The sequence below is a fragment of the Triticum urartu genome, chromosome 5A (genome assembly GCF_056163025.1).
Source record: "Triticum urartu cultivar PI428250 chromosome 5A, HENAU_Tu73, whole genome shotgun sequence".
Lineage (NCBI taxonomy): Eukaryota > Viridiplantae > Streptophyta > Magnoliopsida > Poales > Poaceae > Triticum > Triticum urartu.
The window spans coordinates 357,873,135-358,017,313 of NC_141877.1; the positions used below are offsets into that span (position 1 = coordinate 357,873,135).

At 45.5% G+C, this 144,179-nt stretch overlaps 1 protein-coding gene and 2 pseudogenes across 1 annotated transcript; 1 reads left to right on the forward strand and 2 right to left on the reverse strand.

Annotated features, from left to right (window-relative positions):
- Positions 1-2,785: 2,785 nt before the first annotated feature.
- LOC147971384 (uncharacterized) lies at positions 2,786-3,957 on the reverse strand (annotated as a pseudogene).
- Positions 3,958-8,623: 4,666 nt separating this feature from the next.
- LOC147971385 (uncharacterized) lies at positions 8,624-116,813 on the reverse strand (annotated as a pseudogene).
- A 180-nt stretch (positions 116,814-116,993) lies between these two features.
- On the forward strand, positions 116,994-119,017 carry LOC125555977 (uncharacterized). Its single transcript, XM_048718780.2, has 5 exons — positions 116,994-117,279; positions 117,422-117,486; positions 117,679-117,767; positions 117,843-117,940; positions 118,633-119,017. Exons 2-5 carry the CDS (start codon positions 117,477-117,479, stop codon positions 118,754-118,756), a joined length of 321 nt encoding a protein of 106 aa, XP_048574737.1. The 5' UTR covers positions 116,994-117,279; positions 117,422-117,476; the 3' UTR covers positions 118,757-119,017.
- The last annotated feature ends 25,162 nt before the right edge of the window (positions 119,018-144,179 follow it).

Sequence of the window (144,179 nt, forward strand, 5' to 3'; positions counted from 1 at the left end):
GTTCCATGATCCCATATCATCACATAGCCTAAACCATGTCAATGCCTCTCCCTTCAAAGATAAAAGGAAGACCTTCTTCTTGATAATATCCTCGGGCATACCTGCAAGCTTAAATAATCCACAAACTTTATCCACATAGATTAGGTGCAAATCGGGATGTAATGTTCCATCATCTGTGAAAGGATTAGCTAGCAGTTTCTCTATCATACCCGAAGGGATTTCAAAGTAAACATTTTCAGTAGGTTCAGTAGGTTGAGGAGAAACTCTTTGCTCTACTGGTCGGGGTTAAGATACCCCCAACAAGCCCCTCAAAGGATTATGTTCCATAATAACAAGTGACAGTAAATTTCAGCACACTATATAAATTTTTCCTTATCAAATTCCACCTATCAAAGGGGCTTCACTCCCCGGTAATGGCGCCAGAAAAGAGTCTTGATGACCCACAAGTGTAGGTGATCTATCGTAGCCTATTCGATAAGTAAGAGTGTCGAACCCAACGAGGAGCAGAAGGAAATGATAATCGGTTTTCGGCAAGGTATTCTCCGCAAGCACTGAAATTATCGGTAACAGATAGTTTTGTGATAAGGTAATTTGTAATGGGTAACAAGTAATAAAAGTAAATAAGGTGCAGCAATATGGCCCAATCCTTTTTTAGCAAAGGACAATCCTGGACAAACTCTTATATAAAGGAAAGCGCTCCTGAGGACACATGGGAATTATCGTCAAGCTAGTTTTCATCACACTCATATGATTCGTGTTCGGTACTTTGATAATTTGATATGTGGGTGGACCGGTGCTTGGGTACTGCCCTTACTTGGACAAGCATCCCACTTATGATTAACCCCTATTGCAAGCATCCGTAACTACAATAGAAGTATTAAGGTAAACCTAACCATAGCATGAAACATATGAATCCAAATCAGCCCCTTACGAAGCAACTCACAAACTAGGGTTTAAACTTCTGTCACTCTAGCAACCCATCATCTACTTCTTACTTCCCAATGCCTCCCTCTAGGCCCAAACAATGGTGAAGTGTCATGTAGTCGACGTTCACATGACACCACTAGAGGGATGACAACATACATCTCATCAAAATATCGAACGAATGCCAAATTCACCTGACTACTTATAACAAGACTTCTCCCATGTCCTCAGGAACAAGCGTAACTACTCACAAAGCAAATTCATGTTCATAATCAGAGGGGTATTAATATGCATAATAGATCTGAACATATGATCTTTCACCAAGTAAACCAACTAGCATCAACTCCAAGGAGTAATCAACACTACTAGCAACCCACAGGTACCAATCTAAGGTTTTGATACAAAGATTGGATACAAGAGATGAACTAGGGTTTGAGATGAGATGGTGCTGGTGAAGATGTTGATGGATATTAACCCCCTCACTATGAGAGGATCGTTGGTGATGACGATGGTGATGATTTCCCCCTCCCGGAGGAAAGTTTCCCCGGCAGAACAGCTCCGCCGGAGCCCTAGATTAGTCCGCCTCGTGGCGGCGGAGTTTCGTCCCGTGAGCTTGCTTATGATTTTTTCCTCGACGAGAGACTCCATATAGCCAAAGATGGGCACCAGAGGGATACCAGGGGGCCCACGAGGCAGGGGGGCGCGCCCCCCACCCTCGTGGACGGTGGGTGGCCCCCTCTGGTACTTGTTTCGCCCAATATTTTTCATATATTCTGAAATGTGCTCCCGTGAAGTTTCAGGACTTTTAGAGATGTGCAGAATAGGTCTCTAATATTTTCTCATTTTACAGCCCAAAATTCCAGCTGCCGGCATTCCCCCTCTTCCTGTAAACCTTGTAAAATAAGAGAGAATAGGTATAAGTATTGTGACATAATGTGTAATAACAACCCATAATGCAATAAATATCGATATAAAAGCATGATGCAAATTGGACGTATCACTCGCTGCTCGCCACGTCCGCCGCTCGCCGTGCCCGCTGCTGCTAGCCGGGTCCGCCACTCGTCGCGCCTGCGTCCACCGTGCACCGGCCTTGCTGCTCGCCGCGTGTGCTGCTGCTCACCTCACTGCGGCCGTCGCCTGCGGCGCTTGCTGCTGCGCCTCAAGCCGCCATGACCTTGTCCCGCCCCTGGCCGAGGCAGAGGCCGCCGCCGGCCCCGCCCCCGGCCGAGCGCGCTGCGCCCGCTGCATGCTACTCGCCAGCCCTACTGCTCACTACCGCTGCTCTCTGCGCGTGTTGTTCTTGGTGCTTGAGTCGCCATGGCCTCGTCCCGCCCCACCGTCGACGTGTGTGTTGCACGTCAGCTGCTTGATGAAATGTTTAAGAAAGGATTGATACACTGACAAATGGGGCCATGTAGAGCAAAACGATTCAATGTAACGAGGTGAAAATTTTGTGTCACGTCAGCCTGATTGGCGGGCCCCATCTGTCATAATCTCATTTAACACAGACTGATCTGCCGATCAGTGGTTTTTGCAAAAAGATTACACAAGACGTGGTGTTTTCTGCAAAAAAATGTAATAGTGTTTTCTGCAAACCTAACCTTGAAAGTGGTGGTTTCTTGCTATTTACTCGAATACACATGAATACCCGGTTGCAAATTAGTGGAGCCGCCAGTGAGGGAGGGGTGCTAATGTAGCTGTGCATCTTTGTCTCAATTACACTACTTCGTTCCTTGCCGATACTCTAAGGAAAGGTTGTAATCACAATCTTGATCAATAAAGCTCATTGATTCCCAAAAATTGATCAATAAAGCTCATTGATTCCCCCCAAAAAAAGGAACAAGAAGTACGAAGTTGGACGTTCAGCTGTAAACACGGTCTCAAAACCTCTACATACAGAATCAGTTTCTTCCAAACATGCATCATGATTCGAGTACAAATTGAAGTTCACCACAAACAAACTAATCAGCGACAGTCTGATAGATCCCACATAGTGAAACTTAGCGGGCAAAAAATCTAGGACCTCAATAAGTCCCGAACATTCGGAATTTAAGCATGCTAATCCGAATTCTTTTCATGGCAACTTTAGTCAAGGCGTTGTTGACAAAACATGGCAATTTTCTGACAAAAAATCAAACTAGAATGAAGTTGCCATGTGTTAACAACTAAAGTTGCCACCTCGCAGCAACTAAAGCTGCCATAAAAAAACATACGGGATGACACGCTTAAATTCCGAATGTTCGGGATTTATCTATTGCGAAAATCTAGGGCTGCGTGAATGAGCTAACAAACCTCAATCTTCATGCCCAACTCCGGCACAACCTGGTATATCAGCAGGCAGCCGAGTCCACAGCCTTGAGATGCAAAGCCCTCACGTTTGCCCACTTTTCTGGCACCTTATCCACATCAGCCTCCACTACCGCCATCACGTTCTCGACGATCTCCTCTTCCTCCATGTCCAACCTGCCCACCTTGATCCCGAGCAGGTCCCGGATCGCAGGTAGAGGCAAGTAGAGCTCAGGACCTTGCGGACCTGCTCTGGCCATCCAGCCCGGGTGAAGTCGACCGCGAGTGGGGCCTTTTTGGTGGAGTACAAGGACTTCCTGAGGAGGCAGGGCAACATCGGGAGCAGGGCGCAGTCAGCGAGGAAGAGGTCGTGGGAGGCGGCCAAGCGGCAGCGTGACTCGTAGGGGCCGTAGTCGGAGATGACGCAGACGGAGGAGGCCGAGTGGGCGACGATGGGGTGCGGGAGCGGGAGGAGGTGCGGCTTGGTGGTAGGCTTGGGCGGGATGCGGCTGAGCGAGAGCTGGAGCACCACGAGGTCGTCGCGCTCGTCCGCGAGCAGGTTCGGGGGTGCCTCCGCCGCGCGCTCGCGCATCCAGTTGGTCAGCGACACCATGGAGCTGGCCACCGTCGCGCGGGGCACCTCGTGCTCCACCTTGGTCTTTTTCTGCGGCGGCGGCATGGCTTCGGCGGCAGAGTTTAGTTTAGGGTTCACCGTGGCGGGGTAAAGAGCAGAGGAGGCGGGGAAGAGTCGGGGCACGGGACCTTATTATCTGGCTACGGGGAATGCCCTGGCCCAGGGCATAGTAGTTGGGCTCAAACCTGGCCAAATGGGCCGGACCGGCATGGCACGACCATGGTTATACAGGCCAGTTATGGCATGGCCCAGCCAAGTACATTGGTCGTGCCATGCCCACACGCGTGCTGCCCCTCCAGGCACGACCCTTATTGGTTGTTTTGGACCTACATTAAGTCTGCTGGAGTGTATACGTACGCGTAATCTCGGTCTGGCCCGCTTCATCCAACAATACCGCCAAATCAAGAATCAAGTAGTAATGGCAAGTAATATGTATATACTCACGCCCACAACTTTTTTGTGTTCTACTCGTGCATATAACATCTACGCATAAACCTGGCTCGGATGCCACTGTTGGGAAACGCAATAATTTCAAAAAAAAAATCCTACGCACACGCAAGATCATGGTGATGCATAGCAACGAGAGGGGAGAGTGTTGTCTACGTACCCTCATATATCTTAAGCGTAAGCGTTATGACAACGCGGTTGATGTAGTTGTATGTCTTCACGATCGACCGATCCTAGTACCGAAAGTACGGCACCTCCTTGGTCTGCACACGATCGGCTCGGTGGCATCCCACGAACTCTCGATCCAGCTGAGTGTCGAGGGAGAGCTTCGTCAGCACGACGGCGTGATGATGGTGATGATGATGCTACCGTCGCAGGGCTTCGCCTAAGCACTAGGATGATATGATCGAGGTGGATTATGGTGGAGGGCGCACCGCACACAGCTAAGGGATCAATGATCAACTTGTGTGTGTATGGGGTGCCCCCTGGCCTCGTATATAAAGGATGGAAGGGGTAGGAGACCGGCCCTCATAGGGCGCGCCCAAAGTGTGGAGTCCTACTAGGACTCCCTAGTCCTAGTAGGATTCCACCTCCCACATGGAATAGGAAAAAGGGAAGGGAGAAGGAGAAGGAAGGAAGGGGGCGCACCCTTTCCCTAGTCCAATTCGGACCAATCCATAAGGAAGGGATGCGGCCACCCTTGAGGCCTTTCTCTCCTTTCCCGTATGGCCCATTAAGGTCCAATACGAATTCTAGTAACTCTCCGGTACTCCGAAAAATACCCGAATCACTCGGAACCTTTCCGATGTCCGAATATAGCCTTCCAATATATCGATCTTTACGTCTCGACCATTTCAAGACTCCTCGTCATGTCCCCGATCTTATCCGGGACTCCGAACGAACTTCGATCATCAAATCACATAACTCATAATACAAATCGTCATAGAACGTTAAGCGTGCGGACCTTACGGGTTCGAGAACTATGTAGACATGACCGAGACTCATCTCCAGTCAATAACCAATAGCGGAACCTGGATGCTCATATTGGTTCCTACATATTCTACGAAGATCTTTATCGGTCAAACCGCATAACAACATATATTGTTCCCTTTGTCATGGGTATGTTACTTACCTGAGATTCGATCGTCGGTACCTAAATACCTAGTTCAATCTCGTTACCGGCAAGTCTCTTTACTCGTTCCGTAATGCATCATCCCGCAACTAACTCATTAGTCACAATACTTGCAAGGCTTATAGTGATGTGCATCACCGAGAGGGCCCATATATACCTTTCCGATACACGGAGTGACAAATCCTAATCTCGATCTATGCCAACTCAACAAACACCTATAGAGCATCTTTATAATCACCCAGTTACGTTATGACGTTTGATAGCATACAAAGTGTTCCTTCAGTATTCGGGAGTTGCATAATCTCGTAGTCCGAGGAACATGTATAAGTCATGAAGAAAGCAGTAGCAATGAAACTATAATGATCATAATGCTAAGCTAATGAATGGGTCTTGCCCATCACATCATTCTCCTAATGATGTGATCTCGTTCATCAAATGACAACACATGTCTATGGTTAGGAAACATAACCATCTTTGATAAACGAACTAGTTAAGTAGAGGCATACTAGGGACACTTTGTTTTGTCTATGTATTCACACATGTACTAAGTTTCTAGTTAATACAATTCTAGCATGAATAATAAAAATTTATCATGAAATAAGGAAATAAATAATAACTTTATTATTGCCTCTAGGGCATATTTCCTTCAGTCTCCCACTTGAACTAGAGTCAATATAGTTCACATCGCCATGTGATTTAACACCAATAGTTCACATCACCATGTGATTTACACCCATAGTTCACATCGCCATGTGACCAACACTCAAAGGGTTTACTAGAGTCAGTAATCTTAGTTCACATCACCATGTGATTAACACCCAAAGAGTGCTACGGTGTGATCATGTTTTGCTTGTGAGAGAAGTTTAGTCAACGGGTCTGCCAAATTCAGATCCGTATGTATTTTGCAAATTTCTATGTCTACAATGCTCTGCATGGACATACTTTAGCTAATTTCTCCCACTTTCAATATGTATCCGGATTGTGACTTAGAGTCATCCAGATCGGTGTCAAAGCTTGCATCGACATAACTCTTTACGACGAACTCTTTATCACCTCCATAACCGAGAAATATTTCCTTAGTCCTCTATGGATAATTTTGACCGTTGTCCAGTGATCCACCCCTAGATCAAAAATTATACTCCCTTGCCAAACTCAGGGCAGGGTATACAATAGGTCTAGTACACAGCATGGCATACTTTATAGAACCTATGGCTGAGGCATAGGGAATGACTTTCATTCTCTCTCTATCTTCTGTCGTGGTCGGGCTTTGAGTCTTACTCAACTTCACACCTTGCAACACAGACAAGAACTCTTTCTTTGACTGTTCCATTTTAAACTACTTCAAAAACTTGTCAAGGTATGTACTCATTGAAAAATATATCAGGCGTTTTGATCTATCTCTATAGATCTTGATGCTCAATATGTAAGTAGCTTCACCAAGGTCTTTATTTGAAAAACTCCTTTCAAACGCTCCTTTATGATTTCCAGAAAATTCTACATTATTTCCGATCAACAATATGTCATTTACATATATTTATCAGAAATGTTGTAGTGCTCCCACTCACTTTCTTGTAAATATAGACTTCACTGCAAGTCTGTATAAAACCATATGCTTTGATCACTTTATCAAAGCATATATTCCAACTCCAAGATGCTTGCACCAGTCCATAGATGGACCGCTGGAGCTTGCTTACCTTCTTAGCACCTTTAGGATTGACAAAACCTTTTGGTTGCATCATACACAGCTCTTCTTTAAGAAATTCATTAAGGAATGTCGTTTTGACATCCATTTGCCAGATTTCATAAAATGCGGCAACTGCTAACATGATTCGGACAGACTTTTAAGCATCGAGACGAGTGAAAAAAAATCTCATCGTAGTCAACACCTTGAACTTGTCGAAAACATTTTGCGACAATTCAAGCTTTGTAGATAGTAACACTACTATCAGCGTCCGTCTTCCTTTTGAAGATCCATTTATGCTCAATGACTCATCGATCATCGGGCAAGTCAATCAAAGTCCATACTTTGTTCTCATACATGGATCCCATCTCAGATTTCATGGCCTCAAGCCATTTTGCGGAATCTGGGCTCATCATCGCTTCCTCATAGTTCGTAGGTTCGTCATGGTCTAGTAACATGACTTCCAGAACAGGATTACCGTACCACTCTGGTGCGGACCGTACTTTGGTTGACCTACGAGGTTCGGTAGTAACTTGATCTGAAGTTTCATGATCATCACACTAGCTTCCTCACTAATTGGTGTAGGAATCAATGGAACTGATTTCTGTGATGAACTGCTTTCCAATTCGGGAGAACGTACAATTACCTCATCAAGTTCTACTTTCCTCCCACTCACTTCTTTCGAGAGAAACTCCTTCTCTAGAAAGGATCCATTCTAAGCAACAAAATATCTTGCCTTTGGATCTGTGATAGAAGGTGTACCCAACAGTTTCTTTTGGGTATCCTATGAAGACGCACTACTCCGATTTGGGTTCGAGCTTATTAGCTTGAAACTTTTTCACATAAGCATCGCAACCCCAAACTTTAAGAAACGACGGCTTTGGTTTCTTGCCAAACCATAGTTCAGACGGTGTCATCTCAATGGATTTAGATGGTGCCCTATTTAACTTGAATGCAGTTGTCTCTAATGCATAACCCCAAAACGATAGTGGTAAATCGGTAAGAGACATCATAGATTGCACTATATCCAATAAAGTACGATTATGACGTTCGGACACACCATTATGCTGTGGTGTTCCAGGTAGCATTAATTTGTGAAACTATTCCACATTGTTTTAGTTGAAGACCAAACTCGTAACTCAAATATTCGTCTCCGCGATCAGATCATAGAAACTTTATTTTCTTATTACGATGATTTTCCACTTCACTCTGAAATTCTTTGAACTTTTCAAATGTTTCAGACTTATGTTTCATCAAGTAGATATACCCATATCTGCTCAAATCATCTGTGAAGGTCAGAAAATAACGATACCCGCCGCGAGACACATGAATAATAAACATTTATCATGAAATAAGGAAATAAATAATAACTTTATTATTGCCTCTAGGGCATATTTCCTTCTGGTCGGCCGTCCACCGATCTTATTTATAGGGACTTATTTTATACAGGTGTAAATCGGCTAGAAAACGAGGTTCCAGGTGTGGCCTAAATTGGAAGCCCAATCCACCCTGTTATCCCTTACAGAAAAAAGCTTTCGTCCTTCTTTATATAAAAGAAAACCACCACACGAAAAACCACACACAAGCAACGAGTATCATAACCCGGTTGTCTCTGTCGATCGGTAGAGACCAGTTTGGCTGTGTGAGCTAACTCAAGAGTAAACCTATCATTGGCAGTTTGAGAAGTTTTGCACAAGGGTTCTTGATCAGTTCTGCTATGATAGTGCTGCCTGAGATGCTGCTCAACCAGTCCTCTAAACCCTTCCGGAGTACCATCTTTGTCACACAAAGGTGTGTACCTGTTTGGGCAAATATTGATCAGCATAAACACCTCGTGATTGATTGTTGTAGTCACCACCAGAAAAGGTTATGTGCTGCTGAAAGTGTGTTCTATGCATGTCCTCTCTAGGAAATACACAAATAGGTTTGTTTGCGCGACTAACATTTGGTCGCAAATCATGACCATTTGGTTCCCAATTATAAAAAATATTTATGTTTCGTGTACTGCCAGAAGCTAGAAGGTGACTCCTCCTTGTCGATGGGTTGTTGGCAGCTATGGTTAAATAACCCCTTGCCCTTAATGACTAAGAGGACTATTGAGTATTTTTGGAAGAACGGAGGTTTGAAAGCAAGTTTCTCAACCTCCTACATTTTCACTGGTCTAGAATATAAGAGACTAAAAAGGACAATTTTGTCAAATACCACAATGTGACTGAACAAATAAATTAGTTAGCACTTAGCACATCTGTCATAGTTAAATCTTTCATAAAATACTAAATTCCATTTCTTTTCATAATTTGGGTTAATTTAGGAAAATGGGTTCACCAGACACGTGGCAAAGCAGTGTTGTAACAATATTAGCACTTATCACATCCATCCTAGTTTTATCTTTCATACATACTAAATTCCATTTCATTTTCGTAATTTGGGTTAGTTAGGAAATAGGGTTCACCAAACACATGGCAGAGCAGTGTTGTGACACGATATCAGGTAAGCACTACTAGCGCTACTCTGTAGGGCCTAAATGGCTCCAATGCTCCCCCAAGAGCTTCAAGTCACTTACCCTCATTATGTATTTACATTGGCATAAGCATTACCCCTATTTGTATCCTCAAATGAGTAGACATAAGGAGTAATGGACACAAAATGCGACTTAAAGAATGTAGTAAGAAGTTGTTGTCGGCGCTGTACGGCCCGTCTTCATCAACAAGGTATTCAAGACCCTCGCGACGGGCCAAGCCTCGCAAGGCGGACGATGCAAGACCTCCTCAGGAGAGACCTCGCCAGGTAGGCTCGCGAGGGGCGGAGAGATCAAGGCAAGGCAAAGATCGCGAGGTCCTCATGACGTGAGCCATGATGATCAAGACCAGGCAGGCGCCAGGCGGGCGCCAGCGCGGGCAGTGTCCTTGTTTCCTCTTTGGTGCCAAGGGGGCAAGCGCACGCGTGGAGTACCGAGGCATCAAGGAAAGGTTTCCATATCGGTGCAACGAGACCAAGACCAGCAGGACGGCAAGATGGAGGTCACCATGGAGCCCAAGACGGTGTCACCACTGATAACCCACAAGTATAGGGGATCGCAACAGTTTTCGAGGGTAGAGTATTCAACCCAAATTTATTGATTCGACACAGGGGGAGCCAAAGAATATTCTCAAGTATTAGCAGCTGAGTTGTCAATTCAACCACACTTGGAAACTTAATATCTGCAGCAAAGTATTTAGTAGCAAAGTAATATGATAGTGGTGATAACGGTAGCAAAATGTAACAGTAGTAAAAGTAATGTTTTTGGTATTTTGTAGTGATGATAGCAATAGCAATGGAAAAGTAAATAAGCGAAGAACAATATATGGAAAGTTCATAGGCAATGGATCGGTGATGGAGAATTTTGCCGGATGCAGTTCATCATGTAACAGTCATAACCTAGGGTGACACAGAACTAGCTCCAGTTCATTGATATAATGTAGGCATGTATTCCGAACATAGTCATACGTGCTTATGGAAAAGAACTTGCATGACATCTTTTGTCCTACCCTCCCGTGGCAGCGGGGTCCTTACGGAAACTAAGGGATATTAAGGCCTCCTTTTAATAGAGAATCGGAACAAAGCATTAACACATAGTGAATACATGAACTCCTCAAACTACTGTCATCACCGGTAAGTATCCCGATTATTGTCACTTCGGGGTTAACGGATCATAACACATAATAGGTGACTATAGACTTGCAAGATAGGATCAAGAACACTCATATATTGATGAAAACATAATAGGTTCAGATCTGAAATCATGGCACTCGGGCCCTAGTGACAAGCATTGAGCATAGCAAAGTCATAGCAACATCAATCTCAGAACATAGTGGATACTAGGGATCAAACCCTAACAAAACTAACTCAATTACATGATAGATCCCATCCAACCCATCACCGTCCAGCAAGCCTACGATGGAATTACTCATGCACGGCGGTGAGCATCATGAAATTGGTGATGGAGGATGGTTGATGATGACGATGGCGACGGATTCCCCTCTCCGGAGCCCCGAACAGACTCCAGATCAGCCCTCCCAAGAGGTTTTAGGGCTTGGCGGCGGCTCCATATCGTAAAATGCGATGATTTCTTCTCCTTGATTTTTTTCTCATCAAAACTCAATATATGGAGGTGGAGTTGGAGTCGGGGAGGCAACATGGGGCCCACAAGGTAGGGGGCGCGCCCCCACCCTCGTGGCAAGGTGGTGGGCCCCCTGGCCTTCATCTATTGCAGGTATTTTTCTTATTTTCTGAAAAGTGTCTCCATGAAGTTTCAGGTCATTCCGAGAACGTTTGCTCCTGCACATAAATAACACCATGGTAATTCTGCTGAAAACAGCGTCAGTCCGGGTTAGTTCCATTCAAATCATGCAAGTTAGAGTCCAAAACAAGGGCAAAAGTGTTTGGAAAAGTAGATACGTTGGAGACGTATCAACTCCCCCAAGTTTAAACCTTTGCTTGTCCTCAAGCAATTCAGTTGATAAACTGAAAGTGATCAAGAAAAACTTTTACAAACTCTGTTTGCTCTTGTTGTTGTAAATATGTAAAGCCAGCATTCAAGTTTTCAGCAAAGATTATAACTAACCACATTCGCAATAACGCATAGGTCTCAAGTTTACTCATATCAATAGCATAATCAATTAGCGAGCCATAATAATAAAACTCGTATGACAACACTTTCTCAAAACAATCATAATATGATATAACAAGATGGTATCTCGCTAGCCCTTTCTAAGACCTCAAAACATAAATGCAGAGCACCTTTAAAGACCAAGGACTGACTAGACATTGTAATTCATGGTAAAAGAGATCCAGTCAAGTCATACTCAATGTAAACTAACAGTAATGAATGCAAATGACAGCGGTGCTCTCCAACTAGTGCTTTTTAATAAGAGGATGATGACTCAGCATATAGGTAAATAGATAGGCCCTTCGCAGAGGGAAGCAGGGATTTATAGAGGTGCCAGAGCTCGGTTTTGAAACAGAGGTGAATAAAAGTTTGAGCGGTATACTCTCATTGTCAACATAACAACCAAGAGATGGCGATATCTTCCATGCTACACACATTATAGGCGGTTCCCAAACAGAATGGTAAAGTTTATACTCCCCCTTCCACCGACAAGCATCAATCCATGGCTTGCTCGAAACAACGAGTGCCTCCAACTAACAAGAGTCCCGGGGGGTTTTGTTTGCAATTATTTTGATTTAGTTTGCATAAAGCATGGGACTGGGCATCCCGGTGACTAGCCATTTATCTCGTGAGTGAGGAGCGGAATCCACTCCTCTTGAGAATAACCCGCCTAACATGGAAGATACAGACAATCCTAGTCGATACATGAGCTATTCGAGCATACAAAACAGGATATTTATTTGAAGGTTTAGAGTTTGGCACATACAAATTTACTTGGAACGGCAGGTAGATACCGTATATAGGTAGGTGTAGTGGACTCATGTGGAATAACTTTGGGGATTAAGGATTTGGATGCACAAGCAGTATTCCCGCTTAGTACAGGTGAAGGCTAGCAAAAGACTAGGAAGCGACCAGCTAGAGAGCGACAACAGTCATGAACATGCATTAAAATTAATCAACACTGAATGCAAGCATGAGTAGGATATAATCCACCATGGACATAAATATCGTGAAGGCTATGTTGATTTTGTTTCAACTACATGCATGAACATGTGCCAAGTCAAGTCACTTAAATCATTCAGAGGAGGATACCACCCTATCATACCACATCATAACCATTTCAATAGCATGTTGGCACACAAGGTAAACCATTATAACTCATAGTTAATCAAGCATGGCACAAGAAACTATGATCTCTAGTTGTCATTGCAAACATGTTTATTCATAATAGGCTGAATCAAGAACGATGAACTAATCATATTTACAAAAACAAAAGAGGTCGAGTTCATACCAGATTTTCTCATCTCAACCAGTCCATCATATATCATCATAATTGCCCTTCACTTGCACGACCGAATGATGTGAATAATAATAATAGTGCACGTGCATTGGACTAAGCTGGAATCTGCAGGCATTCAATAAACAGGAGAAGACAGGGCAATATGGGCTCTTTTGTCAGATCAACAATAATGCATATAAGAGCCACTTCAACAATTTAATCATGGTCTTCTCTAACAACCCCCAAAGAAAAGAAAAGAAATAAAACTATTTACACGGGAAAGCTCCCAACAAGCAAAAGAAGAATAGGAAATATTTTTGGGTTTTATTTTTAATTACTACTACAAGCATGGAAAGTAAACTAATTAAAAGTTGCAACTATTTTTTTGGTTTTTCTTAAGGTTTATTAAACACACAAGAAGAAAGCATAAAAAGGAAATCAAACTAGCATGGATGATACAATGAAAAAGTATGAGCACCGACATCTAGCAATGAGTGTGTGAACATAAATGTAATGTCGGTGGGAAATACGTACTCCCCCAAGCTTAGGCTTTTGGCCTAAGTTGGTCTATGGCCACGGCTGGCCTGGCGGATATCCATAATAATAGCTGGGGTCGTACTGTGATGCAGCAGCTATCACCTGCTGAGCTGCAGCGTGGCAACGAGCGGCCTCCTCTCTCCTCTTGTACTCATCTGCCTCCTCTCTCACTACAAAAAAAGACTCATCCGTGACATTTTGGGCCGAATGAAATTTTTTTCTGTCATACATATGACACTTCTATGACGATAATTGTGACAAAACCCGGTATCATCATAGATGTGGTGGGCTCCTACTTATATGACAAAAAATCATGACAGAAAATGGGCTTTCGTCCTGGGCGGGCCGGAGACGCAGCTGCATGACATTCTTTGGGCCGTCCATGACAGAAAAAACCGTGGTAGAAGCGAGGGCGAGGAAAATTTCAGGGAGTTCCCGGTTACGGTGGAAGGTCGGGGCCGAGCGATGCGTGTTTCTCTCGTACACGTACGCGCGTGTGTGCGAGGCGTTGGCTCTAACTGAACTCGAGCGGGATGTTGGGCTCTAACTGAACCCGAGCGATTGCACTATAGCCTACTCGTTACTGAACCCGAGCGATTGATTGATGGATGTTAACTGAACCCGATCGAGCGATTCCTTCACTACTGCTGCTAACTGAAGCCGATCGATGCTGCCTCTGGGATGAACAGTGAGCGTTGTGGGGGGGTTTGGATGAACAGTGAGCGGTGGCGTTGCCTCTGGATGAACAGGATCCCATGGTGTGGTGGAGGGCTGGATGAACAGTAGACGGTGGAGGGGTGCCCGTGGAGGGGTGGTTGAACAGGACCCGGTGGTGTGGAGGGCTGGTTGAACAGTAGCCGGTCGAGTAGCGCGCGATGGAGGCTGGATGAACAGGAGCCCGTGGAGGCTGGAGGAGGTCGACGGTAGCCCGTGGAGGCTGGAGGAGGTCGACAGTGGAGATGAACAGTATCCCATGGAGTCCCGTCTTGCGGTATGCCACACCCCTCCCGATGAAAAGGACCCCTGTTTCGACCATAGAGCTCCAACACAAGTCAGTTTCGTCTGTTTTGCGGTACTCCACACCTCTCCCGATCAAAAGGACCCCTGTTTCGACCGTAGGAGGTCTGTTTCGTCCGTTTTGCGGTACGCCAGACCCCTCCCGATGAACAGGATCTCGTTTCGAACGTGGCCGGTCGAACACAAGGCCGTTTCCTCCGTTGTGCGGTACGCCAGGCCTCGCTTCCATCACCTGTTCCGTCCAGGCCCTCCCAATGAACACGACCACGCATTCCGTTCCGACCCAGCCGGTTGGCTCCCACGCATTCCGTTGCCTCCCGATGAACACGACGCATTTTGTTGCCTCCCCATGAACACGACGCATTCCGTTGCCTCCCCATGAACACGACGATGACGCTGTTTCTCCGTTCCGACCCAGCCATGTCAACGAGCCCTGGCCGTACGTATGCGCGAGTAGGCGTTCGAGACCCCGTCCGTATGTACACATACGTGGCCGTATTTTCTTTCTTGCACCCTGGCCGCTGTACGTACATGTACATGCTACGTGCGCACCTCTACTAGGACACGTGCGCGCCTCTACATCCACCAGTATATATGTACGTACACGTTCGCGACCAGAATGACAACGCTACGTACGCTTCGACCAGGTGGGTCCCGACTGTCAGGCACTTCCTTGCGTGCGAAGATGTAGCTGGTGGGTCCAGCAATCAGGGGGGGCGAATCGTTTTGTTTTTTTTGCCCGGACGCACTTCCTTACATGCGAAGGTGTAGCTGGTGGGTCCCAGCAGTCAGGGGGGAAAAGTTTTTTTCACGAAATACGGTGGCCCGTCCGGTGGGTCCCCGCTGTCAGGTGGAGGAATAATTATTTTGCGCGTAATAAGGAGGCACTTCCTTGCTGCGGCTGTGGACCCAGCTGTCAGCGTCTCCAAGCACAGTACTCTTCTGATGGAAGTCGGTCATTGACCACATTGACCACGCCGCGCCGAGAGCACCACGGCGGTGGACGACGGCGAGGCCTAGTAAGGGGACGATACAGAGGTAGGGAAGACTCAGCAGTTGTTTCCCACGCGGAGGGGAGTACGACTGTACGAGGGTTTACTGGTTCGTCTGCCGTCGCCGGAGAATAACAGCAGGTGTGGGTGAGTAGAGGGATGGCTAGGCCAGCGATGGGAGTACGGTGGGGCAGTGAGGCATGTGCGGCAACACAGCCGGCTGCGGGGAGGAGGGAGCAGGCAGTCCTGCCGGCACTTGTTTGAGCGGCTGGAGCAGGAAGAGCAGAGATTGAAGAAGCACGACGGCCGTTGGATGGACATCCAACAGTCAGTGCTTGTGCGTCAACCTTTTTTTTAGGAAAGCCTCAAATCTGTGGAAAACAGCATACAACCCATCTATCATTATTTCTAATAATTTACAGCCCATTCGCTAATTCTTAAGGTTTTTTTGGAGCCCATATTCTTTTTGTTAGCATTACAGCCCATATTGTGGCCACGGTTAAAAAATTATATGAAATTTTGCATATTTCGGTGCGGTCCGAACTGTTTTTAATCCCGAAATTTCGACTCACATTCAAACTGATTTTAAAAATAAATGTATATCAATATAAAATCCAACAAATTCTCCACGCATAAAAATTAATGTAATTTAAAATCTTGAAATGAAAAAAAAGATATTTGAAACTAATTGCCGGTTTGATGTGTTTTAGAAATGTACAACCCATTTCTCATTACTGATGGGCCATTTTCTCGGCCAGCCGAATGAAAGCTCTCCTCGTCTTGAAAGATTTGTAGCCCAACAGGCCTGACAAAGCGACTTACTTGGCAAATCACAAAAAAACTAGGCTGTGGCCGTGGACCTAGCAGTCAGCCTCTCCACGTACAGTACTCTTCCGATGGAAGTCATTCCTTGACCACGTTGACCACGCCGCGCGGAGAGCACCACGGCAGTGGACGACGGCGAGGCCTAGGAAGGGGACGACGCGGAGCCGGAGAAGATGCGGCAGTGGAAGCCCGCGCGGAGAGGAGTACGAGGGTTCACTGGTTCAGCTGCGGTGTGAGGCTGCCGTCGCCGCAGGACCTGGCCAACAGTAGGAATAGTAGGGGGCGGTGAGGCCTCTGCGGCAGCACAGCCGGCCACGGGAGGCAGGAGCATGCGGCACGACCGGCGCTGCTTTGGGCGGCTGGAGCAAGAAGACCAGAGGTTGAAGAAGCACTACGGCCGTTGGATGGACATCGTACGGTCACTGGAGCTAGAATCGTTCATATTGACTAAGTTGACAGAGCCCTTCGTCCCCGTCAACTTAGTAGGCCCACAGGTCAGCCTCCCACCAAGGTGGGTCCCAGCTAGCCGGGGAAGTATTCATTTTTTGTGCATAATAAGGAGGCACTTCCGGTGGGTCTGAGCTGACAGTGGGGGGAACATTGTTTTCGCGAAATACGGTGGCCCGTCCGGTGGGTCCTAGCAGTCAGGGGGGACAATTTTTTTCACAAAATACTGGTGGCCCGTCCGGTGGGTCCCCGCTGTCAGGTGGAGGAATAATTATTTTCCGCGTAATAAGGAGGCACTTCCTTGCGGCTGCCGTAGACCCAACTGTCAGCCTCTCCACGTACAGTACTCTTCCGATGGAAGTCGGTCGTGGACCACATTGACCACGCCGCGCCGAGAGCACCACGATGATGGACTACGGCAAGGCCTAGGAAGGGGACGACGCGGAGTCGGGCAAGACGCGGCAGTGGATGCCCATGCGGAGAGGAGTACGAGCATTCACTGGTTCGGCTGCGGTGTGAGGCTGCCGTCGCCGCAGAATAACAGGGGGTGTGGGTGAGTGGAGGGATGGCCTGGCCAGTGGTGGGAGTAGTATGGGGGCGGTGAGGCCTCTGTGGTAGCACAACCAGCCACGAGAGGCAGGAGCAGGCGGCACGACCGGCGCTGCTTTGGGCGGCTGGAGCAAGAAGACCAGAGGTTGAAGAAGCACTATGGTCGTTGGATGGACATCATACGGTCACTGGAGTATTGACTAAGTTGACAAAGCCCTCCATCCCCATCAACTTAGTAGGCCCACAAGTCAGCCCAACAATATGGTGGGTCCCAGCTAGCAGGGGATATTCATTTTTTTGGGCGTAATAAGGAGGCACTTCCTTGCGTGCGAAGATATAGCTGGTGGGTCCGACCTGTCAGCGGGGGGAATGTTTTTTTCATGAAATAGAGAGGCCCTTCCTGTGGGTCCTAGCTGTCAGGTGGAGGAATCATTATTTTGCGCATAATAAGGAGGCATTTCCTTGCATGCGGCCGTGGACCCAGCTGTCAGCCTCTCCACGTACAGTCCACTTCCGATAGATGTCGTTCATTGACCACGTTGACCAGGCCACGCCGAGAGCACCAGGCGGTGGACGACGGCGAGGCCTAGGAAGGGAACGACATGGAGCCAGGGAATACTCGGCAGTTGTTTCCCACGCGGAGGAGTACGAGGATTTACTGGTTCGTCTGCCGTCGTCGGAGAATAACAGCATGTGTGGGTGAGTAGAGGGATGGCTAGGCCAGCGATGGGAGTACGGTGGGGCCGTGAGGCCTGCGCGGCAGTATAGCCGGCCGCGGGAGGAGGGAGCAGGCAGTCCCGCCGACGCTTGGTTGAGCGGCTGGAGCATGAAGAGCAGAGATTGAAGAAGCACGACGGCCGTTGGATGGACATCCAACAGTCACTGCTCTCGTGTGTTGACTAAGTTGACAGGGCGTTGCGTGTGCGTCAACCTTTTTTTTATGAAAGCATACGCGTCAACCTGTAGTAGGCGCACAAGTCAGCCTCAAATATGTGGAAAACAGCATACAGCCCATCTGCCATTATTTCTAATAATGTACAACCCATTTGCTAATTCTTAAGAATTTTTTTGGAGCCCATCTTCTTTTTGTTAGCATTACACCCCATATTGTGGCCACGGTTAAAAAGTATACGAAATTTTGCATATTTCGGTGCGGTCAACTGTTTTTAATCCAGAAATATCGATTCAGATTCAAACTATTTTGAAAAATAATTTATATAAATATAAAATCCAAATAATTGTCCACGCATAAAAATCAATGGAATTTAAGATCTTGTAATGAAAAAAATTGAAACTAATTCCCAGTTTGATGTGTTTTAAAAATGTACAGCCCATTTCTAGGCAAACCGAATGAAACTCTCCTCGTCTTGAAAGATTTGCAGCCCAGCAGGGCCGATAAAGCAAGTAGGCCTTGTTTGGGTATTTCTTTAAAAAAATAGAACCGGGCTAGCCATTTTCAGCAAGAAAAAAACACAACTGGGCTCGTGATGTGGTAAACATAAATAAAACCCTGGCTAGACGGGCCACAGACCCCGCACAGCCCCGTTGTTACCCTGATCCGTCGCTAAAACTAGTATAAATAACAACTGCTTGTTCCTCAAAAAAATGCGCGACTTGCTGGGTCCCTGGTGTCAGCCGCTCGTAGTGTAATTCTCTCGTTTATTGACTACGTTGACAATGGCGTGAGCCCCAGATGTCCAACCATTAGGAGGAACCATATTTTTGGGCTTGTACTATAGAGGCACTTTCTTGCGTACTGCCATGACGCTGGTGGGTCCCTACTGTCATCCTCTCCACACACAGTCATCTCCTTGTTCCTCTCGGTTGTTGACGACGTTGACAACGCAAGAGGGCGGCGCACCACGCACGGCGAGCGAACCAAGGCTGCAATGCGGAGGACGACGGTGAGGCCTCGGACGGAACGAACAGGAGCCATTGAAGATGCGCCGGTCCAGTCGCAGGCGGAGGGGAGTACGAGGGTTGACTGGTTCGGGCGCGGGTGCGTGTTGGGGCTGACGTCACCGGAGAATAACAGGATGTGTGGGGGAATAGAGGGAGGGACTGGCCAACGTTGGAGGGTACTTACGGTAGGGCGGCGGAGGCGCAGCCAGCCATGGGAGGTGGGAGCAGGCAGAGCCGACGGGGTGGTTTGGTTTGGGCGGCTGGAGGAAGAAGAAGACAAGAGATAGAAGATACGTGACAGATGTTGGATGTCAATCCAATGGCTGGTAGGCAGAATTGTTTGTTGACTGGCTAGTAAGTTGACACCACCTTGGATAGGCTATTTTCACGCGGGTCCCAAATGTCAGAATCCAAATCTGTCACGGTCATGCAACCTTTCCAATGAAAATTTACAGCCCATTTGATGTGCTAGTTTGAAATAAGTTTGTGGGTGCTGGTGGGGGCTAATCACTTGGCTTCTGTAATGCACAGTGAGCTCAAGCAGCCGACGAGAGTGATGTTATTTCCCTTGGTTGGGATTTGTTACAATATTTCACTCTAAATTAAACGAATGGCAAGCCATTTGCCTTGTTTCAAAGAAAATATGATAGTCATAGCCGAGTTGAAAAGGGCAGGAACATCTAACTCCAGGTTACAAACTGTACAAAAGCACGAGGGTTAATTGTTCATCAGGTTTATAGAAAAAACCAGATTGAGAAGGGCAACAACATCTAACTCCAGCACTGTTTTCGGCAATCACAGTCAAATGGATCGGTCAGGTCCATAGAATGAACATCCTGGGTCGTAAAATTTACTGGATTATGACCACAATATGTTGTAAATAGAAGCCCGGCACATTCAGAAGCTCCTTTTCCCACCTGAAACTCCTTTTTTTGCTCTTCGACATACCCATCCGTCAATTCAGTAAATATATGGGCTTTTGAATTGATTTTACTATTTACTACTGTGGATGGGCTGTTTTGTCTTGGGCCGAGAGAAACAATTACTACTAGTACAGTGGAGACACTCTACAGCTACCCAGAAAAACAATTACTACTAGTACAGTGGAGACACTCTACCGCTTCTGGCTCCTCCTAGGTCATTGAAACGTATCCCTCTACTGAATGTCATTATACTTTTGTTCACAGACATGCGGGCCATGCAGTGCACGGGCCCAAATGCCATCCACCAAATTAGAAGGCAGTATGCAGGCGACGAGTCACCCCGGTCATAGCGCGGCAGTAACGAGCCGTCGTATCACAAAACCCCACCTCTCCGCAGTCTAAGTTTGACGGATGAAGCAACCATCATTTCACTCTTCGCTGAATCCCCTTCTCCCTCACCATCTTCAAGAAAGGCAACACTTGCATCTGCCACTGTTCTTCTCTCCGAACGAAGGGAAGGTAAGCGGATCTGTGATGTTGGTATATTTTCGTTCAGAGAAAAAAAGAACTTTTGCAAAGCAGTAACCGATCCTCACTCTTTTTTTGTTTCATTGTCATTGCGATTGTGTTTTCCTTTTAGTGGTCGCCTAGTATTCGTTAGTTTCATGATGGACCAAGGAGAACCAGGCAAAGATCTGCCGATATTGGAGCAGACGTGGGAGGCTGATCCCCACGAGACAGAGAGCTCCAAGAAGATGGAGGCAACCACCAAGCCGACCCCAGATACGCTCACGGCCACTACTGAGATGGTCAACGCCCCGTTTGAGGTTACAGCCCCCGTGACACTGTAGGAGCATTTTTTTCCCTTCGAGGATGTGTCCCCCCCCCGCTGAGCTGCCCTAGGTGATTTCCTTCTTTGCCAATCTCGATTGTGGTTTTTCATCTAAGTATGTGGTGATTTTTTCTAGAAAAGGAAGTATGTGGTGATTAATAATGCAAAATTTTATTAGCTTCGATGCCATGCTATACATAGTGGTTTAAATAACTTGTGTTTCTTATACTGAAAAGTAATTCAGAATTAGTTTCTGTTTCAAGTGGAGCCCTGATGCAGACAAGGATTGTGTGGTTGTACATGTCACTCGCTATGAGGCAGACGACCTGAATATACGCACTGGGAAAACAGAGTTCTTAGGTTGTTGGATCCTGGAAGCCATTTGCGGTTATACCAATGAAGAGTTGTATTCCAGCCTCACTGTTGCCAGGCGTGTTGTCCAGGGTGTATTGAAGCACAAGAAGTTCAAAGCTACTCCTTCGTTTGTGAGGCATACTATTCTTGTCAAGCTTACGCAGGAAGATGACGTGGCATGCCTCCACAAACAAGTTTATCAGTGGCAAGGCCACAAGGTTGTCTTCATGAAGTTTCACAGGATTGAGCTGCTGCGGGACGTCCTCGATGATGTTCATGGCAAGGTCCGTCTTGTGTCCAGCCCAAATTAGATCGAGGCATGAAATAGTTGCCCTAGCTAGTGTTTAATAGTAGTTTGGATTGTGTCTAATTATCCGAACCTTGCCTGTTATTGACCCCTCTGGGGCTAGTACTTTGTTTGAATCCGTCTATGGGAACTGCTGCTACTTTTGTGTGCCCGTGAATCATGTGAGAACAATCGTTATTGTTGCCGAAACAGATGCGTCCTCACTAGTTTTTTCATGAATATGGCATGGTAAGACATAAGTTGTCACGGTTTATCATACGAGCAGTGTGTGTTTTGATGAAATAGAGCACTCGTTCGAGAACCATGCGCCGACGTATACATAAGTACTTGTAAACACTGTTGGTGCTACCCCACTTGTAAGTAGTTGTGCAAAACACGGCACATTGGCTCAGCTCGCTTCAACACTAGGCTATCGACCAGCTAACAATCAACAATTTGATGTCTGACATATAAGCAACTATGTTTCTTGTTACAGTGGTTCATGAAGTTAATTGAGGCCACAATGTAATAAATTCCAAACGTTCACACGCTAGTCCAGCGCTCATGTGGAACACTCACATTAAACTCGTCTTCATAAAAAACTTGAAAAGCATAAGTTAAGCAATTTTAAACATCTCAATGATTCATAGAACATAACAAACATATACTAGTTCACAGCAAAAGACAAAGTTGTGAGAAGGTTTACAAATCAGGAAAAAACAAGCAAGGCTTCTCTAAGCAAAGGGCCTCCCAGCAGGCTTAAATTTCCTGGAGTTCACTCTGGTTTTTTCTTGTTGCCACCATTCAGGGTTAGGTTCTCTCATTCCAGAATAACCAATTATAATTGTGGTCTCAGCTGGAATGCTGAACTGAACCATGCAGTGTACTAACCAGCTGAAATGCTTGTGCATTCCACTAAATTTAAGCATCGCTATTTGCAGAAATAAGCATACCACAATGCCTCTTGTCCGCGCACCTTTCCAAAAAACCGCAGTGCAGCCGTGCTAGCTAGTCCTCGGTCCATGGATGAACTGGTAGAAAGTGCATTCCGGACTAGGAGGCAGTTGTTTTCGCTCGTCCCTGCACTGCAATCAGGAAGTAAAACGTATGAATCAGCTTCTTTTAGATTGCGTTGGTCATTCTACCTTAGTTACTACCAATGTAGGGATACCTTGAGGACTGGAGGTTAGACGACGGCAACGAGGGATAGCCATCTCATTTTGCGCAGTTGTACTAAAACTGAGATGTGTGCTTTTGATTGCGCAGATAGAAACGATACGGAGATAGACATCCTGAAACGATATGGAGACAGACATCCCTGTTTGCGCAAATACGAAATACGGTTATTTAAACAGTGACAGATATTACTACTTTCCCCTGTTTCCTCTTAGAACCAAGTCCTAGATTCATGCTATAGCTTTCCCACTTTCTTCCCTGTTTGAACCAACGCTTTGAGTCGACTATATGAACTAGCTTTACTTCTAATAATAGTAGAAGTCTAGGTGGCTTTGGAACAGCGGACGGAAGTAGAAAAGGATCCACACGAAGGGAGCTGGGGCAGTAGAGCAAGGCAGGTTTCGAAGGAATATATACCTGAGGGTCGTCGGCATGTGGAAAAGACGGTGTCGGGAGGCCGCATCTTGGCCACAATTGAAGGAAATATGCCCTAGAGGCAATAATAAAGTTATTATTTATTTCCTAATATCATGATAAATGTTTATTATTCATGCTAGAATTGTATTAACCGGAAACATAATACATGTGTGAATACATAGACAAACAGAGTGTCACTAGTATGCGTCTACTTGACTAGCTCATTGATCAAAGATGGTTATGTCTCCTAACCATAGACATGAGTTGTCATTTGATTAACAGGATCACATCATTAGGGGAATGATGTGATTGACTTGACCCATTCCGTTAGCTTAGCACTTGATCGTTTAGTTTGTTGCTATTGCTTTCTTCCTGACTTATACATGTTCCTATGACTATGAGATTATGCAACTCCCGTTTACCGGAGGAACACTTTGTGTGGTACCAAATGTCACAACGTAACTGGGTGATTATAAAGGTGCCCTACAGGTGTCTTTGAAGGTACTTGTTGGGTTGGCGTATTTCGAGATTAGGATTTGTCACTCCGATTGTCGGAGAGGTATCTCTGGGCCCTCTCGGTAATGCACATCACCTAAGCCTTGCAAGCATTGTGATACGTCCATTTTGCATCATGCTTTTATATCGATATTTATTGCATTATGGACTGTTATTTCACTTTATGTCACAATAGTTATGGCTATTCTCTCTTATTTTACAAGGTTTACATAAGGAGGGAGAATGCCGGCAGCTGGAATTCTGGGCTGGAAAAGGAGCAAATATTAGAGACCTATTCTGCACAACTCCAAAAGTCTTGAAACTCCACAGAACATCTTAAAATAAATAAAGAAAAATCCTAGCCAAAGATGAAGGCCAGGGGGCCCACACCCTACTCACGAGGGTGGGGGGCGCGCCCCCCCTCCTAGGGCACGCCCCCTACCTCATGGGCCCCCTGGTGGGTCTCCGACGTCCATCTTATGCTATATGAAGTCTTTCGATGAGAAAAAAACCGGAAGGAACTTTTCGGGACAAGACTCCGCCGCCACGAGGCGGAACCTTGGCGGAATCAATCTAGAGCTCCGGCAGAGCTGTTCTGCCGGGGATACTTCCCTCCGGGAGGGGGAAATCATCACCAACGCTCCTCTCATCGGGAGAGGGCAATCTCCATCAACATCTTCACCAGCACCATCTCATCTCCAAACCCTAGTTCATCTCTTGTATCCAATTCTTGTCTCAAAGTCCGGGATTGGTGCTAGTAGGTTGCTAGTAGTGTTGATTACTCCTTGTAGTTGATGCTTGTTGGTTTATTTGGTGGAAGATCATATGTTCAGATGCTATATGCATATTATTACCCCTCTGATTATGAACATGAATATGCTTTGTGAGTAATTATGTTTGTTCCTGAGGACAAGGGAGAAGTCTTGCTATTAGTAGTCATGTGAATTTGGTATTCGTTTGATATTTTGATAAGATGTATGTTGTCTAGCCTCTAGTGGTGTTATGTGAACGTCGACTAGAGGAAGGCATTCGGAAGTAATAAGTAGATTATGGGTTGCTAGAGTGACAGAAGCTTAAACCCTAGTTTATGCATTGCTTCGTAAGGGGCTGATTTGGATCCACATGTTTCATGCTATGGTTAGGTTTACCTTAATACTTTTGTTGTAGTTGCGGACGCTTGCAATAGAGGTTAATCATAAGTGGGATGCTTGTTCAAGTAAGAACATCACCCAAGCACCAGTCCACCCACATATCAAATTATCAAAGTATCGAACGCGAATCATATGAACGTGATGAAAACTAGCTTGACGATATTCCCATGTGTCCTCGGGAGCGCTTTTCCTTATATAAGAGTTTGTTCCGGCTTGTCCTTTGCTACAAAAAGGATTGGGCCACCTTGCTGCACTTTATTTACTTTTGTTACTTGTTGCTCGTTACAATTTACCTTATCACAAAACTATCTGTTACCACTTATTTCAGTACTTGCAGAGAATACCTTGCTGAAAACCGCTTATCATTTCCTTCTGCTCCTCGTTGGGTTCGACACTCTTACTTATCGAAAGGACTACGATAGATCCCCTATACTTGTGGGTCATCAAGACTCTTTTCTGGCGCCGTTGCCGGGGAGTGTAGCGCCTTTGGTAGGTGGAATTTGGTAAGGAAAAATTTATATAGTGTGCTGAAATTTACTGTCACTTGTTACTATGGAAAGTAATTCTCTGAGGGGCTTGTTTGGGCTATCTTCACCCCATCCAGTAGAGCAAAGAGTTGCTCCTCAACCTACTGAACCTATTGAAAATGAAACTCCTTTTGAATTTCCTTCTAGTATGATGGAAAAACTGCTAGCTAACCCTTTTGCAGGAGATGGAACAAAGCATCTTGATGAGCACTTAATATATGTGGATGAAGTTTGTGGATTATTTAAGCTTGCAGGTGTACCCAATGATGTTGCTAAGAAGAAGGTCTTCCCTTTATCTTTGAAGGGAGACGCATTGATATGGTATAGGCTATGTGATGATATGAGATCATGGAACTATAAAAGATTGAAATTGGAATTTCATCAAAAGTATTACCCTATGCATCTTGTTCATCGTGATCGCAATTATATATATAATTTCTGGCCTCGTGAAGGAGAAAGCATCGCTCAAGCTTGGGGATTCTTAAATCAATGTTATATTCATGCCCCAATCATGAGCTCTCGAGAGAAATAATTATGCAAAGTTTTTATGCTCGGCTTTCTCATAATAATCAAACCATGCTCGATACTTCTTGTGCTGGCTCTTTTATGATGAAGACTATTGAATTCAGATGGAATTTATTGGATAGAATTAAACGCAACTCTGAAGATTGGGACCTCGATGAAGGTAAGGAGTCAGGTATGACACCTAAGTTTGATTGTGTTAAATATTTTATGGATACCGATATTTTCCGTAAGTTTAGCACTAAATATGGACTTGACTCTGAGATAGTAGCTTCTTTCTGTGAATCTTTTGCTACTTATGTTGATCTCCCTAAGGAGAAGTGGTTTAAATATCATCCTCCCATAGAAGTAAAAGTAGCTGCACCTATTAAAGTTGAAGAAAAGACTGTCACTTATAATGATCCTATTGTTCCTACTTCTTATGTTGAGAAACCACCTTTCCCTGTTAGAGTAAAGGATCATGCTAAAGCTTCAACTGTTGTTCGTAAAAGCAATATTAGAACTTATACACCTCCTGAGCAAGTTAAAGTAGAACCTAATATTGCTATTGTTAAAGATCTCTTGTCTGATAATATTGATGGGCATGTTATTCAGTTCGATGGTGAAACTGCTAGAATTGCTAAACCATGTGCTAAAGATAAACATAGACCTATGGTAGGCATGCCTGTTATTTCTGTTAAAATAGGAGATCATTGTTATCACGGCTTATGTGATATGGGTGCTAGTGCTAGTGTTATACCTTATGACTTGTATAAAGAAATCAAGCATGAAATTGCACCTGCTGAATTAGAAGATATTGATGTCACAATTAAACTTGCCAATAGAGATACTATTTTAGCGATGGGAATTGTTAGAGATGTTGAAGTCTTGTGTAGGAAAACTAAATATCCTGCTGATTTTCTTGTTCTTACTTCTCTGCAAGATAGCTTTTGTCCCATTATATTTGGTAGACCCTTCTTGAACACAGTTAATGCTAGGATAGATTGCGAAAAGAATGTTGTTACTATTGGCTTGGATGATATGGTTCATGAGTTTAATTTCTCTAAATTTAGTAAACAACATCATGAGGAAGAATTACCTAGTAAGGATGAGATTATTGGTCTTGCTTCTATTGCCGTACCTCCTAGTGATCCTTTAGAACACTATTTTCTAGACCATGAAAATGATATGTTCATGAATGAAAGAAGGGAAATAGATGAAGTATTCTTTAAACAGGAACCTATTCTACAACACAATTTGCCTGTTGAAATTTTAGGGGACCCTCCTCCACCCAAGGGTGATCCCGTGTTTGAGCTTAAACCTTTGCCTGATAATCTTAAATATGCTTATCTTGATGAAAAGAAGATATATCCTGTTATTATTAGTGCTAACCTTTCAGAGCATGAAGAAGAAAGATTATTGAAAACTCTGAAGAAGCATCGTGCTGCTATTGGATATACTCTTGATGATCTTAAGGGCATTAGTCCCACTCTATGTCAACATAAAATAAATTTGGAAGCAGATGCCAAACCAGTTCGTGATCCTCAACGACGTCTGAATCCTAAAATGAAAGAAGTGGTAAGAAAAGAAATACTCAAGCTTCTGGAGGCAGGTATAATTTATCCCGTTGCTGATAGTCAGTGGGTAAGTCCTGTCCATTGTGTCCCTAAGAAGGGAGGTATTACTATTGTTCCTAATGATAAAGATGAATTGATTCCACAAAGAATTATCACAGGTTATAGGATGGTAATTGATTTCCGCAAATTAAATAAAGCTACTAAGAAAGATCATTACCCCTTACCTTTTATTGATCAAATGCTAGAAAGATTATGCAAACATACACACTATTGCTTTCTAGATGGTTATTCCGGTTTCTCTCAAATACCTGTGTCGGCTAGAGATCAATCAAAGACTACTTTTACATGCCCTTTTGGTACTTTTGCTTATAGACGTATGCCTTTTGGTTTATGTAATGCACCTGCTACCTTTCAAAGATGCATGATGGCTATATTCTCTGACTTTTGTGAAAAGATTTGTGAGGTTTTCATGGATGATTTTTCCGTCTATGGTTCCTCTTTTGATGATTGCTTGAGCAATCTTGATCAAGTTTTGCAGAGATGCGAAGAAACTAATATTGTCTTGAATTGGGAAAAGTGCCACTTTATGGTTAATGAAGGTATTGTCTTGGGGCATAAAGTTTCTGAAAGAGGTATTGAAGTTGATAAAGCCAAGGTCGATGCTATTGAAAAGATGCCATGTCCCAAGGACATCAAAGGTATAAGAAGTTTCCTTGGTCACGCCGGATTTTACAAGAGGTTCATTAAGGACTTCTCAAAAATTTCTCGGCCTCTGACTAATTTATTGCAAAAAGATATACCATTTGTCTTTGATGATGATTGTGTAGAAGCATTTGAAATACTTAAGAAAGCATTAGTCTCTGCACCTATTGTTCAGCCACCTGATTGGAATTTACCCTTTGAAATTATGTGTGATGCTAGTTATTATGCTGTAGGTGCTGTTCTAGGGCAAAGAGTTGATAAGAAATTAAATGTTATTCATTATGCTAGTAAGACTCTAGACAATGCTCAAAGAAATTATGCTACTACTGAAAAAGAGCTTTTAGCAGTTGTATTTGCTTGTGATAAGTTCAGACCTTATATTGTTGATTCTAAAGTAACTATTCACACTGATCATGCTACTATTAAATACCTTATGGAAAAGAAAGATGCTAAACCTAGACTTATTAGATGGGTTCTCTTGCTACAAGAATTTGATTTGCATATTGTTGATAGAAAGGGAGCTGAGAACCCCGTTGCAGACAACTTGTCTAGGTTAGAGAATGTTCTTGATGACCCACTACCTATTAATGATAGCTTTCCTGATGAACAATTAAATTTTATAAGTACTTCTCGTAGTACTCCATGGTATGCTGATTTTGGTAATTATATTGTTGCTAAGTTTATACCACCTAGCTTCACATACCAGCAAAAGAAAAAGTTTTTCTATGACTTGAGACATTACTTTTGGGATGACCCACATCTTTATAAAGAAGGAGTAGATGGTTTTATTAGACGTTGTGTACCTGAGCGTGAACATGAACAGATCCTACGCAAGTGTCATTTCGAGGCTTATGGAGGACACCACGCTGGAGATAGAACTGCACATAAGCTATTGCAATCTAGTTTTTATTGGCCTACTCTCTTCAAGGATGCCCGTAAGTTTGTCTTGTCTTGTGATGAATGTCAAAGAATTGGTAATATTAGTAGACGTCAAGAAATGCCTATGAATTATTCTCTTGTTATTGAACCGTTTGATGTTTGGGGCTTTGATTATATGGGACCTTTTCCTGCCTCTAATGGATACACACATATTTTAGTTGCTATTGATTACGTTACTAAGTGGGTAGAAGCTATTCCAACTAGTAGTGCTGATCATAACACTTCTACTAAAATGCTTAAGGAAGTTATTTTTCCGAGGTTTGGAGTCCCTAGATATTTAATGACTGATGGTGGTTCACACTTTATTCATGGTGCTTTCCGTAAAATGCTTGCTAAGTATGATGTTAATCATAGAATTGCATTTCCTTATCACCCAGAGTCTAGTGGTCAAGTAGAGTTGAGCAATAGAGAGCTCAAATTAATTTTGCAAAAGACTGTTAATAGGTCTAGAAAGAATTGGTTCAAGAAACTTGATGATGCATTATGGGCTTATAGAACTGCATACAAAAATCCTATGGGTATGTCTTCGTATAAAATGGTTTATGGAAAAGCATGTCACTTACCTCTCGAACTAGAACATAAGGCATATTGGGCTATTAAAGAGCTCAACTATGATTTTAAACTTGCCGGTGAGAAGAGGTTATAAGATATTAGCTCACTTGATGAATGGAGAACCCAAGCTTATGAAAATGCCAAGTTGTTTAAAGAAAAAGTTAAAAGATGGCATGACAAAAGGATACAAAAGTGTGAGTTTAATGTAGGTGATTATGTATTGCAATACAACTCTCGTTAAAGATTTTTTGCAGGAAAACTTCTCTCTAAATGGGAAGGCCCCTACGTTATCGAGGAGGTCTATCGTTCTGGTGCCATAAAAATCAACAACTTTGAAGGCACAAATCCGAAGGTGGTAAATGGTCAAAGAATCAAACATTATATCTCAGGTAATCCCATAAATGTTGAAACCAATATTATTGAAACCGTAACCCTGGAGGAATACATAAGGGACACCTTCCAGACTGTTTCAAACTTCGAAAAAGAATAGGTATGTGGTACGGTAAGTAAACCGATTCCAAAACAATTTTTAAGGCAATATCTCTCCGTTTTGGAATATTTAGAAAAATAGAAAAAATAAGTAGTAGTCCGGGAAGGACACGAGGGCCCCACGAGGGTGGTGGGCGCGCCCCCCTACCTCGTGAGCACCTCGTGTGCCTTCCGGACTCCGTTTTCTTGCACGATACGTATTTTGGTCGGTAAAAATTCATTATATAACCTCCCGAAGGTTTTGACTCCCGTATCACGCAAATATCCTCTGTTTTCGTTTCGAGCTGTCCCATTGCAGATTAAATCAACATGTCTTCCCAGGATTCAGAAGGAGAAACCTATGTGGATGATTACTTAGCAAATCCCAAGGTCTATGGAGATGTGGAACACGATGGATGGACCACGGAGGAAGAAGAGGACTATGAACCCAAGGGGAAGGAGGAGACGAGCTCAGATGAATATGAAGCACCATTACCTCAACCTGGGGACATGCACATGGAGTTCAAAAAGTCAAGTCTCCCTGATAGGGTAAAGAAACCCAAGTTCGAGTTTATCCCTTTTCATCTCTTGCAGGAAAATAAGCAGGACCTATGCAAAAAGATATTAACCCTGGAGTGGGAGATTGATGATATGAGGGATCAAAATGTCGTCCTCAAGCGCAAATTAAGGGAGAAGCCTAAGCCATCAACTAAGCCAACATCACCACCACCTTCTTCACCGACAAAGGAGACATAATCACATGGGTATGGGTACTCCCCTTGGCAACTGCCAAGCTTGGGGGAGGTTCCCCGGTATCGTATCACCATCACAACTCCTATCTTTATCGTTTTTCTTAGTTCGATCCTATTAGAAGTATCTTGATCTAGTAGAATAAAGTTTATGGCATGATCTAGTTTTGAGTTTGCTTTATGATCTCTCTTTGTAATCGAGTCCGTGAGCTATATATAATAAAGATTAGTGTTGAGTCAAGGGCTTGATTATTTTTCCATGATCTTGGGTGAATAAAAGAAAAGAGAAAAGGAATAAAAAGAAACAAAAATTTCATATTGATCTTATTGAGAGTAATGACTTCACATAGAAAGAGTATGATGATTAAAAGTTGTTGGGAGTTGGCAGACATAGCTTTGGTCATTGTTGCAATTAATACGAAGTAATAAGGAAAGAGATGTTTTCACATATAGATATATTATCATTGACATCTTTTATGATTGGGAGCACTCATTAAAATATGACATGCTAAAGAGTTGATGTTGGACAAGGAAGACAACGTAATGAGTTATGTCTTTCTTATATCTGAGATAAAGTATGTTGTCATGGATCCTCTAACTTGTTGAGCTTGCCTTTCCCCCTCATGCTAGCCAAATTCTCAGCACCAAGTAGAAATACTAGTTGTGCTTCCAAAATCCCTAAACCAGTTTTGCCATGAGAGTCCACCATATCTACCTATGGATTGAGTAAGATCCTTCAAGTAAGTTGTCATCGGCGCAAAGCAATAAAAATTGCTCTAAATATGTATGATTGATTGGTGTGGGAGAAATAAACTTTATACGATCTTGTGATGTGGAAGTAATAAAAGCGACGGACTGCATAATAAAGGTTCATATCACAAGGGGTAATATAAAGTGACGTTCTTTCGCATTGAGATTTTGTGCATCCAACCATAAAAGCGCATGGCAACCTCTGCTTCCCTCTGCGAAGGGCCTATCTTTTATTATTATCTTCTACCTTATGCAAGAGTCACGGTGATCTTCACCTTTCCTTTTTCATTTTATCCTTTGGCAAGCTCAGCATGTTGGAAAGAACATGATATATATATCTAATTGGATATAGGGGAGCATGAATTATTATTGTTGACATTACCCTTGAGGTAAAAGGTTGTGGGGCAAAACTATAAGCCCCTATCTTTCTATGTGTCCGATTAAAACTTCATAACCACAAGTATTGCGTGAGTGTTAGCAATTATGAAGGACTAAATGATAGTTGAGTATGTGGACTTTCTTTTTAGCTCTGACATAGACTCTTTCTGATGTTATGATAAATTGCAATTGCTTCAATGACTGAGATTATAGTTTGTCGGAGCCCAATAAGGTTTATGATTTATACTTTTGCATTGTGAATAGATCATCACTTGAACATAAGTAATCATATGACAAAATCTATATATGTTGCTGTTATGAGAATAATCATGATGCCTTCATGTCTGTATTTTATTTTTATTGACGCCTCCACCTCTAAACATGAGGACATATTTATTGTTATCGGCTTTTCGCTTGAGGACAAGCGAGGTCTAAGCTTGGGGGAGTTGATACGTCCATTTTGCATCATGCTTTTATATCAATATTTATTGCATTATGGACTATTATTTCACTTTATGTCACAATACTTATGGCTATTCTCTCTTATTTTACAAGGTTTACATAAGGAGGGAGAATGCCGGCAGCTAGAATTCTGGGCTGGAAAAGGAGCAAATATTAGAGACCTATTCTGCGCAACTCCAAAAGTCCTGAAACTCTTAAAATAAATAAAGAAAAATCCTCGCCAAAGATGAAGGCCAGGGGGCCCACACCCTGCTCACGAGGGTGGGGGGCGCGCCCCCCCTCCTAGGGCGCGCCCCCTACCTCGTGGGCCCCCCGGTGGGTCTCCGACGTCCATCTTCTGCTATATGAAGTCTTTCGATGAGAAAAAAATCGGAAGGAACTTTTCGGTACGAGACTCCGCCGCCACGAGGCGGAACCTTGGCGGAACCAATCTAGAGCTCCGGCAAAGCTGTTCTGCCGGGGATACTTCCCTCCGGGAGGGGGAAATCATCACCATCATCATCACCAACGCTCCTCTCATCGGGAGAGGGCAATCTCCATCAACATCTTCACCAGGACCATCTCCTCTCAAACCCTAGTTCATCTCTTGTATCCATTTCTTGTCTCTAAGTCCGGGATTGGTACCTGTGGGTTGCTAGTAGTGTTAATTACTCCTTGTAGTTGATGCTAGTTGGTTTATTTGGTGGAAGATCATATGTTCAGATCCTATATGCATATTAATACCCCTCTGATTATGAACATGAATATGCTTTGTGAGTAGTTAGGTTTGTTCCTGAGGACATGGGAGAAGTCTTGCTATTAGTAGTCATGTGAATTTGGTATTCGTTCGATATTTTGATGAGATGTATGTTGTCTCTCCTCTAGTGGTGTTATGTGATCGTCGACTACATGACACTACACCATTATTTGGGCCTAGAGGAAGGCATTGGGAAGTAATAAGTAGATGATGGGTTGCTAGAGTGACAGAAGCTTAAACCCTAGTTTATGCATTGCTTCGTAAGGGGCTGATTTGGATCCACATGTTTCATGCTATGGTTAGGTTTACCTTAATACTTTTGTTGTAGTTGCGGACGCTTGCAATAGAGGTTAATCATAAATGGGATGCTTGTTCAAGTAAGAACATCACCCAAGGACCGGTCCACCCACATATCAAATTATCAAAGTATCAAACGCGAATCATATGAACGTGATGAAAACTAGATTGACAATATTCCCATGTGTACTTGGGAGCGCTTTTCCTTATATAAGAGTTTTTTCCGGCTTGTCCTTTGCTACAAAAAGGATTGGGCCACCTTGCTGCACTTTATTTACTTTTGTTACTTGTTGCTCCTTACAATTTACCTTATCACAAAACTATCTGTTACCACTTATTTCAGTACTTGCAGAGAATACCTTGCTGAAAACCGCTTATCATTTCCTTCTGCTCCTCGTTGGGTTCGACACTCTTACTTATAGAAAGGACTACGATAGATCCCCTATACTTGTGGGTCATCACATTGCAACTAATGAGTTAGTTGCGAGATGATGTATTATGGAACGAGTAAAGAGACTTGCCGGTAACGAGATTGAACTAGGTATTGAGATGCCGATGATCGAATCTCGGGCAAGTAACATACCGATGACAAAGGGAACAACGTATGTTGTTATGTGGTCTGACCGATAAAGATCTTCGTAGAATATGTAGGAGCCAATATGAGCATCCAGGTTCCGCTATTGGTTATTGACCGGAGACGTGTCTCGGTCATGTCTACATAGTTCTCGAACCTGTAGGGTCCGCACGCTTAACGCTATGATGACAGTTATATTATGAGTTTATATATTTTTATGTACCGAAGGAGTTCGGAGTCCCGGATGAGATCAGGGACATGACGAGGAGTCTCGAAATGGTCGAGACATAAAGATCAATATATTGGACGACTATATTCGGACTTCGGAAAGGTTCCGAGTGATTCGGGTATTTTTCGGAGTACCGGAGAGTTACGGGAATTCGCCGGGGAGTATATGGGCCTTATTGGGCCATACGGGAATAGAGGAGATATGCCAAAAGGAAGGAGGCCTGCGCCCCCCCTCTGGTCTGAATTGGACAAGGGGTGCAGCCCCCTTTTCCTTCTCCCTCTCCTCCTCTTTCCTTCACTCCTACTCCAACAAGGAAAGGAGGAGTCCTACTCCCGGTGGGAGTAGGACTCCCCCCTTTGCACGCCCTCCTCCTAGGCCGGCCACCTCCCCCCTTGCTCCTTTACATACAGGGGCAGGGGGGCACCTCTAGACCACAAGTTGATCAAGTTGATCGTCTCTTAGCCATGTGCGGTGCCCCCCTCCACCATAGTCCACCTCGATAGTACTGTAGCGGTGCTTAGGCGAAGCCCTGCGTCGGTAGAACATCAACATCGTCACCACGCCGTCGTGCTGACGAAACTCTCCCTCAACACTCGGCTGGATCGGAGTTAGAGGGACGTCATCGGGCTGAACGTGTGCTGAACTCGGAGGTGCCGTGTGTTCGGTACTTGATCGGTCGGATCGTGAAGACGTACGACTACATCAACCGCGTTGTGCTAACGCTTCCGCTTTCGGTCTACGAGGGTACGTGGAAAACACTCTCCCCTCTCGTTGCTATGCATCACCATGATCTTGCGTGTGTGTAGGAAAAATTTGTAATTACTACGTTCCCCAACAGTGGCATCTGAGCCAGGTTTTATGCGTAGATGTCATATGCACGAGTAGAACACAAGTGAGTTGTGGGCGATATAAGTCATACTGCTTACCAGCATGTCATACTTTGGTTCGGCGGTATTGTTGGATGAAGCGGCCCGGACCGACATTACGTGTACGCTTACGCGAGACTGGTTCTATCGACGTGCTTTGCACACAGGTGGCTAGCGGGTGTCAGTTTCTCCAACTTTAGTTGAACTGAGTGTGGCTACGCCCGGTCCTTGCGAAGGTTAAAACAGCATCAACTTGACAAACTATCGTTGTGATTTTGATGCGTAGGTAAGAACGGTTCTTGCTAAGCCCGTAGCAGCCACGTAAAACTTGCAACAACAAAGTAGAGGACGTCTAACTTGTTTTTGCAGGGCATGTTGTGATGTGATATGGTCAAGACATGATGCTAAATTTTATTGTATGAGATGATCATGTTTTGTAACTGAGTTATCGGCAACTGGCAGGAGCCATATAGTTGTCGCTTTATTGTATGCAATGCAATCGCCCTATAATGCTTTACTTTATCACTAAGCGGTAGCGATAGTCGAGGAAGCATAAGATTGGCGAGACGACAACGATGCTACGATGGAGATCAATGTGTCACGCCGGTGACAATGGTGATCATGAAGGTGCTTCGGAGATGGAGATCACAAGCACAAGATGATGATGGCCATATCATATCACTTATATTGATTGCATGTGATGTTTATCTTTTATGCATCTTATCTTGCTTTGATTGACGGTAGCATTATAAGATGATCTCTCACTAAATTTGAAGATAAAATTGTTCTCCCTGAGTATGCACCGTTGCCAAAGTTCGTCGTGCCCAGACACCACGTGATGATCGGGTGTGATAAGCTCTACGTCTATCTACAACGGGTGCAAGCCAGTTTTGCACATGCAGAATACTCAGGTTAAACTTGACGAGCCTAGCATATGCAGATATGGCCTCGGAACACTGAGACCGAAAGGTCGAGCGTGAATCATATAGTAGGTATGATCAACATAGTGATGTTCACCATTGAAAACTACTCCATTTCACGTGATGATCGGTTATGGTTTAGTTGATTTGGATCACGTGATCACTTAGAAGATTAGAGGGATGTCTTTCTAAGTGGGAGTTCTTAAGTAATATGATTAATTGAACTTAAATTTATCATGAACTTAGTCCTGGTAGTATTAGAATATCTATGTTGTAGATCAATAGCCCGCGATGTTGCTCCCCATTTAATTTTTTATATGTTCCTAGAGAAAACTAAGTTGAAAAATGTTAGTAGCAACGATGCGGATTGGATCCGTGATCTGAGAATTATCCTCATTGTTGCACAGAAGAATTATGTCCTTTATGCACCGCTAGGTGACAGACCTATTGCAGGAGCAGATGCAGACGTTCTGAACGTTTGGCTAGCTCAATATGATGGCTACTTGATAGTTTAGTGCACCATGCTTAATGGCTTAGAATCGAGACTTCAAAAACGTTTTGAACGTCATGGAACATGTGAGATGTTCCAGGAGCTGAAGTTAATACTTCAAGCAAATACCCGAGTTGAGAGATATGAAGTCTCCAACAAAAGTTCTATACATAAAAGATGGAGGAGAATAGCCCAAGCAGTGAGCATGTGCTCAGATTGTCTGGGTACTACAATCGCGTGAATCAAGTGGGAGTTAATCTTCCAGATAAAATAGTGGTTGACAGAATTCTCTAGTCACCATCACCAAGTTAGTAGAACTTCGTGATGAACTATAATATGCAAGGGATAAGGGAAGAAGGGGAACTTAAAGAAGAATGGCAAGCAAGTTGCTACTCAATTGAAGAAGCCCAAGTTTGTACCTAAGCTTGAGACTAAGTGCTTCTACTGCAAAGGGACTGGTCACTGCAAGCGGAACTGCCCCAAGTATTTGGCGGATAAGAAAGGATGGCAAGGTGAACAAAGGTATATTTGATATATAGATTGTTGATGTGTATTTTACTAGTGTTCATAGCAACCCCCCGGTATTTGATACTGGTTTAGTTGCTAAGAGTAGTAACTCGAAACGGGAGTTACAGAATGAATAGAGACTAGTTAAGGGTGAAGTGACGATGTGTGTTGGAAGTGGTTCCAAGATTGATATGATCATCATCGCACACTCCCTATACTTTCGGGATTAGTGTTGAACCTAAATAAGTGTTATTTGGTGTTTGCATTGAGCATGAATATGATTTGATCATGTTTATTGCAATACGGTTATTCATTTAAGTAAGAGAATAAATTGTTGTTCTATTTACATATATGGTTACACACCCAATGAAAATGGTTCGTTGGATCTCGATCATAGTGATACACATATTCATAATATTGAAACCAAAAGATGCAAAGTTAATAATGATAGTGCAACTTATTTGTGGCACCGCCGTTTAGGTCATATTGGTGTAAAGCGCATGAAGAAACTCCATGCTGATGGACTTTTGGAATCACATGATTATGAATCAGTTGATGCTTGCGAACCATGCCTCATGGGCAAGATGACTAAGACTCCGTTCTCTAGAACAATGCAGCAAGCAACCGATTTGTTGGAAATCATGCATACTGATGTATGTGGTCCGATGAATATTGAAGCTCGCAGCAGGTATCATTATTTTCTGATCTTCACAGATGATTTGAGCAGATATGAGTATATCTACTTGATGAAACACAAGTCTGAAACATTTGAAAAGTTCAAAGAATTTCAGAGTAAAGTGGAGAATCATCGTAACAAAAATAAAAGTTTCTACGATATGATCGCAGAAGTAAAATATTTGAGTTATGAGTTTGGCCTTCAGTTAAAACAATGTGAAATAGTTTCACTACTCACGCCACGTGGAACACCACAGTGTAATGGTGTGTCCGAACGTCGTAACCGTACTTTATTAGATATGGTGCGATCTATGATGTCTCTTACCGATTTACCACTATCGTTTTGGGGTTATGCATTAGAGACAGCTACATTCACATTAAATAGGGCACCATCTAAATCCGTTGAGACGACACCGTATGAACTATGGTTTGGCAAGAAACCTAAGCTGTCTTTTCTTAAAGTTTGAGGTTGCAATGCTTATGTGAAAAAGTTTCAACCTGATAAGCTCAAACCCAAATCGGAGAAATGCATCTTCATAGGATACCCAAAAGAAAATGTTGGTACACCTTCTATCACAGATCCGAAGGCAAGTTATTCATTGCTGAGAATGGATCCTTTCTAGAGAAGGAGTTTCTCTCGAAAGAAGTGAGTGGGAGGAAAGTAGAACTTGATGAGGTAACTGTACCTGCTCCTTTATTGGAAAGTAGTTCATCACATAAATCTGTTCCGGTGACTACTACACCAATTAGTCAGGAAGCTAATGATGATGATCATGTAACTTCAGATCAAGTTACTACCGAACCTCGTAGGTAAACCAGAGTGAGATCCGCACCAGAGTGGTACGGTAATCCTGTTCTGGAGGTCATGTTACTTGACCAAGATGAGCCTACGAACTATGAGGACGCGATGATGAGCCCAGATTCCGCGAAATGGCTTGAGGCCATGAAATCTAAGATGAGATCCATGTATGAGAACAAAGTATGGACTTTGATTGACTTGCCCATTGATCGGCGAGCCATTGAGATTAAATGGATCTTCAAGAGGAAAACGGACGCTTATAGTAGTGTTACTATCTACAAAGCTAGAATTGTCAAAAAAAAGGTTTTCAACAAGTTCAAGGTGTTGACTACGATGAGAGTTTCTCACTCGTATCTATGCTTAAGTCTGTTCGAATCATGTTAGCAATTGCCGCATTTTATGAAATCTGGCAAATGGATAAACAAAACTGCATTCCTTAATGGATTTATTAAAGAAGAGTTGTATATGATGGAACCAGAAGGTTTTGTCAATCCTAAAGGTACTAACAAAATATGCAAGCTCTAGCGATCCATCTATGGACTGGTGCAAGCATCTCAGAGTTGGAATATACGCTTTGATAAGTTGATCAAAGCATATAGTTTTATACATACTTGCGGTGAAGCCTGTATTTACAAGAAAGTGAGTGGGAGCACTACAACATTTCTGATAAGTATATGTGAATGACATATTGTTGATCGGAGATAATGTAGAATTATTCTGCAAAGCATAAAGGAATGTTTGAAAGGAGTTTTTCAAAGAAAGACCTCGGTGAAGCTTCTTACATGTTGAGCATCAAGATCTATAGAGATAGATCAAGACACTTGATAAGTTTTCCGATGAGTACATACCTTGACAAGATTTTGAAGTAGTTCAAAATGGAACAGTCAAAGAAGGAGTTCTTGCCTGTGTTACAAGGTGTGAAGTTGAGTAAGACTCAAAACCCGACCATGGCAGAATATAGAGAGAGAATGAAAGTCATTCCCTATGCCTCAGCCATAGGTTCTATAAAGTATGCCATGCTGTGTACCAGACCTATTGCATACCCTGTCCTGAGTTTGGCAAGGGAGTACAATAGTGATCTAGGAGTAGATCACTAGACATTGGTCAAAATTATCCTTAGTGGAATAAGGATATGTTTCTCGATTATGGAGGTGACAAAAGGTTTGTCGTAAAGGGTTACGTCGATGCAAGTTTTGACACTGATCCAGATGACTCAAAGTCTCAATCTGGATACATATTGAAAGTGGGAGCAATTAGCTAGAGTAGCTCTGTGCAGAGCATTGTTGACATAGAAATTTGCAAAATATGTACGGATCTGAATGTGGCAGACCCGTTGACTAAACTTCTCTCACAAGCAAAACATGATCACACCTTAGTACTCTTTGGGTGTTAATCACATAACGATGTGAACTAGATTATTGACTCTAGTAAACCCTTTGGGTGTTGGTCACATGTCGATGTGAACTATGGGTGTTAATCACATGGTGATGTGAACTATTGGTATTAAATCACATGGTGATGTGAACTAGATTATTGACTCTAGTGCAAGTGGGAGACTGAAGGAAATATGCCCTAGAGGCAATAATAAAGTTATTATTTATTTCCTTATATCATGATAAATGTTTATTATTCATGCTAGAATTGTATTAACCGGAAACATAATACATGTGTGAATACATAGACAAACAGAGTGTCACTAGTATGCCTCTACTTGACTAGCTCGTTGATCAAAGATGGTTATGTCTCCTAACCATAGACATGAGTTGTCATTTGATTAACAGGATCACATCATTAGGAGAATGATGTGATTGACTTGACCCATTCCGTTAGCTTAACACTTGATCGTTTAGTTTATTGCTATTGCTTTCTTCATGACTTATACATGTTCCTATGACTATGAGATTATGCAAATCCCGTTTACCGGAGGAACACTTTGTGTGCTACCAAACGTCACAACATAACTGGGTGATTATAAAAGTGCTCTACAGGTGTCTCCAAAGGTACTTGTTGGGTTGGCGTATTTCGAGATTAGGATTTGTCACTCTGATTGTCGGAGAGGTATCTCTGGGCCCTCTCGGTAATGCACATCACCTAAACCTTGCAAGCATTGCAACTAATGAGTTAGTTGCGAGATGATGTATTACGGAACGATTAAAGAGACTTGCCGGTAACGAGATTGAACTAGGTATTGAGATGCCGACGATCGAATCTCGGGCAAGTAACATACCGATGACAAAGGGAACAACGTATGTTGTTATGCGGTCTGACCGATAAAGATCTTCGTAGAATATGTAGGAGCCAATATGAGCATCCAGGTTCCACTATTGATTATTTACCGGAGACGTGTCTCGGTCATGTCTACATAGTTCTCGAACCCGTAGGGTCCGCACGCTTAACGCTACGATGACAGTTATATTATGAGTTTATATGTTTTGATGTACCGAAGGACTTTGGAGTCCCAGATGAGATCGGGGACATGACGAGGAGTCTCGAAATGGTCAAGACGTAAAGATCGGTATATTGGACGACTATATTCGGACTTCGGAAAGGTTCCGAGTGATTCGGGTATTTTTCGGAGTACCAGAGAGTTACGGGAATTTGCCGGGGAGTATATGGCCCTTATTGGGCCATACGGGAATAGAGGAGATAGGCCAAAAGGAAGGAGGCCTGCCCCCACCTCTGGTCCGAATTGGACAAGGGGTGCAGCCCCCTTTTCCTTCTCCCTCTCCTCCTCTTTCCTTCACTCCTACTCCAACAAGGAGGAGTCCTACTCCCGATGTGAGTAGGACTCCCCCCTTGGGCGCCCTTCTCCTAGGCCGGCCACCTCCCCCTTTCTCCTTTATATACAGGGGCAGGTGGGCACCTCTAGACACACAAGTTGATGAAGTTGATCGTCTCTTAGCCATGTGCGGTGCCCCCCTCCACCATAGTCCACCTCGATAATATTGTAGCAGTGCTTAGGCGAAGCCCTACGTCGGTAGAACATCAACATCGTCACCACGCCATCGTGCTGACGAAACTCTCCCTCAACACTCGGCTGGATCGGAGTTAGAGGGACGTCATCGGGCTGAACGTGTGCTGAACTCGGAGGTGCCGTGCGTTCGGTACTTGATCGGTCGGATCGTGAAGACATACGACTACACCAACCGCGTTGTGCTAACGCTTCCGCTTTCGGTCTACGAGGGTACGTGGACAACACTCTCCCCTTTTGTTGCTATGCATCACCGTGATCTTGCATGTGCGTAGGAAAATTTTGTAATTACTACGTTCCCAATAACAATACCGCAGGGAGGAAGAAGGGGTCGGAGGCCCTCCCGAGCTGGCGCTCTCTCGGAGAGAATGGCACGGCCGCCGATCGGGACGCGTGGGCAGCCGTTGGTCTCCTCCCTCGCCACCGACGACAGCATGAACGATGCACTTACACCCCTGCCCCGGTCGAGGTTGTCCGGCCAGATTTGTGACCAGCCGTGAGCTGAGAGAGAGTGTGGCCACCTATGTGTTGCTTAGATCAGGAGAGCATGAGAGAGTGAACGAGAGGAACCCTAGTAAAGCAAGCGCTAAGGCTCCTGCTTTTATATATAGTGGAGTGATTTTGTTGTACCAGCTTCAAAAAAATGCGCTCCTACGTGTACCCGTGAGTGGGTGTGAGAGAACTAGTGCGTGCGTGCACCGCTTCTCTTCGTGAGAGTACAATATACTATGCCCAAAGAACGTTCGCCGCAAGAGTAATAGTATAAGTGTGTGACGTGTGAGATAAAATAAAATGTGCGCATCGTCTTTTGTTTTTTAGAAGTTCTGAGGGTAGGGTGTGAAGAGCACATATGTGTGTGATGTCTACCTGCAGATAGACGGTGGGTGCGACGTGCGAGTCTGCGAGAGGACTCGGGAGAGTCATGACTCGTGAGGGTGCGTGTGCGTGAGAGAGAGGGGGGCACGTATCAATGCAATGCATGTGTCCGTAAATCATTATCCGGCAAACGTTCGCCACAAGCCTTTTCCTGACGAACGCCGTAAGAACCGTTAGATCGGCATCCGACAGTGTCAGTTTTGCCATGTCATTTAACAGAACAGCCACTCCTCCTACACACAAATCTTCCACGTGAGTGTTAGCAACTGCCGTATGCTCCCTCCGTTCCGAAATGTAGTGCATATAGCTTTATTGAAAATTCGAACCTCGCAAACTTTTACCGAGTGTTCGTGTACCAAATTGCACATGTAGAATACCATGTATATATCATTTCATTCATCTTCGAGAGGTAACTATAAATGGGTGAGGAGTCTACAAAGAAAGACCATCGTATCACCCGCAACAATTTAAAACATCCTTTAGTGTCGAGGAATATCATAGGAACTCTATATGATATGATTTTTATAGGATTTTTTCCTTTAGAGCCAATTGGTTCATAGGAATAGATTCATATACTCCACATTTCAAAGGAAATAAACATGATATCATTTCTATAGCTTTAGAGCCACTTGGTTCATATGAATGGATTCCTATACTCCCTTAATTTCAAAGGAAAATAAACATTAGCGTATATTCAATAGAAAAGTTCCTATGATATGAACCAAATTACATCTCTTTTCTAATCCCTCCTCATAGGAATTGAGATACATGTCATCTCTAGATTCAATAGAAAAGTTCCTATGATGTGAACCGAATGACATCTCATTTCCAATCCCTACTCATAGGAATTGAGATGCTCCATGTCATCTCTTTCCCTACAACTTCCATGTATACATCTTCTATTCCTAAATAGATAGTACAACCCACTAGTAGCTTTTTTCCAAAACATGCAACTATGGCACAAGAACTATATAGTGTGCCAATAACTTTGAAAGATGGTCACTGGATGAAGCTAACCCGACAGTGTAGAGATAGGCAAATCCGAGCACTACTGGCCGTTGGATATCATCCACATTCCACCAGATCTGCCACATGTACAATTTAGAAGACTCCATGGTTGAACTTAAGCATAATGCACAAACCTCAAAACACAAGCACTTCTCCTTTGTTCTAGAATCTTCTGTATCATAATTGATTATTTTTTCTAAATGAATTGCCATTATTTGTTTTTTACTTTATGATTTACAATGCACAACCCCATGAATCTTAACATTTTTATAAAACTAATTGATTTTGAATGAGATGAACTATAAGAACTAAATGAACATCTACATCATGCATATATGACTCAAAGCTTTACATGCTATAGTGTGTATTTATTCATAATTTGGTTTCGAAATCTCATGCGTTCAATACATGTGTACCTTACTAGTTTTGAGTAGAGTAACAAATTTCACGCGGCCTCGGGTATATCAAAATGCAGGGCCCATGCATCATTGCCTTTCGGTCGAACCTACGTCCACAATTTTTTGTACGTACTATATCTCCACTGGTCCTTGAACCCAAAATGCTGCCTCGTTCCCGTAAAACCAAGCGGCACACACATATTTAAGGTGTCGACTCGAACCCGTTTACTACGACGTGGCCCCGCACACCGTAGTACTCCTACAAACCCTACTGCCGCACTCATCATCGGTTTTCTCCAAGAGGACGAGGGAGAAGCCGATTTGTAGTGGAGGCGCTTTCAAAAAAAAGGATCTGTAGTGGAGACCCCTACCCTAGGTGCCCTAGGTAGCTGTCGCACATTGTTTTCTCTTTTCTTTATGCTCTTGCGCCCTAGAGTGAAATGATGGTTGCTTCGTCCGTCCAGCTTAATGCGGGAAAGGTGGGGCTTTGTGATTTGACCCCTCATCACTCATTTTCTACTACTGTGGCGCTACGACCAGTGTGCCTCCAATTCCAACCGCTGCTCCGAACTGTAATTTGGTGCATCGCACGTGGAACAAGACGGTGGATGAGCCACATGTCGGCCAAAGGGGTCCTGTTAAGTGTGCCGCCATTTCGTGGGCGGACTGACCCTTCTTGAGTTGCTACGCCAACACGACAGGAGCAGCCTACCACTTGGTTTTGCTCCTTGGTGAATCCCGACTATATTGATCTAAAAAGATACGTGCTGAACTACCCTCTCCGTCTTGGTTTTTTTATTTTTAGGCGTCTCGGTTTATAGGGCATGCACGTAGTTCTAGGTCATCCATTTGACTAACTAAATATGAGTTACTATGTCACAAAAAGTATATCATTGGATTCTTAAGCGGATGTAGTTATATTTAAAAGTCGAGGGCGGGGCTTTTCCTGCGCGGTAGGCGGGGCAGTTCCACCTAGTCGGTTCGACAGAGACGCGAGAAGACGAGGGAGTAGGCTGCTGCAAACCTAGGGCTGTGTGATTTGACAGCGAGTTACTGCTAGACAGATGGGGCCCCGTGATTTGACTTGCCATTATCATTTTAACTGCGGCGCTACGACCGGCATGAGTCTCCCGATTCCTGACCACCTTCATTACGAAGAAAGAGATAGAGAGGAGTAAAGAAATACACTTATAGCCAACCTTATAGCCAACCTTGTTGTAGTATGAGTGACTAAGTGATGACTATTTATGACATGCCAACATCAGATAGCCTAACGCACCGTGTTAAATCTCCAAGGGCGCGAGCGACGCTACGGTCATGGTAGGCGCGACCATGATACGGGCTGCTGGCAGCCCTTGGATCTGAGATCAAATGGTCGCATGCTAAGTTGCTGAAAATTTGCAGAATAACCCTCCAGGATAGGATATTCACCCATAGGTCTAGAATCACGCCATGCAACCATTCGATCTCAGATCCATGGGCTCTCGGAAGCCCATATCATGGGAGAATGGAAAGACACTACCCTGCCGTTCGCACGCTGGCAGTTCGCTCCTACTCGTCCCCGCACGTCCTTCAATACTACGGCGGTTCGCTCCTAGTCGTCCTGTCCATTCACATTATGGCAGTTCCACTGATCCTAACCCTCCTCCCAAATCCATGGCGTCCCAAATCTCCACGATCGGCTGTGAGTACAAGGTTAGAACCATCACCGGCGATGAGTTCGACATCATCTACACCCGTTCTTCCGTGACGGTGAAAGGATGCCTTTCTCGCTTCAGACACATGTTCGAAAACTCAGATGATGAGTGGGTCACTAGGCTAGATGTTGAGTACACCACAATCCTGGGACCAGAGAAGGATATAAGGACGAAGAGAGGAAGAAGCCCGCCATGATCCAGGTTTGCATACATAATGTTTGCTTGGTCTACCACATATGCCATGCCGACGTTGAGTGCCAGGATTTTAAGAACTTCCTCAAGGACAAAACAGTGAAATTCGTTATTGTAGACTTTAAGAACGGCAGGGATGTCCTACATCGGATAGGTCTCGTTGTAGGCAACCCCTTCGACCTCTAGAAGAATCGGCTGGTGTCCTCTCGTCAGCCTTCAATGCTGACCCTGGCAGGAGCCATGGTTCATACTTCGTACGGTAAAATGGAGAAACCTCCATACACGTTTCATCGTCATGCATGGCAGCGGAATGTACTAGATATAGACCACATCCACTACGCTTCAATGGATGGCAACCTTTGCTTCAATATCTACAAGGGTTGGATGAAGAGCAACAGCCAAGTGTGCAGTTCAAGCAAAGAAGTATCGGCCAAGAGGGAGAGGGACAAGGACGAAGTCGAGGACGTGGACAAGGACTCCGAGTAAGGTGGCAGTGTCGTTTCTCATGGTGGTTCTAAACTTCTAATGCGGTGTCTACCGGATTAGTTGCATAGTTTAATTTCAGGTGTGCTTAGTTTAATTTGAGGGGTGTGTTGTGCTAAGCCCCCAGCAGAACTATGTTATGTTTCTTCTCGTTACTTTAACTCTTCAGTATGTACATACTACTAGTATTTCTTTAATAGAATTTAGCACCCCAATTAAGCACGTACTAGCTTTCTTAATAGTACTATATGCATAATTTGGCGACGAGCGCTCTCTATATGTACCACCTTTTTTTTAATTTCAATTTTTGCTCCATGGAGGGAGTAGTAATTTTTTTCTCCTCGTCCTGCGAGCCACCGCGCGCATGGGAGAGGGAGCGGCCGTAAGGCGTAGTAAGCAAGCTTCACCTCATCCTGCGAGCCATCGCGCCCATGGGCGGGGGAAACGGCGTACTAAGCAAGCTTCTCCTCGTTCTGCGAGTTGACGGGACACATCAAAAGTACTCCAGTGTATAGATCCTTGCCTCTAAGGTAGGCCCCACATGGTTTGCCTCTTTTTTAACATAACACGTCAAGTCGCAATTTGTTTGTTCACCCGTGGTAGACGATCCTCCCTCCACCAAGTGGACAACCAGTACACGTGCCAAATTACCATGTGGGCTGCCTTTTTCATATAGAAATGAGCTCCACCATGTACCCGCGCGGGTGTGGTTGGGAAAGAGACGGGAGTACGTGTGCTGTGCATGCACCTCTTCTCTTCGTGCACGTCCCCCACCTACGTGGGTGTGTGTGAGAGAGATAGACATAATGCGCCGTCCATCCCCATGCCTCTGCCCAGTCCGACCACCAGTCACCACCACGCCCCACTCCTCCTCACCTTATCTCTCATCTTTCTCCCTCCATTTTTATATACAAGGGGCCACTGTCAAAATTACAATTTGCAGATATACAAGGCCACTAACACTAATCGATGCAATAGTAATGGTGTTTGCCTCGTGGTACTAGCAAAGGAGGACATTAATTATCCCTTGCATGCATGCGGGAGTTTTTAAAAAAATGCATCTTGATGTTCCGTGCAATGCATGGGCATCTTGCTAGTCCATGAAAACAACACATGGCAAAATTCCACGGCGAACGAGGGATTTGAATCTGTTGGGAGGGGCTGTTTGGATCTTGCCCGGGGTAGCCAAAATATTGGCGACCCTTTTGTCCACCGGTGCCTTTGCTATCGATGAACGAGGAATGGCTCGGGTGCTCATGCTGTCATGCATCCTCCAGCGCGCACGTTGGAGACGAGCTCGCACGAGCTATGTTTTTTTTGTCCTACAACGCCGCCCAAGCCGCCCGCAGACCGACCGGCGACCCGCAAATTACGCCATCCAACCGTAGCCGCACACATTATGACAGCAACTCAACCAACCGGACGAAATTCATGCAAACACGTTGACAAACTGATATTTCATATAAACAACGACGAAAATCATATAAAACACCAGATTCTCATACAAACATGACGGATTTCATTACATTCAAATGAACTATGCGGTGCTAGTTCTGGACAGCACAGGTATATAATACCTGGCCTAATGGTCACCCGCCAATCGATTTGTGTCCCTCATGTCCGGCAGCACAATCACCGGACTGCCGGGAGCCCCAGAGGTATATGCTTCAGCGCAAAGGACGGCTCGCTTCCCCACTGCCCAACTGATATCATTGGCTGGTGCCGAAGATGATGGTGGCCGGCACCGGTTCGAGTTCATCACTCGCCACTACTTCGCCATGGCCGGCACCAGCTCGAGTTCATCCTAACATTCCCCTCTTCCGTAGAGCCCATGCAGGGTCGACAAAGGTCCTCGCAACAAAAGGATCCGGCAAGACACCTGTTGTGTACGCCGGCGTCGCCTCCGCTATAACATCCCAAATTTGCAATTTGGAATGTTATACCCTAGATCATCATGCATATCATATTTTCATGCATTTTGGTTGATCCTAGAAATTTCACGCAACTCAAGGACCCACGGAGAGAGTTGGAGATTTCGTTATTTTCATATTTGAGAGTTTTCTCAAATTTTGAAAAGAGGATCATTTGATTTATTTATTTATTTATTTCATCTTCAATTATTTTTCCAATATCAAATATGAGAGAGGGAATAATATGACTTTCCCAAACTTAGGAAAAGTGAAGATTTAATGAATAAATCAAATTTTGGTTTTGCCGGAGTTTTGTTTGCTTTTTATTTGGATAGGGAAAAATTGCGTGTTTTCAAAAAATTCCATTCTAGGTCCGGAGTAAAGTTCTTTTTGTTCGGCTCATTTTTAGGAGTCGGAGAAAATTTACTTTAGAGATTTTGGAGTTTCGTTTAGATTTTCTTTCTTTTGTTTTTCTGCGTGCGTAACCGATTTTAAAAAAAAGGACAAAGGCCAGCCGGGCCAAAGGCCCAGCCAGCCGGCCGCCTCCCCAGCCAGCGCGCGCGCCAGGCGCAGCGCCAGGCCGCCGCCTCCCTCGCTCTAGGCCGAGTCCCAGAGGGACTCTAGGCCGGTTAGCCCCCCCTTTCCTTGTTTTGTTTTCCTTCTTTTGCTTGCCCCCTACCCCAAGTAATCCCCCCCACCTATATAAATACACCCCAAACCCCCCCCTCTCCTCACATCAATCCCAAGCCCCTCTCCTCCTTAGCCGCGCCCCACCCCGCGCCCCTCACCCGCCGCCGCCGCCTCTAGCCGCCGCCGCCCAATAGCCGTCGTCGCCGCCGTTCGCCGGAGCCTCGCCGAGGTTGTCCCGCGCCGCGTCTCTTTTTCTCCCCTCGGTTCAGTTTTTCTTCTAAACCGTTCCGGTTCTTTCTTAACCGTTCCGGTTTTCTTTCGTTCTTTGTTTCGGTTTTCTTTTCCGAAAACCCTAGATCGGTTTTCGTTCTTCTTTCGGACCGTTCGTCTCAACGAACGTGATCACTGATTGTTCCCGGTTAACGAACGTCCGTTCGTTTAACCGTTCTTCGTTTCCTTTTCGTCGGCTTTATTCCGCGATCGCGATCTCAGATCCGATCTTCGTTCTAGTCTTTCTTCTCGCTCGTTTATCGGAATCAGGTGATTCAAGTGCCTGGAGTTTCATTTCGAAACCGCCGTTCCGTCTAATCAACTTAAACAAGTTTTTGCCCCGGTAAAATTAGACCTAGTTTCAACTTGTTAGAACTGAGTTGTTTTCTTCCGCCGTTTGTTTTCCGTTGCTTTGTTCGGTTCGTTCTTTCTTTCCAACCGGAGTTCTTAAGTTGAACTTTCTGGTTCGATCTCTTGTTCGAGTTTTACCTGTGCATTAGATGAGTACTTATTGTGTGCTTGTTGTTTGTCTGCGATAGATTACCCGGATTGCGCCGCTTGTTACTTCGATTCCCTAGGTCTCGCGGATCATCAGCAAGGCAAGTAACACTTTGATCATACGTTTTCTACAACCCATGTTTTATTGCATTAGATCAATCCTCTCACATTGCATGATTAGGATCTAATTAAATTGAGGGATGGGAAGTAGATGAGGTAGTACCTATCACCTGTATTATTATGAAACCTTTGGGAGTTACTTCTACGTTTGCTTATTATGCCATGTATGCTAGTAGACGTGGATTGGGTGAGTGATATCCATGACAGATGTGAGTTGATAATTTTAATGGTTTATCTAAGGTGGCCACTTAAACACACATCTGGGTGGATTGAGGCACCTGATGTCTATCAGGACTTGCCTGTTTTATTTTGGACCGCCACCCAGGCTCAAAGGGATCATAAGATAACTCATGCTAGAAACTTCCGTGTGCAGCCACATGCTACTATGGGCTCTGGCATAGTTGACTAAGTTGTGCGAACTCTTACGGGGTGGACTAGCAGATGTAGGGGTTGTAGGTGGTACGGTCTACCCCACATGTAAGGTGCTAGCGCTTCTGAAAGACTATGTCTCGGTCATCCGTTTCTCAAACACCATGTAGTGCGAGAAGACAAACGGAGGCGATCGAGTCATGTGGGGAAAAGTGCGCAAACCTCTGCAAAGTGTACAAACTAATCATGATTAGCCGTGTCCCCAGTTATGGACAACTTGAGTATCTAGTACTTGAATATCATGTGAATCTCAACATGTTACTTCTAATTAATGTTGTTGGGTTTTAATTGTTCACTTAATTGGGATCAGAATGCTGTCAACCATTCTCGATGTTTAACAACTACCATGATAGTTAAATAAATTTATTCCTTTGCAGTAGGGAAAAACTGGCTTTACGCAAAATGTAACCATAGAGCTTTCCACCAGCATATATGCATGTAGTATAGCTGTTTCATTCCATTACTCTCTATGTGTTACATTGCCAGCATATTCCATGTGCTGACCCATTTTCGGGCTGCAACTTCTCATGTTGCAGACTTTTCAGACGACGAGTAAGGTGCTTTTAGGTCGTAGTTCTATACTCAGTGATGCCATTGGAGTTGATGGACCCATTTATCTTCCGAGTCTTCCGCTGTTATCCTTATTAGATGGCCTTAAGCCATATTTATTGTAATAAGTTCTCTTTGAGACAACGATGTAATAAGTGTGTGATTGCAACTCTGCTATAAATCCTTCAAAGTACTGTGTGGTGTCAGCATTACTGATCCAGGGATGACACCGGAGCACAGAGCACTTGATCCATTCGGGTCGGGTCGCTACAGAGATGGTATCAGAGCACACGCTGACTGTAGGACACGACCACTAAGTTAAAGCCATAGATCACCATTCTCTTCTCATTTTCAAACTCCTCATCTTTTCTACCCTTTTAGGATGACGAACGCGAAGATTAAGTACGCCCAACCGGATGAAGGCACACCATTTGGATTTCACCTGAAGGAAGTCACCAAGTACCTGAATATCGGATTACCAAGCTTCACGGGAACCTTCAACGCCACTCTGCCTGAAGAGGAGCGCTGGAAGATTCAAGCTCACGTTCCGGGAAGGACATTCGTGCCAATCACGAAGCCTATAGATACTGTTTTCAATGCACCAACCTGGAGTCTGGGAAAGAGCATGGCAGCTCATATCACCATAGGACGCATTGGAGAAGTTTACCAAGAAGACCTCAAGGACACTATCTACCAGATTTGCGGACGCCGAGATGAACAGTGGGAGTTAATCAGCACCAAGAAGGATAGATCCATTGCATCTTTCATCCAGGAGTTGAACCAGCACATCCGACGCCACGAGAACCAGATGTGCAATGATATGATAGAATTGAAGAATGCGAAGGCAAGGATCATCGAGCTAGAAGGAGAACTAAAGTCTACACGCAAGGACTACATGGACGAAATCGTAGCTCTAGCAAGGCACAATGGCGATCTTAAGCAGGAGATTGAAGAACTCAAGAGGAAGTTAGCATCCAAGGAGGAAGACGAGTACGTCGCATGTCCGGACAACTACATCATCATCGACGACACCGATTCGGATCCCAGTGAACCCGACTTTGAAGACGAAGCTGGAGCAGATATCATGGAGTCTTCCATCGGTTCAAATTTCTAGATGACCACCAGATAGTAGTAGTATTCCCCCATGTAAACACAATAGTTCGAGCACTTTTGCGATAGTTTTAGATCGTTTGTAAGCCCTTGTCTGATTGAATGGAGTGATTTTGTGTGCATTTGCTCATGTGCATTGGGGTAGTGTTTTCCCTTTAGACCTCACTCTATTCTTAATTCTCTTCTTTTCTAAACCCTCAGATGCCTCCGAGACGTGACAATGGATTCCCACCGGAGCTCACTCAGTTGATCCAGCAGCAAAATCAATTGATGCAGATGTTAGTCCAGAATCAACAGAACAACAACAACAACCCACCACCACCACCACCTGTTGACCACTTAGCCCGTGTCCTTAGGCTGAATCCGCCGGTGTTTTCCAGTAGCACCGAGCCAATAGTAGCAGACGATTGGCTCCGCAAGATAGGAAGGGAGTTGACCACTGCAGGATGCACGGATGGTGAGAAAGTGAAGTTCGCCGCTCACCATCTTGACGGACCCGCGGCAGCATGGTGGGAGAATTTCACAGCCACTTACCCAGTTGACACTGTCACATGGGATCAGTTTCAGCAAGCTTTCCGCACTGCCCATGTTTCAGCAGGAGCTATGGCCATAAAGAAGCGTGAGTTTCGCAACTTACGCCAAGGAGGAAGGACAGTTGGCCAGTACGTTGACGATTTCAGCAAGTTAGCACGTTATGCCCCAGATGACGTTGCTACGGATGCTGCTAAGCAGGAGAAGTTTCTGGAAGGACTGAATGATGAACTAAGCATGAAGTTGATGGTAGCGAGTTTCAACAACTACCAGGAGTTGGTAGATCGTGCCATCATGATTGAAGGAAAGCAACAGCAGATTGAGAACCGTAAGAGGAAGTATGGACAAGGGAAGTTTAACTCTGGAGCCCAGCAGAAGCCCCGTTTTGCCCCTAAACCGGGATTTCAGTTTCAGCACACCCATGGAGGAGGTAGCTCGCACAACCATAATGGCCACAAGAATGGTAATGGGAATGGAGGAAGCAACGGCCAGAACCGGACCACCCCATCGACCCCAACCAAGAGAGACCTGAGTCAAGTCACCTGTTTCAAGTGTTCCAAGACCGGACATTATGCCAACGAATGTCCTGAAGGCCAGAATGGAAATGGCAATGGAAGCTCTGGGAAGATGCCGAACCCTTTCAATAGGGGACAGGTGAACCACGTTAATGTGGAGGAGGTTGAAGATCAGCCCGATGCAGTAATCGGTAAGTTTTTGGTTAAGTCATTTACCGCACTTGTTCTTTTTGACACTGGTGCATCGCATTCATACATATCAAGGGGATTTGTGGATAAATATAACCTGCCAACCCAAGCCCTTAGGTCACCCATGTTAGTAAGCTCACCAGGAGCAGAGTTTATGGCTAGACGATGGTGTGATCGGTTACCATTAAGGATTGGAAACTATGTTTTTCCCTCAGACCTAATAGTATTGGAATCTCAAGTATTGGATGTGATATTAGGCATGGATTGGTTATCAAAGTATGAAGGGAATATTGAGTGTGCTAGTAACTCAATTTTTCTTACCACACCAGAAGGAAGAAGGATCAAGTATGTATCCCGGCATGTGCCAAACAGGACACACGTAAATTGCCTAATAGGAGTCGTGTAGGAGGAAGTACCAGTGGTAAAGGATTTCCCTGATGTATTTCCTGAGGAATTACCAGGCATGCCACCGGATAGAGACATTGAGTTTTTGATTGAGTTATTGCCAGGTACATGCCCAATATCAAAGCAACCGTACCGGATGCCAGCAAAGGATTTGGTAGAAATTAAGAATCAGATTAAGGAGTTATTGGATAAAGGTTACATTCGCCCAAGTTCTTCGCCTTGGGGATCACCCGTACTTCTAGTGGAAAAGAAGGATGGATCATTAAGGATGGTTGTAGATTATCGGGGATTGAATGAAGTAACCATCAAGAACAAGTACCCACTGCCAATGATCAACGACCTGTTTGATCGGTTACAAGGAGCTAAAGTGTTTTCCAAGATCGATTTGCGATCAGGGTACCATCAATTGAAGATTCGAGAGTAGGACATACCTAAGACAGCATTCACTACAAGATATGGACTGTATGAGTATACCGTTATGTCATTTGGATTGACTAACGCACCTGCCTATTTTATGAACCTGATGAACAAAGTGTTTATGGAGTTTTTGGATAAGTTTGTCGTAGTGTTCATTGATGACATCCTGGTTTATTCAAAGAATGAAGAGGAGCATAAGGAACATTTGCTTTTGGTTTTGGAGAAACTAAGGGAACATCAGTTATATGCCAAATTCGGCAAATGTGAGTGTTGGTTGAAGGAAGTTGGATTCCTCGGACACGTTATATCCGGAGAAGGTATAGCAGTTGACCCCACAAAGGTTGAGACCGTAACCGAATGGGAAGCACCAACGACAGTTGGAGAGATCTGGAGTTTTCTTGGACTCGCAGGATACTACCGGAGATTTATTGAGAATTTCTCAAAGATTGCGAAGCCTATGACGGAATTGTTGAAGAAGGATACTAAATTCAATTGGACTGAGGAATGTGAGGCTAGTTTCCAGGAGTTGAAGAAATGTTTGGTTACCTCACCAGTATTGATTTTGCCAGATCAGACCAAGGATTATGAGGTGTATTGCGACGCTTCATGTCGAGGACTTGGAGCAGTGCTTATGCAGGAAGGGAGAGTTGTTTCGTATGCTTCACGGCAACTGAAGCCTCATGAGTTGAATTATGCCACGCATGATTTGGAGTTAGCTGCTATAGTGCATGCATTGAAAACTTGGAGACATTTCCTCATTGGAAATCATTGTGAGGTGTACACGGATCACAAGAGTTTGAAGTACATTTTCACGCAGAAGGAGTTGAACCTCAGACAGAGGAGATGGTTGGAGCTCATCAAGGATTATGATATGAGATTGCATTACCATCCTGGAAAAGCTAATGTAGTAGCTGATGCATTGAGCCGTAAGAGCCATGTCAATACTCTAATGACGGGGAAAATACCCAAGGAGTTAGCAGAAAACCTTCATGAGCTATGTTTGGAAATAGTTCCAAGAGGCTATGTAGCAGCATTGGATATTCAGTCAACATTGATGGATAAGATCAGAGAAGCTCAGAAATCTGACAAGGAGATTGTTGCTATAAAAGAGAAATTGAGCGAAGGAAAAGCAAAGGGATTTCGTGAGGATGAGCACCATACCCTATGGTTTGAGGACCGTGTTTATGTGCCAAATGACCCGGAGATCAGGAAGTTGATTTTGCACGAGGCACATGATTCACCGTATTCGATTCACCCAGGGAATACCAAGATGTATTTGGATTTGAAAGAAACATTCTGGTGGACCGGAATGAAGAAGGATATTGCAGCATATGTAGCAGTTTGTGACGTATGTCAGAGAGTAAATGCAGAGCATCAGAAGCCAGCAGGATTGTTACAACCATTGCCGATACCCGAATGGAAGTGGGATAAGATAGGCATGGATTTTATCACAGGACTACCCAGGACGAAAGCAGGCTATGACTCGATATGGGTAGTAGTTGATCATTTGACAAAGGTAGCACATTTTATTCCAGTTAAGACCACTTACACCAGTGCTAAGTTGGCAAAGATATACATGACTAGGATCATTTGTTTGCATGGAGTTCCGAGGAGTATCATATCAGATAGAGGAACCCAATTTACCTCAAGGTTTTGGAATCAGTTGCATGAAACTTTAGGAACCAGACTAGAGTTCAGCACAGCTTTTCATCCACAGACAGATGGACAGACCGAGAGAGTCAATCAGATTTTGGAAGATATGCTGAGAGCTTGTGCACTAGATTATGGATCTAGTTGGGACGATAACTTGCCGTATGCGGAGTTTTCTTATAACAACAGTTACCAAACCAGTTTGAAGATGGCACCTTTCAAAGCTTTATACGGAAGGAGGTGCAGGACACCGTTGTCATGGGACGAAGTTGGAGACCATCAATTCTTTGGACCAGATTTGATTAAGGAGTCTGAACGGAAAGTTAAGTTGATTCGCGATAGGCTCAAGGTAGCCCAGTCTAGGCAGAAGAGCTACGCAAATTCTAAACGCAAGGAGACAGTTTACGAAACCGGAGACAGAGTTTATCTTCGAGTATCCCCACTTCGAGGAGTTAAGCGCTTTGGAGTTAAAGGAAAATTAGCACCGCGTTTCGTTGGACCATATAAGATCTTGCAGCGAATGGGAGAAGTCGCTTATAAGTTGGAATTACTAGAAGAGCTGTCAGGAGTTCATGATGTATTCCATGTTTCTCAGCTGAAGAAATGTCATGCTGAGATGGCGGAGGTACCGCTAAGAGATACCGTGCCACTCGAAGCGATTCAGTTGAAGGACGACTTAACGTATGAGGAGAAGCCAATAAAGATTCTCGATTATGCCAGCAGAGTTACCCGCAACAAGGTTATCAAGTTTTGCAAAGTTCAGTGGAACCACCACTCAGAGGATGAAGCCACCTGGGAAAGAGAAGAAGATTTGCTCAAGGACCACCCTCACCTATTTTCTAGCCAACCCGAATCTCGAGGGCGAGATTCGTCTTAAGGGGGGTAGGTTTGTAACATCCCAAATTTGCAATTTCGAATGTTATACACTAGATCATCATGCATATCATATTTTCATGCATTTTGGTTGATCCTAGAAATTTCACGCAACTCAAGGACCCACGGAGAGAGTTGGAGATTTCGTTATTTTCATATTTGAGAGTTTTCTCAAATTTTGAAAATAGGATCATTTGATTTATTTATTTCATCTTCAATTATTTTTCCAATATCAAATATGAGAGAGGGAATAATATGACTTTCCCAAACTTAGGAAAAGTGAAGATTTAATGAATAAATCAAATTTTGGTTTTGCCGGAGTTTTGTTTGCTTTTTATTTGGATAGGGAAAAATTGCGTGTTTTCAAAAAATTGCATTCTAGGTCCGGAGTAAAGTTCTTTTTGTTCGGCTCATTTATAGGAGTCAGAGAAAATTTACTTTAGAGATTTTGGAGTTTCGTTTAGATTTTCTTTCTTTTGTTTTTCTGCGTGCGTAACCGATTTAAAAAAAAAGGACCAAGGCCAGCCGAGCCAAAGGCCTAGCCAGCCGGCCGCCTCCCCAGCCAGCGCGCGCGCCAGGCCGCCGCCTCCCTCGCTCTAGGCCGAGTCCCAGAGGGACTCTAGGCCGGTTAGCCCCCCCTTTCCTTGTTTTGTTTTCCTTCTTTTGCTTGCCCCCTACCCCAAGTAATCCCCCACCTATATAAATACACCCCAAACCCCCCCTCTCCTCACATTAATCCCAAGCCCCTCTCCTCCTTAGCCGCGCCCCACCCCGCGCCCCTCACCCACCGCCGCCGCCTCTAGCCGCCGTCGCCGCCGTTCGCCGGAGCCTCGCCGAGGTTGTCCCGTGCCGCGTCTCTTTTTCTCCCCTCGGTTCAGTTTCTCTTCTAAACCGTTCCGGTTCTTTCTTAACCGTTCTGGTTTTCTTTCGTTCTTTGTTTCGGTTTTCTTTTACGAAAACCCTAGATCGGTTTTCGTTCTTCTTTCGGACCGTTCGTCTCAACGAACGTGATCACCAATTGTTCCCGGTTAACGAACGTCCGTTTGTTTAACCGTTCTTCGTTTCCTTTTTGTCGGATTTATTCCGCGATCGCGATCTCAGATCCGATCTTCGTTCTAGTCTTTCTTCTCGCTTGTTTATCGGAATCAGGTGATTCAAGCGCCTGGAGTTTTGTTTCGAAACCGCCGTTCCGTCTAATCAACTTAAACAAGTTTTTGCCCCGGTAAAATTTGACCTAGTTTCAACTTGTTAGAACCGAGTTGTTTTCTTCCGCCGTTTGTTTTCCGTTGCTTTGTTCGGTTCGTTCTTTCTTTCCAACCGGAGTTCTTAAGTTGAACTTTCTGGTTCGATCTCTCGTTTGAGTTTTACCTGTGCATTAGATGAGTACTTATTGTGTGCTTGTCGTTTGTCTGCGATAGATTACCCGGATTGCGCCGCTTGTTACTTCGATTCCCTAGGTCTCGCGGATCATCAGCAAGGCAAGTAACACTTTGATCATACGTTTTCTACAACCCATGTTTTATTGCATTAGATCAATCCTCTCACATTGCATGATTAGGATCTAATTAAATTGAGGGATGGGAAGTAGATGAGGTAGTACCTATCACCTGTATTATTATGAAACCTTTGGGAGTTACTTCTACGTTTGCTTATTATACCATGCTATGCTAGTAGACGTGGATTGGGTGAGTGATATCCATGACATATGTGAGTTGATAATTTTAATGGTTTATCTAAGGTGGCCACTTAAACACACATCTGGGTGGATTGAGGCACCTGATGTCTATCAGGACTTGCCTGTTTTATTTTGGACCGCCACCCAGGCTCAAAGGGATCATAAGATAATTCATGCTAGAAACTTCCGTGTGCAGCCACATGCTACTATGGGCTCTGGCATAGTTGACTAAGTTGTGCGAACTCTTACGGGGTGGACTAGCAGATGTAGGGGTTGTAGGTGGTACGGTCTACCCCACATGTAAGGTGCTAGCGCTTCTGAAAGACTATGTCTCGGTCATCCGTTTCTCAAACACCATGTAGTGCGAGAAGACAAACGGAGGCAATCGAGTCATGTGGGGAAAAGTGCGCAAACCTCTGCAGAGTGTACAAACTAATCATGATTAGCCATGTCCCCGGTTATGGACAACTTGAGTATCTAGTACTTGAATATCATGTGAATCTCAACATGTTACTTCTAATTAATGTTGTTGGGTTTTAATTGTTCACTTAATTGGGATCGGAATGCTGTCAACCATTCTCGATGTTTAACAACTACCATGATAGTTAAATAAATTTATTCCTTTGCAGTAGGGAAAAACTGGCTTTACGCAAAACTGTAACCATAGAGCTTTCCACCAGCCATATATGCATGTAGTATAGCTGTTTCATTCCATTACTCTCTATGTGTTACATTGCCAGCATATTCCATGTGCTGACCCGTTTTCGGGCTGCAACTTCTCATGTTGCAGACTTTTCAGACGACGCGTAAGGTGCTTTTAGGTCGTGGTTCTATACTCAGTGATGCCGTTGGAGTTGATGGACCCATTTATCTTCCGAGTCTTCCGCTGTTATCGTTATTAGATGGCCTTAAGCCATATTTATTGTAATAAGTTCTCTTTGAGACAACGATGTAATAAGTGTGTGATTGCAACTCTGCTATAAATCCTTCGAAGTACTGTGTGGTGTCAGCATTACTGATCCAGGGATGACACCGGAGCACAGAGCACTTGATCCATTCGGGTCGAGTCGCTACATCCGCGGTGGCCTTCATGGGACCCAAGCAGCGGCGACCTCCCGTGTTCTACTTCTCCTCGATGATGGCGGCGGACGCGGAGGCGCTGGCCACCGACTCGTCACTCTTCGTGCACCCGGCTTATGTCGTTGCTTGCATGGCGCGGCCGCCGGCATGGGAGTCTCGGCCACAGAAACGGGAGACACGGTACGAGGCGGCGGCATGGACGGCAGCAACGACGCCCGTGCGCCGCTCCTCATTGAGCTGGCCTGGAGCGGCGAGTTGCTGAATCGCGCGCCGGCTTGGGGTGGCAACTGGCTCCGTCGGGTGAGGGGAGGGAGGTGGATCATCCAGCTTCATAGCTCGTATCCGGCGGGCAACCCAGCCGGCTTGGATGCGGAATAACTACTCTTCGTAAGCCATTGTAAGAGTGGACAAAATGGTGGAGGAGATAGGGGAGCGGCGGAGGTGTGCGATTCTTGGCCGGCGTTTGGCCTCGTTTAAATAGGAGATTAAATAGACAGCATATGGGAGGAGCTTGCCCGGCGTTGCGTTTAACGCCGGCCCAGTCATGAACGGACGTGTGTCCAGAGTGGGTTTCTCGGCTTCCACACGGGCGGGTTTCATGGAGGCGTTTGAATGCGACACGGAGGCGTGTTCAGCCGGGCGTGCCGCGAGTGGCGCCCTCGACTCTGACCTAGGACACCACGCCGTTCTTCCACTGACGTGTGGGCTCTTTGGGTGCATGGCCTGCAGGTCAGTGACCCAACGCAGGCAGCGCACAACAGAGGAACCTTTGGTGGGCCAGGGCGGTCAGAAGAGGGCATTTCATAAACCGATGATTGTTCATTGAGTGTGACGTCATCTTTTTCATGTAGATAAGCATACTATGTTGATAGCCCCTTCGATACGTTGTGATTCATAAAGACCGCTGCAAACATCAATGTTCTTCTTATCACAGATAAGATTGATTAATACCTGTAACAATCCATGTCCTTAACAAAGGGTGCATGCACGTATAGGTTGAGCGTGTGTCTTGCATCGTGTGTTGTGTGCATGCAGGCGTGCGAGTGTTGCGTGCGTGCAAGGGTACGTTTCAGTGTTGCATGCATGGATGCATACGTGCGTGTGTTCGTGAGTGCATGTGTACGTGTCAGTGTTGCATGCCAGCATGCGTGCATGTGTACGTGTCAGTGTTGCACGCCTACATGCGTGCGTGTCTTGCGTGCGTGCATGTGTACGTGCGAGGTGAGGCTACATGTCAGTCGACTGACTTTTTCATCTCTGGTCATTAGATTTTCCAGCCGTTGGATACGAAATCAAGGGCCTCCAGTTTATCATCAAACTCCACCCCCCTGAGCCGCCAGCCATCACCGGCCGAACCGCCAGCCCCCGCCGCCCGCGGCCAGCCCGCCCTCCCCGAAACCACTCCCCACCGCCGGTCCGCCGCCGCACCGGCCATCCCTCTAGCCCCCCCCCCCGCCAAGCTTTTTCTCTGGGGATCCGCACCCCACCACCCAATCAACGCGCCCCAACCGCCGGTGACTGCCAACCAGAGGTCTCACGACTTTGAATACCCACCGACCACTAATTTATTACCATTTCTATCCTTCATATACGCGCTGACGGGTGGGCCCTATGGTAATGTGCGCTGCTGAATGTGGATCGTTTGACTGGTCAATTGATCGTGTTATCAACAAATTACGGAGCTGTATGGTGAGCCAGTGGCCGTATGATCACCCTAAAATGCACTCCTATTTTATTAATACAGTACAGACTCAAACTACCATTTCTTTCTTTCATATACGGGCTGACAGGTGGGCCCCACGGTTACGCGCCCCGATGGTGCAACACTAGTTGCGCCGCGTGGAACATTTGACTGGTCAATTGATTATGTCATCAACAAAATACAGAGTTGTACGGGTGAGCCAGTGACCGTATAATCATGATATGTATTTGTTTAACACGGTACAGACGCAAGGGCTCATATATACGCGCAAGCACTCACCTCTATAAGCGCACACACGTGAACCCTACCCCTATGAGCACCTTCGAGAGAGTGGGCCAGCATATATGCTCTTGAGATTTTACGAAGTCACCATAGGTGGCTCGTAGTCGAGTGGAACATCTCCTCCCACTGAATGTACATCGCCGGAAAATACTGAAATTAACACAAGATAAATGCGAGCACCGGGACTTTAACCTTGGTGGGCTCGAGAAACCACTGTCCTCTAACCATCCAACCACATGTTGGTTAGCACGACAAAATGTATGTGGTGACCATGATGAGCTTATTCTGAAGTCCAGTGACCATATCATGCTTTCTCTTCAAATACAATGACCGTAAGTGTCGTCAACAAAATACGGAGCACGCATCAAATGCAAAGTCCGTCAGTGTCATCAAAAAATATGGAGACGTATCGTGAGCTAGATACTGTTGTACTATTGTATATGCTTATTTTCTTAGTGGCCGATTGCATGTGTGGTGTGGTGGGCACATCATTTCTAGTTGTGGTGGGTCAACATGAAGACTCATGGGTCGGTTCCATACTGCGCCACATATAGGTTGGACCGAGACATGTTATACGAAGACCCATGTGGAGGACTCGGCGTACAACACGAAGCTACCAGAGTCGCGGAGGACTCTATCCCCACTGGTGATAAGCCGACTATATATGATTTGTAACCCTAGGCCCTTAGTATGTTATACAAGCTTGGGGGCTAGTTCGTCGATAGTATACACACACGCACAATGCCTGGTATTCATGTGTACTTTGTACACACCCCTATCACTAATATATAGTACCAGGAGTAGGCTCTTTCTTCAACTGCAAGGGTCCGATCCGAACTAGGGTAAAACTTTGCCTCGTATTACCATCCGGCCTAATATCCAGGGATATCCTACCGAATGATATGATGAAATCATATCTGCCAACTACTAAGAGAGAGGTGTGTCGGGGAGCAATGTGTGCGAGAGAGGCCTAAAGATAATGTGTGTGTGGGAGACACGTAGGCACATATATGTGCGTATAGAGGGCTAGTAGAGACCGTGCATGTGTATATATGCATGTGAGAGAAATAGTGTTTTCCAACTGAGATTAGTGAAAAGAGTACATAGTAGTCAGAAAGAGAGAGAGAGAGAAACAGAGAGAGCATGTGTGTGAGACACCCCGACACCCTGAGAGAGATTGTGAGCATGTGTGGAAGAGAAATGCCGATGCATATAAAGTGTGTGCACGTATGCGTTAGATAGAGAGATATATAACGCGTTTGTGAGAAGGGGGCGAGGCATAGTGCATCTACGTGTAAAAGGCGGTTCTACGCATTAAATTAAAATATAAATGGCATTATTATTTTTGGATGAGATCATGAATTTTGCAAATTGCGTATGGACGAAAATCGGTCTATCAGACACCCATACTCTATTGAATTCTAGCATGTGCATGTGTTTATTTCATATTATCAATCCATAGAGTGAGAGCGGTTTGAAATACAGGCAATGGATGCTTTTGCAATTCATATATAAACATTAATTAGTGCACTCCATGTTGTTAGTGTGAAGCACTTTATACATTTGTCACTTGCATGGATACATTCGAAATTGCTAGCTACGAAATAGAATACATGTCGAATTCAACATAAAGGGGGTTTCGAAGATTCGAATTCATAGGAAGTGCATTCATCTATTTGAACCCGAGATAATGGCATTTGTAAATCAAATGTAAAAGGGAGCATCAATCTTTGTTGTGAGTTTGAACATGCTATATATATTCATACGCATATCTAACTTTTTTTGCAACCAAGGAGATTATATCTAGAACCATGCATGAACTGAGGTAAGTTGCATATTTTTTAATATATACTCGTGTACAATGTATATTCAAATGTACCCCCTCCATTCCAAAATAATCGTAGCTTTAGGATTTTCAAGAGTAAAGATTTGTGAAGTTTGACAAATCCTGAAAGTTCAATTCAAGAGAACCGAAAACGTTAATGCTTCTGCTCCCAAATATTGAACGAAGCGCCAAATAGGCCTCTGGTCACCCGAAACCGCACGAGACTAATGTTTTGGTGGTAGGAAATTACTGTCCTGACTCTGGCCCGTGTAGCCTATCGGCCCGATGTCCAAAGGTCTAAACCGGGGTAGGTTTGTAACTTCACCAAGACGCCAGTCTCAACCGCCTCTGAGAAGCATTCATACGCCGTGGGCGCCTACCCATGCGCTCGGCCGAAATCTATCCCGCCCACATTTGGGACACCTGACATGACTGTCCTACCCCCAACCCGCAATATGTCCGAAATTTTAGATGGGGGCAAAGTTTGTAACTTTCCCCAAATTTCAAACAAGCGCGTCTCAAACCGAAACATTGTTCCCCCTTAGTTCCCCGCCTCCCTCCATTTCCCCATTCATACTCCGTGGGCGCGAAAACGCCCTCTCCACCAGCCGCGAAACCCAAGCCTCCTCCGTCCTCCACCCCATAGCGGCCAATCCACCGCCGCCCTCCTCCATCACGCCGGAGCCGGTACCCCGACATCGTCGTCCAACGCAACCGCAACACCCTCAAAGACTTAGCAGGTGAAGCCGAGGCAGAGCTGCCTCCACGATGCCGACGCCGACGTGCGCCGTACCAGAACCACTCTGACCATGCCGTCCTGTGCCTCATTGCTGCGGCTCCACTGTCGCAACCGTCCACCGCACCGGAGTTGTTCCCTCTACGCCGTCGTTCGCCGCCTCGGATCTGCTTCCCCGCCGCTGACAAACGGCCACCGCACCACACTCAACAACTTGGCCATGGGTTCGTCCAAGGCTGCGCCGTCCTCCACAACTTCTGGTTTCCGGCGAACAACAAGAAGATCGTCGAAAAAACAAAAGGAGGACACAACACTGCCAGCAGAAAGAGGTACTCCTCTTCCCTTATTCGTGCAAATCTTACGTCTCCGCTCACACCGTATTCATCCCATGAAAGAAACTAGTTGATCGCTTCTTACTGCATATTCTTCGTGATACTAAATGCACAAGGTTTCCTCCCTTTTACTATTTCACCTTTGCTAGAGGTCAGTAGCCCGCCTGGATTTCAATTTAGGGTCAGTCGAACCACAACTAAAAGAAGCAGCACCCGCTTAGGCGCGCGGAGCACCTAGTCCGCCTGTTCCCCGGGGAAGCGGCGCATCGGTGTCTATCATAGGGGTGTGGGGCGCAGGAGCTGCTTGCGCCCTATCTGGAGGTCGGCGAGGCTTGAATGGATGGCCGGGGGCGGTGCCAAGCACGACGGTGCGGTGAGGTCGAGGGGAGGGCACAGGCAGGGGAGGAATACTAGGCCGGTGGTCGCTGACATTTCGAGGAAGATCGTCAACACTGACTGGCTGGAGGTAGATGAAGGCGATCTGCCCGTTCTTTTTACATCGGACGGTGCAGAAAAAATGGACTGACCTATTTGCTTCCAGTCGACTGTTATTTTCATAGAATCCTATAGTAATTTAGTGTGCCATGCATGTTGTAGGGCTATCATATGTCTCCCATCATTTTTTTCTCACCGACCTGCTATCTGCTACCTTTACACTGTACTAATTGTGCACACACTTCACCCATACTCACACTATTGTTTTTTATGCATGGGTATTTCAGACTCTGACGCAGTGTTGATGAATGCAGAAAAGAAAAGACAGAAGTCGCTCCAGTGTAATTCGAAGATAAGCACTAAGTGTTTTAGCGCTCTAATGGGTGCAGTGTCAGTAGTTGGAGACAGTAAACGTAGCTCTGCAGTTGATGATCTCAATTGCTACACACAACCATCCCAGGTGTTGCTTTAACTTCGCGCTGTCAAATGTGGTTGCATGTTGCATATGGTGTCTAGCTTCTATTGCTTCCAATTTGGTTAAATTGCATCTGCTTAGTTTACACATTATACCTTTGATAATGACATGCCTTCCTGTTTTTGATACATACTACATATGTCTATTAACCATGTTCGTACATCAAACTAATGCTCTTTTGTATCCCTCGTCAATCACTTATGATGAGACAGTCACTCGAGTGGGTTACTGTGAGACGCCCTACTCGTTTAAAGAGTGCAGTGTCATCCTCCCCACATGATTCTCAAGAAACGGCAAGGCTAAATGAAGATAGTCAACGTAGCTCTCTAGTTGATCACCGCAATTCCCCCACACCACCATCGCAGGTGCTTGCTCTTACTTGGCAGTGTGATATGTGGTTGCATGTTGCATATGGTGTCTACCTTGTAATGCTTCTAATTAGGGTAAATTGCATCTTCTTAGTTAACACATTATACCTGTAAATATGACATGCCTTCCTGTTTTTGGTACATACTACGTCTTTCTATTAACCATGTTCTTATATCAAACTACTTTTCTTGTGTATCCCTCATCAATAATCCTAATTTGTTAAATTGCATCTCCTTAGCTTACACATTATACATGTGAATATGACACGCCTTCCTGCTTTTGGTACATACTACATCTGCCTATCACACCATGTTCTTACATCAAACTACTGTTCTTGTGTATCCTGCGTCTATCGCTTATGATGAGACAGTCACGCGCGTGGGTTAATATGAGACACAATACTCTTATAAAGAATGCAACTTCATCCTCTCCACATGATTCTCAAGAAACAGCAAGCCGAAATGAAGATATTGAACGTAGCTCTGTACCTGAAGACCGCACTTCCCCTACACCACCATCACAGGTGCTTGCTCTAACTTCGCAGTGTGATATGTGGTTGCATGTTGCATATGGTATCTAGCTTGTAATGCTTCTAATTAGGGTAAATTGCATCTACTTAGTTTACACACTATACCTGTGAATATGACATGCCTTCCTATTTTTGGTACACACTACATCTATGTGTTAACCTTGTTCTTACATGAAACTACCTCTCTTCTGTATCCTGCATCAATCACTTATGATGAGTCACCTTTATTCGTTGCATATTGCATATTATTTCTAGCCTGTTGCCATGTATTGCTTCTAATTTGGTCAAATACATTTGTTAGGGCACCCTTTTAATTTGGCAGAGTGATATTGGTTTCATCTTTCATATGGTTTCTAGCTTGCATCGATTCTAACAAGTTCAAGCACCTTGTGCTTAGTTTACACTTTATACATCATACATGTCAATATGTCACGCCGTCCATTTTTCATACATATTCCATCCTCCTATCATGCGGCTGCCTTACATGAAAGTAGTGTTCGTCAGTATCATGCATCAATGAGTTCTGAAGAGCAAATTTTATTCCTTTTTCTTGTGGGTTTGACTTGACAAGGCAAAATCAAGAAAGAGGAAGGAAAAGAGTAAGGAAGGCGATGATGGTGGTCCTCTGCAGCAACATAAACAGAGCATCTGTACCGATTCTCCTTGTACTGATAGTGCATTACAAGGTCCAAGTCTCCGCTCCCCTACTCCACCATCCAAGGTGCTTGCTCTAACTTGGCAGTGTGATATCTGGTTGCATGTTGCATATGGTGTCTAGCTCGTATTGCTCCTAATTAGTGTAAACTACATCTGCTTAGCTTACACATGATATATGTGAATATGACACGCTTTCCTGTTTTTGGTACATACTATATCTGTCTATCACACCATATTCTTACATGAAACTACTCTTCTTGTGTATCCTGGATCAGTCACTTATGATGGGACACCTTTAAGTTGGCAGTGTGATATTGGTTTGCGTCTTGAATATGATTTCTAGCATGTATTGCTTCTAGTTTGATGAATGCCGCCTATGACGAGATAGTTTTAACTTGGCAGAGTGATATTGATTGCACCTTCCATATGGTGTCTTGCAGTGTTTCTAATTTGTTGAGTGCCTTCTGCTTAGTTACCACATCATAGGTGTGAATATGTCAAGTTGTCCATTTTTTCATACATATTCCATCCTTGTATCATGACTTTGCCTTTCATCAGAGTAGTGTTCGTCAGTATCATGCATGAATGAGTTCTGAAGAGCGAATGATATTCCTTTTTCTTGTCGGTATGACCTCATAATGCAAAATCAATAAAGCTGAAGGAAATTGGCAAGGCATTGGATGATGGTGGTCCTTCCGAGCAACTGAAACGGAGGTTCTCTACAGATTCTACTCCGCCATCCTCCCAACAAGATTCGCAAGACAACGCAAGGCTAGACAGTCAACGTAGCTGTGTAGATGATGAGCACATCTCCCCTACTCCACCATCACAGGTGCTTGCTCTAACTTGGCACTATTATATGTGGTTGCATGTTGCGTATGATGTCTGGCTTGTATTTCTTCTAACTTTGTTGAATTGCATCTGCTTACTTTTCACATAATGCCTGTGAATATGACATGTGTTCCTGTTTCTACATCAGACTACTATTCTTGCATATCCTGCATCAGTCACTTATGATAAGGCACCTTTAAGTCGCCACTGTGATATTGGTTGTGTCTTGCATATGATTTCTAGCATGTACTGCTTCTAATTTGTTGAAACGCCATACAATTTGAACTTGGCAGAGTGATATTGGTTGCATCTTTCATATGGTGTCTAGCTGGCAGTGCTTCTAATTTGTTGAAATGCCTTCTGCTTAATTACCACATCATAGGTGTGAATATGTCACACCATCCTGTTTTTCATACATATTCCATCCTCGCATCATGTGTTTGCCTTTCATCCGAGTAGTGGTCGTCAGTATCATGCATGAATGAGTTCTGAAGAGCGAATTTTATTCCTTTTTCTTATCGATTTGACTTCACAATGCAAAATCATTACAGCTGAAGGAAATTAGTCCGGCAGTGGATGATGGTGGTCCTTCGGAGCAACTCAAACAGGGGGTCTCTACAGATTCTACTCTGCCATCCTCCCAACAAGATTCGCAAGACAACACAAGGCTGGACAGTCAACGTAGCTGTGTAGATGATGAGCACATCTCCCCTACTCCACCATCACAGGTGCTTGCTCTAACATGACACTATTATATGTGGTTGCATGTTGCGTATGATGTCTAGCTTGTATTGCTTCTAACTTGAATTGCATCTGCTTACTTTACACATAATGCCTGTGAATATGACACGTGTTCCTGTTTCTAGAACATACGTGTACATGATGAGCACATCTCCCCTACTCCACCATCACAGGTGCTTGCTCTTACTTGAAACTGTTATACATGGTTGCGTTTTCCGTATGATGTCTAGTTTGTATTGCTTCTGATTATGTTGAATTGCATCTGCGTAGCTTACAACTTATACCTGCAACGATCACTTACCCATAAGACACATTTAACTTGGGACTGTGATGTAGGTTGCATTTTGCATTGTCTTCTATCTTGTACTGCTTCTAATTTCTTGAAATGGCACTTACGACGAGACACTTTTTACCTGATAGAGTGATATTGGTTGCATGTTCATATGGTGCCTAGCTTTCATTTCTTCTAATTTTGTTGAAATGCCTTCCGCTTACTGTTTTTTCATACATATTCCATCCTCCTATCGTACGTGTGAATATGAAGCGCTATCTTTTTTTGTATATATTCCATCCTCCTATCCTGTGCTTGCCTTACATCAAAGTAGTGTTCGTTTGTATCATGTAACATCCCAAATTTGCAATTTGGAATGTTATACACTAGATCATCATGCATATCATATTTTCCTGCATTTTGGTTGATCCTAGAAATTTCACGCAACTCAAGGACCCACGGAGAGAGTTGGAGATTTCGTTATTTTCATATTTGAGAGTTTTCTCAAATTTTGAAAAGAGGATCATTTGATTTATTTATTTCATCTTCAATTATTTTTCCAATATCAAATATGAGAGAGGGAATAATATGACTTTTCCCAAACTTAGGAAATATGAAGATTTAATGAATAAGTCAAATTTTGGTTTTCGGAGTTTTGTTTGCTTTTTATTTGGATAGGGAAAAATGCGTGTTTTCAAAAATTGCATTTTAGGCCCAGAGAAAAGTTCATTTTGTTCGACTCATTTTTAGGAGTCAGGGAAAATTTACTTTAGATTTTTCGGAGTTCGTTTAGATTTTCTTTCTTTTGTTTTTCTGCGCGTGAAACCGATTTAAAAAAAAGAGCAGCGCCCCGCCTGGGCCAAGGGCCCAGCCGCCAGCCGCCGTGCGCGCCAGCGCCAGCCCCGCCGCCTGCCTTGCGCCGCCCCCTAGGCCGAGTCCTAGTAGGACTCTAGGCTGGCCCCCCCTTTTTGCTTGCCCCCTCCCCCAAGAACCCCCCCATCCTATATAAATACCCCATAACCCCCCCTCTCCTCCCCAAGCCGCACCGCCTATAGCCGCCGCCGCCGCCCTTGGCCGCCGCCGCCTAGCGCCGCCGCCGCCGCCCTTGCCCCGCCGCCGCCGGAGCCCTCGTCGGAACCTCGCCGGAGGTAGCCGCGCAACCCCTCGCCTCGATTCGGTTTTTCTTAAAAGAACCGTTCCGTTTCTTTTTCGTTTTCTTTTCCGGTTATTGTTTCAGTCTTTTCTGAAACCCTAGATCGGTTTTTGTTCTTCTTTCGGACCGTTCGTCTCAACGAACGTGATCACCGATTTTTCCCGGTTAACGACGCCCGTTCGTTTAACCGTTCGTCTCTTTCTTTTCGTCGGATTTATTCCGTGATCGTGATCTCAGATCCGATCTTCGTTCTAGTCTTTCTTCCCGCTCGTTTATCGGAATCAGGTGATTCAAGCGCCTGGAGTTTCGTTTCGAAACCTCCATTCTGTCTAATCAACTTAAACAAGTTTTGCCCTGGTAAAATTTGACCTAGTTTCAACTTTCTAGAACCAAGTTGTTTTCTTCCGCCGTTTGTTTTCCGTTTCTTTGTTCGGTTCGTTCTTTCTTTGCAACCAGAGTTCTTAAGTTGAACTTTCTGGTTCGTTCTCTTGTTCGAGTTTTACCTGTGCACTAGATGAGTACTTATTGTGTGCTTGTTGTTTGTCTCCGATAGATCACCCGGAGTGCGCCGCTTGTTACTTCGAAACCCTAGGTCTCGCGGATCATCAGCAAGGCAAGTAACACTTTGATCATACCTTTTCTACAACCCATGTTTTATTGCATTAGATCAATCCTCTCACATTGCATGATTAGGATCTAATTAAACTATGGGATGGGAAGTAGACGACATAGTACCTACCACCTGTATTATTATGAAACCTTTGGGAGTTACTTCTACGTTTGCTTATTATGCCATGCTATGCTAGTAGACGTGAATTGGGTGAGTGATATCCATGACAGATGTGAGTATTGTTAATTAATGGTTTATCTAAGGTGGCAACTTAAACACACATCTGGGTGGATTGAGGCACCTGATGTCTATCAGGACTTGCCTGTTTTTTTCTCGGACCGCCACCCAGGCTCAAAGGGATCATAAGATAATTCATGCTAGAAACTTCCGTGTGCAGCCACATGCTACTATGGGCTGTGGCATAGTTGACTAAGTTGTGCGAACTCTTACGGGGTGGACTAGCAGATGTAGGGGTTGTAGGTGGTACGGTCTACCCCACATGTAAGGTGCTAGCGCTTCTGAAAGACTATGTCTCGGTCATCCGTTTCTCAAACACCATGTAGTGCGAGAAGACAAACGGAGGCGATCGAGTCATGTGGGGAAAAGTGCGCAAACCTCTGCAAAGTGTACAAACTAATCATGATTAGCCGTGTCCCCGGTTATGGACAACTTGAGTATCTAGTACTTGAATATCATGTGAATCTCAACATGTTACTTCTAATTAATGTTGTTGGGTTTTAATTGTTCACTTAATTGGGATCGGAATGCTGTCAACCATTCTCGATGTTTAACAAATACCATGATAGTTAAATAAATTTATTCCTTTGCAGTAGGGAAAAACTGGCTTTACGCAAAATTGTAACCATAGAGCTTTCCACCAGCATATATGCATGTAGTATAGCTGTTTCATTCCATTACTCTCTATGTGTTACATTGCCAGCATATTCCATGTGCTGACCCGTTTTCGGGCTGCAACTTCTCATGTTGCAGACTTTTCAGACGACGGGTAAGGTGCTTTTAGGTCGTTGTTCTATACTCAGTGATGCCGTTGGAGTTGATGGACCCATTTATCTTCCGAGTCTTCCGCTGTTATCGTTATTAGATGGCCTTAAGCCATATTTATTGTAATAAGTTCTCTTTGAGACAACGATGTAATAAGTGTGTGATTGCAACTCTGCTATAAATCCTTCGAAGTACTGTGTGGTGTCAGCATTACTGATCCAGGGATGACACCGGAGCACAGAGCACTTGATCCATTCGGGTCGGGTCGCTACAGAGATGGTATCAGAGCACACGCTGACTGTAGGACACGACCACTAAGTTAAAGCCATAGATCACCATTCTCTTCTCATTTTCAAACTCCTCATCTTTTCTACCCTTTTAGGATGACGAACGCGAAGATTAAGTACGCCCAACCAGATGAAGGCACACCATTTGGATTTCACCTGAAGGAAGTCACCAAGTACCTGAATATCGGATTACCAAGCTTCACGGGAACCTTCAACGCCACTCTGCCTGAAGAGGAGCGCTGGAAGATTCAAGCTCACGTTCCGGGAAGGACATTCGCGCCAATCACGAAGCCTATAGATAGTGTTTTCAATGCACCAACCTGGAGTCTGGGAAGGAGCTTGGCAGCTCATATCACCATAGGACGCATTGGAGAAGTTTACCAAGAAGACCTCAAGGACACTATCTACCAGATTTGCAGACGCCGAGATGAACAATGGGAGTTAGTCAGCACCAAGAAGGATAGATCCATTGCATCTTTCATCCAGGAGTTAAACCAGCACATTCGACGCCACGAGAACCAGATGTGCAATGATATGATAGAGTTGAAGAATGCAAAGGCAAGGATCATCGAGCTAGAAGGAGAACTGAATTCTACACACAAGGACTACATGGACGAGATCGTAGCTCTAGCGAGACACAATGGCGATCTTAAGCAGGAGATTGAAGAACTCAAGAGGAAGTTAGCATCCAAGGAGGAGGACGAGTACGTCGCATGTCCGGACAACTACATCATCATCGACGACACCGATTCGGATCCAAGTGAACCCGACTTTGAAGACGAAGCTGGAGCAGATATCATGGATTCTTCCACTGGTTCAAATTTCTAGATGCCCACCAAATAGTAGTAGTATTCCCCCATGTAAACATTATAGTTCGAGCACTTTTGCGATAGTTAGACCGATTGTAAGCCCTTGTTTGATTGAATGGAGTGAATTTGTGTGCATTTGCTCATGAGCATTGGGGTAGTGTTTTCTCTTTAGACCCCCTCTATTCTTAATTCTCATCTTTTCTAAACCCTCAGATGCCTCCGAGACGTGACAATGGATTCCCACCGGAGCTCACTCAGTTGATCCAGAAGCAGAATCAATTGATGCAGATGTGAGTCAAGAACCAACAGAACAACAACAACAACAACCCACCACCACCACCGCCACCGCCACCTGTTGACCACTTAGCCCGTTTCCTTAGGCTGAATCCACCGGTGTTTTCCAGTAGCACCGAGCCAATAGTAGCAGACTATTGGCTCCGCAAGATAGGAAGGGAGTTGAACACTGCAGGATGCACGGATGGTGAGAAAGTGAAGTTTGCCGCTCACCAGCTTGACGGACCCGCGACAGCATGGTGGGAGAATTTCACAGCCACTTACCCAGTTGACACTGTCACATGGGATCAGTTTCAGCAAGCTTTCCGCACTGCCCATGTTTCAGCAGGAGCTATGGCCATAAAGAAGCGTGAGTTTCGCAACTTACGCCAAGGAGGAAGGACAGTTCGCCAGTACGTTGACGACTTCAGCAAGTTAGCACGTTATGCCCCAGATGACGTTGCTACGGATGCAGCTAAGTAGGAGAAGTTTCTGGAAGGACTGAATGATGAACTAAGCATGCAGTTGATGGTAGTGAGTTTTAACAACTACCAGGAGTTGGTAGATCGCGCCATCATGATTGAAGGGAAGCAACAACAAATTGAGAACCGTAAGAGGAAGTATGGACAGGGGAAGTATGACTCTGGAGCCCAACAGAAGCCCCGTTTTGCCCGTAAACCGGGATTTCAGTTTCAGCACACCCATGGAGGAGGTAGCTCGCACAACCATAATGGCCACAAGAATGGTAATGGGAATGGAGGAAGCAACGGCCAGAACCGTACCATCCCATCGACCCCAACGAAGAGAGACCTGAGTCAATTCACCTGTTTCGAGTGTTCCAAGACCGGACATTATGCCAATGAATGTCCTGAAGGCCAGAATGGAAATGGAAATGGAAGCTCTGGGAAAAAGCCGAACCCTTTCAACAGGGGACAGGTGAACCACATTAATGTGGAGGAGGTTGAAGACCAGCCTGATGCAGTAATTGGTAAGTTTCTGGTTAAGTCATTTATTGCACTTGTTCTATTTGGCACTGGTGCATCGCATTCATACATATCAAGGGGATTTGTGGATAAATATAACCTTCCAACCCAAGCCCTTAGGTCACCCATGTTAGTAAGCTCACCAGGAGCGGAGTTTATGGCTAGACGATGGTGTGATCGGTTACCATTAAGGATTGGTAACTATGTGTTTCCCTCAGACCTAATAGTATTGGAATCTCAAGGATTGGATGTGATATTAGGCATGGATTGGTTATCAGAGTATGAAGGGAATATTGAGTGTGCTAGTAAGTCAATTTTGCTTACCACACCAGAAGGAAGAAGGATCAAGTATGTATCCCGGCATGTGCCAAACAGGACACAAGTAAACTGCCTAACAGGAGTTGTGCAAGAAGAAGTACCAGTGGTAAAGGATTTTCCTGATGTATTTCCTGAGGAATTACCAGGCATGCCACCGGATAGAGACATTGAGTTTTTGATTGAGTTATTGCCAGGTACAGGCCCAATATCGAAGCGACCATACCGGATGCCAGCAAAGGATTTGGTACAAATTAAGAATCAGATTAAGGAGTTATTGGATAAAGGTTACATTCGCCCAAGTTCTTCGCCTTGGGGATCACCCGTACTTCTAGTGGAAAAGAAGGATGGATCATTAAGGATGGTTGTAGATTATCGGGGATTGAATGAAGTAACCATCAAGAACAAGTACCCACTACCAATGATCAACGATCTGTTTGATCGGTTGCAAGGAGCTAAAGTGTTTTCCAAGATCGATTTGTGATCAGGGTACCATCAATTGAAGATTCGGGAGCAGGACATACCTAAGACAGCATTCACCACGAGATATGGACTGTATGAGTATACCGTTATGTCATTTGGATTGACTAACGCACCTGCCTATTTTATGAACCTGATGAACAAAGTGTTTATGGAGTTTTTGGATAAGTTCGTCGTAGTGTTCATTGATGACATCCTGGTTTATTCAAAGAATGAAGAGGAGCATAAGGAACATTTGCGTTTGGTTTTACTAAGGGAACATCAGTTATACGCCAAATTCAGCAAATGTGAGTTTTGGTTGAAGGAAGTTGGATTCCTCGGACACATTATATCCGGAGAAGGTATAGCAGTTGACCCCACAAAGGTTGAGACCGTAACCGAATGGGAAGCACCAACGACAGTTGGAGAGATCCGGAGTTTTCTTGGACTTGCGGGATACTACCGGAGGTTCATTGAGAACTTTTCAAAGATTGCAAAGCCTATGACTGAATTGTTGAAGAAGGATACTAAGTTTAATTGGACTGAGGAATGTGAGGCTAGTTTCCAAGAGTTGAAGAAACGTTTGGTTACCTCACCAGTATTGATTTTGCCAGAACAGACCAAGGATTATGAGGTGTATTGCGACGCTTCACGTCGAGGACTTGGAGCAGTCCTTATGCAGGAAGGGAGAGTTGTTTCGTATGCTTCACGGCAACTGAAGCCTCATGAGTTGAATTATGCCACGCATGATTTGGAGTTAGCAGCCATAGTGCATGCATTGAAAACATGGAGACATTTCCTCATTGGAAATCATTGTGAGGTGTACACGGATCACAAGAGTTTGAAGCACATTTTCACGCAGAAGGAGTTGAACCTCAGACAAAGGAGATGGTTGGAGCTCATCAAGGATTATGACATGAGATTGCATTACCATCCCGAAAAAGCTAATGTGGTAGCTGACGCATTGAGCCGTAAGAGCCATGTCAACACCCTAGTGACGGGAGAAGTACCAAAGGAGTTAGCAGAAAACCTTCGTGAGCTATGTTTGGAAATAGTTCCGAGAGGCTATGTAGCAACATTGGAGATTCAGTCAACATTGATTGATAAGATCAGAGAAGCTCGGAAATCTGACAAGGAGATTGATGCTATAAAAGAGAAATTGATGCTATAAAAGAGAAGCTCGGAAATCTGACAAGGAGATTGATGCTATAAAACATTGATTGATTGAAGAATGCGAAGGCAAGGATCATCGAGCTAGAAGGAGAACTAAAGTCTACATGCAAGGACTACTCAGTGATGCCGTTGGAGTTGATGGACCCATTTATCTTCCAAGTCTTCCGCTGTTATCGTTATTAGATGGCCTTAAGCCATATTTATTGTAATAAGTTCTCTTTGAGACAACGATGTAATAAGTGTGTGATTGCCACTCTGCTATAAATCCTTCGATGTACTGTGTGGTGTCAGCATTACTGATCCAGGGATGACACCGGAGCACAGAGCACTTGATCCATTTGGGTCGGGTCGCTACATATCATGCATCAACCAGTTATTCAGAGCTAATTTTATTCATCTTCTTGTGGTTTTGACTTCATAAGGCAATATCAGAAAATAGGAAGGAAAAGAGTAAGTTAGGGGATGTTGGTGGTCCTCCGCACCGACGCAAACAGAGACTCTCTAGATTTGCCACTGCTACTCCTAATGAAGTTGAAGTCCCAAGTCTACATGATGAGTTCATCTCTCGTACTCCACCATCGCAGGTGCTTGCTCTAAGTTGACAGTGTGATAATTGGTTTCATGTTGCATATGTTGTCTAGCCTGTATTTCTTCTATTTTGATTAAATTGCACCTGCTGAGTTTATACGTTATACATGTGCATATGACATGGCTTTCTGTGTCTAGAATACACTGCATCTATCTATCATACCATGTTCTTACATCAAAGTACTGCTGTTGTGTATCCCGCATCATTCACTCATGATTGGACGCTTTTAACATGACAGTTTGATAGTGGTTGCATCTTGCATTGATTTCTATGTTGTATTGCTTCTAATTTTTCGAATTGCCACTTATGACAAGACACTTTTAACTTGGCAGAGTAATATTGGTTGCATCTTTCATATGGTGTCTAGCTTGCATTACTTCTATTTTCTTGAAAATCCTTCTGCTTAGTTTGCACATCGTAGCTGTGAATATATCATGCCGTCCTGTTTTTCTTACATATTCCATCCTCATATGGTTGTCTTACATCAAAGTATTGCTTGTCTGTATCATGCATCAATGAGTTCTGAAGAGTGATTTTATTCTTTTGTGTTGTGGGTACAGCTTGACATGGCAAAGTCAAAAAAGAGCAAGGAAAATAATATAGTAGGGAGTGTTGTTACTCGTCGGGTGAAACGGAAAAGGTTCTGCCGTTGAGATTCTGCTGGTACTTATAGTGCAGTAGAAGGTCCAAGTCCACCGGCTAAATCTACAAACACAGTATCACCTGCTCCACCAGCTGCAGCATCCGCTTCAACTATACCAGCATCTCAACCAGTTACTCATTCGTTTTCTCCAGAACTGGCCAGCTCCCAAGCTGCCTTCACACCTAACACTACTTATGAAGCACTGCTGACACAACAGGACTTGGCAAGATCAGATGAACCTCATGAGCATCAACACCAAGACGGTACATGACCGAGTCAAGTTGCAGTTGCATGCTCCTTTATATGTACTCTCACAGTTTGATGTACATTAACACTTTCCATATTCGTTGTTGAACTAGCACCACGGCGCAAGCGGAAACAAACATCAGGGATAATGCTTGACAGATTAACAAAATCTAAAGGAGAAAGAATGGAGATCCATTTTGAGGCGAGTTTAAAAAGGCCACATGATGCTACAGAGTCAGCCAAGTTAGTATCAGAGGCAGCAGTTGCCGTTAGGTGTCATGCACATATCCTCCCAACGTGGATCCAGTACAGGAATGAGAAAGACAATACCCAGTTTAACACCTTCCTTGACCATTTATCCGTAAGTAATGTTATTCATCGCAATTAGTAATATTGTCTTGCTCTGTCTCATACTTTCTAGCTTCCTCCTAATAAGACTCACATTCTTTTTTCAACAGATGAGGTTCAAGTTGGATCCGAAAGATGATGCAACTAAACAAGCATGCACTCATTTTTTTCAGTCTGCTCTGCGACAGTATCGGTACCACCTTAGAAAATCTCACTTTGAAGGCAAGGCTAACAATGAAATCGCCCAAACATCTCCAGTGGAATATATTACAGATGAAGATTGGACAGCCCTCGTTAAACACTGGTCTGATCCAAAGAATCAGGTAGGCTATATGTAGTTGATCAGACCACATATTGAACTTGTATTTTATGTATGTGCCTTACAAGTGTATCTTCTTCTACGCTAACTATTTGAAGAACAAAACCAACCGTTCTAAAGTGAAATTCCTACAGACAACAGTATCTCATAGCTATATTGCACACTGCGAGGCTCTTGTAAATAGCTGCTACTTCCTTCTTTTTTTGTGCCATATTATCGTATCTATATTGACTTGTTCCAAATACAGAGGAAAGACCGTGCGGACCAAAAAGAACCTGAACCGAATGCAGTGCAAATCTTCAAGGATTGCCACACCAGCAAGATGAAGGGCATGAGCACACGAGTTCAAGCCGCTATTGTAAGTCCTTACTCCTCCTGCCTTGAACTGATTGGTATTGTGATGTGTTCATTTAACTACTTGGTTTGCAGCCAATGTCAGTTACTCTATTCACTTTTATTCACAGTTGTCTTAACGTATCATTTCACCTTACATGGTTTAAAAGAGATGAAGGATATTCTTTTGGTCTTGATCTGTAATCTAGTTGTTATGTTCACGTGCGCACACAATGATAAAATAGCATGTTTGTTTTATATCGGTTTGCCCATGATATGAATGATGTCATACTATGTTCATCCTACTTTAAACCATGTCTATTTATCCTTAGATGTCAACGAATGTGAGGAAATAGACAATACAGTAGGCATGCTACATGGACATATGTTCCGAAAGTGATTTTATTATGTAGTTGGCACTACAATACATGCTAATGTATTACAGTAGTTCACCAAAATAAGTTATGTATAAACATTTAACCTACTTTGTTTGTTTTTGTCTCATTAGTAACTTATCTGGTACACTAATCTACAAGTTCAAACTTTCAGGAAGCAATGGAACAAATGATTGAACAGCCACAACCACCTGAAGGTGACGAGGCTACTACAGGCACAATGTCACCTCTTGCTGCAGTGCGTCACTATCTCTCCACTAACAGTGCAAAAAGCACCTTCCTACGTAATTCTGGGTTGGTTGTCAAGGTAACCTCGTCCAAATTGCCTACTGAACAAAATCTTCCTACTAGACAGAGTGATATATCTATGCTCCAGACACAAGTCCAATCCCTAATGGACGTTGTTTCGGAAACAAGAATAGTGGTTGAGAAATGTCGTCAAGATATGAATGGTTTTGAAACCAGACTATCAGACATTTGCTTCATTGTTCAAGAGCAATGGCGGAAAAAGGTGGAGATCGTGTTGCTCCATCAGATTCTACAGCCTGAAACATTAGCACTCAGGTCAAATGATATGTGCTTCTATACATCTGATGGTGCTTTTATCTGGAAGGACTGTAAAATTTATGCCAACAGGCCTTTTGTTGTATGGTTGGAATTTATTTTGTTGTGATACAACATTTATGATGCTGCCTCAGGCTACAGTAATTACGACGCTATTTTTGTATAGTGTAGGTTTATCTTAGTAATGTATTCGGCCGAAAGCTTCGTAGGAGCCCAACATGCCAACATTCGTCGGGCCCATTCCAATTGGGCTAAAAACGATTACGGGCCGAAATTGGCATGTAGCCCACTAAAAATATCTGGGCCTAAATCAGCATAAGCTTTCATTTTTTTTCTGGTAGGCCTGTGTGCCCATAGTGGGCCTTTAACAGGCCTAAACATAAATTGGGCCCTCAGTAAAAATAGGCCGTTTATAGATGTAAATATCTCGAGCCCATAAAAAACATGGGCCCTTAATAGACCGAAAGTGAGATTGGGCCCTGATTGTGCCAAATAACCCACTGGACTTAGCAGGCCGAAATGGTGGCCCATTTACGATGCGGATCTTTGACAGGCCAAAATTTGGACGGGCCGTAAATGCGCCGACCTAATACACGGGCCTTTAACAGGCTGGAACTTCGGTCAGGCTAGATTATCGTCATTTTTATATGGGTTGTTAATGGGCCCGATATGACGTTGGGCCACATATGGCCCATGGTTTATGTCCGACGTTAACAGGACAAAAATGACAACAGGCCGAAAGTGGCCCAAAGCTATAGTGGGCCTCTAACAGGACGAATGTCAGACATGGCCGAATATGACCCAAATCCTTCGCGGTCGTTTATGGGCCGAAAGTTTTGATGGCCTGTAAATGGGCCCAAATGAAGCTGGACCTTTAATAGGCCAGAAATACACCGGGCCGTAATTCGGCCCAATTACTTAGCGGACTGTTAACGGGCCAGAAGTGACCATGGGCCGCGTTGATGACAAGTTTAGGACAGGCCGTTGATGGGCCGATTTGATAGAGAATGTTGGGCCTTTAGCTGGGCCGGCCCATTATGGTCTATAGAATCTTGTGGGCCTTTAGCTGGGCCGGCCCATTGTGGTCCGCAAAATCTTGTGGGCCTTTAGCTGGGCCGGTCCATTATGGTCTGCAAAATCATGTGGGCCTTTAGCTGGGCCGGCCCATTATGGTCCGCTAAATTTTGTGGGCCTTTAGCTGGGCCGGCCCATTATGGTCCGCTAAATCTTATGGGCCTTTGGTTGGGCCGGCCCATTTAAACTTTGTGGGCCACTTTTGGGCCGGTCCACGTGTCAACATATCATAGGCCCATCTCGACTGTTGGATGAGTGACACATGTACCAATGCGGAGCTGGCGCGTGGATCCGTCAGCCAATGAGAATTTTACACGTGGAAAATTGGCATTGGTCGTGGCTGTTAACGGGTTATCAGATCCAAAATCCGACCCGATAGCTTAACGGCGTTCCGTTACGGTGGATGCCACGTGTCGGTCACCCTTGACGAAAGCACTTCTGTGACGCGCGATTTATCGTCATGGAAGTGGACACTTCCGTGATGATAATTTTGGCAATGTCATGGAACACTTCTATGACAGCACAGGTATGACTATCTTGATTCCGATATAAATTTTTCATGGATGTACATGCATGACAGAAAACGCGACCTACTGTGACAAACACGTATCATCACGGAAGTGTATTTTTTTGTAGTGTCTGGTAATAGTATATCCTCCTCTTGCCTGATAATCAAAGAAGGCAGGGGCAGGGAGAGTAATACGGACAGCATGGCGTCTGTCAAAGATTAGTCGGCACTGGAGAGGTGATTCATTCCTCTCAACAAACTGGTGATGAACCATAGCATTAAAGTCTAGGTAAGCAGGTGGTAATTCAATATCATCTTCGCGTACATCTATACCAAGAAAATTAGCTATGCGGGTTGCATAAATTCCACCAAAGAAATCTTCATTACGTCTATTAAGATGCAACCTACGTGCAACAATGGCTCCCATATTATATGATTTGTCTCCTAACATAGCACTCCTAAGAATACTGAGGTCAGGGACACACACATGACATGCCTCATCTTTACCATTTATGCATCTACCTATGAAGAGAGCAAAATAATGTATAGCAGGAAAGTGAATGCTCCCTATGGTAGCTTGTGTAATATCTCTAGATTCTCCTACAGTTATATTAGCAAGAAAATCTCTAAATTCAGATTTGCGAGGATCCCTTATACTACCCCATTGTGGAAGTTTGCATGCAGTGGTAAAATCCTCCAAGTCCATGGTATAAGATTTATCATAAAGATCAAACAGGACAGTTGGAGAATTACGTGAAGTTGAAAATTCAAACCTCCTCACAAAGGAACTAGTGAGATTATGATACTGACTGCACTTCTCTTCCTCAAAGCTCACGAGATCAGCATTACACAAATATGCGTTGAATTCTTCTTTTATTCCTGCTCGATCCATAAAATTTTCAGAAGGCCACTTACAAGGACATACTGGAGCGTCTCTTGGTGGCTCTTCGTCAACATCACGCATTGCAAGCCTAGGTCCTTGCTTGCTTGAAGAACCACCTTGGAACCTTTTCCTAAGCATTTTTTTCTTCCTCTGAAAAATTCTGAAATTTTTTAGTAACTTCAAAATAAAAGTAAACCAAACTCAATAATATTGGTAGTAACTACTCCTACAAGTGCCTAGGGCCTATATCATGCATCAAAACTACTTTTGACCATATAAATTTGACATGCAAGCTCAAGAACAGGGTCACCTAAGCAGCAAAAATTTGCAATGAATAAAGCACTAGAACAAAAACTAATTGGACCAATGGAGGAGTCACATACCAAGGAACAATCTCCCCAAGCAGTTTTGTGAGAGGTGCTTTGAGCAAGGAGATCGAAAATGGCAGCAAGATGAGCTAGAACTCGTGCTTGAGCTGGTTATTCGTGTTTGTGGGAGGAAGATGAAGTATGTGGGTGCAGGAATAAGTGGAGGAGGGCCATCGTGGGCCCACGAGGCAGGGGGCGCGCCCTCCACCCTCATGGAAAGGTGGTTGGCCCCCCTGGTGTGTTCTTTGTTCCATAAATCCTCAAATATTCCAGAAAAAAAAATCATATTTAATTTTCAGGGCATTTAGAGAACTTTTATTTTCGAGGTATTTTTATATTGCACGGATAATCAGATAACAGACAGGAAAATATTCATTTTTATTTCATTTGATATAAATAACAGAAGGTAAAAGTGGGGTACAGAAGGTTGTGCCTTCAAGTTTCATCCATCGCATGATCATCAAAAGGAATCCACTAACAAGGTTGATCAAGTCTTGTTAACGAACTCATTCCGAATAACATGGAACCGGAGAAATTTCGAATAACACTATGTTACCTCAATGGGGATATGCACATCCCCAATAATAAGAATATCATATTTCTTCTTGACAGTAGGAAGAGGAAATTCAAAACCTCCAAATATAATCGATGGAATTTTTCCAATAGAGTTGATACTATGAACTTGAGGTTGTTTCCTCGGAAAGTGTACCGTGTGCTCATTACCATTAACATGAAAAGTGACATTGCCTTTAGTGCAATCAATAACAGCCCCTGCAGTATTCAAGAAGGGTCTTCCAAGAATAATAGACATACTATCATCCTCGGGAATATCAAGAATAACAAAGTCCGTTAAAATAGTAACATTTGCAACTACAACAGGCACATCCTCACAAATACCAACAGGTATAGCAGTTGATTTATCAGCCATTTGCAAAGATATTTTAGTAGGTGTCAACTTATTCAAATCAAGTCTACGATATAAAGAGAGAGGCATAACACTAACACCGGCTCCAAGATCACATAAAGCAGTTTTAACATAGTTTCTTTTAATGGAGCATGGTATAGTGGGTACTCCTGGATCTCCAAGTTTCTTTGGTATTCCACCCTTAAAAGTATAATTAGCAAGCATGGTGGAAATTTCAGCTTCCAGTATCTTTCTTTTATTAGTAATGATATCTTTCATATACTTAGCATAAGGATTGGTTTTGAGCATATCAGTTAATCGCATACGCAAAAAGATAGGTCTAATCATTTCAGGAAAGCGCTCAAAATACTCATCATCCTTTTTCTTGGATGGTTTGGGAGGAAAAGGCATGGGTTTCTGAACCCCATGGCTCTCTTTCTTTACCATGTTTCCTAGCAACAAAGTATTTCTTATCATAACGTTGATTCTTTGATTGTGGGTTAGCAAGATCAACAGCAGGTTCAATTTCTATGTCATTATCATTACTAGGTGGAGCATCATCATGAACATTATCATTAACATTATCCCTAGTTTCAGGTTCATTACCAAATTGAGTTTCAGCATCAGAAATAGAAATATCATTTGGATTCTCAGGTGTTTCAACAATAGGATCACTAGAAGCATGGAAAGTCCTATCATTTTTCTTTTTCTTCTTTTTAGAAGAACTAGGTGCATCTAAATTATTTCTCTGAGAATCTTGCTCAATTCTCTTAGGGTGGCCTTCAGGATACAAAGGTTCTTGAGTCATTCTACCAGTTCTAGTAGCCACTCTAACAGCATAATCATTATCTTTACTATTCAATTCATTGAGCAAATCATTTTGAGCTTTAAGTACTTGTTCTACTTGAGTGGTAACCATCGAAGCATGTTTACTAATAAGTTTAAGTTCACCTTTAACATTAGCCATATAATTACCCAAGTGTCCAAGCATATTTGAATTGTATTTTAATTGTCTACCAAAATAAGCATTAAAATCTTCTTGCTTAGCCATAAATTTATCAAACTCATCTAAGCATGGGCTAGCAATTTTAGTAAATGGGATTACAGCCTTATCATATCTATAGAGAGAATTTACCTTTACTACCTGTGTCGGGTTATCAAGACCATGAGTTTCTTCAATAGGTAAAGGATTTGGATTATATGTTTCTTCAACAGGCGGTAAATTAAGACCATGTATTTCTTCAATAGGAGGTAAATTCTTAACATCTTCAGCTTTAATACCTTTTTCTTTCATAGATTTCTTTGCCTCTTGCATACCTTCTGCTTAGCCATAAATTTATCAAACTCATCTAAGCATGGGCTAGCAATTTTAGTAAATGGGATTACAGCCTTATCATATCTATAGAGAGAATTTACCTTTACTACCTGTGTCGGGTTATCAAGACCATGAGTTTCTTCAATAGGTAAAGGATTTGGATTATATGTTTCTTCAACAGGCGGTAAATTAAGACCATGTATTTCTTCAATAGGAGGTAAATTCTTAACATCTTCAGCTTTAATACCTTTTTCTTTCATAGATTTCTTTGCCTCTTGCATACCTTCAGGACTGAGAAATAGAATACCCCTCTTCTTCGGAGTTGGTTTAGGAATAGGCTCAGGAATTGTCCCTGGTGGTGTCCAATTATTTTCATTTGTCAACATATTATTCAATAGAATTTTAGCTTCATCCGGTGTCCTTTCCCTGAAAACAGAACCAGCACAACTATCCAGGTAATCTATGGAGGCATCTATTAGTCCATTATAAAAGATATCAAGTATTTCATTTTTCTTAAGAGGATGATCAGGCAAAGCATTAAGTAATTGGAGAAGCCTCCCCCAAGCTTGTGGGAGACTCTCTTCTTCAATTTGCACAAAATTATATATATCCCTTAAAGCAGCTTGTTTCTTATGAGCAGGGAAATATTTAGCAGAGAAGTAATAAATCATATCCTGGGGACTACGCACACAACCAGGATCAAGCGAATTAAACCATATCTTAGCATCACCCTTTAATGAGAACGGAAATATTTTACGGATATAAAAGTAACGAGTTCTCTCATCTTTAGTGAACAGGGTAGCTATATCATTCAGTTTAGTAAGATGTGCCACAACAGTTTCAGATTCATAACCATGAAAAGGATCAGATTCAACCAAAGTAATTATATCAGGATCAACAGAGAATTCATAATCCATATTAGTAACAAAGATAGGTGAAGTAGCAAAAGCAGGGTCAGTTTCATTCTAGCATTTAGAGATTGCTTACTCCACTTAGCTAATAATTTTTTTAGTTCAGTTCTGTTTCTGCAAGCTAAAATAGCTAAAGAAGCATCTTGATCAAAAACATAACCCTTAGGAATGGCAAGTGGTTCTTCATCATCACTTTCATCAGTATCATCAGATTCAATATTTTCTATCTCTCTAGCCCTAGCAAGTTGTTCATCAAGAAAAGCACTAAGTGGCATAGTAGTATCAGGCATAGAGGTAGTTTCATCATAAGTATCATGCATAGAATAAGTGGCATCATCAATAACATGCGACATATCAGAACGAATAGCAGAAGCAGGTGTAGGTGTCGCAAGCTTACTCAAAACAGAAGGTGAATCAAGTGCAGAGCTAGATGGCAGTTCCTTACCTCCCCTCGTAGTTGAGGGATAGATCGTAGTTTTTGGATCTCTCAAGTTCTTCATAATGATAAGAAGATATATATCCCAAGTGACTCAAAGAATAGAGCTATGCTCCCCGGCAACGGCGCCAGAAAATAGTCTTGATAACCCACAAGTATAGGGGATCGCAACAGTTTTCGAGGGTAGAGTATTCAACCCAAATTTATTGATTCGACACAAGGGGAGCCAAAGAATATTCTCAAGTATTAGCAGCTGAGTTGTCAATTCAACCACACCTGGAAACTTAATATCTGCAGCAAAGTATTTAGTAGCAAAGTAATATGATAGTGGTGATAACGGTAGCAAAAGGTAACAGTAGTAAAAGTAATGTTTTTGGTACTTTGTAGTGATGATAGCAATAGCAACGGAAAAGTAAATAAGCGAAGAACAATATATGGAAAGTTCGTAGGCAATGGATCGATGATGGAGAAATATGCCGGATGCGGCTCATCATGTAATAGTCATAACCTAGAGTGACACAGTGTTGGGGAACATAGTAATTTCAAAATTTTCCTACGCACACGCAAGATCATGGTGATGCATAGCAACGAGAGGGGAGAGTGTTGTCTATGTACCCCCGTAGACCGGAAGCGGAAGCATTAGCACAACACGGTTGATGTAGTCGTACGTCTTCATGATCCGACCGATCAAGTACCGAACGCACGGCACCTCCGAGTTCTGCACACGTTCAACTCGATGACGTCCCTCGAACTCCGATCCAGCCAATCTTTGAGGGAGAGTTCCGTCAGCATGACGGCATGGTGACGATGATGATGTTCTACCGACGCAGGGCTTCGCCTAAGCACCGCTACAATATTATCGAGGTGGATTATGGTGGAGGGGGGCACCGCACACGGCTAAGAGATCCAAGGGATCAATTGTTGTGTCTTTGGGGTGCCCCCTGCCCCCGTATATAAAGGAGTGGAGGAGGGGAAGGGCCGGCCCTCTCTATGGCCCGCCCTAGGGGAGTCCTACTCCCACCGGAAGTAGGATTCCCCCTTTCCTAGTAGAACTAGGAGCCCTTCCAAGTAGTAGGAGTAGGAGGGAAGGAAAGGGAAGGGAAAAGGAGAAGGAAGGAAGGGGGCGCCCCCTCCCTAGTCCAATTCGGACCAACCCATGGGGAGGGGTGCGGCCACCCTTTGAGGCCTTTCTCTCCTTTCCCGTATGGCCCATTAAGTCCCAATACGAATTCTCGTAACTCTCCGGTACTCCCGAAAATACCCGAATCACTCGGAACCTTTCCGATGTCCGAACATAGTCGTCCAATATATCGATCTTTACGTCTCGACCATTTCGAGACTCCTCGACATGTCCCCGATCTCATCCGGGACTCCGAACTCCTTCGGTAAATCAAAACACATAAACTCATAATATAACCGTCATCGAACTTTAAGCGTGCGGACCCTACGGGTTCGAGAACTATGTAGACATGACCAAGACACGTGTCCGGTCAATAACCAATAGCGGAACTTGGATGCTCATATTGGCTCCTACATATTCTATGAAGATCTTTATCGGTCAAAGCGCATAACATCATACATTGTTCCCTTTGTCATCGGTATGTTACTTGCCCGAGATTCGATCGTCGGTATCTCAATACCTAGTTCAATCTACGTACCAGCAAGTCTCTTTACTCGTTCCGTAATACATCATCCCACAACTAACTCATTAGGTGCAATGCTTGCAAGGCTTATAGTGATGTGCATTACCGAGTGGGCCCAGAGATACCTCTCCGACAATCGGAGTGACAAATCCTAATCTCGAAATACGCCAACCCAACAAGTACTTTCGGAGACACCTGTAGAGCACATTTATAATCACCCAGTTACGTTGTGACGTTTGGTGGCACACAAAGTGTTCCTCCGGTAAACGGGAGTTGCATAATCTCATAGTCATAGGAACATGTATAAGTCATGAAGAAAGCAATAGCAACAAACTAAACGATCAAGTGCTAAGCTAACGAAATGGGTCAAGTCAATCACATCATTCTCCTAATGATGTGATCCCGTTAATCAAATGACAACTTATGTCTATGGTTAGGAAACATAACCATCTTCGATCAACGAGCTAGTCAAGTAGAGGCATACTAGTGACACTTTGTTTGTCTATGTATTCACACATGTATTATGTTTCTGGTTAATACAATTCTAGCATGAATAATAAACATTGATCATGATATAAGGAAATAAATAATAACTTTTATTATTGCCCCTAGGGCATATTTCCTTCAGTCTCCCACTTGCACTAGAGTCAATAATCTAGTTCACATCGCTATGTGATTTAACACCAATAGTTCACATCACCATGTGATTAACACCCGTAGTTCACATCGTCATGTGACCAATACCCAAAGGGTTTACTAGAGTTAATAATCTAGTTCACATCGCTATGTGATTAACACCCAAAGAGTACTAAGGTGTGATGATGTTTTGCTTGTGAGAGAAGTTTAGTCAACGGGTCTGCCACATTCAGATCCATAAGTATTTTGCAAATTTCTATGTCAACAATGCTCTGCACAGAGCTATTCTAGCTAATTGCTCCCACTTTCAATATGTATCCAGATTGAGATTTAGAGTCATCTGGACCAGTGTCGAAATTTGCATCAACGTAACCCTTTACGACGAACCTTTTTGTCACCTCCATAATCGAGAAACATATCCTTATTCCACTAAGGATAATTTGACCGCTATCCAGTGATCTACTCCTAGATCACTATTGTACTCCCTTGCCAAAAACAGTGTAGGGTATACAATAGATCTGGTACACAGCATGGCACATTTTATAGAACCTATGGCCAAGGCATAGGGAATGACTTTCATTCTCTCTCTATCTTCTGCCGTGGTCGGGTTTTGAGTCTTACTCAACTTCACACCTTGTAACACAAGCAAGAACTCTTTCTTTGACTGTTCCATTTTGAACTACTTCAAAATCTTATCAAGGTATGTACTCATTGAAAAACTTATCAAGCGTCTTGATCTATCTCTATAGATCTTGATGCTCAATATGTAAGCAGCTTCACCAAGGTCTTTCTTTGAAAAACTCCTTTCAAACACTCCTTTATGCTTTGCAGAATAATTCTACATTATCTCCGATCAACAATATGTCATTCACATATACTTATCAAAAATGCTGTAGTGCTCCCACTCACTTTCTTGTAAATACAGGCTTCACTGCAAGTCCGTATAAAACTATATGCTTTGATCAACTTATCAAAGTGTATATTCCAACTCCGAGATGCTTGCACCAGTCCATAGATGGATCGCTGGAGCTTGCATATTTTGTTAGTACCTTTAGGATTGACAATACTTTCTTGTTGCATCATATACAACTCTTCTTTAATAAATCCATTAAGGAATGCAGTTTTGTTTATCCACTTGCCAGATTTCATAAAATGCGGCAATTGCTAACATGATTCGGACAGACTTAAGCATAGATATGAGTGAGAAACTCTCATCGTAGTCAACACCTTGAACTTGTCGAAAACCTTTTTGCGACAATTCTAGCTTTTGTAGATAGTGACACTACTATCAGCGTCCGTCTTCCTCTTGAAGATCCATTTAATATCAATGGCTTGCCGATCAATGGGAAATTCAATCGAAGTCCATACTTTGTTCTCATACATGGATCTCATCTTGGATTTCATGGCCTCAAGCCATTTCGCGGAATCTGGTCTCATCATCGCTTCCTCATAGTTCGTAGGCTCGTCATGGTCAAGTAACATGGCCTCCATAATAGGATTACCGTACCATTCTGGTGCGGATCTCACTCTGGTTTACCTACGGGGTTCGGTAGGAACTTGATCTGAAGTTACATGATCATCATCATTAGCTTCCTCACTAATTGGTGTAGTAGTCACAGGAACAAATTTCTGTGATGAACTACTTTCCAATAAGGGAGCAGGTACAATTACCTCATCAAGTTCTACTTTCCTCCCACTCACTTCTTTCGAGAGAAACTCCTTCTCTAGAAAGGATCCATTCTCAGCAATGAATATCTTTCCTTCGGATTTGTGATAGAAGGTGTACCCAATATTTTCTTTTGGGTATCCTATGAAGATGCACTTCTCCGATTTGGGTTTGAGCTTATCAGGTTGAAACTTTTTCACACAAGCATTGCAACCTCAAACTTTAAGAAAGGACAGCTTAGGTTTCTTGCCAAACCATAGTTCATACGGTGTCGTCTCAACGGATTTAGATGGTGCCCTATTTAACGTGAATGTAGTTGTCTCTAATGCATAACCCCAAAACGATAGCGGTAAATCAGTAAGAGACGTCATAGATCGCACCATATCTAATAAAGCACGGTTACGACGTTCGGACACACCATTACACTATGGTGTTCCAGGTTGCATGAGTAGTGAAACTATTTCACATTGTTTTAACTGAAGGCCAAACTCGTAACTCAAATATTTTACTTCTGTGATCATATCGTAGAAACTTTTATTTTGTTACAATGATTCTCCATTTCACTCTGAAATTCTTTGAACTTTTCAAATGTTTCAGACTTGTGTTTCATCAAGTAGATATACTCATATCTGCTCAAATCATCTGTGAAGATCAGAAAATAATGATACCTGCCGCGAGCTTCAATATTCATCAGACCACATACATCAGTATGCATGATTTCCAACAAATCTGTTGCTTGCTGCATTGTTCCGGAGAACGGAGTCTTAGTCATCTTGCCCATGAGGCATGGTTCGCAAGCATCAACTGATTCATAATCAAGTGATTCCAAAAGTCCATCAACATGGAGTTTCTTCATGGGCTTTACACCAATATGACCGAAACGGCAGTGCCACAAATAAGTTGCACTATCATTATTAACTTTGCATCTTTTGGTTTCAATATTATGAATATGTGTATCACTACGATCGAGATCCAACGAACCATTTTCATTGGGTGTGTAACCATATATGTAAATAGAACAACAATTTATTCTCTTACTTAAATGAATAACCGTATTGCAATAAACATGATCCAATCATATTCATGCTCAATGCAAACACTAAATAACATTTATTTTAGGTTTAACACTAATCCCGAAAGTATAGGGAGTGTGCGATGATGATCATATCAATCTTGGAACCATTTCCAATACACATCGTCACTTCACCCTTAACTAGTCTCTGTTCATTCTGCAACTCCCGTTTCGAGTTACTATTCTTAGTAACTGAACTAGTATCAAATCCTGAGGGGTTGCTATAAACACTAGTAAAGTACACATCAATAGCATGTATATCAAATATACCTATGTTCACATTGCCATCCTTCTTATCCGCCAATTACTTGGGGTAGTTCCGCTTCCAGTGACCAGTCCCTTTGCAGTAGAAGCACTCAGTTTCAGGCTTAGGTCCAGACTTGGGTTTTTTCACTTGAGCAGCAACTTGCTTGCTGTTCTTCTTGAAGTTCCCCTTTCTTCCCTTGGTCCCTTTACTTGAAACTAGTGGTCTTGTTAATCATCAACACTTGATGCTTTTCTTGATTTCTACCTTCGTTGATTTCAGCATCATGAAGAGCTTGGGAATTGTTTCCGTTATCCCTTGCATATTATAGTTCATCACGAAGTTCTACTAACTTGGTGATGGTGACTAGAGAATTCTGTCAATCACTATTTTATCTGGACTCCGTGTTCCGAGGCCATATTCGTTATATGCTAGGCTCGTCAAGTTTAACCTGAGTATTCCGCATGTGCAACTGTTTTGCACCCGTTGTATTTGAACGTAGAGCCTATCACACCCGATCATCACGTGGTGTCTCAGCATGAAGAACTTTCGCAACGGTGCATACTCAGGGAGAACACTTGTACCTTGATAATTAGTGAGAGATCATCTTATAAAGGTACCGTTGAACTAAGAAAAATAAGATGTATAAAAGATAAACATCACATGCAATCAAAAAATGTGACATGATATGGCCATCATCATCTTGTGCCTTTGATCTCCATCTCCAAAGCATCATCATCATTTCCATCGTCACCGGCATGACACCATGATCTCCATCATCTTGATCTATATCAATGTGTCGTCACATGGTCGTCTCACCAACTATTGCACTTGCAACTATTGCTATCGCATAGCGATAAAGTAAAGCAATTATTTGGCGCTTGCATCTTATGCAATTAAGAGACAACCATAAGGCTTTTGCCAGTTGCTGATAACTTCAACAAAACATGATCATCTTATACAACAACTTATATCTCATCACGTCTTGACCATATCACATCACAACATGCCCTGCAAAAACAAGTTAGACGTCCTCTACTTTGTTGTTGCAAGTTTTACATGGCTGCTACGGGCTGAGGAAGAACCGTTCTTACCTACGCATCAAAACCACAACGATAGTTTGTCAAGTTAGTGTTGTTTTAACCTTCTCAAGGACCGGGCGTAGCCACACTCGGTTCAACTAAAGTTGGAGAAACTGACACCCGCTAGTCACCTGTGTGCATAGCACGGCGGTAAAACCAGTCTCGCGTAAGCGTACGCGTAATGTCGGTCCGGGCTGCTTCATCCAATAATACCGCCGAACCAAAGTGTGACATGCTGGTAAGCAGTATGACTTATATCGCCCACAACTCACTTGTGTTCTACTCGTGCATATGACATCTACGCATAAAACCTGGCTCTGATACCACTGTTGGGGAACGTAGTAATTTCAAATTTTCCTACACACACGCAAGATCATGGTGATGCATAGCAACGAGAGGGGAGAGTGTTGTCTACGTACCCTCGTAGACCGGAAGTGGAAGCGTTAGCACAACACGGTTGATGTAGTCATACGTCTTCACGATCCGACCGATCAAGTACCGAACACACGGCACCTCCGAGTTCTGCACACGTTCAACTCGATGACGTCCCTCGAACTCCGATCCAGCCAAGCTTTGAGGGAGAGTTCCGTCAGCACGACGGCGTGGTGACGATGATGATGTTCTACCGACGCAGGGCTTCGCCTAAGCACCGCTACAATATTATCGAGGTGGATTATGGTGGAGGGGGGCACCGCACACGGCTAAGAGATCCAAGGGATCAATTGTTGTGTCTTTGGGGTGCCCCCTGCCCCCGTATATAAAGGAGTGGAGGAGGGGGAGGGCCGGCCCTCTCTATGGCGCGCCCTAGGGGAGTCCTACTCCCACCGGAAGTAGGATTCCCCCTTTCCTAGTAGAACTAGGAGCCCTTCCAAGTAGTAGGAGTAGGAGGGAAGGAAATGGAAGGGAAAAGGAGAAGGAAGGAAGGGGGCGCCCCCCCTCCCTAGTCCAATTCGGACCAGCCCATGAGGAGAGGTGTGGCCACCCTTTGAGGCCTTTCTCTCCTTTCCCGTATGGCCCATTAAGGCCCAATACGAATTCTCGTAACTCTCCGGTACTCCCGAAAATACCCGAATCACTCGGAACCTTTCCGGTGTCCGAACATAGTCGTCCAATATATCAATCTTTACGTCTCGACCATTTTGAGACTCCTCGACATGTCCCCGATCTCATCCGGGACTCCGAACTCCTTCGGTAAATCAAAACAAATAAACTCATAATATAACCGTCATCGAACTTTAAGCGTGCGGACCCTACGGGTTCGAGAACTATGTAGACATGACCGAGACACGTGTCCGGTCAATAACCAATAGCGGAACCTGGATGCTCATATTGGCTCCTACATATTCTATGAAGATCTTTATCGGTCAAAGCGCATAACATCATACATTGTTCCCTTTGTCATCGGTATGTTACTTGCCCGAGATTCGATTGTCGGTATCTCAATACCTAGTTCAATCTCGTTACCAGCAAGTCTCTTTACTCGTTCCATAATATGTCGGTGTACTAGAGTAGGGGTACCCTAGTATCCCGAACTTGTGCACGGGCAGTCGCAGCATCCCGCGGCAAGGCTTGTCGGGTGACCGCCAAGGTCCTCCGTGGTTCCTTTGGAGCCATTCAAGGACAAAGTATCCAAGCCAAGGAGACAAGACCCCGGCAAGAGGAGCTTGCCGGGAAGGCCAACCAAGGCATCTCAAGGAACTTGCCGCGATGCGCCACGCATCCCGGCAAGGCCCGGTGAGCGACAAGCTCCCGGACGCGACAAGACAACGACCGCGGCAAGGCGCTTGCCGCGGCAAGCCACCACTCTGTGTCCGCGCTCCAGCACATCCACCAACGTGTCGCTCTGGGACCCTTCCAGGCGTATGTGGCGGGAGGCTGTGCAGCCAGCGGTGCACGGTGGCAAGCGGTGGCGTCCCTGACGGTCCCTTTTGCACTATTTAGGCGACGCAGATGGGCATTTAATGCCCTGGTCCCCTGCCGTCAGGGTTAGGTATGATACACTGTAGCAGGTAGCTGTACCAACCGCAACACCTTTCCATTTTTACCCTTGTCTACGTTGCCACCTGTCGGTGACCCCTTGAGCATATAAAAGGAGGCCCATGCGCAACGTAGAGGAGGGGGGAGGAAGAGAACACTCACGCTCGGTCTCGTTAGCTGCTGGGGTGTACTGTAGCACTCCGCGCTCCCGAGCAAGAACTCAATACAAACCACAAAGCAGGAGTAGGGTTTTACGCATCCGTGCGGCCCGAACCTGGGTAAACTGCTCGTGTGCTTCGCCTCGATCCGCTCTTCGTGCGACCCTCGCCCCCGCCGAACCGAAAGGGACTCGGTCCGCCGGTCCCATAGGTGCTCGTGGATTAGAACCCTGACATCCTTGGCGCGCCAGGTAGGGGAGTTGGGGTTGTGTGAACCAGATCCGGCGTCCACACGAGCTAGATCTTCATCATCTTCATCGACATGCCGCCGAAGAAGAAGGCTTCGGAGGCAGCTGCTCCGTCCGCGCCGAACCCACCACCGCCGGAGCAAACGGCCGATGGGGCAGACGCCGGCTGAAGAATGGGCGTCGACGAGGGAGCTCACGGTGCTGCCAGGTCCAAGGACAAGGCTGCGCTGCCCATCGGCGGCGTAGCCGGCTCCCACAACGACCGGGCGCACTCCAAGACCTCGGCGTCCGTACATGCACCGCGCCCATCTCAGGAGGCGCGGGACCGGCAGCGTCATGGTACTCACGGTACCATGTGTTTGCTGGACCAAGATCGAGCTGGTGGATCTTGGAGTGCTCAAGACCAGCATGCACGCCAACATGCTGGCACGAGCGAGGCACGGTCGCCTGGACGGGATACTGCTCCTTCTAACATAGTTAGAAGTCCGAGCATATCCCGCTCCTCGCACCGTTCGCCACCGCCACCCGCCACTACAGCAGAAGCTTTGGCGCGAGCTCAACTGCCTTGGACTACCCTCCAACGGCAGACAAGATCGACGACTAGAAGGCCACCATTCAGAGTCTCATCGGCTTCGCCAACGGCGACACTCAACGGCAGCCGAGCACGTCGCAGCCACGGCAAGTCAGCCAGGCACGAACCGGTGGCGACAAGACCGGTGGGGGTGCAACCACTGTGCACTCTCCGCCCCGAAGGCCAAGATCGCCGACTCGCCGGATCCACCTCGACAGCGACTCCACCGCGTCATCAGATCCACGAGCTCGTCGCGATCAGCGCCAAGTTCTTCACGAACGACAGCAAGAAGACGCTCGTACTCGCATCGAGCGCCGAAGAGAAGCGTGACGTCAATCGGACCAGCGCGCTGGGCCCTCTATCGACATGCATGCGCCAGGGGAACCAGGCGACTTGCCGTACGCGGTAGGTTGCCCTGCGTTTACTCGTGAGCTGCGGCAAGTCCAGTGGCCCAGCACGAAGAATTTCAAGCCAGACGTACCAGAGAAGTACGACGGCAAGTCGCATCCGTCGGAGTTCCTCAGCATCTACACCATCACGGTGCAGGCTGCCGGGGGGCGGGACGACAAGATCCTTGCCAACTACTTCCCGCTGGTGCTCAAGCCCAACGTCAGGTCCTGGCTCATGCACTTGCCGGACAACTCCATATCCTCCTGGGCAGACCTATGCCATCAGTTTGTCGGCACCTTTACAGGCGGCCACAAACCTCATGGCCAAGAGAGTGACCTTCATCTGCTCGCCCAGAAGGAAGGAGAGCCCCTGCGCAAGTACATTCAGAGATTCAGCCGTGTACAGCACAACATCCCAGATGTCCACCCTGCCGCGGTCATCAGCGTGTTCCATCAGAACGTGCGTAACCGCAGGATGCGGGAGGAGATGGCGATGTGCAAGATCAGAGACGTCAGTGAGCTGTATGCCCTGGCCGACAAGTGTGCACGTGCTGAGGAAGGGAGGAAACTCCCCGGAGAGAATACAGGAGCAGGAGTATCTGACAGCGAGGATGCTGCCCCGGCAAAGAAAAACCGGCGGTGGAACAACAGGAAGAAGAAAGGCAAAGATGTGCTAGTCAGTGAGCAGTCCGGCAATGAAGGTGGCGCCAAGAAAGCCAAAGCTGGTAGCTCCGGCAAGGAGATTGCCGCATGCACCAACTGCCAGACTGTGGCGGTCGCCGACAAGCAGGACGGCACCGACAAGCAGTACTGCAAGATCCACCGCACCAAGGGCCATGACCTCCAGAGCTGCAAGAAGGTCGAGCAACTTGTCCAGCAGCAAAAGGCTGAATACGAGCAACGCGACAAGGAGAGGGCCCAAGGAGGCGCTGGAGAATCCGGCAAGAAGCGCGCCGGCCGGGGAGGACGCTGCGGCAAGGCCAAGCAGCGGCAAGGAGACAGACCTCCCCGCGGCCGCGACAAGGATGAAGATGACGACGACGACGAAGACATGGATGGTGTCGAGACCAGTGAGCAGGAGTTCCAGAAAGCCACAGAGGTCTTGTGCGTTGACGGCGGTGCTTCTCTGCATACTTCGCACCGCCAACTCAAGCAGTGGGTGCGGGAAGTCAATGCGGCGGAACCACCTGTCGAGTCACGCAAGCTTCTGAAATGGTCCAGCACGCCTATCATCTTTGATATTGAGGACCACCCTGATCGCACAACTGCGGTCGGGTGCTTGCCGATGTTGGTTTCACCAACTATCCGCAACCTCAAGGTCACTAAGATGCTAGTTGACGGCGGGGCCGGCTTGAACCTGATCTCCTCCGCTGTACTCCAGAAACTCCAGATCCCTGACAGCGAGCTTGAAGAGACCGGCACATTCCAAGGAATCAACCCGGGAAGGAGCAAGCCGAAGGGGAAGGTCACGTTGCCAGTAACATTTGGCAACGAGGTGAACTTCAGGACTGAGAGGGTCACTTTTGACGTTGCCGATTTTCCATTGCCTTACAATGGGATACTCGGCCGTCCAGCACTCGCCAAGTTCATGGCAGCCTCTCACTACGCATACAACATGCTGAAGATGCCAGGCCCGATAAGCGTCATCTCTGTCCCTGGCGACAAGAAGGATGCTCTTATCTGCGCCGACAAGATCTATCGGGAAGCGGCAGCCGCAACAGATCGCAAGTCACCTGCCGTTGAAGCTCCCAGGGGGAAGAAGAAGACCAAGTCCGGCAAGAGTTCTGATGCCCACTCCGGCAAGCGCACCTCTTCGGAGTGCTGCGCTGCCGTCGAGGACGCACCATCGAGCTCCACCGGCAAGTGTAAGAAGACAATGGCAGCTCCACCAGAGACCAAGAAGGTGTCCGCCAAGGAGGACGGCACTGGTGGTACCTTCACCATCAGTGCCACTCTCGACCCTAAATAGGAAAGCGTGCTCATTGCTTTCCTGCGGGCGAACGTCGACGTGTTTGCGTGGCAACCATCTGACATCCCCGGTGTACCCAGGAAAGTAATTGAGCACCATCTTGCCGTTTGTCCTCATGCGCGGCCCGTCAAGCAGAAGGTCAGGAAGCAAGCAGTGGAGCGCCAAGAATTCATCGCAGAAGAGATCAAGAAGTTGGAAGCAGCAGGCCTTGTCAGAGGAGTGCTCCATCCTACGTGGTTGGCCAATCCTGTAGTCGTGCACAAGGCGAACGGGAAATGAAGACTTTGTATCGACTTTACCAATGTTAACAAAGCTTGTCCCAAAGACCCATTTCCTTTGCCGCGCATTGACCAGATTGTTGACTCCACGGCCGGATGTGACTTGCTTTCATTTCTTGACGCATACTCAGGATACCATCAGATCTTCATGGCAGAAGAGGATGAGGAGAAGACCGCATTCATCACTCCATGTGGCACGTACTGTTTCATACGGATGCCTTTCGGTTTAAAAAATGCTGGTTCAACATTTGCAAGGGTAGTCCATGTCGCTCTTGAGCCACAAATACACAGAAATGTGGAAGCCTACATGGATGACATAGTGGTCAAGAGCAAGGACAAGGCAACTCTGATTCAAGATTTAGACGAGACCTTTGCAAATCTGCGCAAGATCAGCCTCAAGCTCAACCCCGAGAAGTGTGTGTTTGGAGTCCCCTCCGGCAAGCTTCTCAGGTTCTTCGTGTCTCAGCGGGGAATCGAAGCCAATCCCGACAAGATCAAGGCCATTGAGCAGATTGAAGCACCAAAGCGCGTCAAGGATGTACAAAGACTTGCCGGTTGCGTAGCTGCTCTCAGCAGGTTTATCTCTAGGTCTGCTGAGCGCGCCCTGCCGTTTTTCAAAATATTGAAAAAGGCAGGTCCAATGAAATGGACTCCGGAAGCGGAGGCTGCGCTGCAAGACTTGAAGAGATACCTGTCCTCCACTCCAACACTTGTCGCACCTAAGCCACAAGAGAAGTTGCTACTGTATATAGCGGCAACCAATCAAGTGGTTAGTGCTGCGTTAGTAGCAGAGAGGGAGGCAGATGATGAGCCAGCAACCATGGCAGGCGCATCCAGCGACAAGCAGGGGGCTTCCCCGACAAGCTCTGGTCCCGACAAGGATGGATCTGCGCAGACGCGCGAGGAGATACAGAAGAGAATGGTACAGCACCCAGTTTACTTTGTCAGTTCCCTTCTGCAGGGGGCTAGGTCAAGGTACTCTAGCGTGCAGAAATTGCTTTTCGGCCTTCTCATGGCCTCGAGAAAGCTGTGCCATTACTTCCAAGCACATGAGATCACAGTTGTCACTCGTTTTCCGCTGAAGAGGATACTACAGAATCCAGAAGCGACAGGCAGGATTGTTGAGTGGGCACTGGAACTATCAAGCTTTGGCCTCAAGTTTGAGAGTACTTCAACTATCCAAAGCAGAGCATTGGTAGAATTCATAGCAGAATGGACGCCAACACCAGATGAAGAAATTCCAGAAACGAGCATCCCCGTCGAGGAAGCAAGCAAAGAGTGGCTGATGTACTTTGATGGTGCCTTTTCGCTGCAAGGCGCCGGCGCTGGCGTGCTGCTTGTCGCACCCACTGGAGAGCACCTCAAGTACGTAGTCCAGATGCACTTTCCCAAGGAGCAAGCAACAAACAATACTGCAGAGTATGAAGGCTTGCTTGCCGGTCTCAGGATCGCGGCAGACCTTGGGATCAAGAAGCTCATTGTCAGGGGTGACTCGCAGCTTGTCGTCCGCCAAGTGAACAAGAGCTATCAGAGTCCGTTGATGGAAGCCTACGTCGACGAAGTGAGAAAGCTAGAAGAGCACTTTGACGGCCTACAGATGGAGCATGTTCCAAGAGCTCAGAACGCCATTGCCGATGGCCTATCAAAGTGCGCCGCACTTAAGTTACCTGTGGAACCAGGGATCTTTGTGCTCAAGCTGACTCAACCGTCTGTAACGCCATCAACTGGACAGAGCAAGAAGAGGAAGTTGATTTCTGGTGACTATTTTCTGGCAGAGCTTCCCGAAGCCGCCACCAAGAAGGTCCCTAAGATCAACGCCAAGAGCGCTGAGGAGCAGTCTGCTCCGGCAAGCCCTAGGGTTTGTTCCATTGAAGCAGAAACTCCCGACAAGTTTTGCTCCGGCAAGCTTGCTGGGGAACGTCAAGCTCCGGCAGAGCCGCAGGTTCTCGCCGTAGAAGCGGATGTTCCCGCAGCAGCAGATTTGCCTTTAGTCCTTGTTGTCGAGCCACAAGCTCCAGCATGGACACAGCAGATTGTCCGTTTCCTTTAGACAGGAGAACTTCCCGAAGAGCAAGAAGAAGCGGAAAGAGTAGCCCGGCAGTCAAGTATGTACCAGTTTGTCGACAACACACTGTACAGAAGAAGACTCAACGGTGTGAAATTGAAGTGTATTCACCGGGAAGACGGACAAAAGCTGTTGGCAGAGATACATGGAGGCATATGTGGTCACCACATTGGCGCAAGAGCACTTGCCGGCAAAGCATTCCGGCAAGGTTTCTTTTGGCCGACAGCCCTCCAGGATGCAACTGCACAAGTAACCAAGTGTGAAGCGTGCCAGTTCCATTCCAAGCAGATACACCAACCAGCTCAAGCTCTCCAGACGATCCCTTTATCCTGGCCATTTTCGGTCTGGGGGCTCGACATCCTCGGCCCCTTTCCCCGAGCAGTCGGGGGCTTTGAGTACTTGTACGTTGCAATCGACAAGTTCACAAAGTGGCCGGAAGTGGAAGCAGTGAGGAAGGTGACAGCACAGTCAGCAGTCAAGTTCTTCAGGTCGATTGTTTGCCGCTTCGGGATCCCTAACAGGATAATCACCGACAACGGTACGCAATTCACGAGCCGCACCTTCATGCAGTACGTCCAAGATCTTGGCGCCAAGGTCTGCTTCGCTTCTGTTGCTCACCCGAGAAGCAACGGTCAAGCGGAGAGGGCAAATGCTGAAGTGCTACGTGGGCTCAAGACCAGGACTTTCGACAGGCTGCACAAGTGCGGAAGAAACTGGATCGAGGAGCTGCCGGTGGTTCTTTGGTCGATCAGGACGACGCCAAATTGAGCCACTGGCCAGACACCTTTCGCTCTAGTCTATGGAGCAGACGCAGTTCTCCCCACGGAACTTGTATACGGGTCACCTCGAGTGCTCGCTTATGATGAGCTTGAGCAAGAGCAGCTGTGACAAGATGACGCGCTACTCCTTGAGGAAGACCGTCTTCAGGCTGCTGTACGAGTTGCTCGCTACCAGCAAGCTTTGTGCCGCTACCATAGCCGCAAAGTTAACACCAGAAGTCTCGAGGAAGGCGACCTTGTTCTTCGGCGTGTTCAGTCCGCCAAGAATTCCAACAAGTTGACGCCGAAGTGGGAAGGCCCTTACCGGGTGAAACGAGTCACTAGGCCTGGCGCTGTCCGCCTTGAGACCGAAGATAGCATTCCGATGAGCAATTCCTGGAACATTGAGCATCTTCGTAAGTTTTACCCGTAAGGCGCGGTTGCCGGAACCTGTTCCGGCAACCACCTTTTGTACAAGTCTTGCTGCTGTTGCATGTAATCCTTTGTACAAAGCCGGGCGCAGACCCCGTGCATAAGTAAAGCTCATATGCTCCGCACATCTTGTCAATTTCATGCTTTCTATTTTTTGCATATGTGATCTGACACTTTGTGCAGCACCTACTCCCCGGTAAGCAATAACGAGCCATAAGGCTCCATATCTTTATTTTCTCCTCTTTCTTTTTTCTCAAGGAAAGGAAGGTTTCCTCGCCCACAAGTTTGCCGGGGGGAAAGGAGAAGATAATGGTATGGACCAGGCGTCGTTCAAGAAAGTTTCGCCTTACCGGGAAGCAAACAACAAAAAAGCTAAGTTGCCAAAGTTTGAGCAATCAGATTTTTTAATTTTTAAGTTATCTCCCTTGAACGACTGCACTTTGTATGGAAAACCTGTGCGCGGAGGAACCAACTCGTAGCTAGTTGCGCCCTTACTTTGTTTCGAGTCCGCTCAACAACTTAAGTGAGCTGCGACTAGTTGCGACAAGGTTTCTTGTCGGTAGCGGCACCGCCAGCAGGCTGCTGACGTCCCGCACTCAGCGCTCGCGGCTAAGGTGCCTGCACCGGCAAGTTCCCTAAAAGCGTAGGGCAAAAACATACAAAAGGAGGAATCAAGTAAAGGGAATAACATTGCAATCATTACCCGGAATAGAGTTATATTACAAGGTAGCTTGTCGCGGCTCTAACAGATTGTTCTCATAACATGACCAGCAGCGACAAGAAAAGAAGAAAACGGGCGGCCTAGTCTATGCGATCGCCCTCGATCCTCTTGATCCCGCTCACATTATCCACAATGGGTGCGACAAGGGTCTTGAGCGCCTCCAGATCAGCATCCGGCGGCAGGGTCTTGAGGACGTTGGTGAGGTTGAGGCCCGGGTTGCGGAAGGCCACCTTCACCAACACCTTTTGAAGAGCTCCCGCGCAGATCTTGCGCGACTCGTCGGCCAGCTGCTTTGGGATCTTCTCCCGGAGCCACTGGAGGGCCGTCGCCACGCCTTTGAAGAACAAGGTGAGCTTGGCGCTGGGTTGGAGGTTCTCATCAGAGGGATACCCGAGATCCTCCACCCCCAGCTGCGCCAGCACCCTGTCGATATCTGCGGCAGCATTCACGAGACCCTCCATCCAGTGCTCCACTTTCTCCCTAAAAGCATTCTGGGCGGTGGCAGCACTCGCCAGCAGCGCCTTGTCGCCCTTGATCTCCTCCTTCAAGGCCACCTCCTGCTCCCTGGCGCCGTCCAGCGTCTTGGTCAAAGTGGTCAGCTTCAACTCAAGATCTGTCTTGGAGTCCTTGGCGGCGCTAAGCTCTTTGCCCTTCTCGGCGAGACGAACCTGCAGCTCTGAGTTGCTGTGGGCGTCCTTCTCCCGCTCACGCTTGAGCGCGGCAAGCTCTTCACCACTCGCCTTGAGATCGGCCTCCAGCTGCGCCACCTTCGTCTCCAGCTCCTTCTTGGCGGCCTCGGCAACTGCGGCAGCATCCTCTGCTTGCTTAAGGGCTCCGCCGAATTTTTGCTCACGCGCGGCAAGCTCCTCCTCGTGGCTGTCGAGGTTAACTTTCCGCTGCACCAGCTCGCCCTCCTGCGCAGACAGCTTCTCAGCGGCAAGCCGCTGTTGCTCTTCAACTTCGGCCTTCTCGAGGAAGAAGGCCTTCTGCTCTTCGGCGAGTTGCTCCCGCTCCTCTGCCAGGGACCGAAGAGCTTCCTGGTTGAGACCCCGGAGCTCCTCCGCGCGCTTCTCGATGTCCGCTCCCGCCTTCGCGACAAGCGCCTCGCGGGATTCCAGCTTGGCTTGCCGCACGCGGTAGAGCGACAACAGCTTCCGCAGCAGCCGCTCCTCCTCAGGCTCGCCGCTGCTGCTGCTCGGAGCATCAACTAGCGTCAGCCCAGCGGAGGCGAGCACCTCTCCATCAAAGCTCTCTCCCTCGACCGGCGCCCTGGAGCTTGACGCCCAGGGGAGGTTGATGAAGACGCCATCGCCGGTCTTCAAGTAGACGCCTGGCTGGGGCTCTTCGGAGCCTGGCGCTGTGGCAGCGGCGGACGGGTCGGCGGTCGACGTAGCGCCTGGCGCTCCTGCGGCCTCAGGGCCGTCAGTGCGATCGCCAGACCCCTCGCCAGCTGCTGTGGCGGCAGCTTTGGCGGCCTCGTCGCCGGTGGGATCATCAGCGCTGGCTGCTTCTTCAGTGGCAGCGGCATCGTCGGCAGCAACCTCGGTCTCCATCGGCTCCGCAGCAGATGGGTCTGATGGCCGGAAAAGTGAGAAAAGTCAAGCAAATACCCAAAAAGAAGAAGAACCCAAGGGAAGCTTTGAAGAGAAGATTACCTGTACTGGGTTCGGCAGTCGTAGTCTCCGCCGCCGGGGGGACGCTGGTGCTGTCCCTTGCCGGAGAACTCTCCCTTGTCGGAGGACTCTCCCTTGGCATTTCGGGGGCGGCCTCCGGGCGCTCCTGGTGGGGCTGCTCTGCTCCTACACAAACCAACAATCAGATGTCAGCAAAGAAAGAGTATCCATGCGCGCCTAACAGCGGAAAGCGAACCATATACTTACGCTGGGGGCTGCTCTGGAGAACAGTTGTCGGGTCCGGCAAGGTTGTCTCGGACGCACCCCCTGCTGTCGCGGTGGGTTCGTCCTCGATGACAATCACCGGGACCTTGGCTCTCTTTGCTGCTCTCTGGGCCAGAGTCCTAAAAAGGAATAAGTTCAGAGTAAAGCAAATGAGATACAAGACAAAATAGCAAGAATTGAAGAACTACAAGTACAACAAGAGAATCTTACTCTTCTTCTTCCTCGTCGGAGCTGAACGCGGAGAAGTCGAAGTTCGGCTCACGTCCGGCGCGAGGAGGCGGAGGAGTAGTTTCCCTTGGCCGCTTGGCGGGAACAGTGGCGGTGGTCTGAGACGACCCCGCTCCGGCTGCCGCCGCGGCGTGAGAAGCGGCAGGAGCAGAAGCGGTGGTCCGGGTGGACCCCGCTCCAGTTGCCGCAGCAGCGTGAGGTGCTCCCGCAGCAACAGTGCTTGCCGCGGTGGAGCGTGTCATGCGGCGCGGCGACTGTTCACTCGCCCGCCGCCCCGCTACGTCCCCGGCCTTGCGGAGACGCCTTCTGGGTGGGGATGGAGGCTCTGCTTGCGGCGAGCTGCCTGAAGATGAGGAGGAAGAGGAGTTGATCTCCAGCGAGCCGCTCGTACCCTCGGCGGGCTCGCTCGACTCGACGTCATGCCCGGCAAGCTCTTTCTCGCCGACGAGCTCCTCTTGCTCGGCACGGCTTGCCGCCTCTGCTGCCTCTGCCTCCTCCACGGTGAATCCAAATTTGCCCGTGGCTGCGGCTACCGCCGCCTCTTCCAGCCTAGTGGTGATGCGTGTCATCTACGCATCGGTGGTGTCGCGGGTGAGGCTATTCTTTTCGTTGGAGCGGACCGGCACTTCAACCAAGCCATCAAAGAACTCCTGCACGACGTCGTCTGCAAGCTCTTGCCAAGTTGGGACAATTCCATGCGAATCGCACAGCGGCATCATTGCACGGATGCGGTCGAGCGCGGAGTTGTTGCACAGCGGAACGACACCCTTCGGCAACCTGAACACTTCGGGATGTTGAGGGTCGTACTTGAACAGCTCCTGGAGCATCGCGTTAAGCTCCAGAACAGTGAAGTTGAAGTTGAGGCCCGGACGCAGCCTCATGATATCCGCCGCATTCTTGAATTCCCAGGCGGGTCTCCTCCGTTCCTGCAGGGGGGCGATGCGGCGGCGAAGAAAATCTGCACCAACAGCGCCTACAGTGAGCCCGGCAAGCCTGAGGCGTTGGATCCGGGTGATGGCAATCTTAAGCCTATCGTCTTCCGGGGCCACATCACTCCAATCGCTGCCGCGTGCTACTGGGGCTTGGCGCCGGGCGGTAAACGGCTGCGGGTTCTCCTCGACAATCCAGCACCAGTCTGCTCTCCATTCCTCCCACTTGCCATGGAACTCTCCCTCCAGATAAGTGTCCTTCTTGCCGGCCCTCGAGATCCAGGCGATTCCGCCGGATAAAGGCTCTCCTCTCTCTACTCGGGGCATAAAGAAGTGGCGAAAAAGGGCTACATTGGGATAGACTCCGACAAAGTTTTCGCAGAGATGTGCGAAAACTGCCATGGTCAGAACAGCATTGGGGGTGAAGTCAAGGAGGCGGAACCCGTAGGTGTTCATAATATCGCAGAAAAACTCAGAGAAGGGCGGGCAGAGCCCGCAGTAGAAGAACAAGGCGAAGAAAGGATATTCGTTTGGAGCCATTTTCCAAGCGGCGGCTGGAAGTACCTTCGTGCGCGGATGCGCTCGCGTCTCCGTCGACCAGAAGAGGTAGTAATTCTCCCTCAGCTCCCTCGCGGCGAGCTTGGGGGGGGGGGGAGATTGCCCGCTCCTTTCGCAGCGCCGCAAGCCGCTGCGCCTCGGTCGACTTCACAACCTTCCCTTTGTCGGCTCTCGGAGCCATGGCGGAAGTGGTGGAGGAGGTCGACGGCGTTGTTGGTGCTAGTGGCGATGGGGGGCGGGGCGCTGCTCTCTTTCAGCTTTGGGAAGACGAGGGAGCGGCGGAGGTTTCCAAGATTGGAGTAGCAACCGGCGAGTGGGCGAACTACCCCTGTTTCCCGTGCTTATAAAGAGGGAGGGGGCGGACGTTCCGCCTTTCCGAATAAAGAAACCACCCATGATCTATCCCACGACGCCGCATTCAACGCGTGCCGTTCGGGGACGGCGCGGTGGATACGGGGAGAGATACGGCGTAACCCAGGCCGCGCGTGCCCGTACCCTGTTTTGGGCCTGGCCCAACAACGCTCGGCACCGTGTATGGCCCAGGCCCGGGGGCTCCTGTCGGTGTACTAGAGTAGGGGTACCCTAGTATCCCGAACTTGTGCACGGGCAGTCGCAGCATCCCGCGGCAAGGCTTGCCGGGTGACTGCCAAGGTCCTCCGTGGTTCCTTTGGAGCCATTCAAGGACAAAGTATCCAAGCCAAGGAGACAAGACCCCGGCAAGAGGAGCTTGCCGGGAAGGCCAACCAAGGCATCTCAAGGAACTTGCCGCAATGCGCCATGCGTCCCGGCAAGGCCCGGTGAGCGACAAGCTCCCGGACGCGACAAGACAACGACCGCGGCAAGGCGCTTGCCGCGGCAAGCCACCACTCTGTGTCCGCGCTCCAGCACATCCACCAACGTGTCGCTCTGGGACCCTTCCAGGCGTACGTGGCGGGAGGCTGTGCAGCCAGCGGTGCGCGGTGGCAAGCGGCGCTGACAAGATTGCCATCGTGTCGAGCGGTGGCGTCCCTGACGGTCCCTTTTGCACTATTTAGGCGACGCAGACGGGCATTTAATGCCCTGGTCCCCTGCTGTCAGGGTTAGGTATGATACACTGTAGCAGGTAGCTGTACCAACTGCAACACCTTTCCATTTTTACCCTTGTCTACGTTGCCACCTGTCGGTGACCCCTTGAGCATATAAAAGGAGGCCCATGCGCAACGTAGAGGAGGGGGAGGAAGAGAACACTCACGCTCGGTCTCGTTAGCTGCTGGGGTGTACTGTAGCACTCCGCGCTCCCGAGCAAGAACTCAATACAAACCACAAAGCAGGAGTAGGGTTTTACGCATCCGTGTGGCCCGAACCTGGGTAAACTGCTCGTGTGCTTCGCCTCGATCCGCTCTTCGTGCGACCCTCGCCCCCGCCGAACCGAAAGGGACTCGGTCCGCCGGTCCCATAGGTGCTCGTGGATTAGAACCCCGACATAATACATCATCCCACAACTAACTCATTAGTTGCAATGCTTGCAAGGCTTATAGTGATGTGCATTACCGAGTGGGCCCAGAGATACCTCTCCGACAATCGGAGTGACAAATCCTAATCTCGAAATACGCCAACCCAACAAGTACTTTCAGAGACACCTGTAGAGCACATTTATAATCACCCAGTTACGTTGTGACATTTGGTGGCACACAAAGTGTTCCTTCGGTAAACGGGAGTTGCATAATCTCATAGTCATAGGAACATGTATAAGTCATGAAGAAAGCAATAGCAACAAACTAAACGATCAAGTGCTAAGCTAACGAAATGGGTCAAGTCAATCACATCATTCTCCTAATGATGTGATCTCGTTAATCAAATGACAACTTATGTCTATGGTTAGGAAACATAACCATCTTCGACCAACGAGCTAGTCAAGTAGAGGCATACTAGTGACACTTTGTTTGTCTATGTATTCACACATGTATTATGTTTCCGGTTAATACAATTCTAGCATGAATAATAAACATTTATCATGATATAAGGAAATAAATAATAACTTTTATTATTGCCTCTAGGGCATATTTCCTTCACACAGAACTAGCTCCAGTTCATTGATATAATGTAGGCATGTATTTCAAACATAGTCATACGTGTTTATGGAAAAGAACTTGCATGACATCTTTTGTCCTACCCTCCCGTGGCAGTGGGGTCCTTACGGAAACTAAGGGATATTAAGGCCTCCTTTTAATAGAGAACCAGAACAAAGCATTAACACATAGTGAATACATGAACTCCTCAAACTACGGTCATCACCGGTAAGTATCCTGATCATTGTCACTTCGGGGTTAACGGATCATAACACATAATAGGTGACTATAGACTTGCAAGATAGGATCAAGAACACTCATATATTGATGAAAACATAATAGGTTCAGATCTGAAATCATGGCACTCGGGCCCTAGTGACAAGCATTAATCATAGCAAAGTCATAGCAACATCAATCTCAGAACATAGTGGATACTAGGGATCAAACCCTAACAAAACTAACTCGATTACATGATAGATCCCATCCAACCCATCACCGTCCAACAAGCCTAGGATGGAATTACTCACGCACGGCGGTGAGCATCATGAAATTGGTGATGGAGGATGGTTGATGACGACGATGGCGACGGATTCCCCTCTCCGGAGCCCCAAACAGACTCCAGATCAGCCCTCCCGAGAGGTTTTAGGGCTTGGCGGTGGCTCTGTACCGTAAAATGCGATGATTTCTTCTCCTTGATTTTTTTCTCATCGAAACTCAATATATGGAGGTGGAGTTGGAGTCGGAGAGGCAACAGGGGGCCCACGAGGTAGGGGGCGCGCCCCCCACCCTCGTGGCAAGGTGGTGGGGCCCCTGGCCTTCATCTTTTGCAGGTATTTTTCTTATTTTCTGAAAAGTGTCTCCGTGAAGTTTCAGGTCATTCCGAGAATGTTTGCTCCTCCACATAAATAACACCATGGTAATTCTGCTAAAAACAGCGTCAGTCCGGGTTAGTTCCATTCAAATCATGCAAGTTAGAGTCCAAAACAAGGGCAAAAGTGTTTGGAAAAGTAGATACGTTGGATACGTATCAACCACCAGAGCCTTTTGCAGGCGAAGACTACTTTTGTCAGGATAATATTTACTAGCTGTCCCCTTTCAAATTGGCCATTGTTGGCTCCCTTCCCGCTCAATATTTGGGGAGAGGACCAGGGCCTATATAAGTAGAACTAGCCACCATAGTAGAAAAGGGGAGAAAGGGAGAAGAGGAAACGGGGAAAAGGAGGGAGAACTCATTCAGAGGCATCTCACCCACACAAGTTCGCCAAGCACAAGAACACCTCAACCTCAGGAGGCTGTTCTTCCCCTTGTACTGTTCATCATTAGCCCAAGAGGCAATCCACCACCACCACACTGGAGTAGGGTATTACACCACAATGGTGGCCCGAACCAGTATAAATCTTGTGTCTTTGTCTTGTGAGTTCGTTGAGTTCATCCGCGAGATCTTAGCGAGCTAGGGCGTGGATCGATAGGGAGAAAACCTTCGCACGCACCCAAGTGCTCGAACCTCGAGGGTTTTGCCGGAACCCGTGATCCGACATTTGGCGCGCCAGGTAGGGGTGCGCCGAAGCTTCCTTCCGTCGCTCCACGCCCCGTTCCTCCGTCGTCTCCACAGCAGACGCGCGTCGCGCTCGTGCTGAGCGACGGGCTGCCCTCGCCGCCCGCGTTGCTCAGACGGCTCCCATCGGCGGGCTACCTCATCATTCCCCGTCGCCTGCCGCCAACACCGCCACCGGCCCAGCGGGGAACGAGTAGCAAGCATCCTCGCTGCACCCCCTTGGTGCGGCGGCACGGCCGCACCGCCACTCCATCGCTGACCCCGGCTGGTTCTTCTTCCCATGAACGTCGCCCTCCCATGGACGCACGAGCCACGCTCCTCATGGCGCACGAGCTCCTGCGCTACCGACCGGTCGATGACCTCTGCGAGGACTGGCTCGACCGCATCGCCGAGCTTATCCGCGCCGCAGGGGGCTCCCCTGCGTCGTCCCTCTCTCCGCCTCGCCCTCCGCCAGCTACGGGCGACGTAGCTCACGGAGCGCCTCCACCACTTCTGCCCCAAGGCGCACGGCTCCACGACATGTCCCCCGCCCGTGCGTGAAGAAAGAAGCTGTCAAGAAGTCCCTCGACCGCAAGAAAATGCTCCACCGCTCCTCGCGCCACCGCGTCAGGACCGACTGCGGCAGCAAGACCGTGCGCCGCCTGTAGCGGCAGGGTGCGGACCCCATCAAGACCAAGCTCCACCCCCAAGGCGGGGCTCGGTGACCACAGCCGGCTACCGCGCTTTCACCCTCGAGCTGCGTAGCGTCGCCTGGCCGGGCAAGTTCAAACCGGACCTGCCTCCTCGCTACGATGACACCCCCAACCTCGCGGATTTCTTGCAGCTCTACGAGCTGAGCATTGAAGCGGCCAACGCCGATGAGAAAGTCATGGCGAACTGGTTTCCCATGGCTCTCAAGGATGGCGCCCGCTCCTGGCTCCTGAACCTACCACCGGGCTCGATCTCCTCCCGAGACGAGATGCGCAACCGCTTCGTCGCCAACTTGCAGTGCACTCACGACCGCCCGCCGGCTGTGTGTGACCTGCGCTGCGTCAGGAAACAACCGGGAGAGACCCTCCAGAAGTACATCCAGCGCTTCAACAACGTCCGCCTCAAGATCCCCAAGGTGACGAACTAGGCCACGATCTCTGCATTCTCTGATGGCGTCTGCGACGTCAAGATGAAGGAAGAGCTCACTATCCACGAGGATCTGTGTACATCCCTGGAGTTGTTCAACCTGGCGACCAGGTGCGCAAGAGCTGAGGAGAGATGCCTCTCCCTCCTCGAGCTCCTAGCCGCAGACCCGGAGGAGAAGAAAGCCAAGGCCAAGGACGTGAAGCGCAAGGGAGCAGCCGTGCTCGCAGCGGAACCAGACGCCAAGCGTGGCAGAGACCAACCAGAGTCATCCAAGAGCAGTCGTCCATTCTGCGCCTTCCACAACCTGAATACCCACGACACCAGCGACTGTCAAGAGCTCAGGGCCATTCGTGAAGGAAGCTTCGGTCGACGCCCCGAGCGCGGTGACCGGGGCTACGGCCAAGGAGGAGGACATGGTGGCGGACGCTCAGACGACCATGGCCCACGCTAGGAGTGGCGCGACCGGCCTCGTGAGGACCGCTGGCAGGATCAGCCTCGCGAGGGTGCCTGGAGGGATCAACCTCGTGAGGATCGTCCTCAAGACAACGCCGGACTCCCTCCACTGCTGCCACCGCTAAGAAGGAATGACGAACACCATCAAGATGAGGGGGCTGGGGGCTTCCAGGAACCACGTGCTATCGCCTGCATCTTGGGCGGAGCCTAGGCCCCAGCCTCACAGCGTATCTTCAAGCAGTTTGTTCGTGAAGTGAATGCAGTCCTCCCCAAGCTCGAAGCCACATGCCCGCTCAGATGGTCCCAGTGCCCCATCATGTTCAACTCGGCGGATCAGCTCAAGTGCGCAGCTACCGCTGGTGCCCTCCCGATGCTTTGCTCCCCAGTCATCAACAACGTGCAAGTTACCAAGACCCTCATCGACGGCGACGCGGGCTCAATGTCCTGTCCGTCGACACGTTCGACAACCTCCAAGTGCCATATGATCAGCTTCAGCCTACCAAGCCTTTCTCAGGAGTGACTGACGGTTCCACCACACCGATAGGGCAGGTCCGCCTCCCTACCACCTTCGGGGAATGCAAGAACTACCGCACTGAGCTCATCGACTTTGATGTCGCGCACATCCGTCTGCCGTACAATGCCATCCTTGGGTATCCAGCCCTTGCCAAGTTCATGGCGGTGACCCATCACAGCTACAATGTCCTCAAGATGTCGGGAAGCGGCGGGATCATCACGGTCCCATGTGAAGAAAGAGATGCGGTGTGCTCCCTCGAGCGTGCCTTCCAAGCTGCAGCAATCGACGACCTCGACAGCAAGGGCGAGGGCCCTCCTGAGGTCATCCCCAAGAAGAAGAAGCAGCTGCGCCGTGTAGGATCTCAGGAGGGTGGCGTCGCAGCCGGAGCCTCGTCAGGGTCAGCGCCCGCTCCCGGGGCACCTCCCTCCATCGCATAGGAAGGCGCGCCCGGCGCCCTTCTTGGGCAGGGCTCGGGGGCTTTCTTCTGGAAGGCCTCAGACCTTGCCGACATCACGAGGCAGGCGCTTGGGCACCACTTGAGGGCGTGCTTCATGGCACGTTTCCCTCAGGAGGGTGTAGGGCAAGGATCGCCCACCGTTCAGGAGTTCATCACCAAGACCACCCATGAATTGCAAGACGCAAGGGCCATGCGCGGCGACCGCCGCTCACGAGGCGCAGCTTCCCATCCAGGCGAGGATGCCGGACTGCGCGTCTGCATCGACGTTCCAGGGCTCAACAGGGCCGCTTCTCAGGAGCTTTTCTGGCCTTCGCGCATGGGACACTGTGAGGGCCCACCGCACAGCTACATTCACATGCCCTTCGGCCTGCGAGCGTGTCGTCCGCCTACCAGTGCAACTTGTGGCTCATCCTAGCGGCTCAGGAGGCCAGGCACCACGCCGTCCTGATGGAGATGGAGACGGTCCTCAAGGAACCACCTGAGCCCCCAGAGCCCCCTGAGGCTCAGGGCCCCGGTGGCTCATGAGGAGCAACCCCTTCGCTGCGCACCTTCAGCTGCCCCAACTCTCCTTCGTCAACATAACCAGGTGACATTTTCCAAGTTCATTTAGCTGGGAGCGCCCCTCGGGCTGCATCATTCCCAGGCCGCGTGGGTCCGTCCCTGTGGCATGTATCCCTTTTTATGTCTTTAGCTTACCTTGTTGGGAGCTCCCCTCGGGCTGCATCATCCCCAAGCTGCTCGGGCCTGACCCAGTAGCACGTATCTCCCATGCACTTACTTAAGCCTTCTACTCTCATGTTTAATCTATCTATGATTACTACCTGCTCAATCGTCGCCTCCCACGGGGCCTCCTTACGCCGGCACGGCGCTGGTGCACGGGTCCGTCCCTGCCACGTCGAAAAACCTGAGCGGTCGAGCTTTGGCTCGCGGCACGCCCCACGCACGTCACCTCACCGGGCCCTCAATGCCCTCACCCCCTCGCGGAGCAACCAGCGGCAAGCTGGTAACCATAACGGCAGATCGTGTTCTTACTTGTGCTGGCTCGCAGGAATCTCACGAGGATAACACCAGGCGGCACCGCGAGCTCCCACCTCTTCCAAGTAATCCGCTTGCATGTTAAAAAGGGTGGCTCCTGAGAATCGCGACTCAGGAGCTCTTACTAGCTCTCCGGCCCTCACCCCCTGGCCTTGACCACGACACGCGACCTGGCATACGAGCGGTGGCTGAGCTCACTCGAGGGCCAGGACCTGAGGACGTAGAGCACAAAGGAGAGCATAGGAAAGGGGAAGGCTTGTATGGGCCTGGCCAAGCTACACTGTGGATGTTCACGCACAGGTCTGGCACATCACGAGGAATCGACCCCGGACCGCCAAGATAAGTCACGAGCTCAGATCAACTAATCATTGGAACCTAGGGGACACGCTCGCCGTAGCCCTGTTGCGGCAAAGTCGCCTCCCTTTCTTATCTTACCACGGCTGCTTGAGCGCTAAAGGGGACCCCTTGAGCATCGCGCCTCAAGAGCTCTTACTGGACCTCGGGCCGCTCACCTCCTGGCCTTGACCACGGCATGCGACCTGGCATACCAGCGACGGCTGAAGCTTGCCTGGGGACCGGGACCTATCAGCATAGAGCAACAAGCTGTCGCGAGATTGGAAAGGGAAGCCCAAGCCTAAACAGGACTTGCGCTCACAAGGCTTCCATAATTGGGATAATATCAACAAAAGACATTGCAGACTCTTTACACGCCCCCACGGGGTACTTCTCGATTCCTCGCAGGGAACAAAAGACGAGAACCTAGGAGAATCCTATCTACACACCGCCGCGGCCGACGCCATCATCAACAGTGGGCCGCGGGAGGCCGACACCAACCCCATCCAGACCAGCGATGGCGGCGGCCAGACTTTGCGGCCCTGCTCCGGGCACGGCGAGAGCTCGGGGGCACGTAGCTGTCGTCGCTCGTGTCCGGAGTCTCGTAGATCTCGGGAGAACCGTTGGACTCCCAAGAGTCGCTACTGCCGGAGCAGCCGCGAGCGGGGCGCGCCTCATCCTGGCGCTCCCCTTCGGGGCAACACTCCAAGCGGCGACCCTCCGCATCGAAGACCTTGAAGAACAGCGTGGAGGCGCCGTCATACTCGAAGTGGATCACGAGGGTGCCCTCCGCACGGCAAACCCGCGCGACCTCGCCCCAGCCACAGGTCATGAAGATCTTGCCGGTGGAGACTGCTTCAACCTCTGCTCCAGTCGCCGGAGCGTCATAGTCGGCATGCTGCAACCAAAGTTCGAGAGGCCCCCTCGGTGGCATCACATTAGAGAAGAAGCATGGGAAGCGGATCCAGGAGCTTGAGGGCATCGTCGCCCATAGCACGAGCTTGCTTGAGGAGCCCGCAGCATGGACTCCAGGAGCGGCGGCACTCGTCGCCACAACGCGTCGACCTTGGTCGCGGTGCGCGCGCCGACGCTCATTGCTCCTTCCTCCGGAGCCCTCGGCTTGGGCGTGCAAGGGTAGTGGATACCCAGGAGGAGGCCGCTCACACCAAGGCCTCGTCACCACCTGCATCGCCGCAGCGTCGCGACGGTGGACCGACCTCTTCTTCGGCGGAAGCAGCACCGGCATGTTGAGGGGAATCTTTCCCTTCTCTTCAGCTAAGAACCTTCAGATCGGCGCCATTGAAGTTGCTACTAGCAGTAGAGCGGGGGAAGAAGAAGCAAGTGGAATGGGAAGAAGTGGGGGACGGGGGCTCCGCCCCCTTCCTCATTTATAGCAGGAGAAGGCCAACCAGCGCCCCCCACGATCACAGGTAATGATGGTTTTCCTTGCATGTCGCAGGGACTTGTCAAGTCGGGCAGTTGCCGAGGCAGCATGGGGAAGCGGAGATGCCCACGTCCAATCAACCGCCACGCGTCGACCGAGGCCGCAGGCTATTGGGGCCCGCGGCACTCCGCACTTGACCCTTGGCTTCGCCTCGAGCCAAGCTCGAGCGCGCCTTGGGCCCAGGGGCTACTGTCGGCGTTCTGGGAACGGGGGTCCCCAGACTTGCCTGCCTGCAGCCCGGCATGGCTGAGCTAGCAGGTCTGTACGGTCCGCCTTCATCAATGAGGTATTTAAGACCCTCGCGAAGGGCCAAGCCTCACGAGGCGGACGATGCAAGACCTCCTCAGGAGCGGCCTCGCCAGGCAGGCTCACGAGGGGCGGAGAGATCAAGGCAAGGCAAACCTCGCGAGGTCCTCGTGACATGAGCCATGACGATTGAGACCAGGCAGGCGCCAGGCGGGCGCCAGCGCACGCAGCGTCCTTGTTTCCTCTTTGGTGCCAAGGGGGCAAGCGCAGGCGTGGAGTACCGAGGCATCAAGGAAAGGTTTCCATATCGGTGCAACGAGACCAAGACCAGCAGGACGACAAGACGGAGGTCACCATGGAGCCCAAGACGGCGTCACCACCAGAGCCTTTTGCAGGCGAAGACTACTTTTGTCAGGATAAGCTATACTAGCTGTCCCCTTTCAAATTGGCCATTGTTGGCTCCTTTCCCGCTCAATATTTGGGGAGAAGACTAGGGCCTATATAAGTAGAACTAGCCACCACAGTAGAAAAGGGGAGAAAGGGAGAAGAGGAAACGGGGAAAAGGAGGGAGAACTCATTCAGAGGCATCTCACCCACACAAGTTCGCCAAGCACAAGAACACCTCAACCTCAGGAGGCTGTTCTTACCCTTGTACTGTTCATCATCAGTCCAAGAGGCAATCCACCACCACCACACTGGAGTAGGGTATTACACCACAACGGTGGCCCGAACCAGTATAAATCTTGTGTCTTTGTCTTGTGAGTTCGTTGAGTTCGTCCATGAGATCTTAGCGAGCTAGCTAGGGTGTGGATAGATAGGGAGAAAACTTTCGCGCGCACCCGAGTGTTCGAACCTCGAGGGTTTTACCGGAACCCGTGATCCGACAGTTGTAGATTTAACGCCATGTGATTTGCGTTGGAGGAAAACCATAACCATCAGAAATTGTTAGGAAAGATGGATATGGACGTAACGAGAAGGATATATATGTATGACGTTGGTTGCAAGCCTCATTGTTTCTGTTAAATCCTTGTGCTTAAGAGCATTAAAGAAACATCCACGTTTTACAAATCACTGACTAATTCTTCCCATACCGAATTGCTTGTGAGCAAAGTGGCTCCATTACAAGTATCCAAAGGCAGTGCCGGTGAAAAAAACACAGAGATATGTAAATGAAAATGTAGTGTAAACTAATTCTTTACTGAATTAAGAAAACTTACTTTGCTCTTGTCAAAGTCACATTAAATCCCTTTAGAGAAAAACCCTACTTTTTCGTCTTGGTTGGACCTAATTATTGAAATTAATATTGTGTCTTCCTCACCACCTTGAAATCCATCGATAGATTTGTCTGTGGCAGATAGAAACTCATGTTTCGCAAACTTTCTTCCAATTATTTCTTGCATTGCAATCACTTGGGTAGTATACAAGGTTATTATATTACACCAACATTGGTTCTTTGCCTCTTCTCCCAATATTCTATGATAGTTTTACAGAAATAGTAATTAGCTTTTATTCAAACCCTGAGGCTTAGCAATAAGTTTTTTTTCATCCAACATGATATGTAATAGGTGAGGCTTTGGATATACCTTTTGCAAGTCTTCTGACAATATTGGCTACTACAGCAACCTCGACCATATTTTCAAACTTTGGCCAAGGTTGTCAACCATTTCCGTATCATTTCCAATGAATGAATAAGCACCATAAATCCGTCTAGAGAAATAATTCTTCGTATAGTCTTCCTGTTTGACACTAGGACCATCCAAAATCTGATTACCATAAAAGTTGGCATTCAGAAATTTATTAATGCAAGTGGGCATTCTATATTGTACTTCCAGCAAGTGTTTGGTGTAACTCATTGTACACAATCTATCGTAGAGGCTTCGTACAAAGTCAACATCTTTAGCAATGTAGCAAGCAGCAGTAAGGAGAAAGTATGACCAACTAAGAAAGTCTGGAAATGGTTATCAGTAACATACGTAGATAATGGCAGAATATGACACACATTCTTATAAAATAAAGAATATCTTTCTCTTTACCAGTGATGATAGCTGGTTTTCATCCCTAATAAGTAAACCATGTTCTATTCCCGGGAGCAAGAGAGAAACCAATGATTAAGATTCTATTAGTTTTGCCGCCTCGTCAACAACCAAGATGCTTATAGGCATCCCACTTTGCAACCTGGACAACTCAAATGAACCAGAAGCAGTGCAAAATGTGAGTTTTGCTTTCTTCAAACACAAGTTCCTAATTGAAGATTCATTCTCTTCACATGGGAGCCACATTTATTAGAGATCCATGAGGGTTTTAGTGCACATAGATTTTATCTCCGAAGGGTTATCTAGAGAGATGTTATGGTCAGGCAAATCCTCAGTTACATCATCTGTCAGGTCATGATGACCAATAGAAGGATCAGTAAGTTTGTCGGAGGGCTTGAAGATTGCAAAAAGATCATCATCAGAGAGATCATCTACACATAATATCTGCTGCACTTTATTTACCAAACTTTTCATAAACATCATCTTTGTCAAAGTTCTTGCCTAGGGTATCTGCTGGAAGATGGTCGAAGAATGTACCAATACAAGTTACCAATTCTTTTGCTAAACTGTTGAAGTTACTTGTAAAATACTTCTTAAAAGTGGGGCTGCATTCTTTACTGCTTGCTTGTATATCTAGGGACATTTTGTACCTAGAAGTGCAATGTTTTAGGAATTTCAAGACAGAATCCATGCAATGCTTCCACCCAACTTCTTGGCTGATGCACCTCGACAACTTCTCGACACGATCATCCAATATATTTTTGACTACTCCTTGCAAATGTGGAGACTGTCCTTGTTTTTTTCCTTTTGGAAAAATTGCAGGTGGTCCTTGTTTCCATTTTTTTTGAGGATTATTGTTGCCATATAAATGATTTTTTAGCCAAATATTTTTTTGAGACAAATATAAATGATGTTACCATTTTTTTTGAGAACATATAAATGATGTTACCAAAGGAATAATGATGGCTTAGAGGGCCCGCGGGAATGACCCGGCCCAAACAGGCTGTACCAACTGGGCCAGCTCTCCCTTAACCCGTAAGGCCCAGCCCACCCAGTTACCCCTTTCCCGATCCGAGGTTGCTTGTTCTTCCTCGCCGGCGCGCCGCCATCCCCTCTCCCCGCGACGGCCAGGTGGGCGGCAGCGTCTCTCTCCCCAGTCCCCACCTTTCTCCGACGCGAAGGGAGTTACCAGTCTGCCGCCACTCCTCTCACTCCGCCCCGGCGCGAGCTTGCCCCCTCGCTGGCCTGCTCCATCCGTCCATCTGCGCTCGTGCCGTCCCTCGCTCCGTCGTATAGACTTCTGAAGCGAACCCACGCTGCCGCCGCCATTGTGAGTGCCTCCTGTCCTGGCGCTCTAAATTTCGGTGAATCCGTGCATGATATTAGGCGCGCACCTGACTTGTTCGATGAAATGCCGCGTCGGCACGTATGCCTCGGGTTGACTCGTGTGTTGTGTTGCTGGCTTACTGCAGCGTTCGAGCATTGCAAGCGACGGTATCGAGATCTGGATCCTGAAGTGCCTGGGAAATGAGTGCAGGTGAGGACCTGTCTTTGTGATTGATCTCCTATGCTCCTGTTGGTTCATGCTTACAGTTGTTGGCTTCACGCATCTGACAATGACCAAGAGCTTTGGCTCCCATTCGTGTGTTGCCGGTTTTCTACCCCATGACTAACTTGGAACATGATACTAATGTATGAAGCTTTGAATAACCCGTGTGGGTTTTAACAGGTGGAGCTTTTGGTGGAAACAGGGGAGTGAGGCCTGTACCTCCTGAAAAGGGTGTATTCCCTCTTGATCACCTGCATGAGTGTGACCTGGTAAGTTTTAATCGTTTTGTTTCTCATAGGGTGTAATGTTAGTGAGTGTTATATGAGAGCTGCCTCTTCAAACAGGAGAAGAAGGACTATCTTGCCTGCCTGAAATCAACAGGGGCTCAGTCTGAAAAATGTCGGATGTTCTCGAAGAAATACTTGGAATGTAGGATGGAGAGGTTAGCTTGCTTACTCCCCGTGTAATAATTTCAGAAGTAACTACTTGTATTGTAGTATTGTAGTTAGCTCAACCTCTTTTTTGGCACATCCATGACTTGAAGAATTTATGTGTAATGATTTAGGGTGTGTTTGGTTCCTAAGCAAACTTAATATTGGCCTTGCTAGGCAAGGATAGGTGTTTGGCATCAAAATAGAAAACAAAGCGAACCAGCATGCATGGGTTATATATATAATCTTGCCACAGTAGAAAAACAGTTTATTGCTGCAGCATGAACCACTAGTTTTGGTAGTTGAGGGAAGAAACAGTTTGTTGCTGCATTAGCCTACAGCAAACCAAGCCTGACGTCCTTCCATGTTGTCTTATTTGCCTCCTCTGGCGGTATGTCTATTTGATGGTTGCATGAAGCAACCAATGTTGCCAACCAGGCAACCACAAATATGTAACTACTAGCTTTAGCCTTTTAGGAGATGTTTAGTGCTTGCCGTAGTTGATTTTAAGATATTTCGCATGATCGTTCTAGTAATAGTTAAAGTTCTGCCACTTGCAGTCGTATGAGTCCTTACCAGCTTTGATGTCTGAAATCCACTATTCAAGCTCATGAACAAGATGCACTTTTATTATTCTAATTTCTTGGTTTGTTGCTGCTCTGTCCTGTAGGATTCTAATTCATGTTGTTCTTGTACAATCCAGAAACCTGATGGCGAAGCAAGATATGTCAGAGCTTGGGTTCAGTGACAAAGACGTTTTGGTCACACCTTCAGAGGAGAACCACAAACTGCAGAGTCCAGCAAGTGATTCGAAAGAGAGTAAATAGCTGGTAAATCTGCAAGCTCCTTATTCGTGAGAAAAAAAGAGAATAACAAGGAGAACTGACACTGAGATAACATGTGTTTGTGTAATTCGACAAGCTCTATGTGTGGGATATATTATGGATGCAGAGGAGTGTCTCGTGTTATTTTGCTAGTTGTCTGATAAACTAAGTGATAGACCCATGTGCCTTTTTGGATTGTACTCCTTCCGTTCCATAATGTAGTTCATAAAGATTTTCTGGAAAGTCAGAATTTACAAACTTTAATCGAGTTTATAGATAAAACTATTTATATCTATGACACGAAATATATATATAATATGAAAACACGTCTTATGATGTATTGTGTATTTAGTATTCTAGATGTATATGTTTTTCTCTACAAATTTGATCAAATTTTGTAATTTTTGACTTTTCAAAAAAATTGTGGAATGGAGGTAGTATTGCAGATTTTTTTTTCTTCTGTCCTTTGATCGAACGGAATGGCACTTGTAAAATGATATTGTTCCCTTTTACGCCCCAATCTCTTTGAAATTGGAACATCTACTTCAACTTTCTTTTAACACCTGGACACACACATAGCGTAGGCAACGGCCTTCTCTCCCGAAGGTTGTGCTTTCCCTCGCTTCCGCCAGTTGCTTTGCTCTCTGGTGGCAGGTCCTCCCTTCTCAGAAGATTGATGTCACTTTCTACTACACATGGTCGCTGGCCGCTGCAGCCTCCTCCCTATACGGCCAGCGTTGTCGAACCCTTTGACGTCAGCGGCTTCTTCCTGTACATAGCCGTTGCTGCCTTGACGTGGGACGCTCTACGTTGATCGTCAGGTAAGCCAATCCTGTTAAAGCACTTCAGTTCTTTGACGGTGGTACTCGCCAGAATTGATTGGCTCGCTTTATTAGGATTGTTCCCTTGGTGATGTCTAGGGTTCTTCGTCCTCTCGTCGGGTCGCCTTGACGTTGAGTTTTTGTTTACTCTGAGTTTCTTCCTACTCATCCTCTCCTACTGCGACGCGGGGTGCCTCAAGTCTTGGTTAACAGAGGTTAGAGAGAGTTTTCTACGGGATAACAATTGGCAGATCATGGCTGGAGCACTGGAAATCATGGGGTGGAATTGCTGCGGGATGAATTCAGCTCGGGCAGTTCGTGCATTTTTTGGAGGTCCAGAAGCAAATAAAGCCAGATGTATGTTTTCTGTCTGAGACACATCTGCCGAAAGGTAAGGCAGAAAAAAATTCTGAATAGAACGAGTTTCCAACATTTGATTGCTAATGAAAGTCATGGGAGGAGTGGGGGTCTTGTGATATTGTGGAGCGATGAGGTGAAGATGAAAGAACTAAGTGTAGAAGTGCATGTTCTAGCCAGTGCAACCAAAAGACCGATATGATGAAAAAGACTAGGCAGCACATTATACGTCAACACTCCCCTCACGTGTGGCTTCCTCGGGCCTAAACATGGACCGAAAGTGGGCTGCAATTTAATTGCGCCAGCCGGGTCTTGAACTCAAGACGTCTTAACTCTGATATCATGTAGAAGTGCATGCTCTAGCCAATACAACCAAAAGACCGATCTGATAAAAGAAACTAGGCAACACATCATACGTCAACACTAAGTACAACTAATCAACACATTGATGTTGTGGCAGAAGGGGGTGAGAAGTGGAGACTCACTGGTGTAAATGGGGAGCCTAGCTAGGAGTTGAAGGATATAACCTCGACTGATCTACGTGATTTGCATGCCTTTCTTAAGGTACTGTGGCTGGTGTCTTAGGAGACTGCAATGAGATTTTTGCTGAACTCCGAGGAGTGAGGTAACCCCGGACCGTTGCCTCGTTTTTTGCAATAAAAATGGGGCGGGGGAAACCCTTTTGTTTTTTAAGAAAAAAACGACCGATGAGATTCATGCAGCCCTTCCAAGATTGCCATGATTATTGTGGGCTCATGGACATGGACTATACGTAGGAGACAAATTTACGTGTCGGCGGGGGAAAACCAGAGAAAGGTTGGATAGATCAGTGAGCACGGTTGGGTGGAGAAATATGTTTCAGTTTGCGGGACTGATACTCCCTCAGGTCCTCTTTACTTTGCATATTAAAATTCTTTGAAGTCAAACTTCATAAAGTTTGACCGTATTTATATGAAAAAAATATCAACATCTGCCATGCTAAAGTTATATGATATGAAACTTTAAGTCATGACACATCTAGTGGTATTGATTTCAGATTGTGAATGTTGGCACTTTTTTCTACAAAGTTGGTCAAACCTTACAAGGCTTGACTTCAGTTAAATCTTATATGCGAACTAAAAAAGACTAGAGGGAGTACATGAGAGCATGACAAAATTAGACTCACGCTGATTATTTCAAGGTGGAAACTGGCAATAGGAAAAGCTCCACTAAGAGATTCAAGGCACGTTGACTGAGAACCTTCTGTTGAAGAGGTAGTGAAAGGAGCTTGGGAGAAGGCCATAAGTAGGGAAAGACAGTTGATAGATATAGTTCATTTGGCATTGCATGGCGGGGGAGGATTTAGGGCATGCAAGTATGGGGGCACACACTTTGTGGACCGGTGCTGTGCGCCAAGATTCACACATATGTTTGTGTATATAGTCTTTTTATGTTGTATAACACTTCGTATTTGTCTATAATGTTATGTGTATCTATCCGTGTATCAGTTTGAGGCAACAATGTTACCACTGTCCTTTGCAGAAAACTCAAAAACCTTCAATATGATCTAAAACAATGGAGCAAGGGCATTTCAAAACTCTCTATGGCAATACTGAATTCTAGCAAAACCCTTGCAGCGACTGATGAATTGGAAACAAAAGAGCTCTTACACTTCCAGAGACAAACTTCAGGAAAATTCTTAAGAGACACGTCCTCGGACTATTATCATATCAAAGAGCTTACTGGAAGAAAAGATGTACGATCCATTGGGTGAAATTTGGTGACGAATGCCCTAAGTTCTTCCAAGCCTTGGCATTAGAAATATACCGCAGAAACAACATTCCCACTCTTTCATTATCAGATGGCACTGAAATTGAAGAGCATGCTGGAAAAGAGGCTATTGTATACCAATCATTCAAAGAGAGGTTAGGCACCTCTGGCAATTTTCAAATGAAATATGATCTACCCCAAATCATCAAGAAAATTGCAGACTTGGACCAACTCACTATCCCCTTCACTAAGGAGGAAATCGACAATGTTATTCGTGAGATGCCACCGGATAGGGCACCAGGACCAGATGGTTTCACTAGCATTTTCCTAAAAAGTTGCTGGCACATTATAAAGGATTTTTATAAGCTAGGGTAATCAATTCTTCAAAGGGGGATTAAACCTAGAAAGCATAAATGAGGGCTTCATCACACTGTTACCTAAGATTTCATCCACGGCAACAGTAAAGACTTTCGGACCATCACATTGCTAAATTGTTGCCTCAAAGTGATTACCAAACTTCTGGCCAACCGCTTACAAAAATTGATTTTGAAGATAATCCACGCAACCAATATGTATTTATTAAAGGGAGATCCATCCAAGATTGCCCTGCATGGGCCTTTGAGTATATTTTCCAATGCCAAGCCTCCAATAAACCAACTATACTACTCAAGATTGACTTCGCCAAAGCATTCGACACTATTGAACATGAGGGCATGATAGAAATTCTGAAACACATGGGTTTCAATGACAAATGGCTCGGTTGGATCAGAAGCATATTTACTTCAGGGAAATCTTCGGTTCTTCTCAAAGGGGTACCTGGCAGACAGTTCTTATGCAAATGTGGCGTACAGCAAGGGGGCCCACTCTCGCCCTTAATATTTGTTCTTGCAGTCAATCTCCTTCAGGCATCAGTTAACAAAGCCTTCAGACAAGGTAAAATTAGTCTACCATTCCCAAGATGAAACCAGCATGACTATTCAGTGATCCAATATGCGGATGATACCATATTAATTATGCCTGCATGCCCCAATCAGACCACCCTGATCAAAGACATCCTCATCGACTATGCCTCGTCGATTGGGATGAAAATCAATTTTCATAAATCAACTATGATTCCGATCAACTACGAGGCTAGCCTTAGTGAACATCTAGCCAATATATTTGGATGCTCGATTGGAACTATGTTGTTCACATACCTGGGCCTTCCTTTGGGGACTATGAAACCTTCGATCCAAGACCTCATGCCACTCGTTTGCAAAGTAGAAAGGAAGACAATAACCACACTGTCTTTGATGTCTTATGGAGCCAAACTTTCCCTGATTAACTCCGTCATCACATCCTTGATGATCTTTGCTCTTTGCACCATCCGAATTCCCCCTAAAATTTTAGATCTTTTGGACAAACTTCGGCGAAAGTGCCTATGGAACAGAAAGACTGAGCAAGGGGACAAATGCAGCTCTTTGGCTGCCTGTGACATGATCTGCAAACCTAAAGCTAGTGGTGGGATGGGAATCATTAATCTCAGTGTGCAAAGTGATGCCCTACTCTTCAAATACTTGCACAAGTTCTACAATAAACACGATCTCCCATGGGTTAAACTCATTTGGTCCTCATACTACACCAACAAAATCCCGCATGCCTCTGACCCTTGCAGATCCTTCCGGTGGTGTGATATCTTGAAACTAACGCCAATCTACCGTGGCATCACCACAATCCAAGTCAATAAAGGGGATATGGTTCTTATGTGGAAAGATCTCTGGCTAGATGAACTACTCATGGATTCTCACTCCCGGGCACTCTCATTTGCCCTACATGAAGATGCTCTTGTGGAAGATTTCTTGAAGACTTCTTGAAGACCACGTTTCTGGAGGAGGTGTTTAATCTACCCCTTTCCATGCAAGCCCATGCAGAGGTGAGAAACATGCAACAACTAGTTGCCCACATGGGGCTGGGTGACCCGCATAACTCAAACGATGAATGGACATGCATGTGGGGAGCAAAGGATTATTCGGCGAAAAGATATTACAAGTTCTACTTCCGAGATGTATGAGCACACAAAACATACCATTGGCTCTGGAAATCTAAGGTTACGATGAAGATCAAATTCTTCGGATGGCTTCTACTCGCAGATAGACTCAATACTAGAAACATGCTCAAGCGAAGGCATTATAATATTGGCAACAACTTCAACTGTATATTGTGTGGTCTTCCCATCGAAGAAGATATCTCCCACATTGTAACATCCCAAATTTTGCAATTTGGAATGTTATACACTAGATCATCATGCATATCATATTTTCTTGCATTTTGGTTGATCCTAGAAATTTCACGCAACTCAAGGACCCTCGGAGAGAGTTGGAGATTTCGTTATTTTCATATTTGAGAGTTTTCTCGAATTTGGAAAAGAGGATCATTTGATTTATTTATTTTATCTTCAATAATTTTTCCGGTGTCAAAATATATGAGAGAGGGAATAATATGACTTTCCCAAATTGAGGAAAAATGAAGATCTAATGAATAGATCAATTTTGGTTTTGCCGGAGTTTTATTTGCATTTTATTTGGATAGGGAAAAATGCGCGTTTTCAAAAATTGCATTTTAGGTCCAGAGAAAAGTTCATTTTGTTCGGCTCATTTTTAGGAGTCGGGAAAAATTTACTTTTAGAATTTTGGAGTCCGTTTAGTTTAGTTTTCTTTTGTTTTTCTGCGCGCGAAATCAGTTAAAAAAAACAACTGGACCAAGGCCCAGGCCAGCCGGCCGTTGCGCCCCAGCTCCCAGCCCCCCGCGCGCGCGCCAGGCAAGGCAGGAGCCGGCCGCCGCCTCGCCTCTTGCTCGCCGAATCCTTTTAGGATTCTAGGGCGCCCCTTGCCCCTTTTTCCTTATTTCGTTATTCCTATTCCTAGTCTAATTCTTGTCCCCTACCCCAAGTAAACCCCCTCCCCTCCCCAATATAAATACCCAAGCACCCCCCCTCTAAACACATCAAATCAAAACCCCTCTCTCCACCACCCAAGCCGCGTCTCACCCCGCGCCTCTCACCCGCGCCGCGCCCTGCGTCACCCGCCGCCGCCGCCGCGCCTTGCCTACACCACCCAAGCCGCACCTCACCCACGCCACCGCCGCCGCCGCCCAACGCCGCCGCCGCCCCTCGCCGGAGACCTCGCCGGAGGTACCGTGCCGCGTCTCTTTTCTTTTCCCCGGATCGTTTTCTTCTAATCGTTCCGATTCTTTTCTTCTCCACCGATTCGTTTTTCTTTCCGGTTCTTCTCTAAACCGTTCCGGTTTTCTAGATCGGTTTTTGTTTCGGTTTTCTTTTCCGAAACCCTAGATCGGATTCGTTTTCTTTTCTGATTTAGTTGCTTTTGGACCGTTCGCCGGACCGTTCGTCCTAACGAACGTGATCACCGGATTCTTCTAGGTTAACGAACGCCCGTTCGTTTAACCGTTCTTCTTTTTCTTCTCGTCGGATTTATTCCGCGATCGCGATCTCAGATCCGATCTTCGTTCTAGTCTTTCTTCTCGCTCGTTTATCGGAATCAGGTGATTCAAGCGCCTGGAGTTTCGTTTCGAAACCTCCGTTCCGTCTAATCAACTTAAACAAGTTGTTGCCCCGGTAAAATTTGACCTAGTTTCAACTTGCTAGAACCGATTTGTTTTCTTCCGCCGTTTGTTTTTCCGTTTCTTTGTTCGGTTCTTTCATTCTTTCTTTGCAACCGGAGTTCTTAAGTTGAACTTTCTGGTTCGTTCTCTTGTTCGAGTTTTACCTGTGCATTAGATGAGTACTTATTGTATGCTTGTTGTTTGTCTGCGATAGATTACCCGGATTGCGCCGCTTGTTACTTCGAAACCCTAGGACTCGCGGATCATCAGCAAGGCAAGTAACACTTTGATCATACCTTTTCTACAACCCATGTTTTATTGCATTAGATCAATCCTCTCACATTCCATGATTAGGATCTAATTAAATTGTGGGATGGGAAGTAGATGAGGTAGTACCTATTACCTTTTTATTATGAAACCTTTGGGAGTTACTTCTACGTTTGCTTATTATGCAATGCTATGCTAGTAGACGTGGATTGGGTGAGTGATATCCATGACAGATGTGAGATTGATAATTTTAATGGTTTATCTAAGGTGGCAACTTAAACACACATCTGGGTGGATTGAGGCACCTGATGTTTATCAGGACTTGCCTGTTTTTTTTCGGACCGCCACCCAGGCTCAAAGGGATCATAAGATCTTTCATGCGAGAAACTTCCGTGTGCAGCCACATGCTACTATGGGCTCTGGCATAGTTGACTAAGTTGTGCGAACTCTTACGGGGTGGACTAGCAGATGTAGGGGTTATAGGTGGTACGGTCTACCCCACATGTAATTATTGTATTCATAGTGTCATCAAATACGGCCTATTAACGATGGCCCGTTATGGTCGGCCCATGAACGGATGATTCCAACTCTAGCCCGTTTACGGCCATAATGTGGTCTGTTTGGCCCATGTTTGGCCAATCAATTATACGACCCGTATAAGGCCCATTGATAATACGGCCCGCAGAAGGCCCATTGTTTCTACGGCCCGTAGAAGGCCCACTGTTTCTACGGCCAGTAGGAGGCCCAGTGTCACTACAGTAAATATTAGCCTATGGTTATTGTGGCCTAGTTTAAAAAAATAGGTTATTGCAGCCACTAGCTAACCGCGGAAAAAGAACTGCAATGACTACAAGCAAACAAATAAATAAGACAACAAGGAAATAAATAAGCAAGCAACTAACGCTAGGCTATCATGACTATTACACATATTACATCCACTAGGCATCAAAGTTCGCCACCAGTGCAAATATAGGGAACAAAGCAGCATATCATATACACTGGTTGTCAAAGTTGGCGACCAGCGCAAATAAATGCCGCAGCAAAACAAATCCAGAACTGAAACCACTTCAGAAGATCTCAAGAAACAATATCCTGGGTACCCATAATGCTGGCAAGATGCTTAGCAAGCTTATTAACTTTCTCTTGTTTGGCGCTTAAATCCTCCAGCGCTTGCTGTTGCACCAGAAAATATGCATCTGAATTCTGCAGGGACTTCCTCAGTCCTTCAGCTTCCTGTCGCAGCACATCTGATCGATGTCTTTCAACTTGAAGTTGAGACTCAAGAAGACGAATTGATTCAGGCAGCGAGTTCGAAGAGCTTGTGCCAGCAGTAGTGGCCAGTAACTCGAACACTACATCAAGACAGGACTTTTGGGTTCCCTCACTGTCGTCAAGATAGTTTTTATCAGCTTTCTTGGAGACCAATAGGGATGTCTCACTATCTTGAACCTTATCTGCATTACTTCCTTTACCATTGGATAACGCGGTACTGTTCTCCAATATTTTGTCCGTATTCTAAAAGAGAAACAAGCAGACACATCACATGCTTACCATGTTGTATATGAAACTCATTTTGGTAAATGAGTTCAGTAGTAAAGTGGACAGGATAACAGCATGAAACAAACATATATCTATGTACCATGGTCACTTATGGTCTATATCATTCTAGTTTTTGTTGCCAAATCAAGATAGAGACACAGTTCAAATAATATTTGTTCAAGACAAAGCAGAATAGACAGAATATAAGTGTGGGTAACTATAGAGCAATAACAACACTTGTAATGTGCATGACATGAGAACATAACTGTTTATTCAATTGAAACTAAAATCAACATAGAGTAGGTTACAATAGCAAACCAGTTAAAGAAACAGGTTTATAACATACCTGTTGCGCCATTGGAGTTTCAATTCCATCCTTCAAATTTGAAAATAGTTGGTATGAGTAAATACAGTCATGCAAGAGCAAAGGAGTATGAACCATAGCTACAGAACCTGACCCGAGACAAATCTTCTTCTCCTTTAAGCGTTGAGTTGGGATTCGGAGTGGTGGTCCTCGTGCTTTGGGCACTGCAGTTCCCTTACTAACTGCTCATGTTTGGGTGCTCTGTGGTGGAGACAGTGCTGTGTCAACTGGAACTGGGTTACTATCTGCCGGGGTTGGGGTTAGAAGGGGTGTAGCTGGTTCTCTGTCCAACTGGGTAGGGGTACAATCTGCGAGAGTCTGGGTTATGTGTGGTGGATCTGGTCCTTGGGCAAGTACAACCGTGGTTCTATCTGCATCAACTGGAAGTGAGATAAGATAGGCATGGATTTTATCACAGGACTACCCAGGACAAAATCAGGCTATGATTCGATATGGGTAGTAGTTGCTCGGTTGACGAAGGTAGCACATTTCATTCCAGTTAAGACCACTTACACCAGTGCTAAGTTGGCAAAGATATACATGACTAGGATCATTTGTTTGCATGGAGTTCCGAGGAGTATCGTATCAGATAGAGGAACCCAATTTACCTCAAAGTTTTGGAATCAGTTGCATGAAACTTTAGGAACCAGACTAGAGTTCAGCACAGCTTTTCATCCGCAGACAGATGGACAGACCGAGAGAGTCAACCAGATTTTGGAAGATATGCTGAGAGCTTGTGCACTAGATTATGGATCTAGTTGGGACGATAACTTGCCGTATGCGGAGTTTTCTTATAACAACAGTTACCAAACTAGTTTGAAGATGGCACCTTTCGAAGCTTTATACGGAAGGAGGTGCAGGACACCGTTGTCATGGGACGAAGTTGGAGACCGTCAATTCTTTGGACCAGATTTGATTAAGGAGTCTGAACGGAAAGTTAAGTTGATTCGCGATAGGCTCAAGGTAGCCCAGTCCAGGCAGAAGAGCTACGCAGATTCTAAACGCAAGGAGACAGTTTACGAAACCGGAGACAGAGTTTATCTTCGAGTATCCCCACTTCGAGGAGTTAAGCGCTTTGGAGTTAAAGGAAAATTAGCACCGCGTTTCGTTGGACCATATAAGATCTTGCAGCAAATGGGAGAAGTCGCTTATAAGTTGGAATTACCAGAAGAGCTGTCTGGAGTTCATGATGTATTCCATGTTTCTCAGCTGAAGAAATGTCATGCCGAGATGGCGGAGGTACCGCTAAGAGATACCGTGCCACTCGAAGCGATTCAGTTGAAGGACGACTTAACGTATGAGGAGAAGCCAGTCAAGATTCTCGAGTTTGCCAGCAGAGTTACTCGCAGCAAGGTTATCAAGTTTTGCAAAGTTCAGTGGAACCACCACTCAGAGGATGAAGCCACCTGGGAGAGAGAGGAAGATTTGCTCAAGGACCACCCTCACCTATTTTCTAGCCAACCCGAATCTCGAGGGCGAGATTCATCTTAAGGGGGGTAGGTTTGTAACATCCCAAATTTTGCAATTTGGAATGTTATACACTAGATCATCATGCATATCATATTTTCTTGCATTTTGGTTGATCCTAGAAATTTCACGCAACTCAAGGACCCTCGGAGAGAGTTGGAGATTTCGTTATTTTCATATTTGAGAGTTTTCTCGAATTTGGAAAAGAGGGTCATTTGATTTATTTATTTTATCTTCAATAATTTTTCCGGTGTCAAAATATATGAGAGAGGGAATAATATGACTTTCCCAAATTGAGGAAAAATGAAGATCTAATGAATAGATCAATTTTGGTTTTGCCGGAGTTTTATTTGCATTTTATTTGGATAGGGAAAAATGCGCGTTTTCAAAAATTGCATTTTAGGTCCAGAGAAAAGTTCATTTTGTTCGGCTCATTTTTAGGAGTCGGGAAAAAATTACTTTTAGAATTTTGGAGTCCGTTTAGTTTAGTTTTCTTTTGTTTTTCTGCGCGCGAAATCAGTTAAAAAAAACTGGACCAAGGCCCAGCCGGGCCAAGGCCCAGGCCAGCCGGCCGCTGCGCCCCAGCTCCCAGCCCCCCGCGCGCGCCAGGCAAGGCAGGAGCCGGCTGCCGCCTCGCCTCTTGCTCGCCGAATCCTTTTAGGATTCTAGGGCGCCCCTTGCCCCTTTTTCCTTATTTCATTATTCCTATTCCTAGTCTAATTCTTGTCCCCTACCCCAAGTAAACCCCCTCCCCTCCCCAATATAAATACCCAAGCACCCCCCCTCTAAACACATCAAATCAAAACCCCTCTCTCCACCACCCAAGCCGCGTCTCACCCCGCGCCTCTCACCCGCGCCGCGCCCTGCGTCACCCGCCGCCGCCGCCGCGCCTTGCCTACACCACCCAAGCCGCACCTCACCCACGCCACCGCCGCCGCCGCCCAACGCCGCCGCCGCCGGAGCCCCTCGCCGGAGGTACCGCGCCGCGTCTCTTTTCTTTTCCTCGGATCGTTTTCTTCTAATCGTTCCGATTCTTTTCTTCTCCACCAATTCGTTTTTCTTTCCGGTTCTTCTCTAAACCGTTCCGGTTTTCTAGATCGGTTTTTGTTTCGGTTTTCTTTTCCGAAACCCTAGATCGGATTCGTTTTCTTTTCCGATTTAGTTGCTTTTGGACCGTTCGCCGGACCGTTCATCCTAAAGAACGTGATCACCGGATTCTTCTAGGTTAACGAACGCCCGTTTGTTTAACCGTTCTTCTTTTTCTTCTCGTCGGATTTATTCCGCGATCGCGATCTCAGATCCGATCTTCGTTCTAGTCTTTCTTCTCGCTCGTTTATCGGAATCAGGTGATTCAAGCGCCTGGAGTTTCGTTTCGAAACCGCCGTTCCGTCTAATCAACTTAAACAAGTTTTTGCCCCGGTAAAATTTGACCTAGTTTCAACTTGCTAGAACCGATTTGTTTTCTTCCGCCGTTTGTTTTTCCGTTTCTTTGTTCGGTTCTTTCATTCTTTCTTTGCAACCGGAGTTCTTAAGTTGAACTTTCTGGTTCGTTCTCTTGTTCGAGTTTTACCTGTGCATTAGATGAGTACTTATTGTATGCTTGTTGTTTGTCTGCGATAGATTACCCGGATTGCGCCGCTTGTTACTTCGAAACCCTAGGACTCGCGGATCATCAGCAAGGCAAGTAACACTTTGATCATACCTTTTCTACAACCCATGTTTTATTGCATTAGATCAATCCTCTCACATTCCATGATTAGGATCTAATTAAATTGTGGGATGGGAAGTAGATGAGGTAGTACCTATTACCTGTTTATTATGAAACCTTTGGGAGTTACTTATACGTTTGCTTATTATGCAATGCTATGCTAGTAGACGTGGATTGGGTGAGTGATATCCATGACAGATGTGAGATTGATAATTTTAATGGTTTATCTAAGGTGGCAACTTAAACACACATCTGTGTGGATTGAGGCACCTGATGTCTATCAGGACTTGCCTGTTTTTTTCCGGACCGCCACCCAGGCTCAAAGGGATCATAAGATCTTTCATGCTAGAAACTTTCGTGTGCAGCCACATGCTACTATGGGCTCTGGCATAGTTGACTAAGTTGTGTGAACTCTTACGGGGTGGACTAGCAGATGTAGGGGTTATAGGTTGTACGGTCTACCCCACATGTAAGGTGCTAGCGCTTCTGAAAGACTATGTCTCGCTCATCCGTCTTCTCAAACACCATGTAGTGCGAGAAACCAAACGGAGGCGATCGAGTCATGTGGGGAAAAGTGCGCAAACCTCTGCAGAGTGTACAAACTAATCATGATTAGCCGTGTCCCCGGTTATGGACAACTTGAGTATCTAGTACTTGAATATCGAGTGAATCTCAACATGTTACCTCTAATTAATGTTGTTGGGTTTTAATTATTTTTAATTGGGATTGAGAATGCTGTCAACCATTCTCAATGTTTCACAACCACCATGATAGTTAAATAAATTTATTCCTTTGCAGTAGGGAAAAACTGGCTTTACGCAAAACTGTAACCATAGAGCTTTCCACCAGCCATATATGCATATAGTATAGCTGTTTCATTCCATTACTCTTTATGTGTTACTTTGCCAGCATATTCCATGTGCTGACCCGTTTTCGGGCTGCAACTTCTCATGTTGCAGACTTTTCAGACGACGAGTAAGGTGTTTTAGGTCGTGGTTCTATACTCAGTGATGCCGCTGGAGTTGATGGACCCATTTATCTTCCAAGTCTTCCGCTGTTATCGACACTAGATGGCCTTAAGCCATATTTATTGTAATAAGTTCTCTTTGAGACAACGATGTAATGAGTGTGTGATTGCCACTCTGCTATAAATCCTTCCATGTACTGTGTGGTGTCAGCATTACTGATCCAGGGATGACACCTGAGCACAGAGCACTTGATCCATTCGGGTCAGGTCGCTACACACATGATCTTCCAATGTAACTTTAGTAAGCTCTATTGGACAAAGCTGGGGATACACTGGACTACACAGGACTCTCACCTCACAACATTGCGAATGCAAGGCTTGCATGGCCAGACCACTGTTTATGACAATTTTCTGCAAGCTTCTTGGAGCGTATGGAAAGAAAGAAGTAACAAAAATTTCAGAGGTATCTCTCCATCCTACCAATCTTGGAGCACCAGACTTAAAGGGGACCTGACATTATTGCAACACAGAGTCAAAGAGAAAAATAAGGATTTCCTCCTTGCTCTATTAGATACCGATCCCTGCCCGGTTATTTTTTCCCTTTCAAAAACTTGTGTAACCTCTTATATAAACCCCTTACCTTACCTCCATCCTACAAACAGGGGTGTTTTGTAGTTATGACTTGTACAATGTAATTTTGGGTGAGCAATATATTTAACAGTGGGGGCCTCCCCCATTGTCTCAGGTTAAAAATATTGTTGTTGTGGGGTATATATGGTAAGTGTATCTGCACATATACAAGTCCCAAGGAAAACATTCCATTTGCAGTACAGGTAGCTAGCTCTTCTTCCGCTGTTCTTCTTCGTTGTTATCTCTTACTTTCTAGTTCACATCTTATAATAGATACAAATTATCAGCAATGCAAGTGAACTTTTATCAGAAGGTTGGTTGAAATTGATACAAATTATCAACATATTTCTTCTTCATAAATAGGAAGTAGAAGTTATACCACTATTCATTAAGCCTTCCTCGCTTGTTCTTCTTATTACTTGGTTCTTCCAATCTTCCTTTTTCACAAAACATCCATGGTAAGCCTACTTTAAATCGGGCCTTGCATATTGAGCCCTGGAGAACACATGCAACACATATCGGTAGGATAAGGGACATATTTCTTTGAGAAGCTTGATTTCTTACCTAAACAACAGAGATCATCTTCTTCCCTACAGATGGAAGGTCTTCAAAGATATGAACGTCAAAATTTTTGTTGTTAATGTTGTTCTTTGTTCCTTTAAATTTTTTAATCCTGGAACATTTTTTGTGTTCGAGATTTGGATTAGGATGAATTGGATCTTAGATTGCAACTACAGTAACTGACACTACATGTAACAAGTTAGAGTCACTGGAACTTAAGATGAAACTAATATTTTTTGGGTATTTATTTGTATAGCTGCATACTTAGGCGTGTTCATATAATTCTCATAAATGAATGTTTGGAGTAGATTGAATTAAAATATAATAGTAATTTAATATCCTTAATCACGTTTATATCTTTAAATTTCTGTTGTTCTTCTAAACAATAATATTATTTCACATATTGTTTGAGATATTAACATTGTGAAAAATCCAAGTTTATGAACATTGTGAACCAAGTCAATTGTTGGACATTTATTCGTGTACAAAACATCAATTTAGGTATGAATTAAATCTTAAAGAACTACTCCCTCCGTTCCTAAATATTTGTCTTTCTAGACATTTCAAATGACTACTACATACGGATGTATGTAGACATATTTTAGAGTGTAGATTCACTCATTTTGCTCCGTATGTAGTCACTTGTTGAAATGCCTAGAAAGACAAGTATTTAGGAACGGAGGGAGTATATTAAAAAACTTAAACTATAAATAAGAATACTACTATAGTGAGAGTTGATCACTAAATTTACTAGTAGTTGAAAGTTACGAAAGAACGATGATTGTGTTTAGAAGAATGTTGATCAATAATTATTTAGAACTATTCGGCACGTTAATGAACTAGAATAAATAAGAACCCTAAACATGAATGCAAATTCCGAAACATAACAGTAAAGACGGAATAACAGTTTCGTGTACATTCTAATCTGAATATTCTACCCACTAAGGACTAAGGAATATTGTTGATATTGAATATCTCCATGATGTAAATGCTAAACCTAAACCTTAGCCTCGAAACTTAAACCCAAAAGCTCATATTAGATAAATGAACCCTAAATCCTATAGACATCAAACCATGAACATAAACCACGAGATCTAAACCCTAAACCCTAAGTCCTAAACCATAAGTCATAAGCAAAGTATATGTATTATCAAATTTCGTGTAATTGTATTCCAAAATGATGTGAGTATAAAAAGATAGATTGAAAGATGTCCATATAAACTCATTAGAAAAGTTATTTGATATTTATTTCAAAAGTGTATGCTACAACATGACAGAAATTAATTTATTTATGAAAACATTTTGATAACTAAATTAATATAGTCTGTGACCTAGGAACAACAGTTGATTTGAATTAAAATATAACTTCTCTTGTGAGATATGTAGTATGAACAATTGAATTCAAGAGTATATACAGTTACTTCAAGAAAAGAGTACAAATTAGATTTAGCGCTGCAAATAGAAAACAATTTCAAATTGAAAAGTGATAATAACGATGAGAAGCAATTTCTTTGTTATTTTGGAGTTGGTCAAACTGTATGTCACTTTGAGAAAATAAACAATACGTATCGTAATATCAATGGTGTATTTACACATACCAAGAGATAAAGGAGCAAATAAATTTTGATTATATTTTTAAGTGTAAGTTTTGTGGCAACGAACGGATTCGATATCAATGTTGGTTTTACATGTGTGCAGAATCCAACGCAATATGGGAAGACGAGATGTTTGACCGGTCCACCTGCCTCTTCTAGTTAATGAGGGCTCGTATATAATCACTACAAAAAAATACACTTCCGTGATGATACGTGTTTGTCACAGTAGGCCGCGTTTTCTGTCATGCATGTACATCCATGACAAATTTATGACAGAATCAAGATAGTCATACCTGTGCTGTCGTAGAAGTGTTCCATGACATTACCAAAATTATCATCATGGAAGTGTCCACTTCCATGACGATAAATCGCGCGTCACAGAAGTGCTTTCATCAAGGGTGACCGACACGTGGCATCCACCGTAACGGAACGCCGTTAAGCTATCGGGTCGGGTTTTGGATTCGATAACCCATTAACAGCCCCAACCAATGGGGATTTTCCATGTGTAAAATCATCATTGGCTGGAGGAAACACGTGTCGGCTCATCGTTGGGACAAATGTCAACCACTCATTGGACGGAAGGCGCCTATGATACGTCGACACGTGGCACGGCCCAACAGAGGCCCATTCCTGTGAAAAGGCCGGCCCGTTTGACTTGGTCAAAAGCTGGCGGGCCGGCCCATGGAAAGCCTGTTAATGGCCTATTCGAATATATCCCATTTACAACCCGCTAACCCAAGGCCTGTTACGCCCTATCCGAATTAGGCCCAGTAGCGTCATCTGGGCCATCCAATATGATTCCATCCTGTTTTCACTTCTGGCCCATGTATGACCCATGACGTCTTTCGGCCCATATGAGGCCCTATGTAACTCTTGGCCTACTAACGGCCCGTGGTGAAACTGGCCCGTAATGAACAGTGTATCACTTTACACCCATTAACGGTCCATGGTGAAACTGGCCCGTAATGAACAATGTATCACTTTATACCCATTAACGACCCGTTATTTCGTTGGGCCGTTTCCAGCCCATGTTATCTTTCGGCCTTCTCAGAGCCCATTTATTCTTGGGCTCATTTCCAGCATTCGTTTACTTACGGCCCGTTACTGTCATTTTCTGCTTATGGGCCAAATTCAGCCCGTGGTTATAGTCGGCCCGTTTGTGGTCCGTTAATACGTTGGGCCGATTTCATAGTGTCATCAAATACGGCCTATTAACGATGGCCCGTTATGGTCGGCCCATGAACGGATGATTCCAACTCTAGCCCGTTTACGGCCATAATGTGGTCTGTTTGGCCCATGTTTGGCCAATCAATTATACGACCCGTATAAGGCCCATTGATAATACGGCCCGCAGAAGGCCCATTGTTTCTACGGCCCGTAGAAGGCCCACTGTTTCTACGGCCAGTAGGAGGCCCAGTGTCACTACAGTAAATATTAGCCTATGGTTATTGTGGCCTAGTTTAAAAAAATAGGTTATTGCAGCCACTAGCTAACCGCGGAAAAAGAACTGCAATGACTACAAGCAAACAAATAAATAAGACAACAAGGAAATAAATAAGCAAGCAACTAACGCTAGGCTATCATGACTATTACACATATTACATCCACTAGGCATCAAAGTTCGCCACCAGTGCAAATATAGGGAACAAAGCAGCATATCATATACACTGGTTGTCAAAGTTGGCGACCAGCGCAAATAAATGCCGCAGCAAAACAAATCCAGAACTGAAACCACTTCAGAAGATCTCAAGAAACAATATCCTGGGTACCCATAATGCTGGCAAGATGCTTAGCAAGCTTATTAACTTTCTCTTGTTTGGTGCTTAAATCCTCCAGCGCTTGCTGTTGCACCAGAAAATATGCATCTGAATTCTGCAGGGACTTCCTCAGTCCTTCAGCTTCCTGTCGCAGCACATCTGATCGATGTCTTTCAACTTGAAGTTGAGACTCAAGAAGACGAATTGATTCAGGCAGCGAGTTCGAAGAGCTTGTGCCAGCAGTAGTGGCCAGTAACTCGAACACTACATCAAGACAGGACTTTTGGGTTCCCTCACTGTCGTCAAGATAGTTTTTATCAGCTTTCTTGGAGACCAATAGGGATGTCTCACTATCTTGAACCTTATCTGCATTACTTCCTTTACCATTGGATAACGCGGTACTGTTCTCCAATATTTTGTCCGTATTCTAAAAGAGAAACAAGCAGACACATCACATGTTTACCATGTTGTATATGAAACTCATTTTGGTAAATGAGTTCAGTAGTAAAGTGGACAGGATAACAGCATGAAACAAACATATATCTATGTACCATGGTCACTTATGGTCTATATCATTCTAGTTTTTGTTGCCAAATCAAGATAGAGACACAGTTCAAATAATATTTGTTCAAGACAAAGCAGAATAGACAGAATATAAGTGTGGGTAACTATAGAGCAATAACAACACTTGTAATGTGCATGACATGAGAACATAACTGTTTATTCAATTGAAACTAAAATCAACATAGAGTAGGTTACAACAGCAAACCAGTTAAAGAAACAGGTTTATAACATACCTGTTGCGCCATTGGAGTTTCAATTCCATCCTTCAAATTTGAAAATAGTTGGTATGAGTAAATACAGTCATGCAAGAGCAAAGGAGTATGAACCATAGCTACAGAACCTGACCCGAGACAAATCTTCTTCTCCTTTAAGCGTTGAGTTGGGATTCGGAGTGGTGGTCCTCGTGCTTTGGGCACTGCAGTTCCCTTACTAACTGCTCATGTTTGGGTGCTCTGTGGTGGAGACAGTGCTGTGTCAACTGGAACTGGGTTACTATCTGCCGGGGTTGGGGTTAGAAGGGGTGTAGCTGGTTCTCTGTCCAACTGGGTAGGGGTACAATCTGCGAGAGTCTGGGTTATGTGTGGTGGATCTGGTCCTTGGGCAAGTACAACCGTGGTTCTATCTGCATCAACTGGAAGTGGGATAAGATAGGCATGGATTTTATCACAGGACTACCCAGGACAAAATCAAGCTATGATTCGATATGGGTAGTAGTTGCTCGGTTGACGAAGGTAGCACATTTCATTCCAGTTAAGACCACTTACACAAGTGCTAAGTTGGCAAAGATATACATGACTAGGATCATTTGTTTGCATGGAGTTCCGAGGAGTATCGTATCAGATAGAGGAACCCAATTTACCTCAAAGTTTTGGAATCAGTTGCATGAAACTTTAGGAACCAGACTAGAGTTCAGCACAGCTTTTCATCCGCAGACAGATGGACAGACCGAGAGAGTCAACCAGATTTTGGAAGATATGCTGAGAGCTTGTGCACTAGATTATGGATCTAGTTGGGACGATAACTTGCCGTATGCGGAGTTTTCTTATAACAACAGTTACCAAACTAGTTTGAAGATGGCACCTTTCGAAGCTTTATACGGAAGGAGGTGCAGGACACCATTGTCATGGGACGAAGTTGGAGACCGTCAATTCTTTGGACCAGATTTGATTAAGGAGTCTGAACGGAAAGTTAAGTTGATTCGCGATAGGCTCAAGGTAGCCCAGTCCAGGCAGAAGAGCTACGCAGATTCTAAACGCAAGGAGACAGTTTACGAAACCGGAGACAGAGTTTATCTTCGAGTATCCCCACTTCGAGGAGTTAAGCGCTTTGGAGTTAAAGGAAAATTAGCACCGCGTTTCGTTGGACCATATAAGATCTTGCAGCAAATGGGAGAAGTCGCTTATAAGTTGGAATTACCAGAAGAGCTGTCTGGAGTTCATGATGTATTCCATGTTTCTCAGCTGAAGAAATGTCATGCCGAGATGGCGGAGGTACCGCTAAGAGATACCGTGCCACTCGAAGCGATTCAGTTGAAGGACGACTTAACGTATGAGGAGAAGCCAGTCAAGATTCTCGAGTTTGCCAGCAGAGTTACTCGCAGCAAGGTTATCAAGTTTTGCAAAGTTCAGTGGAACCACCACTCAGAGGATGAAGCCACCTGGGAGAGAGAGGAAGATTTGCTCAAGGACCACCCTCACCTATTTTCTAGCCAACCCGAATCTCGAGGGCGAGATTCATCTTAAGGGGGGTAGGTTTGTAACATCCCAAATTTTGCAATTTGGAATGTTATACACTAGATCATCATGCATATCATATTTTCTTGCATTTTGGTTGATCCTAGAAATTTCACGCAACTCAAGGACCCTCGGAGAGAGTTGGAGATTTCGTTATTTTCATATTTGAGAGTTTTCTCGAATTTGGAAAAGAGGGTCATTTGATTTATTTATTTTATCTTCAATAATTTTTCCAGTGTCAAAATATATGAGAGAGGGAATAATATGACTTTCCCAAATTGAGGAAAAATGAAGATCTAATGAATAGATCAATTTTGGTTTTGCCGGAGTTTTATTTGCATTTTATTTGGATAGGGAAAATGCGCGTTTTCAAAAATTGCATTTTAGGTCCAGAGAAAAGTTCATTTTGTTCGGCTCATTTTTAGGAGTCGGGAAAAAATTACTTTTAGAATTTTGGAGTCCGTTTAGTTTAGTTTTCTTTTGTTTTTCTGCGCGCGAAATCAGTTAAAAAAACTGGACCAAGGCCCAGCCGGGCCAAGGCCCAGGCCAGCCGGCCGCTGCGCCCCAGCTCCCAGCCCCCCGCGTGCGCCAGGCAAGGCAGGAGCCGGCTGCCGCCTCGCCTCTTGCTCGCCGAATCCTTTTAGGATTCTAGGGCGCCCCTTGCCCCTTTTTCCTTATTTCATTATTCCTATTCCTAGTCTAATTCTTGTCCCCTACCCCAAGTAAACCCCCTTCCCTCCCCAATATAAATACCCAAGCACCCCCCCTCTAAACACATCAAATCAAAACCCCTCTCTCCACCACCCAAGCCGCGTCTCACCCCGCGCCTCTCACCCGCGCCGCGCCCTGCGTCACCCGCCGCCGCCGCCGCGCCTTGCCTACACCACCCAAGCCGCACCTCACCCACGCCACCGCCGCCGCCGCCCAACGCCGCCGCCGCCGGAGCCCCTCGCCGGAGACCTCGCCGGAGGTACCGCGCCGCGTCTCTTTTCTTTTCCTCGGATCGTTTTCTTCTAATCGTTCCGATTCTTTTCTTCTCCACCGATTCGTTTTTCTTTCCGGTTCTTCTCTAAACCGTTCCGGTTTTCTAGATCGGTTTTTGTTTCGGTTTTCTTTTCCGAAACCCTAGATCGGATTCGTTTTCTTTTCCGATTTAGTTGCTTTTGGACCGTTCGCCGGACCGTTCATCCTAAAGAACGTGATCACCGGATTCTTCTAGGTTAACGAACGCCCGTTCGTTTAACCGTTCTTCTTTTTCTTCTCGTCGGATTTATTCCGCGATCGCGATCTCAGATCCGATCTTCGTTCTAGTCTTTCTTCTCGCTCGTTTATCGGAATCAGGTGATTCAAGCGCCTGGAGTTTCGTTTCGAAACCGCCGTTCCGTCTAATCAACTTAAACAAGTTTTTGCCCCGGTAAAATTTGACCTAGTTTCAACTTGCTAGAACCGATTTGTTTTCTTCCGCCGTTTGTTTTTCCGTTTCTTTGTTCGGTTCTTTCATTCTTTCTTTGCAACCGGAGTTCTTAAGTTGAACTTTCTGGTTCGTTCTCTTGTTCGAGTTTTACCTGTGCATTAGATGAGTACTTATTGTATGCTTGTTGTTTGTCTGCGATAGATTACCCGGATTGCGCCGCTTGTTACTTCGAAACCCTAGGACTCGCGGATCATCAGCAAGGCAAGTAACACTTTGATCATACCTTTTCTACAACCCATGTTTTATTGCATTAGATCAATCCTCTCACATTCCATGATTAGGATCTAATTAAATTGTGGGATGGGAAGTAGATGAGGTAGTACCTATTACCTGTTTATTATGAAACCTTTGGGAGTTACTTATACGTTTGCTTATTATGCAATGCTATGCTAGTAGACGTGGATTGGGTGAGTGATATCCATGACAGATGTGAGATTGATAATTTTAATGGTTTATCTAAGGTGGCAACTTAAACACACATCTGTGTGGATTGAGGCACCTGATGTCTATCAGGACTTGCCTGTTTTTTTTCGGACCGCCACCCAGGCTCAAAGGGATCATAAGATCTTTCATGCTAGAAACTTTCGTGTGCAGCCACATGCTACTATGGGCTCTGGCATAGTTGACTAAGTTGTGTGAACTCTTACGGGGTGGACTAGCAGATGTAGGGGTTATAGGTTGTACGGTCTACCCCACATGTAAGGTGCTAGCGCTTCTGAAAGACTATGTCTCGCTCATCCGTCTTCTCAAACACCATGTAGTGCGAGAAACCAAACGGAGGCGATCGAGTCATGTGGGGAAAAGTGCGCAAACCTCTGCAGAGTGTACAAACTAATCATGATTAGCCGTGTCCCCGGTTATGGACAACTTGAGTATCTAGTACTTGAATATCGAGTGAATCTCAACATGTTACCTCTAATTAATGTTGTTGGGTTTTAATTATTTTTAATTGGGATTGAGAATGCTGTCAACCATTCTCAATGTTTCACAACCACCATGATAGTTAAATAAATTTATTCCTTTGCAGTAGGGAAAAACTGGCTTTACGCAAAACTGTAACCATAGAGCTTTCCACCAGCCATATATGCATATAGTATAGCTGTTTCATTCCATTACTCTTTATGTGTTACTTTGCCAGCATATTCCATGTGCTGACCCGTTTTCGGGCTGCAACTTCTCATGTTGCAGACTTTTCAGACGACGAGTAAGGTGTTTTAGGTCGTGGTTCTATACTCAGTGATGCCGCTGGAGTTGATGGACCCATTTATCTTCCAAGTCTTCCGCTGTTATCGACACTAGATGGCCTTAAGCCATATTTATTGTAATAAGTTCTCTTTGAGACAACAATGTAATGAGTGTGTGATTGCCACTCTGCTATAAATCCTTCCATGTACTGTGTGGTGTCAGCATTACTGATCCAGGGATGACACCTGAGCACAGAGCACTTGATCCATTCGGGTCAGGTCGCTACACACATGATCTTCCAATGTAACTTTAGTAAGCTCTATTGGACAAAGCTGGGGATACACTGGACTACACAGGACTCTCACCTCACAACATTGCGAATGCAAGGCTTGCATGGCCAGACCACTGTTTATGACAATTTTCTGCAAGCTTCTTGGAGCGTATGGAAAGAAAGAAGTAACAAAAATTTCAGAGGTATCTCTCCATCCTACCAATCTTGGAGCACCAGACTTAAAGGGGACCTGACATTATTGCAACACAGAGTCAAAGAGAAAAATAAGGATTTCCTCCTTGCTCTATTAGATACCGATCCCTGCCCGGTTATTTTTTCCCTTTCAAAAACTTGTGTAACCTCTTATATAAACCCCTTACCTTACCTCCATCCTACAAACAGGGGTGTTTTGTAGTTATGACTTGTACAATGTAATTTTGGGTGAGCAATATATTTAACAGTGGGGGCCTCCCCCATTGTCTCAGGTTAAAAATATTGTTGTTGTGGGGTATATATGGTAAGTGTATCTGCACATATACAAGTCCCAAGGAAAACATTCCATTCGCAGTACAGGTAGCTAGCTCTTCTTCCGCTGTTCTTCTTCGTTGTTATCTCTTACTTTCTAGTTCACATCTTATAATAGATACAAATTATCAGCAATGCAAGTGAACTTTTATCAGAAGGTTGGTTGAAATTGATACAAATTATCAACATATTTCTTCTTCATAAATAGGAAGTAGAAGTTATACCACTATTCATTAAGCCTTCCTCGCTTGTTCTTCTTATTACTTGGTTCTTCCAATCTTCCTTTTTCACAAAACATCCATGGTAAGCCTACTTTAAATCGGGCCTTGCATATTGAGCCCTGGAGAACACATGCAACACATATCGGTAGGATAAGGGACATATTTCTTTGAGAAGCTTGATTTCTTACCTAAACAACAGAGATCATCTTCTTCCCTACAGATGGAAGGTCTTCAAAGATATGAACGTCAAAATTTTTGTTGTTAATGTTGTTCTTTGTTCCTTTAAATTTTTTAATCCTGGAACATTTTTTGTGTTCGAGATTTGGATTAGGATGAATTGGATCTTAGATTGCAACTACAGTAACTGACACTACATGTAACAAGTTAGAGTCACTGGAACTTAAGATGAAACTAATATTTTTTGGGTATTTATTTGTATAGCTGCATACTTAGGCGTGTTCATATAATTCTCATAAATGAATGTTTGGAGTAGATTGAATTAAAATATAATAGTAATTTAATATCCTTAATCACGTTTATATCTTTAAATTTCTGTTGTTCTTCTAAACAATAATATTATTTCACATATTGTTTGAGATATTAACATTGTGAAAAATCCAAGTTTATGAACATTGTGAACCAAGTCAATTGTTGGACATTTATTCGTGTACAAAACATCAATTTAGGTATGAATTAAATCTTAAAGAACTACTCCCTCCGTTCCTAAATATTTGTCTTTCTAGACATTTCAAATGACTACTACATACGGATGTATGTAGACATATTTTAGAGTGTAGATTCACTCATTTTGCTCCGTATGTAGTCACTTGTTGAAATGCCTAGAAAGACAAGTATTTAGGAACGGAGGGAGTATATTAAAAAACTTAAACTATAAATAAGAATACTACTATAGTGAGAGTTGATCACTAAATTTACTAGTAGTTGAAAGTTACGAAAGAACGATGATTGTGTTTAGAAGAATGTTGATCAATAATTATTTAGAACTATTCGGCACGTTAATGAACTAGAATAAATAAGAACCCTAAACATGAATGCAAATTCCGAAACATAACAGTAAAGACGGAATAACAGTTTCGTGTACATTCTAATCTGAATATTCTACCCACTAAGGACTAAGGAATATTGTTGATATTGAATATCTCCATGATGTAAATGCTAAACCTAAACCTTAGCCTCGAAACTTAAACCCAAAAGCTCATATTAGATAAATGAACCCTAAATCCTATAGACATCAAACCATGAACATAAACCACGAGATCTAAACCCTAAACCCTAAGTCCTAAACCATAAGTCATAAGCAAAGTATATGTATTATCAAATTTCGTGTAATTGTATTCCAAAATGATGTGAGTATAAAAAGATAGATTGAAAGATGTCCATATAAACTCATTAGAAAAGTTATTTGATATTTATTTCAAAAGTGTATGCTACAACATGACAGAAATTAATTTATTTATGAAAACATTTTGATAACTAAATTAATATAGTCTGTGACCTAGGAACAACAGTTGATTTGAATTAAAATATAACTTCTCTTGTGAGATATGTAGTATGAACAATTGAATTCAAGAGTATATACAGTTACTTCAAGAAAAGAGTACAAATTAGATTTAGCGCTGCAAATAGAAAACAATTTCAAATTGAAAAGTGATAATAACGATGAGAAGCAATTTCTTTGTTATTTTGGAGTTGGTCAAACTGTATGTCACTTTGAGAAAATAAACAATACGTATCGTAATATCAATGGTGTATTTACACATACCAAGAGATAAAGGAGCAAATAAATTTTGATTATATTTTTAAGTGTAAGTTTTGTGGCAACGAACGGATTCGATATCAATGTTGGTTTTACATGTGTGCAGAATCCAACGCAATATGGGAAGACGAGATGTTTGACCGGTCCACCTGCCTCTTCTAGTTAATGAGGGCTCGTATATAATCACTACAAAAAAATACACTTCCGTGATGATACGTGTTTGTCACAGTAGGCCGCGTTTTCTGTCATGCATGTACATCCATGACAAATTTATGACAGAATCAAGATAGTCAT

Excerpts from the sequence above, each read along its gene's own strand:
- LOC125555977 (XM_048718780.2), top strand. Across the intron at positions 117,768-117,842 it reads ACCTGCATGAGTGTGACCTG|GAGAAGAAGGACTATCTTGC; the intron begins GTAAGTTTTAAT and ends CTCTTCAAACAG. Across the intron at positions 117,941-118,632 it reads TTGGAATGTAGGATGGAGAG|AAACCTGATGGCGAAGCAAG; the intron begins GTTAGCTTGCTT and ends TGTACAATCCAG.